Raw genomic sequence first — 144,179 nt, 5'->3', positions numbered from 1 at the left:
AGGAAACCCTATACCATTTCAGACAAATGGTTGTCCAGTCTCTTCTCAAAAACTTCCATTGTTGGAGCACTCACCGCTTCTGGAGGCAGGTTGTTCCCCTGGTTAATTGTTCTCAATGTCAGGAAATTTCTCCTTGGTTCTAGGTTGCTTCTCTCCTTGATCAGTTTCCACCTGTTGCTTTTTGTCCTGCCTTCAGGGGCTTTGGAGAATAGCTGGACTCCCTCTTCTTTGGAACACTACTGTGGTGTCACCTCCTAGTCCTTTTCTTCATTAATCTAGACATACCCAATTCCAGCAACCATTCTTTGTATGTTTTAGCCTCCAGTCCCCTGATCATCTTTGTTACTCTTCTCTGCACCCTTTCTAGAGTCTCAAAACCTTTTTAATATTGTGGTGATCAAAACTGGATGCAATATTCCAGGTGTGGCCTTACCAAGGCATTACAAAGTGATATTAACATGTCATTTGATCTTGATTCTATCCCTCTGTTAATGCAGCCTATGAATGAGTTGGCTTTTTTTTTTTGCAAGCCCACAATTCATATATGACCCATCTGAGCACTGAGAAATCGTATAGTTTCTTCTTACAGATCCACAAATATCTCTGCCCAAGCTGTAGATGTCTGAATCATATTCCAACCCAAATTACATGGTGTTGTTGAAGTGAGAAACAAGTTGCCCCCCTTCCCCCAAAGATCACAAGTGGTCTTAGGTTCCTTCAATATCTGGTAAGAATATCTCAGCTCTTTTATCTTTCAAGGTGGACCTCTGCTTTCTGCTGTAAAATTAAATCAATCCGAACGGTGGTGGGATTCATATACCTGGACAACCGGTTCTCTTATTGGATGCAGGCCTGGTCCTCCGAGGCCTAGAATGGACTTCTGGCAAACCGTTCTAGGCCTGGGAAGCCTCCTCCAGGCCTCCGAGACATAGAACGAACTTCTGGAAGTGGCACCCACCCACTTCCAGCAGGCCATTCTAGGACTGGAAGGCCTCCTCCAGGCCTCCAAGGCTTGGAACGAACTTCCGGAAGTGGCATCCACCCACTTCCAGCAGGCCATTCTAGGACTGGGAGGCCTCCTCCAGGCCTCCAAGGCTTAGAACAAATTTCCGGAAGTGGTATCCATGTACTTCCGGCAGGCTGTCCTAGGCTGGGAGGCCTCCTCCAGACCTCCGAGGCCTAGACTGGACTTCCGGAAGCACTGTGCATTAAGCTGGTTCTCAGAACTCAGCACAATTTAGCTACTGGTTCTGCCGAACCGGTGCAGACCAGCTGAATCCCACCACTGAACCTGAAGGATTTCAAGTCCTCTTCTGCTTGATAATCGTATTTTGATGCCGACATTCACGTGCATCTTCTCTATGCGGAGAGGGGATTAAGAAGCTAAATGAAAATTAATTTATAGCTGAGATGGAATCTTCAAAGTCAGTTCATCGGCTGTGTTTTAATGAACTTGGACTCTCCCACCTAGCCAGCGCTGATGAATGAGCACACAGCTATTTTTTTTTGTTTTAACTTCAGTGACTAAATCAGGCTTCATTGAAATGAATGAGGACAGGCTGCCCACTGTTGCTTAAGCTCCGATGATCCTCAAGGAAAAACAAAGGAATGCAATCAGAGCAAAGCTTCCAAACATGAGCAATGAAACTTGGCAGGGATAAAAAGCTGGAGCCCAAGGACAAATTTATGGCCTACAATAGTACATGAAAAAGCCACGTGAGATTGAATATACAAGGAAGCAGCGATTCACCACAAAACTGGAAAGAAAGTACGGGAAAAAGAAGATGCTGTCTACTAAATATTTCAAACCAATGGCTGTCCAATCTCTTCTTAAAAACGTCCAGTGTTGGAGATTCACTGCTTCTGGAGGCAAATTGCTCCACTGATTAATTGTTCTCACTGTCAGGAAGTTTCTCCTTAGTTCTAGGTTGCTTCTCTCCTTGATGAGTTTCCATCCATTGCTTCTTGTCCTGCCTTCAGGTGCCTTGGGGAATAGCTTGACTCCCTCTTCTTTGGGGCAGCCCCTGAGATACTGGAAGACTGCTATCCTGTCCTGCCTCATCCTTCTCTTCATTAAACTAGACATACCCAATTCCAGCAATGGTTCCTTATATGTTTTAGCCTCCAGTCCCCTGATCATCTTTGTTGCTCTTCTCTGGACTCTTTCTAGAATCTCAACATCTTTTTTACATTGTAGTGACCAAAACTGGATGCAGGATTCCAAGTGTGGCCTTACCAAGGCATTGTAAAGTGGTATCAACACTTTATAACAATATGATTGAAATGAATGTGAGCAGTTCCTACCATATAATTTAGTATAGGTTAGATTCAGAATAACAGCATTGGGATGGACCTTGGAGGTCTTCTAGTTTAACCTCCTGCTCAAGCAGGGGATCCTATGCCATCCCAGATAAAAGGCTGCCCAGTCTCTTCTTGAAAACTCCAGTGATGGAGCAAGCACAACTTCTGGAGATGAATCCTTCCATTGATTAATTGTTCTCATTGAGGGATAATTTCTCCTTAATTCTAGGATAGATCTCTCTTTGATAAGCTTCCATCTATTACTTCTTGATATGACGTGGGTCCTTTGGAAAGCAAAGTTAGTAGACAAACATCAGAATGTTGATGCTGGATTCTGATAGGTTTGGGTGACCTTGTAGTTTCGGACTGTAGTTATCGTAAATGTCTACCATCGCATATAGGACAGAGTTTCCTTTGATCAAAGAAGATTCCAAATTCACAAAGAACTTTAGCTTTACTTCTTCTGCTATCTGTACTTCAACCACTCTAGAACTTGGGAAAGAATCATCCTTGCCAGAGAAAAAGCAGAGTAACTGAAGAGAATATTTGATTTGCATAAGTGGATTTTCTGACTTCATACAAGAGAAACAGCGTTCCAATGTTTGAGGGGATTCCACAAAGAAGAGAGGACCAACCTATTCTCCTGAAGGCAGGAGAAGAACCAGTGGATAGAAATTAATCAAGGAGAGAACCAACCTAGAAATAAGAATTTTTTCTGATACTGGGAACCATTAACCAGTGGAACACCTTGCCTCCAGAAGCTGTGGGTGCTCCATCACTGGAAGTTTTTAAGAAGAGATTGGACAGCCATTTGTCTGAAATGGTGTAAGGTCTCCAGCCTGAGGAGAGAGTTGGACTAGAAGACCACCATGGTCCCTTCCAACGCTGTTATTCTGTTAATTCACAGGCTTGTTCTTCATTGACCTCTGGAAGAGTGAGAAGGCCATCTTTGTTCTCATCAGCTGGTCTGCAGTGAAGTATTTTTCTTCTTCTTGTGCCCTATCTGTTATCGGACATTGGCGATCATGTTGGCGATCCTGTTTTTATCAGCAGGCGCATGAAAAAGTGCTGCTGAGTTTTGTCCAAACCAGTCCCTTAGATTTTGAAGCCACAATGTTCTTCTTCTGCCTGGACCTCGTTTGCCTTCAATCTTTTCCTGGAGGATTAAATGGAGTATGCCATATTTTTCTGGTGTCGCCTCACATGTCCGAATATTCTATATTCGTTTTTTAATTGTTTTGATGATTTCCCTTGACTTTCCCAGGCGGCTTATCACCTCCTCATTTCTGATCTTGTCCACCCCGCTTCTACGTAACAGCCGCCTGTAAATCCACATTTCAAATGCTTCTAGTCTCTTCAGGTGGCCTTCAGTCAGAGACCAATTCTCTACTCCATGGAGCAGGATAGAAAAAAATATAGCATCTGACAAGCCTGATTTTCAGTCTTAGGCTTATGTCGTGACTGCAGAAGACCTGCAGAAGACTGCAGTGAAGTATGGATGAACCTAATTGTAGATCTCCTGTCAGAATGCCTGCTCTGATGGACACCTGTATGTTTGTTCATCTGGACATCTTCATAAAGTTTTATTAACTGCCCTCTTCAACACCAGTAAAACTGGAGCCCCTAAAGAAGGTTATAAAGAATAGAGTTTGGGGCTGATACTTCTCCAACCACTGTTGAAAGAATCTCAGCCATTGAGCCTAAATCCATAGCCCAATTTAAGAGGTTGTTATTAACCCAGCAGGCTCTCAACAACATGACATCAGGATATTGAGACTTTGATTAGACTATATAGATCTCACCGGGAGATATCTAAGCTACATTTTGATTGTGACTCCTTCTCTGTCGTTCCCTTGACGTGGTCCAACAGGAGGACTTTTCTGTTGAGGATAAAAATAGTTTCTTTTTTATTATTATTATTCTTTCTCCAATGCCTTCTCTCCAGAGTGAAATTAAGCATGCACTGGTGCAGCGTCTTTGCATGCTGAAGATTACATTGTTTACTTGTGCTCCAGGGGATTTCCGTTGCCTGACAGCACTTTACATGACAGGCAGTATATAAATATTTAAACCAAATAAATAAAATGGTCGAGATGATTAATTTACCATCAATTTTTTCCCTCTCTGCTGTTTTAGGGCATGTCTTTCTTTTCTTTTTCACATTGTCTGAACTGCTGAAACGTTTGAAGTATGTTTTGATTGGTAGTCCATTGTAGGGGGAAAAAACGGTTGCTTTCAACAAAATGTTAAGCCATGGCAAGAAACATCTAAAGCTGAAATGCATTGTGATGTTAAAGAGCAGAAGATGGTCCATCTTGGTCCCACTATCTTGGTCTTCAGATCCAGCTTAAGAAATATTGAAGTGGAGGATGGAAAGAAGAAAAATGTTTAACAGAATAATCGAGTTGGAAGGGATCCTGGATGTCAACGCTGCTAACATCGGATGTTTTGCATTGACAACAGGTGGAAATGTAGCCATCTTTTTCCCTTTTGCTTTTAGAGTTAGATGACGCTGGGAGGGGAGGATGTGTGAGAGAGTCTAGCTCAGTGGTTCTCAACCTTTTTAATGCCATGACCCCCACCGGTCGTAAGTCGAGGACTACCCAACCGGTCATAAGTCGAGGACTACCCAACCAGTCGTAAGTCGAGGACTACCCAACCGGTCGTAAGTCAAGGACTACCCAACCGGTCGTAAGTCGAGGACTTTCCCTGCCCGGGAGCGCTGCGCATGCGTGGTACCGCCCCCTGCTGGCAAGTGGCAGAGACGGCGCAGGCCAACCACCGGCTGGGCCACCAGCTGACCCAGCCCAAGGGAGATAAGGCACCCGCCGGGCCCCACGTGCACCAGCAACCCTCCCTGCGCCCGCCAGCCTCCCACCTCCCACCCCTGGCCCTCGTTTACTTACATTTTTAGTAGTTGCTTAGCAGGGAGGGGTGGAAACTTCTAGACAGCTCACCTTCGCTGCAGACAACTTGCAGCACCGTTTGCAGAATGGGACTTTTGGCGGGCTCAGCAGGGCAGAGACAGCCTGGACAATTCCTATTGGCTTTTGAAAGCCAATAGAATTAGACTCTATTCAATAGAGTCTATTCTATTGGCTTTCAAAAGCCAATAGAATAAAAGGGAGTAGCACAGCTAAGGAAAAGGGAAAAAAATGGCGGACTGCATCGTTTGGCAACCCCCGTGAAATGGTTGTTCGACCCCAAATGGGGTCACGACCCACAGGTTGAGAACCGCTGGTCTAACTAGACATAACAACACCAAACTTAGTGTGAGAATCAAGGTTATTGAGCCCAGAGCTGATAAAGATTTGGCGGGCTGGAGAGCTGGGGAGAAAGCCCACGCTTCAAGCTAATTGGGGAAATGTGATTTATGACTGTTAATTGGAGGAGGGAATTGTGCATTGATACCAGGTGCCCAGGGGAGGGGAATTCTGTTTTTGGCTTCGATTATGGAGTGTTGATATTATGCTACTCAAATAAAAGATTCTTTAAGGTAAACAATGCCTCGAAATTTTTTTGAAAAGTTTCATCTGTTGGAGCCATGACACTGGTCTTCTAGTCCAATCCACAACTCAAGCAGGAGACCCTCTACTATCTCAGACAAGTGGTTGTCCAGTCTTTTCTTAAAAACCTCCAGTGTTGGAGCACCCACAACTTCTGAAGGCGAGCCGTTCCACTGATTTATTTGTATGTGGTGGTGCAGTGGTTAGAAGGCAGTATTGCAGGCTAATTCTGCCCACAGCCATCAGTTCAATCCTGACTGACTTGAGGTTGACCCAACCTTCCATCCTTACAAGATTGGTAAAATCAGGAGTCAAAAATGCTGACTCTGTAAACCAGAGGTCCCCAGCCTTTTGGGCACCAGGGACCGGTTCCGTGGAGAGAGGTTTTTCCCTGGATTGGAGGGTGCGTGGTTTTGTGTGCTACTCGCTTTGCTTGTTTGTGCGGACCGGTTGCTGGCATGCTGTGGCCCGGTACTGGCCCATGGACCAGGGTTTGGGGACCCCTGCTGTAAACTTCTCAGAGAGTGTTGTAAATCATTATGAAGCATGTTGAAGGAAAAGTCTTCATCATGGTTCAGTCCAAGCCGGAAATAAACATGGCAACTGCTTTAGGAAGAAGGTTGCAGTTTATTGAAGAGGCAAGCCAGACAGTAAGATGGCTCTGGAAAAAGAGAATGAGCACATGTAGGGGGTGGGTTTTATACCCTCTGGAGCCTTTTGTTTGGAGTTGTTTCCTGTTCCTGTTTCAGGCTTTGTATTTCCTGTGTCATGTATTCTGACCTGAGTCTGGGTGTGCCTTTCTGGTATTCTGATGATGGTGAGTTAATCCTATTATGTCCCAAGGGTCATATCCTCCTTCCCTGGGGCTGGGGCTGATGACTCTTAGATTTTTGGTGTGTTGATTCTAGGGATCTTTCTTCCTAATCCCAGTTTCCTGACTCCAATCTTTCTGACAAGATTATTACATCTGCAATTCTGCAGACTTGGTTTCTGTTCAGGACAGAGAGACTTGGGGGCGGGGTTGGTTTCTGCTTTTAAAATCCTTTAGGGAAATATATTCTGCCTTTTAATATTTCCTTCTCTGGGGGGGGGGAGGGCTGACTTCCCACAAGTGGTGTATAGATCTAAGGCAGTGGTTCTCAACCTGTGGGTCGGGACCCCATTTGGGGTCGAACGACCATTTCACGGGGGTCGCCAAACAACGCAGTCCGCCATTTTTTCCCCCTTTCCTTAGCTATGCTACTCCCTTTTATTCTATTGGCTTTTGAAAGCCAATAGAATAGACTCACTTGAATACAGTCTAATTCTATTGGCTTTCAAAAGCCCATAAGAATTGTCCAGGCTGTCTCTGTCCTGCTGAGCCTGCCCAAAGTCCCAGTCTGCAAACGCTGCTGCACCAGTTGAGTAGTCCTTGACTTACGACCAGTTGAGTAGTCCTTGACTTATGACCGGTTGGGGGCCGCGGCATTAAAAAGGTTGAGAACCACTGATCTAAGGGCTAGTGCTATGTGAGAGTTACATCCTACCTTTCTTCCAGAGATTGAAGAAAATGTTCCCCTTTTTCCCAGCAAAAATCATAGGTTGGTCTTAGAGAGACTGACTGGTCCAAAGCTACCATGAGCAGAAGTAGAGTAGAAGTTGAGATTCCCTAATCCTAAGGAAACACCTCAACTATTTTGATACTCTGACCGACAAATGAGTAGCTGCTAGTTTTGGCTTTTATGAACAGAAAGCCAAGGCCCCCACAAATATGATGGTCTGCAGATTTTTGTTTAGAAAGTCAGTGTGGAATCTTCCTGCAGCTTCACTAGGTAGACCAGATCACAAGAAGACTACAGCTATGCTTTATTGAGATAAAGTATATGAGACTCTCCTTTTTCTCCTCCTTCTTCTCCGATCTTCTTACCCTCGCCTTCCTCCTCCTCCTCCTCTTCCTTTTCCTTCTCCTCCTCCTCCTCCCCTTCTGTTTCTGCTTCTGTTTCTGCTTCCCCTTTTCTTTTTCTGTCTCCTTGTTTTTGTCTTTCTTTCTTTCTCTCTTTCTTTTTCTTTCTCCTCTTTTTCTTTCTTCTCCTTTCTCCTTCTCCTTCTTTGTCTCTCCTTCTCTTTTTCCTCCCTGCAAGTCCCACTCTATTCTAGCACTGATGATGCTACCAAGTTGGGTCATGAAACATCTGCAACAACCAAACTGAGAGAGGACCAAGGACCCCCAAATTCTTCTCGTTCTCCTCCTCCTCCTCCTCCTCCTCCTCCTCCTCCTCCTCCTCCTCCTCCTCCTCCTCCTCCTCCTCCTCCTCCTCCTTCTCCTTCTCCTTCTTCTCCTCTTCTTTCTCCTCTTACTATTATTTTGATGAGAGCAATTGAAACTTACCAAAGTTCTGGGCTCCAAACTGAGAGAGGACCAAGGACCCCCCAATTCTTCTCTTTCTCCTCCTCCTCCTCTTCCTCCTTCTCCTTCTCCTTCTTCTCCTCCTCCTCTTCCTCTTCCTCTTCCTCCTCCTCCTCCTTCTCCTTCTCCTTCTCTTCCTCCTCCTCCTTCTTGTTTTCCTTTTCCTCCTCCTTCTCCTTCTTCTTCTTCTTTTCCTTCTCCTTCTCCTCTTCTCCTTCTCCTCCTACTCCTTTTCCTCTTCCTCTTCCTCTTCCTCTTCCTCTTCCTCTTCCTCTTCCTCTTCCTCCTCCTCCTCCTCCTTCTCCTCCTCCTCCTTCTCCTTCTCCTTCTCTTTCTCCTCTTACTATTATTTTGATGAGAGCAATTGAAACTTACCAAAGTTCTGGGCTCCCCTTTAATCTTATTCATTGTTTATTATTATTGCCTTTTCAATGCTAATGTGGACTGAAGGGTCTGGCATAGCATTATCTCCATGAGGTCCAAGGGGAAATATGCATTCTTCAATCTGATACCAGTGTGCAAGAACTTGGGGGAACAGAAGATTCAGTTATGCAGTACGCCTAATGTATGCGTGTTTTCATGATTTGTATTGATTCACTGACATGACAGATTGGTTATAAATTGGCAGATATATTGGCTTGTAAATGAGATAGATTGGGTTGCTGAACAGGGTTTAGTGGCAGTGTTGAGTGCGGGAAGGGGTTGGCATTGTGTTTGTGTATAGGAAAGCAAATTATTCAGGGTTTTTTTTGGGGGGGGGGAGGGGGCTTCCCATGCCTTCTCAGAGGGGTTAATCCTGTGCTCTGCATAGCCAAAGATGAACAAATGCAATTATTCTATTTTCGGTCTCCCCTATGAAAAAAAAGCACCGCATGTTCATAGAATTGAATTTTATTTTCCACAAATAATGCACGGCGCATTAAATAAACCCAGAAGCTGACGTCCATTTTAATCCCAGCCTTATTTGTCATGGAAGAAGAAATTTTTGAAAGGCAACGTGACAGGTGGAATAGCTGACCTAGAGAAAAAATTTTTTTTGTAAGTCGGAACAGGGGAGACGGCTTAGATGAAATATCAGCTGGAACCGTTGACGGATGACCAATTAAGATCTCCTGAAGTATGGAAATTTGCACCTCCCATCGGTGGACAGCCTATATGGAAATTCAGATGTAAACCTGCCTAGGACTGAAAGAAGGATCAGAGGCCATCTCAACACAAAATCCTAGGAACTCCATTTTGGGCAGAATGTATTGCAAATGGCGAGCCACTCGGCATTGCTTTGAGAAATGGGCAGCCATGCAAGTCAGAACAATCAATCAATATGGAAACCGACAGATTATATGAGGGCAAGCTGAAAGAAACCTACAATATGTTATAATACGTTATTATAATATAATACAGTGTTTCTCAAACTTGGCCACTAGAAGATATGAGCCGAGGTGGCGCAGCAGTTATAGAGTGCAGTACTGCAGGCCACTTGAGCTGACTGTGTTCAGCAGGTCAGCGGTTCAAATCTCACCGGCTCAAGGTTGACTCAGCCTTCCATCCTTCTGGGGTAGGTAAAATGAGGACCCAGATTGTTGGGGGCAATGTAAATATGTATATATATATATATATATATACATTGCTTACTGGTGTACACCGCTTAGAGAGTGCTTGCACTTAAAGCGGTATATAAGTCTCATAAATAAAATAAATAAATAAATATGTGGATTGGCAATTCCCAACATCTTCAAGTGGCCAACCTTGAGAAGCACTGATATAATATATTGTAAGAAATTTATAACGCCTTGGTAAGGCCCCACTTGGAATATTGCATCTAACTTTGAGTCCATGATATAAAAAAGATGTTGAGACTCTAAGAAAGAGTGCAGAGAAGAGCAACAAAGATGATCAGGGGACTGGAGGCTGAAACATATGAAGAACAGTTGCTGGAATTGGGTATGTCTAGTCTAATGAAGAGAAGGACGAGGGGGGACATGATAGCAGTGTTCCAGTATCTCAGGGGCTGCCCCAAAGAAGAGGGAGTCAAGCTATTTTCCAAGGCGCCTGAAGGCAGGACAAGAAGCAACGGATGGAAACTAATCAGGGAGAGCAGCAACCTGGAATTAAGGAGAAACTTCCTGACAGTGAGGACCATTAACAGCTTTGCCTTCATAAAGCGGTACTAACACTTCACGTGATTTTGATTCTAGGCCTCTCTACGCAACCAAGAATTGTGTTCGCTGTTTTGGCTGCTGTCGCACAACACTGGCTCGTGTTTAAGTGATCGTCCACGAGGACTCCAAGGTCCCTCTCACAGTTACTGTTTTTGAGCCTCATCTGTGCTCGTACCTTCGGTTTTCCCTGCCTAGGTGTCAAACTTGGCTTTTCTCTACATTCAATTTCATTCTGGAACCGAACCTGTGTAAATGATGCTCAGGTAGTTTTTTTTTTTTTAACCACAGCATGTTTATGATCCGTTTGGCCACCTTTTGGGCACCTCTGCTAATTGTGGCGGATCCATCTATGACCTTTTGTTAAGCAGCAAGCAATTTACAAGCAGAGGTGCTCCGAAAGGTTAAGACAACCGCCTTAATTAGCCTGCCCCATCCTATGACATGACAACCTCCCCCCCCCACTCCTCCCTCCTTCTGTGTTGCAGATTAGAAAACTGCACACTCCTGTGTTGGGAGGTAATTGACAATCCCTGTCAGCTTTCTATCATCTCTTAATAACAGTGTCAGAGTAAATACAACACATGAGATAATTGAATCAGCCCATAATGAAACTTGGGTAGGGCTCGCCAGCTAAAGATCCTGAGACAATTCCATCTATACGGGGAAGGTCTAATTATATCATAAAATATAATAATGGGGATATTATCCAGCTTTCTCCTGTTTAATTTGTTGTTTTTTTTCTCTCTCTCTCTCTTGAAAGTCTCTGCAGTGCTTACCCTCCTTGGGAGTGGTGGATAGACCGTGCAGTTCGTTTGTTATTTTTATCTCGGCTTTCTTGAGTTGTATTGTGAAAGAGAGGTGAAAATAGAACACTACCAATGATGGGGCAAAGCGGAAGGGTTGTCTGATTTGTCGTGTGTCACCAGAGAAAGGATCGTCTTGTCATCTTCTCCACAAACGTGGGGTACCCGCAGCCCAGAAAGGGGAGGGGGGGCAAGGGTTGTCACCCTGACACCATTGCACTGATAATAATAATAATAATAATAATAATAATAATAATAATAATAATAATAATAATAAAGTTGGGATCTTGGAGGTCTTCTAGTCCAACCCCATGCTCAGGCAGGAAACTCTATACCATTTCGAACAAATGGCTGTCCAATCTCTTCTTAAAAACTTACAGTGTTGGAGAAGGGAGGGAGGGAGGGAGGGAGGGAGGAAGGAAAGAAGGAAGGAAGGAAAGAAGGAAAGAAAAAAATACTCAGAAGGGACCTTGGAGGTCATCTAGTCCAACCCCCTGCTCAGGCAGGAAACCCTATACCAGTGTTTCTCAACCTTGACAATTTTAAGGCATGTGGACTTCAACTCCCAGAATTCCCACAGCCAGCAATGCTGGCTGTGGAATTCTGGGAGTTGAAGTCCACATGCCTTAAAATTGTCAAGGTTGAGAAACACTGCCCTATACCATTTCAGACAAATGGCTGTCCAAGCTCTTCTTAAAAACTACCAGTGTTGGAGCATTCACCGCTCCTGGAGGCAGGTTGTTCCACTGGTTAATTGTTCTCACTGTCAGGAAGTTTCTCCTAAGTTCTAGATTGCTTCTCTCTTTGGTTAGTTTCCATCCGTTGCTTCTTGTCCTGCCTTCAGGCACTTTGGAGAATAGCTTGACTCCCTCTTCTTTGTGGCAGTCCCTGAGATACTGGAACACTGCTATCATGTCCCCCCTCATCCTTCTCTTCGTTAAACCAGACATCCCCAATTCCAGCAGCCGTTCCTTATATGTTTTAGCCTCCAGTCCCCTAATCATCTTTGTTGCTCTTCTCTGCACTCTTTCTAGAGTCTCAGCATCTTTTTTACATCGGATGTACATTGTGTAGTTTACGCGATTTGTGCCATTTGCATGATGCCTCATTGCCGTGTTATATTGTATTTGTATATCAGTTTATATATACTTGTTATAGTACATTCGTATGTAAGCAGGGAGCCAATCCCCGCTCCCTCCTAAAACTGATGATGTTACCTAGTTGGGTAATGAAACGTCTGTCAGAAAAAACAAGCCACTCAGAGAGCAACCAGGACCCACAGTCCTCCTCCTCCTCCTCCTCCTCCTCCTCCCTGCAAAACCACTCCCATTTAGGACTGGTGATGTTACCTAGTTGGGTCATGAAATGTCTTCAAGAAAACCACCAAGCTCAGAAAGCAACAAGGACCCCACAGGTGGCCTCCTCCTCCTCCTCTTCCTCTCTGCAAGCCCCACTCCCTTCTAGCACTGATGATGTTACCTAGTTTGGGTCATGAAACATCTGCAAAGAAGCCACCAAGTTCAAGGAACACCAAGCACCCACAGTCCTTCTCCTCCACCACTCCTTCTCCTTCTTTCTTCTCCTCCTTCGGCTTCATCTCCTCTTTCTCCCTGCAAAACCACTCCCATCTAACACTGGTGATGTTACCTAGTTTGAATCATGCAACATCTGCAAGAAAACAACCGAGCTCAGAGAGCGTCAAGGACCCCACCGTTCAACCATGAGCTACCAATACTCCTTTATTTCTGCTCCTGTTAATGTGACCACAGATAACAACATTGCAACCTCTGATCAGCCTTTGTGAGATTAGTAGAAGTTCTCATTCCTTGGAGACTCCTCCAAGAGTAAGGACAACCTCCCTAGGAATAGAAGCCCTCTTCCATTTATTTGAACGTTCAAAATAAAAGCATGTTCCGGGCAAATAAATTTGCCACTTCACTATGCCTAGAGAGAAAGACCTAATTTCATAACCCCCCCAACTCTGGCAAACAAGAGGGGGGGGAAGGAGGGAGAGAAAGAGAGACAGAGACAGAGAGAGGGAGAGGGAGAGAGAGAAAGAAAGAGAAAGGGAGAGAGGGAGAGGGAGAGAGAGAGACAAAGAGAGGGAGGGAGAGAAGGGGAGAGGGAGACAGAGAGAGAGATGGAGATGGAGAGAAAGAGAGAGGGAGAGGGAGAAAGAAAAAGAGAGAGGGAGAGGGAGAAAAAGAGAGAGAGGGAGAGGAAAGAGAGAAAGAGAAAGGAAGAGAGGGAGAGAAAGAGAGGAAGAGAGGGAGAGAGAGAGAAAAAGAGAGAGGGAGGGAGAGAGAGGGGGAGAGGGAGACAGAGAGAAAGAGAGAGGGAGAGGGAGAAAAAGAGAGAGAGAGGGAGAGGAAAGAGAGAAAGAGAGAGAGAGAAGGAGAGAGAAAAAGAGAGAGAGAGAGAGGGAGAGAGAGAAAGAAAGAGAAAGGGAGAGAGGGAGAGGGAGAGAGAGAGACAAAGAGAGGGAGGGAGAGGGAGATAGAGAGAGAGAGAGAGAACGGAGATGGAGAGAAAGAGAGAGGGAGAAAGAAAAAGAGAGAGGGAGAGGGAGAAAAAGAGAGAGAGGGAGAGGAAAGAGAGAAAGAGAGAGGGAGAGAAAGGGAGAGAGGGAGAGAAAGAGAGAGAGATAAAGAGAGAGAGAGGGGGAGAGAGAGAAAAAAGAGAGGGGGAGAGAGAGAGAGGGAAAGGAAGGAGAGAGAGAGAGAGAGAAAAAAAACAACAACTCCACAACCCAACACCCAACCATTCACAATTCATTTAAAATACAACCTTCCCAACATCCCTTGACAAATTCCTGGGGTTTTTAAAAATTTGTTTCGCCAATTTGCTTGAAGGGTGGAGGGGTGGGGCTGTTTGGTGTCCTAGGGTCACTTCTGCAGTCTGACGTGCCAGTTAGCTTAATGAAAGCGGTATTTCACAAGGAGGGGGGGGAGGGGGACAAAAACAGCTCCCGTCAACTCAAGATCATCACTAGCAATTCCTAGCTAGAAGGAGATGCATCATCTGTTGAACATTTCGCATGCTTTCCCCAAAGAACTGGTGATGAGCCGCGTGTATTTGCGGCATTGCTGGATCTGGAAAGAGCAGAGCAATTCTCCTGAGAATTGTAATTAAAGAGGAAGAGCTGAAGATGGAACAAACCTGGACGGAGGCCATAAAACAGGTGATTCGCCCATCTCCGCCGAGCCCACATAAGCTCCATAAAGTGGTTTGCCAGCAGCTAGATCAACCCTCGGTTTGTTTATTCTGGCAAGGAGAAATAAGGTTTCTTAATTTGCCCGTGGGTTGTCTTGCAGGACAGGCTTAAATGCTGCATGTTGGTTTTGGCTGCCTAAATAATCCAGATTTTACACTCCCAGCTTATTTCGGTGTTCCAAGCTACAAAAAAATTACACAGCTCGCCACAACTCCTACTAAGTCATATCCCAGAGGCTTTCTATAAACAGTAGCTAAGAGTAGGTGACAAATTAAAGGCTTTGTTTCGCATAGACGAGTAAGCTCTGAAACCACCAGCTAATTCAACTGCCTGATGCGACAACAGAACATAGGATAGGCTTGGAAGGGACCCTGGAGATCTTCTAGTCCAACCCCCTTGCCCAAGCAGGAGTCTCTATACCCATTCTGGGCAAATGTCCAGTCTGTTCTTCAAAACCTCCAGTGATGGAGCAAACACAACTTCTGGAAGTAAGGCATTCCACTGACTAATTGTTCTCACCATCTTTTTCCTTACTTCTAGTTGGTTCTCTCTTCGATCAGTGTCCATCCATTGCTTCTTATCCAGACCTCAAGAGCTTTGGAGAACAGGTTGGCCCTCTCTTCTTTGTGGCAATCCTTTTGATATTGGAAGAGCCTAGAGCAGGGGTCTTCAAACTTGGCCCTTTGATGACTTGTGGACTTCAACTCCCAGAATTCCTCAGCCAGCCTCCATTTTGTTTGTTAGATTTAAGACAGGGGTCTTCAAACTTGGCCCTTTGATGATTTCTGGACTTCAACTCCCAGAATTCCTCAGCCAGCCTCCATTTTGTTTGTTAGATTTAAGACAGGGGTCTTCAAACTTGGCCCTTTGATGACTTGTGGACTTCAGCTCCCAGAATTTCTCAGCCAGCCTCCATTTTGTTTGTTAGATTTAAGACAGGGGTCTTCAAACGTGGCCCTTTTATGACTTGTGGACTTCAGCTCTCAGAATTCCTCAGCCAGCCTCCATTTTGTTTGTTAGATTTAAGATAGGGGTCTTCAAACTTGGCCCTTTGATGACTTGTGGACTTCAACTCCCAGAATTCCTCAGCCAGGCATACTGGCTGAGGAATTCTGGGAGTTGAAGTCCACAAGTCATCAAAGGGCCAGGTTTGAGGACCCCTGGACTAGAGACTCCATTATCACTATTTAAAGTTGGTGTTGCAAGTATGAACTTGTGGATCTTGCTCTAAAACTTCATTAAACTTCATTAAACGTTGAGGAACACTGCTCTAAAAAATTGACTGTTGAAGTGTTGATCTTATTTGCTTTGGTTGCTAAGGTTCTGCTGACTATCTTCCATGGATGGTTCCAATTTTCAAATGCTTGGGCATCTGGAGAATTCTGGGAATTGAAGTCCACACCGCTTAAAGAGGGCACCATTGAGAAACACTGCTCTAAAACATTGGCTATCGAAGCGTGGACCTTATTTACTTTGGTGGCTAAGCTTCTCCTGACTGTCTTCCATGGATGGTTCCTAAACAATTTTCAGATGCTTGGGCACCTGGAGAATTCTTGGAGTTGAAGTCCACAACTCCGGAGAGTGGCCTAATTGGGAAACACAACTTCAACTCCCACAAACTGACGCCCTGGATGGGATGACCTCCTCTTGAAAAATGCCACTTTACCGCTGGTGTTGATTAGGCGTACTAGAAATAGATAATTAGAAAGGAAATTAGCAAGTATGGAGAGAAGCAGCCTCTCTCAGATTCAATAGCTTCATCCCTAATCAAGTGTTTTCATATGCCGGGCTCTCATAAATCATTCTGAATTTCATTTCAACTAAAAAAAATAAAATAAAATATCCTGTTTGAAATTTTTATTCATTTAGGCAAGGAGAGAGAGAGAGAGAGAAAAAAAATCTGAGCGATTTGTTAGAGAGATGCGTTACCACCTGACAATGCTGTCTCTTCACATTGTTTCATGGAAGGTTTTAATTGCATCAATTTATTACCAACCTGCCCTGCAAGACGTAGAGTGGGACTCATCAGTGTGTGTCCTTTGCGTTCATCACAATAGGATGCCATGACTCTGTGTGTATTTTTTTTTAAAGAAAAAAGGGGGGGAGGCAGGGGAAAAATATGACACGAAGGACCCCCAAAGTGTACAGGAAAGTCCTTGATTTATGACCGTAATTGAGTTTGAAATTAGAGTCGTATGTTGTGGTGGTCACATCAAGTGGGTCTCCAGGTAACCATGCCTGATTTTATGACTTTTCCATAATGGTTGTTAAATGAACATTGTGTTTCATTAAGTAAACACCATGGTCATTAAACAGACCTGTTTTTCTTCAATGGATATTTTGTGGGGGCTCCAACACTGGAGATTTTAAAGAAGAGACTAGACAGCCATTTGTCAGAAATAGTACAGAGTCTCCTGCTTGAGCAGGGGGTTGGACTAGAAGACCTCCAAGGTTCCTTCTAGCTCTGCTGTTTCGTTATTCTGTTTTTGCATGAAACTGGAAATAAATGGCACCGACAACAAAACCCAGCAGAAATTGTGTTCAGGTGAACATGGGATGCTGCACATAGCTGTAATTTGTTGCCAGAACCAGACTATGATCATACCGTATGTGTGTGCGTGTGTGCATGTGTGTGTTTGCGTGGCCTTTGGAACTCTGGAACCAAGTTGTAAATAGCTCTGGGAAAACTACTGATTACTTAGCAACCATTGCTAAGCTGTGGGTTATTAAGCAAGGATCACTTATATACCAGGGGTCTTCAAACTTGGCCCTTTTATGACTTGTGGACGTCAACTCCCAGAATTCCTCAGTCGGCCATTTTGATGAAACTGCGGGCTTGGATCCAGACTGGGGTCTTCAAACTTGGCCCTTTTATGACGTGGATTTCAACTGCCAGAATTCCACAGCCAGGCACCCTGGCTTAGGAATTCTGGGAGTTGAAGTCCACAAGTGAGCTTGGCCCCATTTTTACGCTATATTTGTTAAGTGACTCACTGCAGTTGTTAAATTAATAACACCGTTGTTAAGTGGAACTGGATTCTTCCCCCTTGACCTTGCTTGTTGGAAGGTCACAAAAGGGGATCATGTGACCCCAGAACACTGCAACCGTCATAAACGTGAGTCAGTTGTCAAGCATCCGAATGTAAATCACGTGACAATGAAGATGCTGAAATGGTTGTAAGCGTGAAAAATGGTAGTAAGTCGCTTTTTTTCAGTGCCTTCATAACTTCACACAGCGTCACTAAACGAAGTGTTGTAAGTCAGGATTACCTGTACAGAGGAAAAGATGGGAATGTAGGGCAGACATTGACTCAGGCACCTCGGCGGTTGTGGGGGCACCTGAGAGTTGTCATCCAAGCATTGATTGCGGTTGTAAGTTGTGTGCTGGGGAAATGGGGACAATGGAAGAATCAGATATGAAATCAGGGAGAAATTGTGCGATATTCTTAACGGATGTGATCCGTTAAGGGAAAATTATTCTTCCAGGGGCTACAGACACCATTAATGGAGGTTAATGAGAGGTGTTTGGTCAAGTATGGGTGGATGTGACTATGAGCTTCACAAAGAAATTGCTAGTAATAGTCCTGCTGCCTTCAAGGCAGGAATTGCAGGAAAAATTGCAGGAGTCCTTTTCCACTCCTTTTATTTTGAGAGGTAGGACTGTGATCTTCCTGCTTGTCAGAGTGAAAGAACCACTTGAAGTTCCTATTAATTATGAACAAGATTTTCTGTGATCTTCTGCATAGTTAAGACTTGATACCAAGACATTATTTTTTTCCTCCTCCTCCTCCTCCTCCTCCTCCTCCTCCTCCTCTTCCTCCTCTCTTTTCTTCTTCTTCTTCTTCTTCTTCTTCTTCTTCTTCTTCTTCTTCTTCTTCTTCTTCTTCTTCTTCTTCTCCTCCTCCTCCTCCTCCTCCCTTTTCTTCTTCTTCTTCTTCTTCTTCTTCTTCTTCTTCTTCTTCTTCTTCTTCTTCTTCTTCTTCTTCTTCTTCTTCTTCTTCTTCTTCTTCTTCTTCTTCTTCTTCTTCTTCTTCTTCTTCTTCTTCTTCTTCTTCTTCTTCCTTCTTCTTCTTCTTCTTCTTCTTCCTTCTTCTTCTTCTTCTTCTTCTTCTTCTTCTTCTTCTTCTTCTTCTTCTTCTTCTTCTTCTTCTTCTTCTTCTTCTTCTTCTTCTTCTTCTTCTTCTTCTTCTTCTTCTTCTTCTTCTTCTTCTTCTTCTTCTTCTTCTTCTTCGTCTTCTTCTTCTTCTTCTTCTTCTTCTTCTTCTTCTTCTTCTTCTCTCCTCCTCCTCCTCCTCCTCCTCCTCCTCTCTTCTTCTTCTTCTTCTTCTTCTTCTTCTTCTTCTTCTTCTTCTTCTTCTTCTTCTTCTTCTTCTTCTTCTTCTTCTTCTCCTCCTCCTCCTCCTCCTCCTCCTCCTCCTCCTCCTTTTCATTATCCTTTTCCTCCTCCTCCTCTAGAGAAGAGCAACAAAGCTGATCAGGGGACTGGAGGCTAAAACATACAAGGAACGGTTGCTGGAATTGGGGACGTCTAGTTTAACGAAGAGAAGGATGAGGGGGGGACATGATAGCAGCCTTCCAATATCTCAGGGGCTGCCCTAAAGAAGAGGGAGTCAAGCTATTCTCCAAAGCACCCAAAGGCAGGACAAGAAGCAACGGGTGGAAACTAATCAAGGAGAGAAGCAACCTAGAACTAAGGAGAATCTTCCTGACAGTTAGAACAATTAACCAGTGGAACAACCTGCCTCCAGAAGTTGTGGGTGCTCCAACACTGGAAGTTTTTAAGAAGAGACTGGACAGCCATTTTCTGAAATGGTATAGGGTTTCCTGCCTGAGCAGGGGGTTGGGCTAAATGACCTCCAAGGTCCCTTCCAACTCTGTTACTGCTATTGTTGTTGTTGTTGTTAATAATAATAATAATAATAATAATGATAATATCATCCTCCTTCTCCTCTTTCCCATTCTCCTTCTTTTCTTGCTTCTTCTCCCTCTTCTCCTTCACCTCCTTCCTCCTCCTCCTCCTCTTCCTCTCCCATACATTTAAATATCTAGTTCCTTTTTTATTCAGGCCTCCCTCAGTATAGAATCCTTTATACATGTTTAGTGACAGGCATTTATTATACTACGATAAAGTTCTGAAAGTATCACAAGAATAAAATATAACCAGAAACATTTATAGAATCTAGGCTAAGAGCCAACCATTTCGGTCTTTGAAGCCATTAAATACGCTTTGTTTTATTGTTCATACTATAGAATTAGCGCCCTTCGTTCCCTCCTGTAATTACAGTGGGGATGAAAAAAAAAAGTGAAATGAACATACAAATGAAAATTATATTAACTTTGAGCATGCCTATGCACGGATCTCTTATTTAGGTCCTCACTTCCTAGAAATATAGGAGAACTAAGATAATTATGGAAACTTCGTGGGTGTCCAAAATGGTGCCAATTTCACCTACATAACAGAATAACAGATTTGGAAGGGACCTTGGAGGTCATCTAGTCCAGCCCCCTGCTCAGGCAGGAAACCCTATACCATTTCAGACAAATGGCTGTCCAGTCTCTTCTTAAAAATGTCCAGTGTTGGAGCATTCACCGCTTCTGGAGGCAAGGAGTTCCACTGCTTAATTGTTCTCACTGTCAGGAAGTTTCTCCTTAGTTCTAGGTTGCTTCTCTCCTTGATTAGTTTCTATGCATTGCTTCTTGTCCTGCCTTCAGGTCCTTTGGAGAATAGGTTGACTCCCTCTTCTTTGTGGCAGCCCCTGAGATATTGGAAGATGCTAGCATATCATCCCTAGTCCTTCTCTTTCTTAGACTAGACATAATTAACTCCTTCAATTGTTCATTGTATAGTTTAGCCTTCGGTCCCCTATTAACAGAATAAGGGAAATGACTTTGGTGGTCTTCTAGTCCAACCCTCTGCTTAAGCAGGAGACTATCCCATTTTGGACAAATGGCTGTTCAGTCTCTTCTTAAAAGCTTCCAGTGTTGGAGCATTCACAGCTTCTGGAGGCAGGTGGTTCCACTGGTTAATTGTTCTCACTGTCAGAAAGTTTCTCCTTAGTTCTAGGTTGCTTCTCTCCTTGGTTAGTTTCCATCCGTTGCTTCTTGTCTTTGCCTTCAGGCGCTTTGGAGAATAGCATGAAGCTTCAATCAATCTGTATAACAAAAATAACACGACGCTTCACTCAATACGTAGATTCTACATTATTATATTTATCTTAACACAGCTGCCTGCCTTTAATGTAGCTAAACCTTCTAGGTCTACAGTACTGACGCTTTTCATCCTTCCTCCTTTTTTCCCTTTTCAATTTCATAACGACAATTCTCCTATATTTCTTTCTTTTTTTGTTTTGTTGCCTTTTTCTCTGGAGACCATTCCCCCTCCTATACTGAGCCTCTTCCGTCCTCTATTTCTATGCAAATTTTTAATTTCACTAACCCTTTTTCCCTTTGTTCGTAGAAGCTAAACGGAAAGCATTTTGAGCGGTTTAATGTTTTGAGCCCTGGAAGCAGGCCTGAATGTGTTTATGTACCTCCCATTCCTTTTTTTAAAAATATTTTTTTATTTTTCCAAACTCTCCCCCATACATATACCGTGGTATTTATCAGATGTTAACATGCATTCTTTTTACATTCATATATAAGATACTTTTAATAAAATGAAATAAATACATACACATGACTTTTGGTGTTGTTCGCCCGTTTCCCCTTTCACTGTATCCACACTCCTTCTTCTCTACCTTCTTTCTCCCTTTCTTCTCTTCCCTACTTCCCTCTTCTTCCTCTCCTCTTCTCTTTCCTTCTTTCTCTTCTCCTCCAACCTTCCTACTTCCTTCTCCCCTCCTTTACTCTTTTCTCTCTCCTCTCTTTTCTTCCCTCTCATCCCTCTTCAGATACAATTCAGGGGTAATGTCCGAGCAACTCCTCTCTCCAAATTTCCCTATCTGTATTATATACAATAAGATTCGTTTTCTCTTACATTAATACTTCTATTTATCTAACCTTCTCGGTATATACTTCTATAAATATTTATACAACCTCCAGTTATTCAGTACTGTGTCTCCTGGGTCTCCCTCCTTATCTGCTCCATGTACGTCCCATTCCGATGAATAGATCATAAAAGTGGTTAAGCTGGATTGGATCATGAACCCCGCTTTGAAAAAGCAGATTCTCCTACACTTTGTCAATCCACATTTTCCGTTATTCTGGGTTTTTCTTTATTTTAATAGATGCAAAGTACAGATGTCCAGAAGGAACATAAAGGATGGGAAGATAGGGGTTAGGTGAGGTGGAATTCTATATGCTATATTTAAGGAGCTCTTTCTAATTAGAGATCACCACTGGAAGCTGGTTCAACTCTTAGGTTTAATTTACGTTTTCAAAACTCTTCCATCAGCACAATGGCCAAACTCATTACACATTCCTGGAAGACACAAAGAGCCCTCAGATTTACCTTGTTAGTCAAAGGGGTTGTCATGACTCCATGTCACCTCAGTCAATTATTGTCCGTGTCACCTGCTACAAAAGATAAGACAGCTGCAAACAAGAGAAAGCGGAAAGATGATTGTTCTCACCCCGCACCTTTCATGTTTAGAATCTGCCAAACACTAATTTAAAAAGGAGGGGAGGAAGGGAGGGAGGGAGAGGAAAAAATGGGAAAGAAAGAAGGAGGGAGGGTGAGGCAAAAGGTGAGAAGCAGAGAGGAGGGAGGAAGAAAGGGAGGAAGAGAGAAATATGAAAAAGAAGGAAGGAAGGGAGGGTGGAAGATGGGAAGGAACGAAGGAAGGAGGGTGAAGGAAAGATGAGAAGAGGGAGAAGGCGGGAGGGAAGAAAGGAAGGGAGGGAGGGTAGAAGATGGGAAGGGAGGGAGGAGAAGGGAAGGGAAAGATGGGAAGGAAAGAAGGAAGGAGGGCGAAGGAAAGATGAGAAGAGGAAGAAGGCAGGAGGGAAGAAAGGAAGGGAGGGAGAAATATGAGAAGGAAGAAAGGGGGAGGGAGGGGAAAGATGGGGAGTAAAGAAGGAGTGAGGGTGAGGGAAAAATGAAGCAGGGAGAAGGAGGGAGGGAAGGAAGGAAGGAAGGAAGAAAGGAAGGAAGGAAGGAAGGGGGAAAGATGAAAGACAGAGGGGCAAAGATTCACACTGCTGTATTCTGCTCCAAGTAAAGCTTTTGAGTAGTCATCAAGGGCAGCTCCGTGTAGAGGTTTTTGCAGTAGTCTATCTAGGATGAGACAAGAGTGTGCGAATCTGTCAGGAGAGCTGCCCAGTTCAGGAAGAAATGATAAAGCACTCTCTTTGATCAGTTTCCAACCATAGATTCTTGTCCTGCCCTCTGGTGCTTTTGGAGAATAGTTTGACCCCCTCCTCTTTGTGGCAACCCCTCAAATACTGGAACACTGCTATCATGTCTCCTCTATTTCTTCTTTTTTTTAGACTAGCCAAACCCAAGTCCTCAAGCCATTCCTCATATGTTTTAGCCTCCAGGCCTTGGATCATCTTAGCTGCTCTTCTCTGAATTTTTTCTCCCAAACTCTCAACGTCTTTTTTGTGATATGATGACCAAAATTGGCTGCAGTATTCCAGGTGTGGCCTCACTAGGATTTTATAAAGATATACTAATACCTCACATGATCTTGATTCTATGCCTCTGTTTATACAACCCAGGATTGTATTAGCTTTTTTGGCTGCTGCTGCACACGGCTGGCTCATAGTTCAAGGTCCCTCTCACAGTTACTCTTTTTAAGCCAGGTCTTGCCCACTTTGTACTTGTACCTTTGATTTTTCCTACCTAAATATAAAACTTGGCTTTTTTGACCCTTTGCATTGCTACTGAATGAGCACTATTTACTTTAACACACCCCGACACACACAAGGATGGATAGCAATGTTTGCATAGCTTAGGCCCTTAGATGGCACACAACGCCCGACTCTAGTTTCTAGGCCTTTATTTCATACCACAAACTCAACCATCTGCCATCTTTAACTGACCCCCAACTATTGTTCTCTAAGTGTCTCCTTGAGGCTGTTTTTTTTTTCTCACACCACACCACATGCTGAAAACTCACACGCTTCAGCTGCTGTTCATATCTCTCTATCTCCCCAAACCTGTTTTTCTCCACAAACATACACCCCACATTGGATGAGTAAAAATAAATCTTTCTAGAACAAAACTGTCCGTGAAATGCAGAGAATCTTAATCAATCAGAAAAGAGCTGGAAGGGACCTTGGAGGTCTTCTAGTCCAGCCCCCTGCTCAAGCAAGAGAACCTATGCCATTTGGGACAAGTCTCCTCTTAAAAACATCCAGTGATGGAGCACCCACAATTTATGGAGGCAACTTCTGTTTCACTGATTAATTGTCCTTACTGTCTGGAAGTTTCTCTTTAATTCCAGGTTGCTTCTCTCCTTGGTTATTTCCCATCCATTGTTTCTTGTCCTGCCCTGAGGTGCTTTGGAAAGATCTGATCAATAGATACATACTTCATTGAGATTTACATGAGACCGGCCTGTAATGCTTTGAAAACTCTGCAGCCACCAAATTTCAGCAGCAATAATTAAAGTGTAAAGTCTAAAGAAAAGAAGAAATAGGGGAGACATGATAGCTGTATTCCAGTATCTGAGGGGCTGCTACAAGGCAGAGGGGGGTTCACCAGAACACCAGAGAAAAGGATGAGAAACAATGGTTGCTGGCTGTGGAATTCTGGGAGTTAAAGTCCTCATGCCTTAAAATTGTCAAGTTTGGGAAACACTGATTTAAACAAATGGATGTAAATGAAGGACTGCCTGTATTCTGGTGTCCTTTGCTCCCATCTAAACATTCTCTTGGTACTATAAGTGTACCTAATACCTACAATATTAAAAGGTAAAGATTAAGATAACCTTTATTGTCATTTTTTTTACTGTAGGCACACTGGCACACATTAAAAATGAAATTCGGTTGCCTGCTCTGAAAAATACATAACACACACGTAAACATGCTATATGCCTACATATGTATATATCTACACCCTTACATATGGTAATTTTGAATATTGGAATCCCAGGTATGGACATTTAAAGTCAATCAGATAAAAATAAAGAGCTCTGGGATGTAAGGTAAAAGGCTTTTTTTTAATTAATTGCTGAGCTTTCGTTAACAACCTGTTAACCTCATCATGATGATGTTAACAGGTTGTTAACGAAAGCTCAGCAATTAATAAGAAAAGCCTTTTGCCTTACATCCCAGAGCTCTTCATCTTTATCTGATTGACTTTAAATAAATACATGTATATATATTGATCATTGTCCATCTTGAACACGTAGCGGAAAGAGGAAGCTTGACAGTTGACAAGGTTGATGCTCTATTGAACGAAACTGTGACTGAATCTGGATGTTCTGCTTTGGATACCATGGAGCCCCCTCGTCCCAGAAGGCAACAAGGAAAACAGGTTGTGAAGAGGTTGCGTAGCATCCCAAACAACCTTCTGGAGTCTGCTCAAGCAATGCATGTCTTGGATGGAAGGGAGGGAACTGGCAATAATCTTACTGTCCTCACCACTCTCTGTGCCACCTTCCTGTCTGAAGCAGGGATGTTTCCCAACCAGACAGTAATGCAATATGACAGGAGGCTCTTGATTGTCCCTCTGTAGAAAGTGTGCTTTTCTCATGTAACACAGAAAATGCAGGCACTGCTGTGTTGGCTTCACCAGTGTCTCACTACTGAGGAACCAAACCAGCTGACTCATTAGCTGCAGATCCAGATATTTGATGCGGCTAATCATCTCCACAAGTTTCCCTGTCCAGTTGTGTCCATCTCTAGGGCTCAGTCCTTCATGCAGCCCTCGGATCTTGAACCCTGGCTGTCAGCTTTTCAGTTGACAAACTCAATGTCTTTAACCACTGAGCAACTGTGCTGCCTCCTACAGTATTATGCAATGGCAATTTGAACTTTTTTTTTGCTGAAATGTAGAATAGAATAGAATAGAATAGAATAGAATAGAATAGAATAGAATAGAATACAGAACGGAACAGAAAATAGAATAGAATAGAATAGAATAGAATAGAATAGAATAGAATAGAATAGAATAGAATAGAATAGAATAGAATAGAATAGAATAGAATACAGAACGGAATAGAATAGAATAGAATAGAATAGAATAGAATAGAATAGAATAGAATACAGAACGGAACAGAAAATAGAATAGAATAGAATAGAATAGAATAGAATAGAATAGAATAGAATAGAATAGAATAGAATAGAATAGAATAGAATAGAATAGAATAGAGAACGGAACAGAAAATAGAATAGAATAGAATAGAATAGAATAGAATAGAACAGAGTAGAGTAGAGTAGAGTAGAGTAGAGTAGAGTAGAGTAGAGTAGAGTAGAGTAGAGTAGAGTAGAATAGAATAGAATAGAATAACAGAGTTATATGTTTTAGCCTCCAGTCCCCTAATCATCTTTGTTGCTCTTCTCTGTACTCTTTCTAACTACACATCTTATCTAATTAATAAAAAAGTTGGAAGGGACCTTGGAGGTCTTCTAGTCCAACCCCCTGATCAGGCAGGAAAGCCTATACAATTTCAGACAAATGATTGTCCAATTTCTTCTTAAAAACCTCCATTGTTGGAGCACCCACATCTTTTGAAGGCAAGTCATTAATTGTTCTAACTATCTGGAAATTTCTCCTTAGTTCTAGGTTGTTTCTCCCCCTGATTAGTTTCCATCCATTGCTGCTTCTCCTGCCTTCAGGTGCTTTGGAGAATAGCTTGATTCCCTCTTCTTTGTGGCAGCCCCTGAGATAGTGGAAGACTGCTATCACGTTACCCCTGGTCCTTCTGTTCATTAAACAAGACATACCCAATTCCAGCATAACCGTTCCATATGTGTTTTAGACTCCAGTTGCCTGATCATCTTTGTTTCTCTTCTCTGCACTCTTTCTAGGGTCTCAACATCTTTTTTTCGTTGTAGTGACCAAAATTGAATGCGGGATTCCAAGTCTGGCAGATGTAGATGAAGGAGTCCTTCTGTTGACCTGCTTCCCGTGGCAATAGAGTGGTACAATAGTCACGCTTCATGGTTAGTCCACCACCTCCCACTGCCCCACTGGGGATTCAACACTGAGACTAAATTCCTAGCAACTTGACTGGCAAGAGCTGCTGACCCTCCTCAACAAATAACCCAAATACAATGTAATTACGATCATTCGATAACCTGGTCTCCCCAGTTGTTTACCTTGGCCTACATTGTTGAGATGTATGAAGCTGAAATTGGAGGTGAAGCTTCTGTCAGAGGCTGCTAATGCTGTCAGAGATATCTATCCAGAGCAGTTTGCCTCTGGATTGTAAGGCTTAGGTAGTGGGATCACCAAGATGCGTGCTTAGTAGACTAATATAAGACTTCAATAGTTACTTTGCTTTGATAAAGCTCCAAACAAAACATTCCCTTGCAAGTCCTTTTTGAAGCAATGCGTTTCCCCTCTCTGGGAGGAGTGAAGCTTCAGAGATCCTTTCAGTTATTTCTTGTTGTCGGGTTGATGGAGGAAAAGGCTTGAGAGGACCTCTCTTCAGCAAGTGTTCTGGAAGAAGTTGACAAGAAGAGCCGAGGTGGCGCAGCAGTTAGAGTGCAGTACTGCAGGTCACTTTAGCTGACTGTGTTCAGCAGGTCAGCGGTTCAAATCTTACCGGCTCAAGGTTGACTCAGCCTTCCATCCTTCTGGGGTAGGTAAAATGAGGACCCAGATTGTTGGAGGCAATGTAAAAAATATATATCTATATACATTGCTTACTGGTGTACACCGCTTAGAGAGTGCTCGCACTTAAAGCGGTATATAAGTCTCATAAATAAATAAATAAATAAGATCCTTCTCATCCTTCTAGACCAGGCGTAGGCAACCTTGGCTCTTTTATGACTTGTGGACTTCAATACCCAGAATTCCTGAACCGGCCATGCTGACTCAGGAATTCTGGGAGTTGAAGTCCAGAAGTCATAAAAGGGCCAAGGTTGCCTACCCCTGGTCTAGACCTTTTGAAGGTGGTAGACAGTCTTCTGATGTCTATGGAGATCCTCAATCTTCCAGGTCATGGTTGTCCCAAAGGGGCTTTTCCAAAAGACAGGTGGACTTTCTCAGTTCCCCCCCCCCCTTGAAAATGTTTCACTTCTCATCCAAGAACTGAAGAAGAAGATCATGTGAAGTGTTAATACCACTTTACAAGGCCTTGGTAAGGCCACACTTGGAATACTGCATCCAGTTTTGGTCACCATGATGTAAAAAAGATATTGAGACTCTAGAAAGAGTACAGAGAAGAGCAACAAAGATGATTAGGGGACTGGAGGCTAAAACATATAAGGAACGGTTGCTGGAACTGGGTATGTCTAGTTTAGTGATGGCGAACCTTTTAGAGACCGAGTGCCCAAAAACTGGCCCCGTCCCCGCTCCACCCCTGTGCCCCACCCCCGCTCTGTCCCCCATCCCCTGCCCTGCCTGCTCACAGGACTACTCACCACCTCCAGCGCCCGCTGCAGATCACCCAGGCAGCCCAGCAGCACTATGGCGGCCACACTCTCTGCCCGCACCCTGCAGCATCAACTGCATGATGGGGCATGAGGGCAGAGTCTTGTCTACGCTGCCTGGCTGCGCTGCTCCATGTGGGCCACTCTTGGGGGTGAATCTCCTTCAGGGGGGCTGCTGGAGAGGAGGAGGTTGCGGGGGGAGGCAAGGCTGGGGCAATGGCACGTGTGCCCACAGATAGGGCTCCGAGTGCCGCCTCTGGCACCCATGCCATAGGTTCGCCACCACTGGTCTAGTTTAATGAAGAGAAGGACGAGGGGGGACAGGATAGCAGTCTTCCAATATTCTCCAAAGCGTTTGAAGGCAGGACAAGGAGCAACAGATGGAAACTAATCAAGGAGAGAAGCAATCTAGAACTAAGGAGAAACTTCCTGACAATCAGAACAATTAACCAGTGGAACCACCTGCCTCCAGAAGCAGTAAATGCTCCAACACTGGAAGTTTTTAAGAAGAGACTGGACAGCCATTTGTTCGAAATGGCGTAGGGTTTCCTGCCTGAGCAGGGGGTTGGACTAGATGACCTCCAAGGTCTCTTCCTTTTTCCTTCCTTCCTTCCTTCCTTCCTTCCTTCCTTCCTTCCTTCCTTCCTTCCTTCCTTCCTTCCCTTCTTCTTCTTCTTCTTCTTCTTCTTCTTCTTCTTCTTATTATTATTATTATTATTATTATTATTATTATTATTATTTAGAAAGAAGCTCAATAATGAGGTGGAGGTGATTTGTAGCTATTTAATTGTTATCTTCTAAAACGATCAAGAAATGTGCTCATTAAAGGTGGATAAAAGAGAACATTATTGGAAGAAGAGAAAAATGAAGGAAAGCTACCATGTGGAATATGGAACTATAGAAGCTAACTGCTGTCGATTATTTGTAAATACAAAGCCAGACAACACCCTAACAAATATTGATGGTGATATGTAATAAAAAAAAAACCAATAAAACACTTATTTATTTATTTATTTTAAAAAAGAAAGCTTCCAGGGATGTAACACCCACAACATCTGAAGGCAAATTGTTCCATTGGTTGCATCAAAGCTGTCTGGAGCCTCCTTTGGGTTTTTCATAGGAGCTTAGAGCTGGAATGGACCTTGGAAGTCTTCTAGTCCAAACAAGACAGGAGTAACTTATTTCATCTTGGAGAAATGGCTGAACAATCTTTTCTTAAACACGTCTGCTTTTCGTCATAAGCTTTGGCCCACTTCTTGTTTCTTCCCAACTGTGCATGATGGGATATGTAGTAAACTCTAGGCAACAGCAGATGACCTCTCTGGAGGATACATCAGATGGTCTTCTAGTTTAGGCTGTAGCACCGTAACGTGGAAATGAAACAAAAAAACCAAACAAAACACCCAATTTTCCAGCAAAAAAACCCAATAAATTACAGCCATGTGATTATGGGGCGGGTGGACAGCTATTACATCTTCGAATGCGGACTGCAAATAGCCCTAGGGAAGTCCATCGTAACTTGGAACAGTTGCTGACTGACCAGTTGCAAATCAAGGACTATCTGTTTTAAAAGGAGGCAAAATAAAATTTAAAAAAATGTTGAAAAAATGTTCCCAAACCTGTGTATAATTTGATAGCTCAGCCACAACTTTGCTGCAATCCCAGGTGCCCTTCCTTCCCTCCCACCTCCCTTCCTCCCTCCCTCCCTCCCTCCCTTCCTTCCTTCCTTCCTTCCTTCCTTCCTTCCTTCCTTCCTTTCTCCTTCCCTCCTTCCCTCCCTCCCTCCCTCCCTTCCTTCCTCCCTTTCCTTCCCTTTCCTTTCTCCTTTCCCTCCTTCCTTCTTTCCTTTCCCCCTTCCTTCCTTCCTTCCTCCCTTCCTTCCTTCTTTCCCTTCCTTTCCCCCTTCCTTCCTTCCTTCCTCCCTCCCTTCCTTCCCTGCTTCCTTCCTTTCTTCCTTCCTTCCTTTCTCCCTCCCTCCCTTTCCTTTCCTTTCCTTTCCCCTTTTCCTCCTTCCTTCTTTCCTTTCCCCCTTCCTTCCTTCCTTCCTCCCTCCGTCACGTCCTACGTTGCATGGCACTTAATTTCCCCATTCCTTCCATGACGTCCGTCCTTCCTCCTCCTTCCTTCCTCCTCAATCCCTTCCTCAATCATGCCTTCTTCACTTCCTTCCCCAGGCAGGCCTGACCTGTCCTTCATTCCTTACTTACTTCCTACCTCCCTTGCCTTCCCTGACTTCCGGTCTTCACGTCCTTTCCCCATTATCCTTTGCTCCGTATCTTCCTTACTTACTTCCTTCCTTACCCTTTCCTCCTTCTTCCCTCCTCTTCTTTCCTCCTTTCCCCTTCCTTCCTCCTTCCTCCTTCTTCCTCCCCTTTTCCTTCCTTCCCTTCTCACTCCTTACCTCCGTCTCTTTTCCCTTCATTCCCCTTCCTTCCTTCCTTCCTTCCTTCCTTCCTTCCTTCCTTCCTTCTTTCCCCTCCTTTCCCTCTTCCTTCCTTCCTTCCCTTCTCCCTCCCTCCCTTTCCTTTCCTTTTCCCTTTCCCTCCTTTCTTCTTTCCTTTCCCCCTTCCTTCCTCCTTCCCTCCCTCCCTTCCTTCCCTTCTCTCTCCCTCCCTTTCTTTTCTTTCCCCCTTTCCCTCCTTTTTTTTCCTTTCCTTTCTTCCTTCCTTCCTTCCTTCCTTCCCTTCTCCCTCCTTCCTTGTTTTCTTTCCTCTCCCCTTTCCCTCCTTCCTTCTTTCCTTTCCCCCTTCCTTCCTTCCTTCCTCCCTTCCTTCTTTCCTTTCACTTTTCCTTTTCTTTCCTTCCCTCTCTCCCTCCCTCTTACCTTTCCTTTCCTTTCCTTCCTGTTTCTGTCTCCGTCTCTCTTCCTGGCAGAAGTTTCATTACCCAACTAGGTTATATCATCAGTGATCTCCCTCCCTCCCTTCCTTCCTTCCTTCCTTCCTTCCTTCCTTCCTTCCTTCCTTCCTTCCTTCCTTCCTTCCTTCCTTCCTTCCTTTTCCTCCCTCCTTCTCTCCCTCCCTCCCTCCCTCCCTTTTTTTCTTTCCTTCTTGTCCTGAAAGAAATAGTCTTTAGTCCCTGACTGGCCAAGTGAAAAACCAAACATGCTTTATTATATGTTTTTCTTTTCTTGTCTTTTCTTTTTCTTTTTTTTTCATCAGCCCCAACTGAATTTCCACTGCGGCAGTTCTACGCTCTTGGGGAAATTACATCGGTCCCTTTCCACTGGGGTGAGCGCCACATCTGTAATTAGCAGCTGAAAATAATGACCATCTTGCCCAAGATAGGCAACCCTTTATAACAGGCCGGCGTTCGGCTTTCCCCTAGGTAGCATCATGCATAACCCCCCTTTGCGGGGAAAGGAACACCGAAGCCCCCGATTCACAGCGTGGCTTTTGATTTCCAGAAGCTCAGAGGGTTTTGCATAGCAAATGTGCAGGGGGCTGTGGTTGAATGGGGGCAGGGGAGATTGGAATGTTAACAAAACTTTAATTTTTAATTGGATGCAACCTCTGCCAATTCAATTTCCTTCGTTTGCTAGCTTTCTCGGTGCCTGAGTCCCTCTGCCAGATTATCTTATTCGAAGCCATACAAATGAATGAAAGGGAGGGTTGTGGAATCACCGGAGCTTCAGTTATTTGTTTGAAAAGTCAAGTGGATTGGGACACAGGAATACAATCAGCCACTTACCTACCACCACCAACCTACTTGTCCCAGCCAACTTAGAATAGAATAGAGCTGGAGGGGACCTTGGAGGTCTTCTAGTCCAGCCCCCTGCTCAAGCTGGAGAACACATACCATTTCAGATAGGTGGTTGTCCACTCTTTTCTTAAAAACCTCCAGTGAGGGAACACCCACAACTTCTGGTGGCAAGCTGTTCCACGGGTTAATTGTCCTCCCTGTTAGGACGTTTCTCCTTAGTTCCAGGTTGTTCTGTCTTTGATTACTTTCCATTGATTATATCTTGTCCTGCCCTATGGTGATTTGGAGAAGAGGTTGACCCCCTCTTCTTTGGGGCAGCCCCTGAGATACTGGAACACTGCTATCATGTCCCCCCTCGTCCTTCTCTTCATTAAACTAGACATACCCAATTCCAGCAACCGTTCCTTATGTATTTTAGCCTCCAGTCCCCTGATCCTCTTTGTTGTTCTTCTCTGCACTCTTTCCAGAGTCTCAACATCTTTTTTTTTGTGATGTGGTGACCAAAACTAGATGCGGTATTCCACGTGTAGCCTTATTAAGGCTTTATAAAGTGGTACTAATACTTCATGTGATTTTAATTCTATACTTCTGTTTATGCAACCAAGGATTGTATTAGCTTTTTTGGCAGCTGCAGCACACGGCTGGCTCATGGTCAAGGGATCGTCCACTAGGACTCCAAGGTCCCTCTCACAGTTGCTGTTTTTGAACCAGGTTTCCCCTAATCTGTACTTGTGCCCTTGGTTTTTCCTGCCTAAGTGTAAGACTTTGCTTTTCTCCACATTGAAACTCATTTTGCTGGACGGGGCCCATTGTTCAAGACCGTCAAGATTTTTTGGGATCCTGACCTTGTCTTCTAGGGTGTCAGCTATTAGTCCTAGACCCCAGGACCCCACAGAGAAATGTTAAATAGAGAAGAGAAGGACGAGGGGGGACATGATAGCAGTGTTCCAATATCTCAGGGGCTGCCCCAAAGAAGAGGGAGTCAAGCTATTCTCCAAGGTGCCTGAAGGCAGGACAAGAAGCAACGGATGGAAACTAATCAAGGAGAGAAGCAACCTGGAACTAAGGAGGAATTTCCTGACAGTTAGAACAATTAATCAGTGGGACAACCTGCCTCCAGAAGCAGTGAATGCTCCAACACTGGAAGTTTTTGAGAAGAGACTGGACAGCCATTGGTCCGAAATGGTATAGGGTTTCCTGCCTGAGCAGGGGGTTGGAGTAGATGACCTCCAAGGTCCCTTCCAACTTTACTATTATTATTATTAGGTAGTACTTACACTCATTTGTTTAGTGACTGTTTGAAGTTACAATGGCAATGAAAAAAGTGATTTACAACTGGCCCCCACTTGAGCAATGCAGCATTCCCATTGTCACACGATCACACACACAATCAGTGCTACTCACACTAGCCAATTTGAAGAGTGCATTACAGTGGAACCCTTTGATTGGTGTCTCCCAGGATGAAGATAATTGGAAAATAATTTTCTGATATTGGACCAGATTTTTGTTAATGCCATTGACCACCCACCTATGAGCACAGTTTCTGAGGAAGGAGGGAAGGAAGGAAGGAAGGGAAGGAAGGAAGGAAGGAGATTGGTGGATGAGTGGGTGGATGGATGGATAGAAAGAAAGGAGATAGGTGGAGGGAGGGAAGAAAGAGGAAGGAAGGAAGGAAGGAAGGAAGGAAGGAAGGAAGGAAGGAAGGAGGGAGGGAGGGAGGGAAGGAAGGAAGGAAGGAAGAAAGGAAGGAAGGAAGGAGATTGGTGGATGAGTGGGTGGATGGATAGATAGAAAGAAAGAAACAGGTGGAGGGAGAGAAGAAAGAGGAAGGAAGGAAGGAAGGAAGGAAGGAAGGAAGGAAGGAAGGAAGGAAGGAAGGAGATTGGTGGATGAGTGGGTGGATGGATGGATAGAAAGAAAGAAACAGGTGGAGGGAGGGAAGAAAGAGGAAGGAAGGAAGGAAGGAAGGAAGGAAGGAAGGAAGGAAGGGGGGAGGGAGGGAAGGAAGGAAGGAAGGAAGGAAGGAAGGAAGGAAGGAAGGAAGGAAGGAAGGAAGGAAGGAAGTAAGTAAGTTCTTGCAGAGGATTCTCAAAAGGACACCTCATCCCAGACTTATGATTTGGATGAAAATAGCCAGCTACACAACAAACTTTGGCTCCGTTCTAGTTTGGGAAATATTTGCATTAAGGAAGTAAAAGCTGAGGTTAAAAAATAAACAGGGCTTTTTTGTCTGTAGCCCAACCATCAAAAGCCATTATTGCTTGTAGTTGAAATAAAAGCTGACACTTCTCCCTGGGGCATATGATATTAAAAGAACAATTTTGCAATTACATTAGTTTAAAGTTTAAGCTGCCAGCAGCAGCTTACAAGCAAAAGGCAGCACGAGCCACAGGGATAGATGGGCTTGGAGAACGTGGGGGAGACCACACACACACACACACACACAAGCGTTTGCCTGTGCGGTACTTGCAGACTGCAGCCTATCTCACCTTGGAGGCATTGGGTGGATGGCAAGAGTAAAAAAAATGGAAGGATTACTCAAAGCATGTTGCATTTAGACTAGTAAATTATAATTCAAACATCATCATGATCCTGAATGAACTTTTACGGTTAAATATCTCAACCAATTGTTGAACAGATCAGACTTCTTTCTTTCTTTCTTTCTTTCTTTTTTTCTTTCTTCTTCCTTTCCTCCCTCCCTCCTCCTTCCTTCCTTCCTTCCTTCCTTCCTTTCTTCCTTCCTTCCCATACAAAGAATGGCCATGGGACTTGGGTCTGGCTAGTCTAAGGAGAAGAAGAAACAGGGGAGACATGATAGCAGGGTTCTAGTATCTGTGGGGCTGCCACAAGGCAGAGGGGGTCATGTTATTCTCCAAAGGACCAGAGGGAAGGATGAGAAACAATGGCTGGAAACTGATCAAAGAGAGAAGCAATCTGGAATTAAGGAGAAACTTCCTAACACTGGGAACAATTAACCAGTGGAATATCTTGCCTCCAGAAATCGTGGGCGCTCCATCGACTGGACATCCACCTGTCTGAGATGGTGTAAGTTCTCCTGATTTGAGCAGGAGGTTGGATTAGAAGACCTCCCAAGTCCCTTCCAGCTCTATTCTATTCTATTCTATTCTATTCTATTCTATTCTATTCTATTCTATTCTATTCTATTCTATTCTATTCATTATTCTATTCTATTCTGTTCTGTTCTGTTCTGTTCTGTTCTATTCTATTCTATTCTATTCTTACATTCCACTCCACTCCATATATTCTATTCTATTCTATTCTATTCTATTCTGTTCTGTTCTGTTCTGTTCTGTTCTGTTCTGTTCTATTCTATTCTATTCTTACATTCCACTCCACTCCATATATTCTATTCTATTCTATTCTATTCTATTCTATATTCCATTCCATTCCATTCCATTCCATTCCATTCTATTCTATTCTATTCTATTCTATTCTATTCTATTCTATATTCTATTCCATTCCCATTCCATTCCATTCCATTCCATTCCATTCCATTCTATTCTATTCTATTCTATTCTATTCTATTCTATTCTATATTCCATTCCATTCCATTCCATTCCATTCCATTCCATTCTATTCTATTCTATTCTATTCTATATTCCATTCCATTCCATTCCATTCTATTCTATTCTATTCTATTCTATTCTATTCTATTCTATTCTATTCTATTCTATTCTATTCTTACATTCCACTCCACTCCATCTATTCTATTCTATTCTATTCTATTCTATTCTATTCTATTCTATTCTATTCTATTCTATTCTATATTCTATTCCATTCCCATTCCATTCCATTCCATTCTATTCTATTCTATTCTATTCTATTCTATTCTATTCTATTATTCTTATCCACTCACTCCATCTATTTATTTATTCTATTCTATTCTATCTATTCTTATTTATTCTATTCTCTTTATTCTATATTCTATTCCATTCCCATTCCATTCCATTCCATTCCATTCCATTCATTCTATTCTATTCTATTCTATTCTATTCTATTCTATTCTATTCTATATTCCATTCCATTCCATTCCATTCCATTCCATTCCATTCTATTCTATTCTATTCTATTCTATATTCCATTCCATTCCATTCCATTCTATTCTATTCTATTCTATTCTATTCTATTCTATTCTATTCTATTCTATTCTATTCTATTCTTACATTCCACTCCACTCCATCTATTCTATTCTATTCTATTCTATTCTATTCTATTCTATTCTATTCTATTCTATTCTATTCTATTCTATTCTATTCTATTCTATTCCATTCCATTCCATTCCATTCTATTCTATTCTATTCTATTCTATTCTATTCTATTCTTACATTCCACTCCACCCCATATATTCTATTCTATTCTATTCTATTTTCTGTTCCATTCTGTATTCTATTCTATTCTATTCTATTCTATTCTATTCTATTCTTACATTCCACTCCACTCCATCTATTCTATTCTATTCTATTCTATTCTATTCTACCATATCCATTCAGAGAGAAGAGTTGTGACAAATTTGAACAAAGTTCTGGAATCAGGACTAGCTGCCTTCTCCATGTTTCCATTTATATTTGTGAATATCTGCTGTATCTTAAGACCAAGGATTTGTGTTTCCCAACATCCAATTTTAAAAGTAGTATAGCAATCTCTCTTGGACTCTCCAAATTTAGAGTCCTCTGTGAAGATTGACATCTAGAATGAATGGCTCAACTAGTGCTGTAGTAACAGTTAAATGGCCCATTACTACAACCTCTCTTGAAATCACTTGTTAAAAAGAGTCAGGAAGAAACATTTGTTGTGCCTCGAAATTAATGGGGCATCTTGCAACTAAGAGGCTCGGGACTGAACTTATAGTGACTAATGTGAGTTGGAAAGCAGGGAAGCCTGAAAGTTTTTATACCACTTTTTAGTTTTCTCCAAAGAACAGAGAAAAACAAATACCACCACAGTTGCTTGCAAATAAAAATAGCATTGTAAATACAAACAACGACATCTCTGCACAGGAGCAGGAATTAATCTAATCAATTATGGGAGACAAAGTTGGGAAAACAAGATATTTACTGCAAGGTTTGGAGCCCACCTTTATTTATAGAAATTGAATAAATAAATAAAATAACCACACTTTACAAGACTGTGTATGGCTCCCAATCTGTAAACCCTCACACAAACAGACACATACAGGCACATAAACATCAAGCATGCTCATATATGTGTGTACATTTTTCTATTCTGGGATATTTATTTCATTTATTTATTAAAAACTTTTGTATGGCCACCCAACTCACTCATGGTGACTCCAGGCAGTTTACAGAAATAAAACCTCAAAACAAAATCCAATACATTCCTAATCCTCAGGAACAACAATCAAATAAACCACTTGATGGGCTCCATCAACAGAATCACAGAATTTCAGGGCTGGGAGGGACCCTGAAGGCCATCTAGTCCAACCCCCTGCTCAAGGGAGACCTTATTTCATGCCGGACAAATGGTTGTCCAATCTTTTCTTGAAAGCCTCCAGTCATGGAGCATCCACAACTCCAGAAGACAGGCCGTTCCATCAACTAATTGTTCTCACTGTCTGGAAGTCTCTCCTTAGTTCTAGGCTAGATGTCCCTCTGAAGAGCCTCCATCCATTGCTTCTGGTCCTGCCCTCAGATGCTATGGAGAGTAAACCGAGCCCCCCCCCCATTCTTTGTGATAGCCCTTCAAGTATTGGAAGATGCTATCATGCCTCCCCTAAAACTTCTGTTCATTAGGCTAAACGTATCTAGCTCCTTTCACCATTAAGGCCGACACCAGCCAGAGCAGAGAACAACTCAAAGAAGTAGTGCAAGATCAGAAGACATGGAGAGACCTGGCCCATGGAATCACCAGTCGGACACGAATGAATGGATAACATCCTCCTCTTCCTCCCTCTTCAGTTGTCCTCCTCCCCTTGCTCCTTCTCCTCTTCCTTATCCTCCTCCTCTACCTCTTCCTCCTCCCTCTTTGTCCTCCTCTCCCTTCTCCTTCTCACCCTTCTCCTCCTCGCCCTCCTGCTCCTCCACCTCCCTCTTCCTCCTCCTCTTTCCTTCTCCTCCTCCTTTTTCTTCTCCTCTTCCTTCTCTTCTTCCTCCTGCCCCTCCTCCTCCTCCTCCACCTCCCTCTTCCTCCTCCTCTTTCCTTCTCATCTTCCTCGCCCTTCTCCTCCTCTTCCTTCTCCTCCTCCTCTACCTCCTCCCTCTTTGTCGTCCTCTTCCTCCTCCTTTCCTTGCCCTTCTCCTCTTCTTCCTTGTCCTCCTCCTCCTCCCTCTTCCTCCTCCTCCTGCCCCTCCTCCTCTTTTTCCTCCTCCCCCTCCCTTCTCCTCCTTCTCCTCCTCCTCCTCGCCCTCCTCCTCCTGCCCCTCCTCCTTCTCCTCCTCCCCCTCCCTTCTCCTCCTCCTCCTCCTCTACCTCCCTCTTCCTCCTCTTTCCTTCTCCTTCCTCCTCCTCCTCCTCCTCCTCCTCAAGTTCAAATAGCACCATGGATCCCACAGTCATTATTCCCCTACTACTACTACTATTACTCCTCCTCCTTGTCTTCCTCCTCCTCCTCCCCCCTCCTTCCTCCTCCTCCACCTTCCTCCTCTTCCTTTTCCTCCCTCTTCATCCTCCTCCTCTTCCTTCTCCTTCTCCTCCTCCTCTTCCTCCATCATCACATCATCATCAACATCATCATCCTCATGTTGTCCCCTTAGCTGGTCATCATATGGTTTGCCCAGTTTTTCCACCTATCAAGGTCATTTTCAGTTTTCTTTCTGCCTTCTTGACATTGCCTGCTTCATCCAACGTTGTATCCCCTGGAAATCTAGGAGCCTTTCCTTACAGCCAAAACCGTTCATGAAAATGTTGGGGTGCCCAGGACTGGATCTTGTCACACGCCATTCCATACAAATCTCCTAGTTTTATACAGCGCCATTGATGGAGTCTTCAAGTAGGACTTTTCAGATAGTAAAGTATCTACTTAACTGCCATTTTTAAAAAAAAAAAAAAAAATTACACATTAAACTAGCTTGGTAAGCGTGTGGCTGGTTGTGAAACGCTGTGCCACAATCAGGATTTGTTGCACGATCAACTTCAATAATCTACCAAGAGTGTTGCAAAAGAAAGTTTAGAAGTTTCCCGATCAAATCTGCGCTGACGTCTGGTAAACACCATTTTGTCTTCAAAGTACTTGCTGATGGATCTGTTTGTTATCTGCTCTGTTTTACATTTCTCCATAAGAATGTGTGGAAGGAAGGAAGGTGGTTTAAAATATGTCCTTGTTTTTCTCCTCCTGTCCTTCCTTTGTCAGTTTGTGTGAGGAGACAACGCCAGAAATTATAGCAGTTTGTGTGTATGTACAAGAAAAAGGTTTGGAGGAAGAGAGAGAAATTGGGAGAGAGAGATTGGGGAGAAATAGAGATAGATAGATAGATAGATAGATAGATAGATAGATAGATAGATAGATAGATGAGAGAGAGAGAGAGAGAGAGAGAGAGAGAGAGACAGAGACAGAGACAGAGACAGAGAAACAGACAGAGGGAGAGAGGAAGGGAGAGGGAGAGAGAGGGAGGGAGAGAGGGAGGGAGGGAGAGAGAGAGATTTTGGACTGAAAAAGCATAAAGAAAGGGGTAGAGAAGGGAAGGCAAGGGAAGGAGGGGAGAGGAGAGGAGAAGAGAGGAGAGGAGGGAAGGGGAGAAGAGAAGAAAAAGGGAGGAGAGGAAAAGGGAAGGAGGGAGGAGAGGAAGAGGAGGAGAGCAGAGAGGAGAAGAGAGGAGGAGAGGAGGGGAGGGAAGGGAAGGGAAGAGGAGAGGAGGGTAGGGGACGGGAGGAGAGGAGAGAAGAGAAGAGAAGAGAAGAGAAAGGGAGGGGAAGGAGAAGAGAGGAGAGGAGAGGAGAGGAGAAGAGGGGAGGGGAGGGGAGGAGAGGAGAGGAGAGAAGAGAAGAGAAGAGAAGAGAAGAGAAGAGAAGAGAAGAGAAGAGAAAAGAAGAGAAGAGAAGAGAAGAGAAGAGAAGAGATTCTTGCCCTCTCTATTAGAGAGCCTGCTTCTACTCTGAATATTAAATAGTTCATTGCTGGTTATACTCAGAGCCAAAATACTTTATATAGGGCTCCCTTATCTAGTTTGGCTCTTAATGCTGGCACCATCTCTTTTCAATGTACCCCTTGAATGGGGATGCCCCATGATGCTCCTAAAAGTCTCGGCAACATTGCCAATTTTCACTTGGGCATATGGGGGAAAATCAAGAAAGATCTGAGAAACAATTGAACGAGCTGTGTTTAATTTAGTTAATCTTAAAGTTCACTCTCCCTGGTTCCCACCTATTTGTAGGAGCCCAGTTAAAGGCAGTTGTTCTTCAAATCAGCTTATTTATTTATTTATTTATTTATTTATTTGCACTTACAAAAGACCATTTTATTTATGGATTTGTTTATCCGTGTATTCATTTATTTAGGCTGCTTACATAGCTGGTTAAAATCACTTAGCTGTCCTATAAGGCAAGTTCTTTGGGCACTTTGCAAAGCAAATAAAATATTAAAATACAATATAAAACAATTAAGCTGTGCAAACAAAAAGAAAATATAAGGACTTTTTTTTTTTAAAAAAAAACAACTTGTTTATTTAGCTATTATGGAAAAGACAATTCTTAAATGTGTGAACACAAGTCCCAGTTCTAAGATGTGAAATGCAAATTTTCCACATGTTCTCATTACACTTTTTAACAATGCACCAGCAAAGTTTCAAGGACTTGTTTTGTGCATTCTCAGATGGTCTGAGAATTATAAAAACTTGCAAAAAAGACCCAATTTGCATGCCAGCACAAGATTCTTCTGACAGGCGTAAGATATAGGAAGATCTGGACAAACTTGAACACTGGGCGCTATCTAACAAAATGAAATTCAGTGGTGAAAAAAATAAGGTTCTACATTTAGGCAAGAAAAACCAAATGTACAGATATAGTATAGGGGGTACCTTGCTCAATAGTAATAACTGTGAGAGGGACCTCGGAGTCCTAGTGGACAATCACTTAGATATGAGCCAACCGTGTGCTACAGCTGCCAAAAAAGCCAACACAGTGCTAGGCTGCATTAACAGAGGGATAGAATCAAGATCACGTGAAGTGTTAATACCACTTTACAAGGCCTTGGTAAGGCATTGGTCACCACGATGTAAAAAAGATGTTGAGATTCTAGAAAGAGTACAGTGAAGAGCAATAAAGATGATTAGGGGACTGGAGACTAAAACATATAAGGAATGGCTGCTGGAATTGGGTCTTTCTAGTTTAATGAAGAGAAGGACGAGGGGGGACAGGATAGCAGTGTTCCAATATCTCAGGGGCTGCCCCAAAGAAGAGGGAGTCAAGCTATTCTCCAAAGCCCCTGAAGGCAGGATAAGAAGCAACGGATGGAAACTCATCAAAGAGAGAAGCAACCTAGAACTAAGGAGAAACTTCCTGACAGTTAGAATAATTAACTGGTGGAACAATCTGCCTCCAGAAGCAGTATATGCTCCAACACCGGAAGTTTTTAAGAAGAGACTGTACAGCCATTTGTCTGAAATGGTATAGGATTTCCTGCCTGAGTAGGGGATTGGACTCAATGACCTCCAGGGTCCCTTTCAACTTTATTATTATTATTACATTTACCAGGAATGATGGCTGACTATAAGGAACCATAAAATACTCCCATTTTATGACCTTGTAATACCTTAATTTTGGTCTAGACACCTATGTGTAGTTCACAGCAGATATTTTTTTCTTTATACCCTAGGAGACAAACATCTGCCATTACCTAGGATTGAACGCTCAACTTTCTGAGTGGGAGGCGAGCATCTTCACCAGTAACCACCATGCGGCTCTGCCTATAAGGGGCCATAGAGGGAGGAAATTAAAAACAACAATTTTGTGACATGAGTAAACAAGAAGCAGAGCTTTCATCCTACCATCGTGTCCACCATCACTGACCTTTTTCAACTCATCTTCTGGTGGAAAGACGGTGGACAATAATAGATGCCATCCTACAACGAAAGGCATAAGAGAGCAAGAAAACGTGGAAGGGAGTGAAACAGAAATGGAAAGTCCTAGAATCTAGGACTTGAAAGGGACCTTGGAGGTCTTCTAGTCAACTGCTGCCCAGGGCAAAAATCTTTAGATCACCTTAGACAAATGGCTAACCTTTTCTTGAAAGTCTCCAATGAGGAAGGCCCCATAAGTCCAGGAAGGTAACAACTCTTACTATCAGGAGATTCTCCCTTCTTTTGACTATGGAGATTCTCAATCATCCAGGTCATGGATGCATTTCCAAAAGACAACGGGACTTTCTTAGTTTTTTTCCTTAAAACTGTTCCACTTCTCACCCAAGAAACGTCTTCAGCTTGAAATGCTAGCAAATGCCATCCTTCTTAGGACTGTTCTCCCAGTGAAGCAGGGAGAAGAACTAGGATCCCCAGGTGTGGTGAGAGGTCTGTGTCCTCTCCCTGTCTCACCACGCCCAGAAGACCATTTGGCAACCATTTGTCTGTAAGGGTATAGGGCAGGGGTAGGCAACCTTAGCTCTTTTATGACTCATGGACTTCAACTCCCAGAATTCCTGAGCCAGCATGGCTCAGCTTGGAAATCTTTCTCTTTCCCCTCAGCATGGCTGGCTCAGGAATTCTGGGAGTTGAAGTCCAAGAGTCATAAAAGAGCCAAGGTTGCCCAACCCTGGCCTAGGCCTAGGCCGCTTTATGACTCGTGGACTTCAACTCCCAGAATTCCTGAGCCAGCATGGCTCAGCTTGGAAACCTCTCCCTTTCCCCTCAGCACGGCTGGCTCAGGAATTCTGGGAGTTGAAGTCCACGAGTCATAAAAGAGCAAGGTTGCCTACCCCTGATCTAAGTCTGTCTGTCTGTCTGTCTGTCGTCTGTCTGCTGTCTGTCTATCTATCTATCTATCTATCTATCTATCTATCTATCTATCTATCTATCTATCATAACAGGGGTAGGCAAACTTGGCTCCTTATGACTCGTGGACTTCAACTCCCAGAATTCCTGAGCCAGCATGGGGGAAACTTTGGCCCCTTCATGACTCGTGGACTTCAAGTCCCAGAATTCCTGAGCCAGCATGGCTCAGCTTGGAAACCTCTCCCTTTCCCCTCAGCATGGCTGGCTCAGGAATTCTGGGAGTTGAAGTCCAAGAGTCATAAAAGAACCAAGGTTGCCTACCCCGGGTATAGGGTTTCCTGCCTGAGCAGGGGGTTGGACTAGATGACCTCCAAGGTCCTTTCCAACTTTGTTATTCTATTCTATTCCAATTGGTGATATTCTAAGCACACCAACCTTAAGATTTATTTGCTCCTATGACTGAGAAAGGGCTAGAAGATTTTAATCCATTTTGTTATCTGCCTAGCCGGTTCATCATTTTTGCTATCAATACAATCAGAAGAATTTTCTCAGAGAATAATTTTCCTGCCCCATCTAGGGTAAGACTTACTTTCTGGGTGCAAAATATTAATTTCTCTTTAAGTCATGTTCGGGAAGAATGGGAGATGGGGGGACAATCTGATTTATAGTGTCAGCACTTTTTAAAGTAGTGTCAGGTGCATTGTCTCCTCTTCTCTCTCACATACACACAGAGAGAGAGACATATGCGATGTTGTGAGTCACCACCGTTTAATCATGAAGGATTTTTACAATGAATACCAAACAGTCCCTTTTATTATTCATAGATAACATCCTTCCCAATAGGAAAGTACTTTGCAATGAATTATTGTGCTCCAAAACTTGGTTTCAGCTTAATCTCTCAGGGGCTGTTCCTTCTCTCTATATAATTTATTTTTAATACCACTAGGGCTGTTTGGGATTGATGAAATGCACATCCTTTCCTGATTGCACCCTCATGATGGGTGGAAAAAAATAATAATTTTGAGAACCAAGGCTATGAAAAGAAGGACCAGGAAATAGGTTTGGGTTTGAGTCTTCTTTACATTATGGAACAAAGAGAATGCATGGAGCTGTCTGTTCTTGAAGAGGCGGGCAAATAATAGAAATGCAAAGTTGGAAGGGGCCACAAGGAGAAAAAAATAATGTTACTAGTCCTTCTGGATAGATAGATAGATAGATAGATAGATAGATAGATAGATAGATAGATAGATAGATAGATAGATAGAGAAATAGAGATAGAGATAGAGATAGATAGATGGATGGATGGATGGATGGATGGATGGATGGATGGATGGATAGATAGATAGATAGATAGATAGATAGATAGATAGATAGATAGATAGATAGATAGATAGATAGATAGATAGATGATAGATAGAGAAATAGAGATAGAGATAGAGATAGATAGATGGGTGGATGGATGGATGGATGGATGGATGGATGGATGGATAGATAGATAGATAGATAGATAGATAGAGATAGAAGTATTAGATAGATAGATAGATAGATAGATAGATAGATAGATAGATGATAGATAGAGAAATAGAGATAGAGATAGAGATAGATAGATGGGTGGATGGATGGATAGATAGATAGATAGATAGAGATAGAAGTATTAGATAGATAGATAGATAGATAGATAGATAGATAGATAGATAGATAGACAGATAGATATAGAAAGATGTATAGATAGAGATAAAAATATAGATAGATAGATAGATAGATAGATAGATAGATAGATAGATAGATGATAGATAGAGAGATAGAGATAGAGATAGATGGATGGATGGATGGATGGATGGATAGATAGATAGATAGATAGATATAGAAAGATGTATAGTTAGATAGAGATAGAAATATAGATAGATAGATAGATAGAGATAGAAGTATTAGATAGATAGATAGAGATAGAAGTATTAGATAGATAGATATATATATAGATAGATAGATAGATAGATAGAGATAGAGAAAGAGATAGTATAAGATAGATAGAGAGAGAGATAGAGATAGATAGATAGATAGAGATAGAGATAGAAATATAAGATAGATAGATAGATAGATAGATAGATAGATAGATAGATAGATAGATAGATACAGAGCATGTTCCAGATTAGAAACCAGGAGATGGTGAATTCTAGTCATGCCTTAGGCGTGGAAGCTAACTCAGTGACTTTGGATCAGGGGTATCAAAGTGCCGGCCCGCTGGTCGGATGCGTCATGCCAAAACCATGCCCACCCCATTGCCAGCAATGGGAAAAAAAGTTGTGATACGTTGTGACACATCATGTGACATTGCAGGTTTGATACTCCTGTTTTGGATCAATTACCAGAAGATGGTTAGTTTGAGTCTAGTGTCTTCTCCCCTTACGGACTTTTTCCATAAAACAGAAAATAATGAACTTATAACCTATGGCTCTGATGATTGGATAGGATCGATGACAGAAGGAAGCGTGTCACAATGTAACTTTAGAGAAAGAGGTAAATGTACAATTGAACTTATAACTTATCGGGCGCAAAAGGCCAGGTCCACAAGTGGAAGTCCAGTTAAACTTATTTATTGTTAAACAGCCTATTCACAGGAATCTTCTCAACAAATAGTTACTACCTGCTAGGAATTAGAAAGCTCAATGGAATTCAAGGAGAGATTGGAGTTGGCCAACTTGTGGCTATGTAAGGATTCTAGGCTGATTCCTCTTTTAACTCTGCTCCCATGTGGTGCCACTCCCACATCACTATTGAACAGAAGATTTGGCAGCTGTGTCTTTTTCCTTTCTTTTCTAATTTTCTTGTATTTTTTTTTCTTTAGTTTTCCATTTCTTCCTTTTTCCCCCATTTTCCTTTGCATTAATTTTTACTCCTGTTTTTAAAACTTACAATGAAATTATATTTTAAAAACGGTCTCTTCTCTCATGTCAGACATATATATATAGAATAGAGCTGGAAGGGACCTTGGAGGTCTTCTAGTCCAGCCCCTCTTAAGCAGGAAAACTTACACCATCTCAGACAGGTGATTTTCTAGTCTCTTCTTAAAGATCTCCAGTGACAGGCCGCCCACGATATCTGGAGGCCAGCTGTTCCACTGGTTGATTGTCCTCACTGTCAAGAAGTTTCTCCTTAATTCCAGGTTGCTTCTCTCCTTGACCAGTTTCCAACCATTGTTTCTCGTCCTTCCCTCTTGTGCTCTGGTGAATAACTTGACCCCCTCTTCTTTGTGGCAGCCCCTCAGATACTGGAACACTGCTATCATGTCTCCCCTATTTCTTCTTTTTTTTAAGACTAGCCAAACCCAAGTCCTGCAGCCGTTCCTCATATGTTTTAGCCTCCAGGCCTTTGATCATCTTAGTTGCTCTTCTCTGAATTTTTTCTAAACTTTCAACATCTTTTTTGTGATATGGTGACCAAAATTGGCTGCAGTATTACAGGTGTGGTCTTACTAGAGTTTTGTAAAACGGTACTAGTACTTCACGTGATCTTGATTCTATGCCTTTGTTTATACAACCCAGGATTGTATGGCTTTTTTGTCTGCTGCTGCACATGGCTGGCTCATAGTCAAGTGATTGTCCACTAGGACTCCAAGGTCCCTCTCATAGTTACTGTTTTTGAGCCTAATCTGTATGTCAACGCTACAAATATTGTATATTCTTGCTTTTGACAATATGTAGAATTGTCTGGTAATTATGGGGTTAATGCAGAGCAGAAGGGGGGTTGGGAGTAAAGCCCGGGAAAGAAAGAGGAAGAAAACATTTGACCTTCACACTAATTGGATAATGTGAGATATGACGGCTAATTTAGGGAGGGAACATGCTGATAATTTAACTGCTCAGAGGAAGAGAACTTAGATCCTAGCATCCCTCCATTGTGCCTGTGCCGACATTTTGTAACAATAAAAGACTTTTAGGAAAATAAATGCCTGGAAGTTCTTTGGAATGTTTCATTAGCCGGAACCACAACACTGTACTTATATCTTTGATTTTTCCTGCCTAAGTGTGGGACTTTGCTTTTCTCCACGTTGAAACTCATTTTGTTGGACGGGGCCCATTGTTCAAGTTGGTCAAGATCTTTTTGGATCCTGAGCTTGTCTTTTGGGGTGTTGGTTACTCCTGCCAGCTTGGTGTCATCTTTCAAAGTCCTGATTGTTTCGCTAACCCCCAAACTGTGAGGGACATCCTGACCTAAACAATTACCCAGTTAATTCTTCCTTCCATGGCTTGTGATTTTCTTTTGCCTTGGTGTGTTTGGCATTGCGTGAACCACTGTTTCTCAACCTTGACCATTTTAAGGCATGTGGACTTCAACTCCCAGAATTCCATAGCCAGCCATGCTGGCTGTGGAATTCTGGGAGTTGAAGTCCACATGCCTTAAAATGGTCAAGGTTGAGAAACACTGGCCGTAAACCAAGGTTGCTGTGGTTTGTATACATATGGATGAGGATCTCTAGCCTTCCATTAGTCTCTGCATTTGAAAGAGCTTCCAGAAGCTGCAAAGGGAAAGGAAGAAGCTAATAATGTATATTTTAAAAAAGTCCCTGAACACCAGGAGGCCTTCTTAAGCTGCCCGAGAATTCAGTTACACCACGTACTATTAGCATGAGCCTCTGGGAATTGAGGTCAAAGCAAGGAGGCAGGTGTATTAATTGCCAAGGAAATCTTGCTATCTGCAGCTTGTCCCATAAATCCACCAGAGTCTAGAGATATTGACATTGCCATCAGGAAGTGAGAACCTGTGAAGATAAAATGCAAAAATACCGTATCTTGGCGACAAAATGCAGGAGGCTGTACTTTGCGGCGGCCAGCTGTGGCGAATGCAAAATGCGACGGAAGTTTTCAAAAATAATAATTGGATCGAGCACAGGAGTAGGCAAGGCCACAGATGATCATGGGGGAGGAGGAGGAGGAGGAGGAGGAGGAGGGGAGAAGGAGGAGGAGGAGGAGGAGGAGGAGGGGAAAGAAGAAGAGGAAGAGGAACAGGGGAGAGAGAGAAGGAAGAAGAAGAGGAGGAGGAGCGGGGAAGAAGAAGAGACAGAGGTGAAGGGGAGAAGGAGGATGGTAGAGGGAGAAATAAGAACAAGAAGGAAGAGAAAGAGGAGAGACGGAGAAGAGAAGGGGAGCAGAGGGGGAGAAGAAGAAGAAGAAGAAGAAGAAGAAGAAGAAGAAGAAGAAGAAGAAGAAGAAGAAGAAGAAGAAGAAGAAGAAGAAGAAGAAGAAGAAGGGAGAGAGAAAAGGAAGAGGAGAGAAAGAGAAGGGAAGGAGGAGGAGGAGAAAGGAGGAAAGGAGGAAGAGGAAGGGAAAGAAAGAAGGAAGAGGGGAGAAGAAGAAGAGGAGGGGAGGGGAGAAAAAGAGGAAGAAGGGAAAGAGAAAAGGAAGAGGGGGAAAGAGAAGGGGAGGGGGAGGAGGAGAAAGGAGGAAGAGAGGAAGAGGAAGGGAAAGAAAGAAGGAAGAGGAGAGAGGGAGAAAGAGAAGAGGAGGGGTGGGGTAAGAGGAGAAAGGAGAAAAAGAGGAAGAGGAAGGGAGAGAAAGAAGGAAGAGGGGAGAAGAAGAGGGAGGGAGAGGAGGGAAGGGGGGAAGGAGAAAGAAAAGGAAAAGGGAGAGGGGAGAGAGAGAGAAGGAGGAGGAGGAGGAGGAAGAGGCAGAGGAGCAGGGAAGAAGAAGCGATAGTGGAAGAAGAGGAGCGGGAAACATGGCTTTTTAAGAGCTCCTGGCATTGGCGTCATCTTCAGTTTGTCACTCTGCTCGGACCTTTCTCAGACCTCTAACAGGCAGATTTGCAAAGCAGTGGGTGTCTTTCAGAGGTTGAACAAATTGCCCAGGGGAAAGAATACATTCTAGGAGTCCTTAAGCACAAGCTGGACAGACATCAATTGATAAGGTGGCTGTTGAAATATGTTCCCGCATGAAGTGGCTTTAAATTATGTGTAGGCAGCCCGTCGGCTAAAGGCTGCATCGAGTCCCTGAGCAATTTTCTGCAGCTTGTTGATCTACCAAGGGGTGATTATCCACAGGAAGCCCACGGTGAGGTTTTTGGTCATTTTTGGACGGAAAACCAAATGAAATAGCAGCTTCGATTTGGAAGCCTCCAGGTGAGGTAGTGCCCACCCACGACCTCATCTTGATGTTGGAAGTTAAGCTGGGTAGATCTGGCTAAAGTTGAAGGAGCTGTTGCTTGATTAGATACTGAAGTCAACTCTTAGAGATCCTATGGATCTAATTTGGATATAATTTACTTGGACATCAGTAAGGCATTTGACAAAGTAGACCAGAACCTACTACTTGAAAAGATAGAAAAATGCAGGTTAGACAGCATCACCACCAGATGGATCCATAGCTGGCTGACTGGCCGTACTCAGCATGTGGTCCTCAATGTAACCGCATCTCCATGGAGGGAAATGTGTAGTGGGGTGCCCCAGGGCTCTGTTCTGGGCCCAGTGCTCTTCAACATCTTCATCAACGATTTGGACGAGGGGATAGATGGGGAACTCATCAAATTTGCAGACGACACCAAGCTGGCAGGAATAGCCAACACTCCAGAAGACAGGCTTAGGATACAGGAGGATCTGGACAGACTTGAACACTGGGCGCTATGTAACAAAATGAAATTCAGTGGTGAAAAAAGCAAGGTTCTAAATTTAGGCAAGAAAAACCAAATGTACAGGTATAGTATAGGGGGTACCTTGCTCAATAGTAGTAACTGTGAGAGGGACCTCAGTGTCCTAGTGGACAATGACTTAAATAGGAGCCCGCAGTGTGCTGCAGCTGCCCAAAAAGCCAAAACAGGCTGGGCTGCATTAACAGAGGGATAGAATCAAGATCACGTGAAGGGTTAATACCACTTTACAAGGCCTTGGTAAGGCCACACTTGGAATACTGCATCCAGTTTTGGTCACCACAATGTAAAAAAGAGGTTGAGACTCTGGAAAGAGTGCAGAGAAGAGCAACAAAGATGATTAGGAGACTGGAGGCTAAAGCATATAAGGAACGGTTGCTGGAATTGGATATGTCTAGTTTAATGAAGAGAAGGACGAGGGGGGATATGATAGCAGCGTTCCAGTATCTCAGGGGCTGCCCCAAAGAAGAGGGAGTCAAGCTATTCTCCAAAGCGCCTGAAGGCAGGACAAGAAGCAATAGATGAAAACCAATCAAGGAGAGAAGCAACCTAGAACTAAGGAGAAACTTCTTGACAGTTAGAACAATTAACCAGTGGAATAACTTGCCTCCAGAAGCAGTGAATGCTCCAACACTGGAAGTTTTTAAGAAGAGACTGTACAGCCATTTGTCCGAAATGGTATAGGGTTTCCTGCCTGAACGGGGGGTTGGACTAGATGACCTCCAAGGTCCCTTCCAACTTTATTATTATTATTATTATTATTATTATTATTACTACTACTACTACTACTACTACTACTACTACTACTACTACTACGACTAAGTTGTGGGCTGCTTATATTCAGGAGAACACAACAGAAGTTCTTGCTTAGGTTCCAGGCTAATTAATAGCTCTGAGATCTCTGAGTGGTCTCCTATCCAAGCTCTTACCTGGTCCAGCCTGACTAGCTTCTAATGCCAGGCTAGACCAACCAGGTCTACCACCTACTGAGGTTTACTCTGCTCTTCAGGCCATTTCAGCCCCCAAAATGCAGGGTACTAATTATTTTAGAACAGCTTTTCGTAAGCTGAATTATTTCTTCCTTGTAGGGAAAAGGGGAAGCAATGCAATTTGGTGAGGCTGAGCTGCACAACTTCATCCATTTTTTTTCCCTAAGATTAAAGTTGGTACCATGGAGGGAGGTTTAGTTGGGACTAGGGTTCAAATCAAGGGGGCCTCTACCTGCGGTATCGTTCCTGTTCTCTTGAAGCGGGCTCTACCTTTTTCCCCTGTTTTCAGTTTTTGTGCTGGCTTTTTCAGTTACTTTCATCTTTAATCAAAAGAGCACCAGCAGTTGCCAGACCTTTGTAACTAAGGAGTTTTGCTCTGAAAGCATCCTTGGTTGGGCTTTGATTTCAGAGGAGGAGAGATCACAGAATCGCTTGTACAGTTTCCAACACAAAGTCATTTTTTTTTCAGAGCTATGTTGAAACAAAACACCAGCTCGGGCTTTGTTTTTTTTTTATTTTTTTTTATCTCTTTTCAAAAAAAATTCAATTCACTTTTCAAAAAAAATTTTTTTTTTCTCAAAAATTATTTTTTATTATTATTTTTTTGTGTTTATTTTATTTTTTTTTTTTTTTTTATTTTTACTATGTGTTTGTGTTCTATTTTGTTTATTTTTTATTTTTTTTGTCTTTCCTTTCCTTATTTCGTTTTATGGCCCTTGATATGAGCTTTTGAAAAACGCCACGCTGTAAATTTGCTGAGGGAAAGTACATTTCGGGGAAGAGAGAGGCCTTTGGTCCTCAAAGGATTGCAGATTGATAATATGTAATTAATTTCCAATACACGACAGACTTCACCTTAGTTTCCACTGGGAAGTTATGAGCATCCTAGACCAGGGGTAGGCAACCTTGGCTCTTTGATGAATTGTGGACTTCAACTCCCAGAATTCCTGAGCCAGCCTGGCTCAGCTTGGAAACCTCTCCCTTTCCCCTCAGCATGGCTGGCTCAGGAATTCTGGGAGTTGAAGTCCACACATCATAAAAGAGCCAAGGTGGCCTACCCCTGTTCTAGTCCAACCCCCTACTCAAACAGGAGACCCTATACCAGGGGTAGTCAACCTTGGCTCTTTTATGACTCGTGGACTTCAACTCCCAGAATTCCTGAGCCAGCCATGCTGAGGGGAAAGGGAGAAGTTTCCAAGGTGTGCCATGCTGGCTGAGGAATTCTGGGAGTTGAAGTCCACGAGTCATGAAGGGGGCCATAGTTCCCCCATACTGGCTCAGGGATTCTGGGAATTGAAGTCCATGAGTCATAAAACAGCCAAGGTTACCTACCTCTGGCCTAGGCCCAAGCCAGTTTATGACTCGTGGACTTCAACTCCCATAATTCCTGAGCCAGCATGGTTCAGCTTGGAAACCTCCCCCTTTCCCCTCAGCATGGCTGGCTCAGGAATTCTGGGAGTTGAAGTCCACGAGTCATAAAAGGGCCAAGGTTGCCTACCCCTGGCCTAGACCAAGCTCAGTCCAAAAACGCTGGAGAATTCCTTGAAGCCTGCCACTCAGATAAACTGGCCATCAACAGGCACATAGAGATAAGCAATATAAACAACTTAACGTAGGTTAAAGACATAAACATAAAAACAGAAACAAAAGATAAACAAAATTGACCCTCCTCTTCTTTGGGGCAGCCCCTCAAATATCAGAACACTGCTATCATGTCACCCTAGTCCAGTGATTCTCAACCTTTTTAATGCCGCGACCTCCAACTGGTCGTAAGTTGAGGACTACTCAACCGGTCGTAAGTCGAGGACTACTCAACTGGTGCAGCACCATTTGCAGAATGGGACTTTTGGCGCGCTCAGCAGGGCAGAGACAGCCTGGACAATTCCTATTGGCTTTTGAAAGCCAATAGAATTAGACTCTATTCAAGAGAGTCTATTCTATTGGCTTTCAAAAGCCAATAGAATAAAAGGGAGTAGCACAGCTAAGGAAAAGGGGGAAAAAAATGGTGGACTGTATGGTTTGGCGACCCCCGTGAAATGGTCGTTCAACCCCAAATGGGGTCCCAACCCACAGGTTGAGAACCGCTGCACTAGTCCTTCTCTAGACTAGACATATCTAGACATATCTAGATCCTGCGACCGTTCTTCATATGTTTTAGCCTCCAGTCCAGGAAATATTCCTTAGTTCTATGTTGCTTCTCTTCTTGATTTCCATCCATTGCTTGTTGTCCTGCCTTTTGGTGCTTTGGGAATAAGCACTTAGGCCTAAAGTGGAGAAAAAGTAGAGAAAACAAACAATGAAATAAAAGGATAAGGTATACTAAGGGTTAAACCAAACTCAGAATCAAAATAGAGCTGGAAGAGACCTTGGAGGTCATCTAGTCCAACCCCCTGCTCAGGCAGGAAACCCTACACCATTTCAGACAAATGGCTGTCCAGTCTCTTCTTAAAAACTTCCAGTGTTGGAGCATTTACCGCTTCTGGAGGCAGGCTGTTCCACTGGTTAATTGTTCTCACTGTCAGGAAGTTTCTCCTTAATTCCAGGTTGCTTCTCTCCTTGATTAGTTTCCATCTGTTATTCCTTGTCCTGCTTTTGGTACTTTGGAAAATAATTTGAACCCCTCTGCCTTATGGCAGCCTCTCAAATACCGGAATACTGCTATCATGTCACCGCCCCAGTTCTTCTTTTCTCTAGATTGGCCAAACCCAAGTCCTGCAACCGTTTTTCATATGTTTTAGTCTCCAGGCCTTTAATCCTCTTAGTTGCTCGTTACACTGATGAATATTTTTAAAAAAAGACCTAGGTATGTTGTTTTTGTTTTACAAACAAAGAATAAGCATCTGTCTTCAAATTGTACTCAGGCTTAAAATGGCACTCCGATCTGTAAGCCAAGGATAAGATTTCACCTATGATCTGTAATTTGAAACAAGACATCCTGAGCTTCATCTTTCAGAACTGTCAATATTACTCACCTACTTTTTAAGAGGAAAAAAAAAATAACTGGCGGAGATGAGCACAACTCTATTGTGGGAACTCAATGTTCAGATCTGGAACTGCCAAAACGTGTGGGGGCAACTGTTCTAGGGCACTTTAATATCTGGAGTCATGTCAGCCTGATGTTTTTAATGCATCTCGAAAAACCACACAGTCTTCTGGCTTGCATTTTTATTCCTTTTGCAAAGCATTTCTTTTCCTTTAACAGAGTAACAGAATAACTGAATTGGAAGGGACCTTGGAGGTCATCTAGTCCAACCCTCTGCTCAGGCAGGAAACCCTATACCATGTCAGACAAATGGCGGTCCAGCCTCTTCTTAAAAACCTCCAGTGTTGGAGCATTCACAGCTTCTGGAGGCAGGTTGTTCCACTGGTTAATTGAAATTTCTCCTTAGTTCTAGGTTGCTTCTCTCCTTGATCAGTTTCCACTCCAATTGTTCTTTATAATCTTACCTCCTTCTCCTCCTCCTCCTCCTCCTCCTCCTCCTCCTCCTCCTCCTCCTCCTCCTCCTCCTCTTCTTCTTCTTCTTCTTCCTCCTCCTCCTCCTGCTTCTCCTCCTTTTTCTTCTTCATTTCCTCCTTCTCCTTCCCCCCCCTCCTCCTCCTCGTCCTCCTCCTTCCTCCTCCTCCTCCTTCTTCTTCTTTTTCTTTTTCTTTTTTCTCCTCCGTCCTCCTTCTCCCTCCTCCTCTCTTCTTCTTCTTCTTCCTCTTTTTCTTCTTCCTTCTTCTTTCTTCTTCTCCTTCTTCTCCTCCTCTCCTTCCTCCTTCCTTTCTTTTTCTTCTTCTCCTCCTCCTTCTTCTTCTTCTCCTCTTCTCCTTCTCCTTCTTTTTCTTTTTCTTCTTCTTCTTCTTCTTCTTCTTCTTCTTCTTCTTCTTCTTCTTCTTCTTCTTCTTCTTCTTCTTCTTCTTCTTCTTCTTCTTCTTATTTTTCTTTTTCTTCTTCTTCCTCTTCTTCTTCTTCTTCCCTTAAGGAATTGACTTGATAAGAAACTCAGCACGAGAAGTTTAACAGGGTCTCAGCTCGTTTTCTTCCAAATATTGCCATGCATAAACATTTCAACAGCTCCTCGGCTATGCATGAGTATGTCCTACAGAACAGAAGAATCAACATAATTTGATGCTAAATGGGCAACTTAACATGACACCAGAGGATTGCTAATGACTGCCTCACCATTTGTACGCCTCTGACTGATATTTTAAAACAGTTTTGTGCGGGGAAAGCTGTTTGATCCTGTGATGCTGAATTTCTCCTGTTAAAACTCACTTTCACAGGGCTCTCCAAACATGAGTCTCCGTTGACACGAAGAAAGAAAGATAATGTCTCTATGGGTCCAGCAGCCATTAAAAACTACCTTATGCAAAAATGTGTGAGACAAAGGCCTTGGAAAAACACTCAGGGAAATTAAATGTGTTTCCTGAAGAAGTGAGAGAAATTTATCTAGGTTGCTTTCCCGCTGCTATGTCTAATGTCTTTTTTTTTAATGGACATCATGTATTTTTTATTTCTTTGAACTTTATACTATCCCAAAGGTGCTCTGGACTCTTTATCATCTTTGTTGCTCCTTTCTCCTCTCTTCTTAGAGCCTCAGTATCTTTTTTTGTACCAAAGTAGTAAGCCAGTTTGGTCTAGCGGCTAAGGCACCAGGCTAGAAAGCAGAGGGCCGTGAGTTCAAGTCCTAACTTAGCCATGAAAACCAGCTGGGTGACTTTGGGCCAGTCACTCTGTCTCAGCCCAATCTATCTCACAGGGTTGTTGTTGTGGGGAAAATAGGAGAAGGAAGGAGGAAGGTAGGTTGGCTATGTTCACCACTTTGAGTTACTTGTAAGCAGTGTTGGGAATCAACCGGTTCTCTGTGTGGATGCAGGCCTAGGTGTTCAAGGCCTAGAACAGACTTCCGGAAGTGGTATCCATGCACTTCTGGAGGGCCATTCTTGGCCTGGGAGGCCTCCTCCAGGCCTCCCAGGCCTAGAATAGACTTCTGGAAGTGGCATCCATGCACTTCCAACAGGCTGTTCTAGGCATGGGAGGCCTTCTCCTGGCCTCCTAGGCCTAGAACGGATTTCTGTAAGTGCTGTGCATTCAGTGGGTTCTCCAAACTCAACAAAATTTAGCTGCCAGTTCTGCCGAACCAGTGTGAACCGACTGAATCCCACCAGTGCTTGTGTGTGTGTGAGAGAGAGAGAGGGAGAGGGAGGGAGGGAGGGAGAGAGGGAGAGGGAGAGAGAGAGAGAGAGATGGATGCACACAGACAGACAGACAAGAAAGGATGACCAGAACAGAACACAGTGTTCCGTGCATGACCTTAGTACCATAGTGGCCAAAATTGTGGAAACCTTTTGGGGAAAGTGTATTTTTGAGGTTTGATGGCTAATAACACCACTTTTTTGGGAGTAGTACCCTAAAATTATATATCAATGGAAAGATAATTTAATCAAGAATGTAATGCAACAAAGTTTGTTCAATTATCTATACTGTATCCTATGAAAAGTTATAGCCAAATAACCAGAAAAAGGAAGCACAACTTGCTTAGGTTGATCTCAGGTAGCTTTCCTTCGTCTGATTGTAGACAATCAGCATGAGAGTTTAGAGAGCCAATCGGGTGTCATCTTGGCTTAGCCATGAGCCAGTCAGATCACAGGAGGATCCAGTGATGATGTCATGGATTTAAGTGGACATTTGTCAGAGTGTCATGTGATCGCTATCAGGTTGGTTGGGTTTTTTGGTGTTCTTTCATTGAGTGAGCTTGTAAAACGTAATAAAATTAAAGCAATGGTGCAAAGAGTTGACTGGTCACCTAGAAAGCGATGTAAAATAGTATTATTAAGTGAACAAGGCTACAGTTATAAAGAAATTAGAAGAAAAAATGGGTGGAAACTTAACCAAAGGTAGCATTTCTACCGTACACTTTTCCCAAAAGGTTTCCACAATTTTGGCCACTACTGTAGTGTACTATAGATCCCTTCTCGTGATCTTGACGCTATCCCTCTTAATGCAGCCTAGGACTGCCTTGGCTTTTTGGCAGCTGCAGCACCCAGCTGGCTGATATTTAAGTGGTGGCCTATCAGGACACCTAGATACTTCTCAGAGGGAATCTTAAGCAGCTTACTTCAGCGAAAAGAGAAAATGCAAACCATCAGAGCAGCACTGAATAATAATAAAAAGGTGACATTTAAAGCAAGAACCGGTAGAAACAAGGGGAACAAGAGCCAAATCGTGACGAGATGTACCACATATGGATTTGGACAGGTAAAGAAGGAGAACGAAGGAGAATATTTGTAGGTTGAAATGAGGGGGTCCTTGGTGTTCTCCGAGCGTGTTTGTTTTCTTGCAGACGTTTCATGACCCTCACTAGGGAACATCACCGGTATAAAAAAGTAGATATTTATATAAAGGAGCAGCTTCATGGACTTGAGGAGGAAGTGAGTTCCGGAGTGATTCCGCCATCACAAAGTAGCCCCTCTCTTGAAACTCTGCAAGATGGTAGACTATGGTTCTCAGCACAACCAGGAGGACCTTCCTAGAAAGGTCTGGCTGTCTTAATGGCAAAGATTCATCGTGGGCCTTCCTTAAGAGCGATATTCCAGTATCTGAGGGGCTGCCACAAGGAAGAGGGGGCCAGGTTGTTCACCAGAGCACCAGAGGGAAGGACGAGAAACAATGGTTGGAAACTGATCAAGGAGAGAAGCAACCTGGAATTAAGGAGAAACTTCCTGACAGTGAGGACAATAGACCAGTGGAACAGCTGGCCTCCAAAAATCGTGGGCACTCCATCAGTGGAGGTTTTTAAGAAGAGACTGGACAGTCACCTGTCTGAAATGGTATAATTTCTCCTGCTTTAGCAGGGGCTGGACTAGAAGACCTCCAAGGCCCCTTCCAGTTCTATTCTATTCTATTCTATTCTATTCTATTCTATTCTATTCTATTCTATTCTATTCTATTCTATTCTATTCCAATATCTATTCTATTCTATTCTATTCTATTCTATTCTATTCTATTCTATTCTATTCCATTCCATTCTATTCCATTCCAATATCTATTCTATTCTATTCTATTCTATTCTATTCTATTCTATTCTATTCTATTCTATTCTATTCTATTCTATTCTATCTTCATTCCTCCATTCCATTCCATTCCATTCCATTCCATTCCATTCTCACCACAGCCCAATATTTGCAAAGGAAAAGGTTGGCATCACTGTGATTTTAATTCTACTCGAGTGCTAAATGTTTGTAAAGAAGTCTTCATGCATTTAAGGGGGTAATAGTATAGATTTTGGGAAAGGATGTGACAAACTGAAAATGATGATGATGAAGATGGTGGTGGTGGTGATGATGATGATGATGCTTCTTTAAGCTTTTCTATGCTCTGGCTGGTGTCAGCTTTGATGGTGTCCAGCCACCGAATTCTTTGGCGGCCTGGTTTCCTTTTACCACCAAATCTTCCCAACTTTCTCCAGTGAATTCCCCCACATGGCATGGCCAAAGTAAGTGAGACTCCATTTTAAACTGAAGAGATCCCTGAAGAAACAGTGGTGACATTAAGAGCAAAATCTGTGGCCAGTTGCAAAATCTCTCTGGAGGAAGGAGAAATGTCAAGATAGCCCAAACACACTCTGCACAGCTGCTTCCAATGCATAGATAATAGAACAGCATTTTTGTGATCTGTTTGTGAATTGAGCAGCTGGGAATTAAAATATTACCTCTACCCCAGTGGTGGGATTCAGCCAGTTCACACCAGTTCGGCAGAACCGGTAGCTAATTTTTTGTTGCCCAGGCCCAGAATGGACTTCCGGAAACAGCATCCACACAGAGAACCGGTTGTTCACATATCTGAATCCCACCACTGCTCTACCCTCACAATTTGCCTTTCAGGAATCAAAGTTGGTGATCCTTTTTTTTTTCCCTTGAACACTTAAGAATTGTTTCTTTAATTGTTTGAAAAAAAGTTGAAAATGATAATGAGACCAGGATACGTGATTCCATATCTTTACGTACTTTGAGACTTCATATTCTCTAAATTGATAGAATTAGATGACCATGACATAAAACAGAAGCTTCAAAAGCAGTCACCAAAATGGAAAATTCAACTGGAAAGAAAGATGAGTAAATTAAGAGGCGATATCAGCACTCTACTGTATAAAGAATATCAAGGAACCGAAATTGTAAAATAATAAGATCAAGGAAAGTTTATTGGAAAGATGTAATCTTGACATAAAATGATTAAAGAAATCTCAGAAGAATTAAAACAGCGAGTCATGGCTATTTCAAAGAAAATTGAACGATATGTAGATAGAATAAATTAACTTTAGCAAAATCAGCGTTTGAACAAACCAGCAATTTGTTTAATAATGCATTGGTTAGAAAGTTTGTAGTCAGATAGATGCTTGTCCTGATAAAAACAAAAAAATAAATAAATTTTGCAGTGCCATCTGGAAAATCCCAAAGAACTTAATAAAGATGCAAAATGGATAAGAGAAGCTTAGAAGAACATTAGCTCAATCAAAATGGATGGTTAGCTTTCATAACATCATGTGGGAAGAATCCAGAGAAATATTGTGGGGAATATTAAAAAGACAGAATATATTTCCCCAAAGGAATAATGGAGAAGATCTTTAGAAAAGGACAGAAACCAGCCCCAGCCCCTCTGCCCCAAGCAGAAGCCAGCTTTTAGAAATGCAAATTCAATAATCCTTTCAGAAAGGTTTGAGTCTTCCAACTAGAAACTGAAGAAATTAGGAAGACAAAGACACCTAAAATCTACATACCCCCACCCAAATTCTGACAGGAAACATAATAGGATTAATCCACCAATACCAAAAGGGCACACTCAGACTCAAGTCAAAGTACATGACACAGGAAATACAAAGCTTCAAACAGGAAGTACTCCAAACAAAAGTCAAGAAGGTATAAAAACCCACCACTCCCTGCTATATGTGGTCAGTTTTTCCCAGAACCATCTTTCTGTCTGGCTCTGCTCTTCAATCAACCACAACCTTCTTTCTAAAGCAGTCTCCATTTTGTTTATTCCCGGCTTGGTTTGGACCCTGATGAAGTTTTTTCTTTCAAGAATCAGAAACGATTAAGGAAATTATGATTAGATGTTGGGTCGATTGAATTATTAGATAGAGTTCTCCTCATCTGAAATATTTGTTTATATATATTATTTATTATTAAATGATGAGAAAGCTTGTAATTATTTGTAAACCCATTATGTAGGGGGAGGAGAATTTATCAGCTATTTTTTAAAAAATATTATTTCCAGCATCCAGTCAGAGTGGACTTTTTTGTATATTCAATGTTAGACTTTATTTGATGTCTGAGTTATTTTTTTTCCTCTTCTTTGTACACATTTTTTGTTGTTGTTACTGTTGGATGCATGTTTTTCTGTTTTCTCTATTTTGCATTTTATTCCTGTAGATAAAACCTAATAAATATACATTAAAAAATGATTAAGGAACAAACAAAGTTAAAAAATAGAATGAACCAGGAAAAAAATTAAGTACATGGAATTTGACTTAAACTTCTAATGATTCTTCACAAAATACCAACCATTCAACTTAAGGAAATATTACACATTGGGAAAACTGAAGTACAGAATACAAATATAAGAACATTTGGACTAATAAAGAGCAGAAACGAGGGTGCAATTGTAAGGAAGTGCAGACAATATCTGCCAACTGATATATTGGCAATTGTATTATCTTCAAGTTAGATATTCAAAACTCCTTTTTATCTGCCATTATCCTCCCCCACCCCCAAGCCGTTGTCATAATTCCTCCGCCTCAGTCCTTGGGGGTGGGGGAGGATAATGGCCCTGGGAGGGAGGGGGAGTGGGCGCAGGGACGGATTGACAGCCGCCCACCAAGTGCTTGCACACGCTCTAAAAGAGCACTTGAGGATCGTAAAACAACCAGTGGAGTCAAAGACAGTTTGCCTGATACGGAACAACTCTGTGCGATATGGATTAATACAATCAACGGGCTGATGACGCGCTCAAGGAGCCGGGCGCAGAGGCAGGAGGCTATATGAGCTGCCTTCCCAATCTCCTTCTATTCTAAGTCTGATGACGCCAGCAGTTTTTGGCCAGACGAAAGCTTAGTGACTCTTCTTAACCACAGGCTTGTTTATATTAAACAGGCTGGTTTATTATATCCTGGTGTTCGTTTTTTTCTTTTATTTGTTAGCATAATGCCCAGGATTCGCATTTTTAGTATTTTAAAAGATATATATATATATATATATATATATATATATATATATATATATATATATATATATATATATATATATATAATGCATTTGATTATCTTCTGCTTAACTGAGTACAGAACAATATAGAAATATTCAGCATTAGAGAGCATTAGTGCTGAAAAGAGTTCCAAGAAGTTTTCAAACCCATTTGCACTATTCAGTATCCCTGAGGACACAGATAAATTTCCAAGTGGCCGCAACAATTCTCAGAAAGAGGACTAATGGCCAGAGGACTACAAGGAATATAAATCTTTCATTGTATGCCATTCAGTCAGAACTAAAGAAGCTTCTTGAATGAGAAGCAAAATATCTTCAAGGAAAAACAAGAAAGCACCTTTGAGAATCTCATCTTGACTGTAGACGGAAAAGTCTTCATTGTGGTTCAGTCCAAGCTGGGAATAACTAACATGGTGACTGCTTTAGAAAGAAGGTTGCAGTTTATTGAAGAGGAGAGCCAGACAGAAAGATGGTTCTGGAAGAAAAAAGAGTGAACACATGTAGCAGAGAGAGGGTTTTATACCCTCTGGGGCTTTTGTTTGGAGTTGTTTCCTGTTCCTGTTTGAGGTTTTGTATTTTCTGTGTCATGTACTTTGACCTGAGTCTGAGTGTGCCCCTTTGGCATCTGTGGATTAATCCTATTATGTCCTGTCTTAGAGTTTGGGTGGGGTATGTAGATTTTAGGTGACTTTGTCTTCCTAAGCTTCTAGCTGGAGGTCTCCAACCTTCCTGAATGGATTATCACATCTGCATTTCTACAGAGATGGTTTCTGCTTGGGACTATTAAGAAAAACTGGGCATGCTTTTCTGCCTCTTAAAGATCCGCTGAGGAAATATAATATTCTATTCTTTTAATATTTCCTTCTCTTGGGGTGGGGGCTGACTTCCCACATGACTCAATCAGAAGGTTGGATGAGTCTATGAGTACCAATGAACAGCTGAATTGTCTGAGATCTTCAGCAAAACTCAGAAAGTTAGTTGCCCCAGATATTAATTAGAAGAAAGTACACCTTTTTTAAACATACTAATAAGTAAGTAAGTAATAAGTAATAATAGTAAAGTTGGAAGGGACCTTGGAGGTCATCTAGTCCAACCCCCTGCTCAGGCAGGAAACCCTACACCATTTCGGACAAATGGCTGTCCAGTCTCTTCTTAAAAACTTCCAGTGTTGGAGCATTTACTGCTTCTGGAGGCAGGTTGTTCCACTGATTAATTGTCCTCACTGTCAGGAAGTTTCTCCTTAGTTCTAGGTTGCTTCTCTCCTTGATTAGTTTCCACCCGTTGCTTCTTATCCTGCCTTCAGGTGCTTTGGAAAATAGCTTAATTCCCTCTTCTTTATGGCAGCCCCTGAGATATTGGAATACTGCTATAATGTCCCCCCTTGTCCTTCTCTTCGTTAAACTAGACATACCCAATTCTAGCAACCGTTCCTTATATGTTTTAGCCTCCAGTCCCCTAATCATCTTTGTTGCTCTTCTCTGTACTCTTTCTAGAGTCTCAACATCTTTTTTACATCGAATACATGCAGTATTCCAAGTGTGGCCTTACCAAGGCATTGTAGAGTGGCATTAATACTTCACGTGATCTTGATTCTGTCCCTCTGTTAATGCAGCCCAGCACTGTGTTGGCCTTTTTGGCAGCTGCAGCACACTGCTGGCTCATATTTAGGTGATTGTCTACTAGGACTCCTAGGTCCCTCTCACAGTTACTACATACTCTCCTTTTTTTTTTTTTAGCACTGATTTTGTGGAGAGAAAGGCTTTTTTCCACAACTCAATTTTTTTTCCACCTTGTCCCTTGAAATTGTCCACGAAGTTTCCCTCCTACTTATCCACTCTCTCTCCTCCATGACACAGTTGTGCCAAAGTCAGAATAAATAGGAGGACCACAGGATTATTTGCTTAACATTGAAAGACTTATGTGGTGCGTCACTTGTGAACACCCAAGAGGGTAAAACAGCTCCCTAATCACTCTCATTTGGACCAAGTAATGATTTTGATGTACAGTGGATTTCATTAATGAACTCTCAGGTTTTAATTAACTCCTCGCCTAATTCACCTGCCATCATGCATTAACACAGACGCCAACCTAAAGTGAATTTTTCTTTGATTTAAAAGTGATGCACAGATAGTTGCTCACTTTAAAAAGCAACCAACCAGACAGCCAAACCTGAGCTTTGGAGGGGAATCTCTTAAAACGAAAAGAGATATAAAGCATTTAGGATGTCGCTAGGATATTGTTGAACCCTGATGGCACAGTGGTTAGATGGCAGTATTTCAGGCTGACTCTGCCCACTGCCAGGAGTTCGATCCTGACCAGCTCAAGGTTGACTCAGCTTTCCATCTTTCTGAGGTCAGTAAAATAAAGACCCAGATTGTTGGCGGCAAGATGTTGATTCTGTTAATTGCTTAGAGAGGGCTGTAAAGCACTATAAAGTGGTATATAAGTCTTATTGCTATTGCACTACCCCATCTCTCTCTGTCTCTCTATCTCTGTCTCTCTCTCTCTCTATGTCTCTCTCTGTCTCTCTTCTCTCATCTATCTATCTATCTATCTATCTATCTATCTATCTATCTATCTATCTATCTATGTCATCTTCTATCTTCTATCTATCTATGTCATCATCTATCATTATCATCTATTTTCTATCATCTATCTATCTATCTAGTCATCATCTATCTTCTATCATCTATCTTATTTGTCATCATCTATCATTATCATTTATTTTCTATCATCTATATCTATCTATGTCATCATCTATCTTCTATCATCTATCTATCTATCTATCTATCTATCTATCTATCTATCTATGTCATCTTCTATCTCCTATCTTCTATCTATCTATCTATCTATCTATCTATCTATCTATCTATCTATCTATCTATCTATCTATGTCATCATCTATCATTATCATCTATTTCAGTGGTTCTCAACGTTTGTGTGACGGCGATCCCCGTCACACAAACTTGCTGCGCATGCGCAGCGCAGTGTGCATGCGCGGCACCGCCCCCTGAAGGGGAAAAATGGCGGATCGCCTTGTTTGGCGACCCCCGAGAAATGGTTGATCGACCCCAAATGGGGTTGCGACGCATAAGTTGAGAACCGCTGATCTATTTTCTATCATCTATCTAGCTAGCTAGCTATCTAGTCATCATCTATCTTCTATCATCTATCTATCTATCTGCCATCATCTATCATTATCATTTATTTTCTATCATCTATCTATCTATCTATCTATCTATCTATCTATCTATCTATCTATGTCATCATCTATCTTCTATCATCTATCTATCTATCTATCTATCTATCTATGTCATCATCTATCATTATCGTCTATTTTCTATCATCTATCTATCTATCTATGTCATCATCTATCATTATCGTCCATTTTCTATCATCTATCTATCTATCTATGTCATCATCTATCTTCTATCATCTATCTATCTATGTCATCATATATCATTATCATCTATTTTCTATCATCTATCTATCTATTTATCTATCTATCTATCTATCATCACCTATCCTATATCTGGTGGTGCAGTGATCAGAATGCAGTATTGCAGGCTGACTCTGCCCACAGCCTGGAGTTCGATCCTGACCGGCTCAAGGTTGACTCAGCCTTCCATCCTTCCGAGGTCGGTAGAAAGAGGACCCAGATTGTTGGGGACAAAGAGGCTGACTCTGTAAATTGCTTAGAGAGGGCTGTGAAGCACTATGAAGCGGCATATAAGTCTAAGTGCTATTGCTATTGTTACTTGTCTATTCTTTGGTTTATTAGATTTATATCCTGCCTCTATTGTGTATGATACAAAGTGTGGTGGAATCTGGATCTGAGTTGAAGAGTGAAAAGACTGGCTAACCTTGAATCACTGGTGGGGAAGAAGTGGCTGAGAAGAGACCCTATCTACAACTTTGCAGTGTTTATCTAGTACAGGGGTAGGCCACCTTGGCTCTTTTATAACTCGTGGACTTCAACTCCCAGAATTCCTGAGCCAGCCACGCTGAGGGGAAAGGGAGAAGTTTCCAAGCTGAGTCATGCTGGCTCAGGAATTCTGGGAGTTGAAGTCCATGAGTAATAAAAGAGCCAAGGTTGCCTACCCCTGCTCTAGTAGATATGTAATGAGTCTATGTTAGTCCAGCAAGATTCCTGTCTATAGGCAAGCAGTAATAAACACACCACTCTAATCAGTTCCTTGTACTGTTTCTGGTTCCCTACACCTGACATAAGATGACATACCCCATCCTCCGTACGGTTCCTTTCTCCACAACAACTATCTATATTACCATCGCCCAGAGAATTATTGGCTGTTCTCTCTCCTCTCCCCCCTGGACGAACTGTACAGTTCCTGTTGTCTTAAGAAAGTTCAAAATATCCTTAAAGACTCATCTCAACCTGGACATTCTTTTTTTTTTTTTGAACTATTAACATCTGGCAGACAGTTATTGTTGTTGTTAGTTGCGAAGTCGTGTCCAACCCATCGCGACCCTGTGGACAACGTTCCTCCAGGCCTTCCTGTCCTCTACCATCTTCTGGAGTCCATTGAAGCTCACACCTACTGCTTCCGCGACTCCATCCAGCCACCTCATTCTCTGTCATCCCCTTTTTTATTGCCCTCCATCTTTCCCAGCATCAGGCTCTTCTCCAGTGAGTCCTTCCTTCTCATTAGGTGGCCAGAGTACTTGAGTTTTAACTTCAGGATCTGGCCTTCTAAAGAGCAGTCGGGGTTGATCTCCTCCAGGACTGACCGGTTTGATCGCCTTGCAGTCCAGGGGATTCGCAGGAGTCTTCTCCAGCACCAGAGTTCAAAGGCCTCAATTCTTTGGCACTCAACCTTTCTTATGGTCCAACTTTCACAGCCATACATTGCAACTGGGAAAACCATGGCCTTGACTATATGCACTTTTGTTGGCAGGGTGACGTCTCTGCTTTTTAGTGTGCTGTCTAGATTTGCCAGACGGTACAGGATAATAAAAACAAAGGCAAATAGGCTGAAAAATAGTTGTTTTCTCAGAGCTGTAACCATATTAAATACCACTGTATAGGTCAATATTAAAGTGCAATATTGGGGGCAGCGCAATGGTGAAAATAGAACGTGAAGGATGTTTGTATATAATGTATGTTCTTCTTTGTGGCTTTTACTTATGTGTAGTGAATACTGTGGACAGCACTTAATTTTGTTGTGAGTTACACAATGACAATAAAGATATACTGTTCTATTCTGACTCTCTGCAGTGAGTTGAGCTGAGAGACTTCTATATAGAATGTAACAGATGGCAGCATAATAATTACATAAGACAAATGTTAGAACTGGCTCCACTGGCAGTTTAAAGAAATAAGATAGAATAACAGAGCTGGAAGGGACCTTGGAGGTCTTCTAGTCCAACCCCCACTCAAGAAGCCCTATACCATTTCAGACAAATGGTTCTCCAATCTCTTGTATATCTGTTATATAGAGCTGAGGGTCTCTGCAAACTGGAGAGATTAGAAGTATGTAGTGGCTACTTCCTCCCAAAGTTCTATTAATCATTAATATTTTTTTAACTTCTATCAAGGTGCCATAGCTTCATACAATGCAATAAAATAGTAAGTATGCGCACCACCTTGAGCTGTTGATAAAAATAATAAAAACATGATAAACAAACAAACAAATAAAAGAAGATGTAAAAAAAGAGGTTGAGACCCTAGAAAGAGTACAGAGAAGAGCAACAAAGATGATTAGGGGACTGGAGGCTAAAGCATATAAGGAACGGTTGCTGGAATTGGGAATGTCTAGTTCAATGAAGACAAGGATGAGGGGGGACATAATAGCAGTGTTTCAATATCTCAGGGGCTGCCCCAAAGAAGAGGGGGTCAAGCTATTCTCCAAAGTGCCTGAGGGCAGGGCAAGAAGCAATGGATAGAAACTAACCAAGGAGAGAAGCAACCTAGAACTAAGGAGAAACTTCCTGACAGTCAGAACAATTAACCAGTGGAACAAGCTGCCTCCAGAAGCGGTGAATGCTCCAACACTGGAAGTTTTTAAGAAGAGACTGGACAGCCATTTGTCCGAAATGGTATAGGGTTTCCTGCCTGAGCAGGGGGTTGGACTAGATGACCTCCAAGGTCCCTTCCAACATTATTATTATTATTATTATTATTATTATTATTATTATTATTATTATTATTATTATTATATAATAACAGAACCCTGCTGAACTTTGAAGAAGCATGATAGAAAGAGCATTCATGTTTCTGAACTTTAATCTTGAAGAAGAACTTGAGAATATTTATTTATTTATTATTTTTATAAACAACTCAATATGATGAACATACTTACTGCTTTCTCCTCCTCCTATTCCCCCCCAACAACAACCCTGTGAGGTCAGTTAGGTTGAGGAAGAGTGATTGGACCAAAGCCACTCAGCTGGCTTTCATGTCTAAGGTGGGACTAGAACTCACCATCTCCTATTGATTGTACAAAATCACCCAGCTGGCTTTTACGCCTAAGGCAGGAGTAGAACTTAATGGTTTATAGGTCACCACCTTAACCATTACAGAGCAGAGCCAAGAAAACAAATGAGTGGTCAGAATTCAACCCAGAGCTCTCTCTTAAGGCCTAATGACCAGGCTCAAACTATCATTCTTTGGACAATTTATAGCAGGGGTGTCAAACTGCTGACTTGCAGGCCGGATGCGTTACACCGAATCTGTGCCCACCTCATTGCCGGCAATGGGAAGAAAGTTGTGATACGTCACGACATGTCACGTGACGTTGCGAATTTGATACCCCTGATTTATGGGATAACCCAACTCTTTTGAGAAGCCTCTAATGCTGGGACAGAAAAGTGGTGGCAGAAAAGAGGGGAAGATGACCAACAGAGAGATAGATGGACTCAATTGCAGTGACAAAGGGTCTACCATTGGAAGACCTAAAGGTTGGGGGCAAATTGTCCAGAAAACAGAATAGAATAGAATGGAATAGAATAGAATGGAATGGAATGGAATGGAACAGAACGGAACGGAACGGAACGGAGCGGAGCAGAATAGAATAGAATAGAATAGAATAGAATAGAATAGAATAGAATAGAATAGAATAGAATAGAATAGAGCTGGAAGGGACCATGAAGGTCTTCTAGTCCAGCCCCCTGCTCGAGCAGGAGAACCCTATACCATTTCAGACAAATGGTAATTCACCTCCTAGTAGACACTAAGAGTTGCAACTGGTTGGATGACACATAATCCAACCAAATCAATCAGAACCTTTTACAGTTGCTTTCAAAATACATTGGAAGTTTTGTGCTAATAGAAACCACATGTTTTGTTGAAATCTTCTTTAAAGGAAACTGGGCAGTCCAGGTGATATTACTGTTAAATGAATGTTCTTTAAGGCAACATGGATGAGAGACCCAGGTTTTGGACTTTATCTCAGCTGCTAGCCGGATAAAGCCAATTGGAATGAAATTAGCGAAAGCCATTTGGGACAAAGGATTTTTTTCTTTTAAAAGAAAAAGAAAAACAAAAGAATAGAATCACAAGAGCATTTAATCACTGAGAAAAATGGAACAGGCTCAGCAGGAATGAACCTTCAAAGTTGCAACATAATGTTTTCAGGCTGTGAAAAGAATGAAAACTGATTTTTTTTCCCCTTTTGATCTAACTCTTTTACAATCACACTCCTTGGCTGGCTGATTTTGTCTCTCTACACACACACACAGAGAGAGAGAGGGGGGGGGGGAGGGAGGAAGGAAGGAAGAAAGATTAAATAAAAGAGAGAAGAAAAAAGGAAGGAAGGAAGGAAGGAAGGGAAAGAAAGAAAGAAAGAAAGAAAGAAAGAAAGAAAGGAGGGAGGGAGGGAGGGAGGGAGGGAGGAAGGAAGGAAGGAAGGAAGGAAGGAAGGAAGGAAGGAAGGAAGGAAGGAAGGAAGGAAGGAAAAAAATTCAGTTGATCTGCTTTTATGAAAACATTGAATATTGATGGATTATGTGCCATCAGGCAGGTACTGGCTCTTAATGATAGATGATAGATGGATTGATGGATCAATGGATGGAGCGGAAGGAAGGAGAGACAGACAGAGAGAGAGAGAGAGGAAGGAAGGAAGAAAGAAAGAGAGAGGGGGGAAGAAAGAGAAAGAAAGAAAAAGAAAGATGGAGAAAGAAAGAAAGAAAGAAAGAAAGAGGAAGGAAAGAAGGAAGGAAGGAAGGAAAGAAGGAAGGAAGGAAGGAAGGAAAGAAAGAAAGAAAACTGGATTGATCAGCTTTTATGAAAACATTGAATATTGATGGATTATGTGCCATCAGGCTGGTACTGACTCTTAATGATGGATTGATGGATCGATGGATGGAAAGAAGGAAGGAAGGAAGAAAGAGAGAGAGAGAGGAAGAAAGAGAAAGAGAAAGAAAGAGAAAGAAAGATGGAGAAAGAAAGAAAGAAAGAAAGAAAGAAAGAAAGAAAGAAAGAAAGAAAGAAAGAAAAAGAAAGAAAGAGGTAGGGAGGGAGGGAGGAAGGGAGGGAGGGAGGAGAAGAAAAGGAAGGGGAAAGAGAAGGGGAAAAAGAAAGGGAAGGAGGAGGAGGGGGCAAGGAGATGGAGAAAGTGAAGAAGGAGGTGGAGGAGTAGGAGGGAAGGAGAAGAAGAAAGAGGAAGGGGAGGAGGAGAACTACTCATCTAATGCAACGACTGGCAATTCTCCAAATATCATCCTGAGAAGTTTCCCCCCCCCCCCTTCTTTTTGAGTTTGCCATCAAGAAAGATAAAAACACTCTGCTGAGTGATTTCCAAGCACATCTGTACCCCGATTTTAACTCATATGGATGGATATTTTCCAGGCGCCTCAGTGAAAAAAGATATTTTGTTTATACTCAGGCACTTACCAAGATGAATAGTTCATAAACAATTGACGGTGCTTGATTGCTCTTCCAGTGTGATGTGGCATTTATTGGTCCATAAAGTCACGGATTTCTGCTAAGCTGAATTGATTGCCTGAATAGTCATTAATTATCGGAAAGCAAAAGGCTTCCTCGGAAAAGATTTACTGCTGGCTGCTTATCCCGAAACCTACTTTTTTTTTTTTTTTCAACATTTGGGAACTCTCTCCGATTCCTCTCTTTTCAACTCAGCCTGCTAAATTTCAAGGAGAAATGATTCACGCATTGTTAAGGCTACAGAAAGAAGCAGAAGAAAAGGAGGAATAATTTAAAATGGGATCTGTCATGTGCACTTTGATAAAGACATGGCCGCTCTTGAATACACGAACAATAATTCTTCTTCTTCTTCTTGTGCCCTATCCATTATCGGACATTGGCGATCCTGTTTTTATCAGCCGCCGCACGAAAAAAGTGCTGCTGACTTTTGTCCCAACCAGTCCCTTAGATTTTGAAGCCACAATGTTCTTCTTCTGCCTGGACCTCGTTTGCCTTCAATCTTTCCCTGGAGGATTAAATGGAGTAGGCCGCATTTTTCTGGGTTTTGCCTCACATGTCCGAAATATTCTAACTTTCATTTTTTAATTGTTTTGATGATTTCCCTTGGCTTTCCCAGGCGGCTGATCACCTCCTCATTTCTGATCTTTTCAGCCCAGCTTCTACGTAACAGCTGCGTGTAAATCCACATTTCAAATGCTTCTAGTCTCTTCAGGTGGCCTTCTGTCAGAGACCAACTCTCTATTCCATGGAGCAGGATAGAAAAAATATAGCATCTGACAAGCCTGATTTTCAGTCTTAGGCTTCTGTCGTGAATAATTCTTGGTGGAAGCCAAATTATTCTAGAAGAATTGACAGAGTCAGGGAAGAAACTAGAGTTAGGCGCTCCCAGTTCAGATTCATCCACATGGAGAGAAGTAAGCAGTGGGGTTCCAGAAGGCTTCGTCTTAGGCCCAGGACTCTTCAATATCTTCGTTAATGAGGGAATAGAAGGGGAACTCAACAAACTTGCAGATGACACCAAACTGGCAGAAGACAAACTCAGGATCCAAAAAGATCTTGACCAACTTGAACAATGGGCCCTATCCAACGAAATGAGTTTCAATCTGGAGAAAAGCAAAGTTTTACATTTAGGCAGGAAAAATCAAAAGTCTAAGTACAGATTAGGCTCAAAAAAGAGTAACTGTGAGAGGGACCTTGGAGTCCTAGTGGATGATCACTTGACCATGAGTCAGCCGTCTGCAGCAGCAGCCAAAAAAGCTAACACAATCCTGGGTTGTATAAACAGAGGCATAGAAACAAGATCACATGAAGTATTAGTACCGCTTTATAAAACCCTAGTGAGGCCACACCTGGAATACCGCAGCCAGTTTTGGTCACCTTATCACAAAAAAGATGTTGAGAATTTGGAAAAAAAATTCAGAGAAGAGGAAGTAAAATGATCAAAGGCCTGGAGACTAAAACGTATGAAGAACAGGCTGTGGGACTTGGGTTTGGCTAGTTTAAAGAAAAGAAGAAATAGGGGAGACATGATAGCAGTGTTCCAGTATTTGAGGGGCTGCCAGAAAGATGAGGGGATCATGTTATTCTCCAAAGAACCAGAGGGCAGGACGAGAAACAATGGTTGGAAGCTGATCAAAGAGAGAAGCAACCTGGAATTAAGGAGAAACTTCCTAACAGTGAGGACAATTAACCAGTGGAACAGCTGGCCTCCATTAATTGTGGGTGCTCCATCATTGGAGATTTTTAAGAAGAGACTAGACAGTCACTTGTCTGAGATGGTGTAGGTTCTCCTACCTGAGCAGGGGGCTGGACTAGAAGACCTCCAAGGTCCCTTCCAGCTCTATTCTATTCTAAATTCAGGAATAAAGATCTATCCAGATCTTCCTAAAGATAGGAAGTGTCTATAGACTACAATCTGAACATCTGAGCCGGTCTACATGCAAGATTACAAGTTCTCAACATGAAAATTGCAGCCACATTCTTGTAAGTCAATTGCCTTTTCTGCAATGTAGTGAGAAATAGTAAAGGGGAAAAATATGGGAGAGAATTGTCCTGCCTTATGTCTTGCCATTGGGGATGGGGCAGAGAAAGAGAGAAAGAGAGTAACAGAGTTGGAAGGGAATGTAGAGATCATTTAGTCCAACCCTCAGCTGAAGCAGGAGACAAAGATAGGGAGAGAAAGACAGAGATAGAGACACAGACGCAGACAGAGAGGCAAAATCAATGTTCAATGCAGCCCTTAATCAGAAAAAAGGGACAAAAGAAAAAATTAAGTTGGTATCGAAAATTATAACGTAAGAATGTCCCATGATAACTAAATGCTTTTTGGATTGTTTACTTTAGCTCTCTCTGGCTCTTTGCTCTAACCAGAATTATTTTTCCCAGCTAAATATAAATTCTACAAAAAGCATGAAGTTTGGGCTTTCCTCCATAGTTTTCACCTGCTTTTTCTTTTAATGGGAAGATGATAGCTTGACCTATAGATATCGGTTTAGGAATTTCTGGAAAGATATGTCAGTTTTATCTAGATTTTCTGCTCAATGTCGGAACTCAGTGAAGGAAGCTGATTTTCAAAAGGAAGGAAGGAAGGAAGGAAGGAAGGAAGGAAGGAAGGAAGGAAGGAAGGAAGGAAGGAAGGAGAAAGAGAGGAAGGGAAGAAAGAAAGATTAAAAGAAGAAAGAAAGAGGGCAAAAGGAAGGAAGGAAGGAAGGAAGGAAGGAAGGAAGGAAGGAAGGAAGGAAGGAAGGAAGGAAGGAAGGAAGGAAGGAAGGAAGGAAGGAAAATTGATCTGCTTTTATGAAAACATTGAATATTGATGGATTATGTGCCATCAGGCTGGTACTGACTCTTAATGATAGATGATAGATGGATCGATGGATCAATGGATGGAAAGAAGGAAGGAAGGAAAGAAGGAAAGAATGAAGAAAGGAAGGAAGGAAGGGAGAAATAGAGGGAGGGAAGAAAGATAGATTAAAAGAAAAAAGAAAGAGGGGAAAAGGTAGGAAGGAAGGAAGGAAGGAGGGAGGGAAGGAAGGAAGGAAGGAAGGAAAAATCTTGTAAAATCTTCTTTTGCTACTTAGCTTTTTCCTAAGTTTTCATTTCTCCCCATTGCCGTTAACATACACAATGAAGCCATGTACACTTGGATCACGTCCATGTAAAATATTTATCCAAGCAATGAATTATTTAATATTTTGAAAGAAAACTTTGGCCATTTTTATGCATGTGGCCAGCTGCGCCTGGGACTCATAAACAATTTTATGATCCAGAGCAGCTTAGTCTGCTGGCAAAAGGCAAGTTTTTTTTTGCTTTTGCTGGTGCAGGAACAAATTTTGTGTGTGTGTTTGTATGTGTGTGTCTGTTTATTATTACTATTTAAAACGAAAACAACAGAAGGGATGGCAATTGGCTGTGCTATGTTCCAGCAAGGCTGTGTGTCTCACCCAAATACTGTCTAGTCTGCATTCCAGAATCAAAGATATTCTGAGGATCATCTTCGTATATGCTGCAGAATATTTGATTAGAGCAGAGGTCACCAACTTTTCTTGCTTGGCGGACCGGAACAAAAGGGAAGGGAAAACACGTTACGCACGCGCACATGTGCATGGGACCGCAAGCGTGAGTGTGACGCAAACAGGGCGGGGCTAGCACTTGCCTGATACTCGCTAGCCCTGCCCTGTTCTTGTGCACAGCTCGTTTCTGTGCCCTGAGGCACAGCATCGGCCCTTTTTGTGCCCCGCAGCACGGCGGCATCCTGTTTTTGCACCCCAAGGCACGATGGCATCCCGTTTTTTCACCACATGGGGCGGCATCCTGTTTGCGCACCCCATGGCCGCAGTGCTAATGTGAGTGAGGGTTTGTGCACACACGTGTGCACATTAGCCAGCCTGTCCTGCCGCTCGCTGGCCAGCAGCCCACAGCCCACTACCGGGCTGCGGTCCACAAGATGGGGACTCCTGGATTAGAGGTTAAAATATTAAAGCCTTCTAGATTATGATATGGTGGAACATTCAAAAGGTTTTTAAAAGGAAGATTAAGTTTACTCCCCAGTTGTTTCTTTTGGGTATGTTGGTGGATTTTGATGCTAAAGAAACTATCCTAATGTTGAATTTAATAACAGCAGCAAGACTATTGGTGGGTCAATATTGGAAGAAGGATACTCTGCCTTCTTTAGAAGAATGGGTATTTAAGGTTTCTAACTTAGCAGAAATGGCTAAAATTTCTGCTTATTTAAAGGACCATTCACAAGAGAGATATTTTAATGTGTGGAGAAGATGGATAGAATATGTTCAGAAGAAGTATGGAACTACAAAGTTTCATTTATTTTATGAGTAATGAATTTGTTTATAAACTTATGATGTTAAAGTTTGAAGAGAGTTAAGGGTCAGTATGATTTTGCTTATTGTATAATTAGTAAACTTAAAGAGATTATGTTTAATATGTTTGTATAACCCTGTACTTTGCTCTGGGAAGTCGGGGGAGAGGGGGGGAGGGGGAGGGGGAAGGGGGTGGGGGGAGGATGGGTTCAAGTTTAAGTAGATAAGTAGAAATAGTTTTATTGTATATAATATTGATGTTTCAATTTGGAGGAGGAATTGCTCACGCATTTCCCCTGGACTGCATCCGGAGCGAGAAGATAGGAAGAAGGTGAGAATTAAGTAGGAGGTTGAGGAGAAGAAGGAGAGGGGGTGAGTGAGGAAGAGGAAGAAGAGGGAAAGAGGCAAGTTGGTTAGAGGGTGGATGTGGTCTGGGGGGAAATGGGTGAGCAATACCGAAAGTTCTGTGTATCAATTTGTTTCATTTTTTATCTGAAGTATTTTTAAGAATGTTATGTATTGTAAAATTGAAAATAAAAATTTTTTTAGGAAAAAAAAAAAAAAGAGGACAAGAACTGGCCTGATCATTCAGGCAAAGCAAACAAGAAAACACAAAAGCTAGTTTAAGTGACAGGTTGGGACAGGTGGTGAAACGGTGCTGAACTGCCCTTCTCTGCCCATTCCCACGTCCCAGCATTGTTGTGGCAATTCAAGCTATTCTCATTTCTACATTGTGATGGGAACCTAAAGGTGTTTTTTTTTTTCAGGAGGTAACTGGACTTTCTGGTTTTTCTTTGAAGACCTTTCGCTTCTCCTCCGAGACGCTCCTTCAGCTCTGACTTGTCTGAAATGGTTGAGCAGGGGGCTGGAGTAGAAGACCTCCAAGGTCCCTTCCAGATCTATTCTCTTCCATTCTGCTTTCTCTACAGGATGGAGCCTGACCTTAAGAAACCAATCTCAAAATCAGGGAGCTAACAAGACTGATTTAAACCTTGCTTGAGTGAGCAGATGATTATCACTCGTTGCTTTAACTGAAATATAAATTATACAATACGGCAGCTCAGCTACCAGTATGAATGACAAGGGCACAGTCTGATGTTGCTCACGACAATCTCTCTCTTCCTTATGGTGCTGCAAGCAGCCTCCAGACAGAAGGTGACCTTTCTGATGGAATCCCTGCATCCAGCAGAGAAAACTAAATCTCATCCCGATCATTCAGGTGCCTCCCCAAATTAATTCCAAGTCTTTCCCTTTCTTTCTTCCACTATTTTAATTCTCTTCTTCCCTTCCATGCACTGAGCACACACACAAAAAAAATCTATTAAGAGTTCAGCCTCCACATCGTCTTCATTTTAGAGTGGTCAACTGTGAAGAGTTTGATCTTCTGAGCCCAGATTTTAACATCCTGGTCACGTTCTGGATGAAAAGAAATGGAATTAGGTGGCAGTGTCTCACTAAGCTTATTATTGAGTCACAGTTGGACTCAATAATACGAGGTGTTAAAAGGTGGAGCTGTCCTATCTCAGAAATCTCAGTCAGGGGGAGAGAAGCGGTCACCTCCAAGTGTCCATCAACACATCACCCAAGCTATTTTCTGCAGCCAACTAAAAAGTCAGGAGGCCCACAATGGCTCTCTGACTCTCTCAACCTTTGATCACTCTACTTGAGTTGGTTGAGTGTGTAGGAACGAGCTGATGAGATCTTTGCTCTTAAAGAACTTCATGGACGTCTAGTACATTTGTAGTCCTAATTCAAAGTGTTGGCTTTGACTCTAAATCGCCAAGGGGAAGGCAGCTAGACTGTCAATCAGAAGAGAACTTGACCTTAGGTTTCTCCATCTGTGCTAGGAGAATTGTAATGAACTACACAGGGTATTGCTCGGAGATCTTCCTGTTACCTTCTCTCTTTTCTGTACAGCACCAGGTAATGTCTCCCAGGTGTCATGATTTTGATTCAGAGGACTACCAAGCCTATGACACACACCCAGTTTGTGTCAAGTATGAAACTTTGGCAGCTGTGTGCCTCTGCATTTCACCTCACCTTTAGATAAAGTGGAGGGAGGTGTTACATCCAATTGGGTAGATGGAGAAACCAAGCTTCTTCAATTCAGCTGCAGACTGTGGGAGCCTGAAGTCTCGTCAAGGACACCAGACCAGGTGTGGATTTGAAGCAGATGGTTCCCATAACAAAGTAGACGTTGATATGGATTACGTAAGACGTTGGGGATTTGGCCTGGAAAAGTATTATTTAAGTCTATGAACTGGTGTGGGAACCTCAGAGTTAGTTTTTGCTTCGGCATAACCATGCAGTGTATTCAATAAACTTTAAGATTTTCAGAAACAGAATTAATCTGGAGTTTTATTTGGATTCTTGAGCGGAGTGTTACAGTTTGGTGTCATGGTTCCAACAGATGAAACTCTTCAAAGAACTTTGAGGCATTGTTTACCTTAAAGAATCTTTATTTGAACAGCATAGCATCAGCACGCACATAAGAGAAGCCAAAATCTGGATTCCCCTCCCCTGAGCACACAGTGTCAAACACAATTCCCTCCTCTAATTAACTGTCATAAATCACATTCTCCAATTAGTTTGAAATGCAGGCTCTCCCTCCAGTTCTCCAACCCGCCATTTCTTATCATCTTTATTTCAAGCTCAGAATTCACACACGAGTTCAATATTGTTATGTCTAACTAACTCCAATCACATTCCTCCTCCTCCTCCCCGAGCAACATCTAATTCTAAGAGTAAAGCACAAGAAAGAAAAAGGCTGCATCTTCATATGTTGTCAAAGCAAGAACATCCGATGTTATCAGCATCGACATCTGGTTTCTTTCTGGGTTCAGCCTCCATAAAGTTTCAATAGGTAGACCTTTGCTTTGATCTTGTCAGGGTCACTGGGAGGTGAACTGCTGGTGAGAGGGGAGGGGCTTGTGTGGGATAGTTGAGGGTCAGTGCCATCTCTGGTTGGTTGTGTGGTGGATTTGGATTTTAAGGGCTTCGTAGGCTGCTTGTAGGTCAATGATATATGAACCCCTCAGAATCCAAATCAACAGCACAGCCAACTAGAGACAGCACCAACCTTTAACCATCCTGCACAAGCCCCCCCAACAGTTCACCTCCCAATAACCCTCACCTGATGTAACCTCCCCATCGCAACATAAGACTCACTGATGACTCACACCTGACCTACCACCAGACCTTCACTTGACACACCCTCACCTGAAGCCCTTATAAGCAGAAGGACACTGACCCCTAAACCAGGGGTAGGCAACCTTGGCTCTTTTATGACTGGTGGACTTCAACTCCCAGAATTCCTGAGCCAGCCATGCTGAGGGGAAAGGGAGAGGTTTCCAAGCTGAGCCATGCTGGCTCAGAATTCTGGGAGTTGAAGTCCACGAGTCATAAAAGAGCCAAGGTTGCCTACCCCTGGTCTCGGAGGCTCACTGCTTAGAACAGGAGGACTTAGGACAGGGATAGGCAACCTTGGCTCTTTTATGACTCGTGGACTTCAACTCCCAGAATTCCTGAGCAGGCCACACTGAGGGGAAAGGGAGAGGCATGTGGCTCAGGAATTCTGGGAGTTGAAGTCCACGAGTCATAAAAGAGCCAAGGTTGCCTACTCCTGTCCTAAACTCTGCTGAAGATGTTACCTAACTTGGTAACAAAATGTTCAGAAACTTACCCACAAGCTTTGGTGAACGAATCTCCACCCTCACAACGTTCTTTTCCTCTTTAGCCCCCTTTTGACAGACTATAGAACAAGAGAGTTGGAAGGGAACTTGGAGGTCTTCTAGTCCAACCCACTACTCCAGCACATCACCCTATACCATTCCAGACAAATTGTTGTCCAATCTCTTCTTAAAAACATCCAGTGATGGAGCAGTCACAACTTCTGGAGGCAAGTCATTCACTGGTTAATTGTTCTCACTGTCAGGAAGTTTCTCCTTAATTCCAGGTTGCTTCTCTCCTTGATTAGTTCAATCAATCAATCAATCAGAATAGAGAATTGAAGGGACCTTGGAGGTCTTCTAGTCCAACCCCTGCTCTAGCAGGAGACCTTGTACCAGTGGTGGTGAACCTATGGCACATGTGCCAGAAGCAGCACTCAGATCTCTTTCTATGGGCATGCACGCCGTCGCCTCCCCCCATGGCCCCCTCCTCTCCAGCAGCCCCCCCCCAAGGAGAGTCACCCCCAAGTGCGGGCCACGTGTCGCAGCACAGCCAAGGACATAGCAGCCGGGCAGCGGGGACAAGACTCCGCCCTCCCGCCCCATCGCATGCAGATGATGCTGCGGGGTGCAGGCAAAAGGCATGGCCGCCATGGCGCTACTGCGGCACCTGGGCGATCTGCGGCAGGCCATGGAGGTGGTGAGTGGCCCTGCAGGGGGTGCGGGGGCGGATTTTGGGCACTCGGTCTCTAAAACGTTCGCCATCATTGCCCTATACCGACTTCCCAGAGCCAAGTACAGGGTTATACAAACATATTAAACATAATCTACTTAAGTTTACTAATTATACAATAACCAAAATCATACTAACCCTTAACTCTCTTCAAACTTTAACATCCTAATTTTATAAACAAATCCATTACTCATAAAATAAAGGAAACTTTGTAGTTCCATATTTCTTCTGAACATATTCTATCCATCTTCTCTCTACAATAACATATCTCTCTTGTGAATGATCCTTTAAATAAGCAGAAATTTTAGCCATTTCTGCTAAATTAGAAACCTTAAATACCCATTCTTCTAAAGAAGGCAGAGATTCTTTCTTCCAATATTGACCCACCAATAATCTTGCTGCTGTTATTAAATTCTACATTAAAATAGTTTCTTTAGCATCAAAATCCACAAAAATACCCAAAAGAAATAATTGGGGAGTAAACTTAATCTTCCTTTTAAAAACCTTTTGAATGTTCCACCAAATCATAATCCAAAAGGCTTTAATATTTTTACAGGTCCACCAAACATAAAAATAAGTTGCATCAAGGCTACCACATCTCCAACATTTAGGTTGCAGGTTCAGGTACATACAAGACAACTTTTTATTTTATTGGATTCATGGGAGTTAATTTGGATTAGAAATGTTAAATTTATGCAGGCTCAAAATCTGAGGGAATTTTTTTATAAAATTTTAAAAGGAAGATAAAGTTCACCCCTCAATTATTCTTATTGGGTATCTGTGTGGATTTAAATGACAAAGAAACTACTTTAATGTTGAATTTATTAACTGCAGCAAGGTTATTAGTAGGCTCGTATTGGAAGAAGGACTCGTTGCCTACTTTAGAAGAATGGATATTTAAAGTTTCTAACTTTGCAGAAATGGCAAAAATTTCTGCTTATTTGAAGGATCATACACAAGAAAGATATATTATTGTATGGAGAAGATGGACAGATTATATTCAGAAAAAATATGGGACTATAAAGTTTCATTTATTTTATGAGTAAAATTTATAGTAAGTGTTGTAGAGATTTGTTTATATGACTTAATTTAAGGGGAGTTAAAGGTTAAGTATGATGTTTTTTCTTCTCTTTTTTTCTTTTTTTCCTTCTTCTTTTCTTTTTTTTATTATTGTTAACTTTCTTAATAATAACCTTGTATTCTGCTCTGGGAAGCGGGGGGGGGGAGGGTTGAGGGTGGGTGGGTGAGTGGGTGGGTGGGTAAGAATAATATAGACATGGTAAATACTTGGGCATTTCCCCTATGCTGCGTTCGTGTGTGTGAGAGGGATGAGAGAGGAGGAAGGTGCAGGGTGGAAGTAGGATGGTAAGAGGAGAAGGGGAGGGGAAGAGAGTAGGAGGGGAGGAGAGAAACAGGAGGGAAGTGGGGAAGGATTAGAGTGGGTGGACGCAGCCTGGGGGGAATGGGCAGGCGGTACCAATGGTTAGGAATTGAATTGTATTTTGTATGAATAAATGGAAAATAAAAACTTTTTAATAAAAAAAAATGTTTTATAGATGGCATCTGGATCCTAAAAAGCTGTCCAGTCTCTTCTTAAAAACCTCCAGTGATGGAGCACCGACAACTTCTGGAGGCAAGTCGTTCCACTGGTTTATTGTTTCCACTGTCAGGATTTTTTTTTTCTTTAATTCTTGGTTCTTAGTTCCTCCTTGAATCACATATCTATTGAGCCTACATGCCTTGCACATATAAAAAAAAGAGAGTTTCTTTCCGTTTCAAGGTTATTCCTCTAGAACCCGTTGGAGCCACTAGTCTGGTTTTCATGAGAACTTCAGCCTGTTTCCTCCTCCTTCCTACACAGACCCCCCCCCCGTTCAAATTCTTCTTGCTTTGCCCCCGAAACCAATCCATCATGCCTCCATCAAATTAGAAAAAAAACTCAACTCCATTAGAAATTAGAAATGCTTGATGAGGCTTCTGCTATTTGCTCAGTGGACCTATTCGGGTTGGAGTAAGTCCTCAGCTGGATGGTGAAATCCGTCCCTCGGCGGTCGTAAAAGCAGCCATTTGGCAAAAAAGGAAGATGTGCATCGTTTATAATGACTCCACTGGCAGTTGTTTCAGCAGGTCCTCTTAGTTTTGAGCAACCGGTTTAATTGTCATCCCCACCTAACAAAGATTTGTGTTATTAACTCTTTCGGAAATAGTGAGGAGTCATTTATCTATTTATTAAATTTATAGGCTGCCCACCATGCCTGGTAAGGCAACTCTTGGCATCTTACAGAGTGATATAATCAATCAATCAATCAATCAATCAATCAATCAAAATAGAGCTGGAAGGGACCTTGGAGGTCTTCTAGCTCACCCGCTGTTCAAGCAGGAGACCCTATAACATTTCAGACAAATGGCTGTCCAGTCTCTCCTTGACATCCTCCAGCGATGGGCTTAATAATAATAATAATAAAGTTGGAAGGGATCTTGGAGGTCATTTAGTCCAACCCCCTGCTCAGGCAGGAAACCCTATACCATTTCAGACAAATAGCTGTCAGTCTCTTCTTGAAAACTTCCAGTGTTGGAGCATTCACCGCTTCTGGAGGCAGGTTGTTCCACTGGTTAATTGTTCTCATTGTCAGGAAGTTTCTCCTTAGTTCTAGGTTGCTTCTCTCCTGGGTTAGTTTCCATCCATTGCTCACACACGTCATACAACCCGCCTTGCCTACCCTACAAGATTCCATCAAAAAAAGGAGCCGGAACTCTGTTCTGAGTGTTCCATGACAAAAGAAGCCCTGGTTAAAAGATAAAGATAAAGGTTTCCTCTGTCCAGTCATGTCTGACTCTAAGGAGTAGTGTCCATCTCTGTTTCTTAGCCGAGGGAGCCAGCAGTGTCCTATGACACTTCCATGGCCATGTGACCAATATGATGATACACCGAGGCACACAGAATGTTGTCAACTTCCCACCGCAGTGGTATCTATTTATCTACTCGCATTTGCATGCTTTTGAACTGCTAGTGTCAACGCTGCTAACATCGGATGTTCTTGCTTTGACAACAATATGCAGATGCCACCATTTTCCTTTACTTTATGTTTTACTCTTAAAGTTAGAATTAGATGATACTGGGGGGGGGAGGAGGAATGTGCATGGGAGATTAGTTAGACAAAACAATACTGTAGGAGGGTGAGAACCAAGGCTGTTTGTAATAAGAGATGATAAGACATGGCGGGATGAAGAACTGGTGGGAAAGCCAGCATTTCAAACTAATTGGAGAATGTGATTTGTGACTGTTAGTTAGAGGGGGGAATTGTGCTTTGATACTATGTGCTCAGGGGAGGGGAAGTCAGATTTTGGCTTTGACTATGTATGTGCCGATGCCATGCTACTCGAATAAAGATTCTTTAAGGTAAACAATGCCTCAAATTCTTTGAAGAGTTTCATCTGTCGGAACCATAACAGCTAGGTTGAACTGCTAGCCAAGGCAAGGAATGGGAGCTCACTCTGTCATGTGGTGCTCAGATCTCACACCTGGACTATCAGCTTTCCAGCTGACAAGGTGAGCATCCTTAACTGCTGAACCATCGTGCCTCCAACAAAAAGGATAAATATAAAAAATAATTCAAATTTTAAAAGCTACGTAAAAATTAGAATCAAGGAGATGGATGGTATAGGGATGAGGTCTTCTTACCCCATTAAACATCTCCAGGTCAATCAGCAGAAATAAGACCAGAAGACCAAAAGGATAGTGGGTTTAATGGAAAAATGACTTGGGGGAAAAATAGAACTTTGATGTTATAGATGTTGACAGCAGCAAGATTATTTTATGTACAAAAAAATAATAATAAAAAAATGAAAGGACGCTTTAATCCCCACAATGGATGAATGGGTTGCAAAAGCTGATGGAGTTAGCAAAGATGGCTAAATTGACTCCTTTGATAAAAAGAAAAAAAAAATTGGAAACCGCTTCTGGACTTTGTGCTTGAGGTGGGGAAAAAAATGAAACTTTGAATGTAAAAGCAAATAAGATATATATAAGCTAAAAATCTACTGATGAATGTAATAAACATGTTTTTACTTAGCTGATATAATGAGAACTGTACTAGCTTAAATATGAGATAGTAGACATTAAGAAAAAAAGAGAGGAAGTATTTGATGTTGAAACAAGAGAAATGTTGGTTACTAAATTTAAGACATTTGGAAATTAATAGAAAATAAGAATGTTACACTGTATTATTAATTAGATGATGTAAGATGGTGAGAAATAGAATATATTCAAATAGATAAGATGTGTATCCTGAATATTAGACTCTGTGGTGAATTGTGATAAAAGGAACTTTGGTCACTTAAAACTTGGAAATGATAAATATTCAATGTTACATTTAAATATTAACGGGAAACTAAAAATTGGGGAAAAAACTAATTAGGACATTGATTGTCTATAAAGACTGAATGTTAAAGTAACCCGGATATGTATAAGCTAAATAGCATTGATAAATGTAAGAATGTTATTTGTATTGAATTGATACAATAAGAATTGTATTAGTGTAAACACGAGACAGTAAATACAAAGGGAAAAAGAGAGGAGATATTTAATGTGTTTGGTTTGTTTGTATGTCATTGGATTTTGGATTAACTCAGCCGCCACGTTGCTTTTTAAATACTTAAATGTAAAATTAGAAAATCAATAAAACGTTTAAAAAGAAAAAAAGAAACTTTGATTTTAGGTCTTACTGATTAGATAGATCTGTTGTTATAGAAATGGCTAGTTTATACTATTATGGACAAGGAAAAAAGCTGAGATTTAATGTTATTCTTTTAGAGCAGGAGTGTCAAAGTCAATTTCATTGAGGGCCGCATCAGCATTGTGACTGCCCTCGGGGGGGTGTGGCCTACTGGGTGGGTGTGGATGGAGTGGGTGTGGCCTATTGGGTGGGCATGGCCAGCTCTACATCGTTTGCGCCAAAGGGGCCTGTGGGGGCCTGGGCAGGAGTGGGACAGATCTGAGGGTCTCTGGCGGAAGGGGGTGGGACCAGGGCAAGCGCCAAGGCATGGTCCCTTTCTTCATTCCTCACAAAGGGTGACACCTCCCCAGCATGCACCCAGGGGACGGGGCCGACACGGCAGGGGCTGGTTCCTCGCTGTTTCCAGACGGCCTTGTGGAGCTAAGACTTAATGTGTTTCAGCATAGATGGCCACCACAAAATTGTACATTGGCTCCTGGCTGGCCTGGGCCAGGGCCAAGGCAGAGGGGGCCGTTCCCTCACTGTTTCCAAGATGGTTTCACGGGCCACATGAAACCACTTCGTGGGCCACATCCGGTCCCCGGGCCTTGTGTTTGACATGTCTGTTTTAGAGAGTCGTTGGGGCCACCTGGAGGTTTATCTGTGTCCTCAGGGTCACCTGAGTGGTGTAAATGCGTATGGAGCCTTCTTGGCTGCAGGATGCAGCAATCTCCATACACCACCATTTCTTTCAGAGGCATCAGTTTCTTACGTCTGACTGAATTCTACCTACTACCTTTTTATTACCCGTAGCCAGTGGTGGGATTTAAATATGTGAACAACCGGTTCCCTGTGGTGGATGCCGCTTCTGGAAGTCCATTCTGGGCCTGGGCAACAAAAAATTAGCTACCGGTTCTGCCGAAGTGGTGTGAATTGGCTGAATCCCACCACAGGAAGGAAGGAAGGGAGGGAGGGAGGGAATGAGGGAGGGAGGGAGGGAGGGAGGGAGGGAGGGAGGGAGGAAGGAAGGAAGGAAGGAAGGAAGGAAGGAAGGAAGGAGGAAGGAAGGTGGAAGGAGTGGTGGAATTCAAATATGTGAACAACTGGCTCTCTGTGTGGATACTGCTTCTGGAAGTCTATTAGGCCTGGGCAACTGAATGTGGATACTGCTTCCAAGCCATTATGGGCCTGGGCAACCGAAGTGGTGCGAACAGCTGAATCCCACCACAGGAAGGGAGGGAGGGAGGGAGGGAGGGAGGGAGAGAGAAGGAAGGAAGGAAGGAAGGAAGGAAGAAGGAAGGAAGGAAGGAAGAAGGAAGGAAGAAAAGGAGGGAAGTGATGGGATTCAAATATGTCCAAAACGGTTCTCTGTATGGATGCCACTTCTGGAAGTCCATTCTGGGCCTGGGCAACAAAAATTAGCTACCGGTTCTGCCGAAGTGGTGTGAATCGGCTGAATCCCACCACAGGAAGGAAGGGAGGGAGGGAGGGAGGGAAATGAGGAGGGAGGGAGGGAGGGAGGGGAGGGAGGGAAGGAAGGAAGGAAGGAAGGAAGGAAGGAAGGAGGAAGGAAGGAAGAAGGAAGGAAGAAGGGAAGAGTGATGGGATTCAAATATGTCAACAACCGGTTCTCTGTATGGATGCCACTTCTGGAAGTCCATTCTGGGCCTGGGCAAAAAAATTAGCTACCGTTCTGCCGAAGTGGTGTGAATCGGCTGAATCCCACCACAGGAAGGGAGGAGGGAGGGAGGGACGGAGGGAGGGAGGGAGGGAGGAAGGAAATGGGAATGAGGAAGGAAGGAAGGAAGGAAGGAAGGAAGGAAGGAAGGAAGGAAGGAAGGAAGGAAGGAAGGAAGGAAGGAGTGGTGGGATTCAAATATGTCAACAACTGGTTCTCTGTGTGGATACTGCTTTCAGAAGTCCATTATGGGCCTGGGCAACCGAAGTGTGGATACTGCTTCCGGAAGTCCATTATGGGCCTGGGCAACCAAAGTGGTGTGAACCGGCTGAATCCCACCACAGGAAGGGAGGGAGGGAGGGAGGGAGGAAGGAAGGAAGGAAGGAAGGAAGGAAGGAAGGAAGGAAGGAAGGAAGGGAAGAAGGAAGGAAGGAAGGAAGGAAGGAAGGAAGGAAGGAAGGAAGGAAGGAAGGAAGGAAGGAAGGAAGGAAGGAAGGAAGGAAGGAAGGGAAGAGTGATGGGATTCAAATATGTCAACAACTGGTTCTCTGTGTGGATGCCAGTTCCGGAAGTCCGTTCTGGGCCTGGACAACAAAAAATTAGCTACCAGTTCTGTCAAAGTGGTGAGAACCAGCTGAATCCCACCACTTCCCATAGCAGATCTTAATGTACCTCCATCCATTCTCCCCAGCTTTACTAAACACTCTACTGCAGCACACAAATGCATTTATGTGCTGTTTTTTTTCCGCCCTTGCAATTTATGTATAACTTAAAATTGCTCAATCCATTTTTATGTTCCCGGTTAAATGCAACCACCTTGGTCGCATATATTTATTTTAAGGTCCTTTCGCCTCGTTGCATCATACATTCTATTTTGCCTTCCTTGCAAATTATTCTGTTTCTTAGCCGACCACATTGCGTCTTCGGCATACCAAATCACAAAAGCTTTTGCTTTCCAAACCAGCACATTTTTTAATGTCACCGTAAGCATTCCATATATATTTATCTATAAATACATTAAACAATCAAGAGATAACCACTCACCCTTTTTCTCTCTCTCTCCTTGGAGAAGGTCACACACCATTTTGCTAAGCATCCCATTTATTTCGTGGATGTTTCACTTTCACCGTATACCACTTTTATAATATTTGATAAGCCATCCCGAGCTGCGCATCCCTCTGCATTATTAATCTTCATCGTTCCTTTCTGCCTTGTACTTTTCTCTCTTTGCCACCAACTTTTCTCTCAGTATACAGAATACCTGTGCCTTGGACACCCCTGGAGAAGCTATTCCAGGAATTTCAGCTTTTCACAATAATAAGGAACTACAAGAGGTTTCGTGGATTGAATGGGTCAATTCTGATTTGAGAAAGTGGTCCAGAAGACTCTCATGATCAAGGCATACAGGACTTTATAGATTGAAAGTACTTTGGATCGCACCCAGAATAACAGACTTAGAAGGGGTCTTGGAGGGCTTCTAGTCTGACCCCCCCCCCGCTCAAGCAGGAAACCTTATACCATTTCAGACAAAGGATTGTCCAATTTTTTTTTTCTTAAAAACCTCAGTGATGGAGCACCCACAAGATCTGAAAGCAAGTCGTTCCACTGAACCATTGTTCCTACTGTCAGGAAATTTCTTCTTAGTTCTAAGTTGGTTCTCTTCTTGATCAGTTTCCACCCATCGCTTCTTGTCCTGCCTTCAGGTGCTTTGGAGAATAGCTTGACTCCCTCTTCTTTGGGGCAGCCCCTGAGACATTGGAACACTGCTAACATGTCAACCCTCGTCCTCTTCATTAAACTAGACATTCCCAGTTCCATCAAGAGTTCCTTATATGCTTTAGCCTCCAGTCCCCAGATCATCTTTGTTGCTCTTATCTGTACTCTTTCCAAAGCCTTGACATCTTTTTTTTATATTGCGGCAACCAAAACTGGATACAATATCCTAACTGTGGTCTTACCAAGGCATTATAAAATGATTTTAACACTTTAGATAGTCTTGATTCTTTCCTTCTGTGGATGCAGCCTAGCACTGTGTTGGCTTTTTTGGCAGCTGCAGCACACGGCTGGCGCCTATTTAAGTGATTGTCCACTAGGACTCCAAGATCACTCTCACAGTTGCTACTATTGAGCAAGGTACATCCAAATCTAGAAGCCAAAGGAAGTCAAGGCAAGATATGAACCATTGATATAATGTGCTCATGATGGTTCAAACCTACCAGTAGTTGGCTACTTCATATTCTATTCTATTCTATTCTATTCTATTCTATTCTATTCTATTCTATTCTATTCTATTCTATTCTATTCTATTCTATTCTATTCTATTCTTTTCTATTCTATTCCTTATTCCATTCCTTATTCTATTCTATTCTTATTAGTCTATGCCATTCTTATTATTCTATTCTATTCTATTCTATTCTATTCTATTCTATTCTATTCTATTCTATTCTATTCTATTCCATTCCTTATTCTATTCTATTCTTATTAGTCTATGCCATTCTTATTATTCTATTCTATTCTATTCTATTCTATTCTATTCTATTCTATTCTATTCTATTCCATTCCTTATTCTATTCTATTCTTATTAGTCTATGCCATTCTTATTATTCTATTCTATTCTATTCTTATTATTCTATTCTATTCTATTCTATTCCATTCCTTATTCTATTCCATTCTTATTAGTCTATTCTATTCTATTCTATTCTATTCTATTCTATTCTATTCTATTCTATTCTATTCTATTCCATTCCTTATTCTATTCTATTCTTATTAGTCTATGCCATTCTTATTATTCTATTCTATTCTATTCTATTCTATTCTATTCTATTCTATTCTATTCTATTCCATTCCATTCCTTATTCCATTCCTTATTCTATTCTATTCTTATTAGTCTATGCCATTCTTATTATTCTATTCTATTCTATTCCATTCTTATTATTCTATTCTATTCTATTCTATTCTATTCTATTCTATTCTATTCTATTCTATTCTATTCTATTCTATTCTATTCTATTCTATTCAAGTGACCTTGGACCAATCATTCTTTCCCAGCCCTTGGAAGAGGGTGCTGTCAAGCCATCTCTTAAGAATGTTGCCAAGACAATTACAGGACCTCGTTCCAATAATCACTAGGTGCCAGAATTCATTCCAAGGAGATAAAAACAAAGGAGAAGATTTTCTCAGCTCTGTTATTCTTTCAAAAAACAACAACACAAAAACAACCCTTTCACGCAGAAGAGAAAGCTGGACAAAAAATAAAGTTTCAAAAGACATTCAAATCACAAGGGGGGGGGGGAATGAGTTGCCTTATTTATTTATTTTTTAAAGTCAAGCCAACTGTTGTTGCTTTCGTTGTTCAATAATGACACAGTCCGTCACGAGAAACAGACACGGGAAGAAGGGTTGGAGAATTGATCTTTGTTTTTAGATGTTCGTCTCTCAGATATTTTTGGAAGCTCTTGATACGTGTGGATCAAAGCGAGCATGTCCAGACAGCACTTAATGGAGTCAGGGAAACCTTTTTTCTCCATTTCATAAAAAGACCGTTGAAGAAAAAAATAAAGTCAAGGAATAAAAACAACAAAGCTCAGCTTTTTGCTATTGGGAATGGCAAATGCTTGAGGGATGAGTGGATTTCCCCCCCCCCTTTGAAAATGTAAATACTCTTTTTATTCAGATTTAAATGTTTGCTGGAAGGTTGTAAATAAAATTGAAGGCTGGCGTGGCTAAGAATAATAGCTAAGACAGGGGTGTAGTTGCTAGTGGGGACAAAAGATGGATGAAAAAGGAAAAAAAAAAAGCAGACTCTCCATTGAAAATGCTGAGATCTACCCAGAAACCACTCTTCATAGTCTGCCCTCTATAAGTCTGTATAACCATCTACAGTAGTGGCCAAAATTGTGGAAACCTTTTGGGGAAAGTGTATTTTTTGAGGCTTGATGGCTAATAACACCACTTTTTTTTTTTTGGAGTAGTACCATAAAATTATATATCAATGGAAAGATAATTTAATCAAGAATGTAATGCAACAAAGTTTGTTCAATTATCTGTACTGTATTCTATGGAAAGATATAGCCAAATAACCAGAAAATGGAAGCACAACTTGCTCAGGTTGATCTCAGGTAGCTTTCCTTCATCTGATTGTAGCCAATGAGCGTGAGTGTTTAGAGAGCCAATCGGGTGTCATCTTGTTTTGGCAATGAGCCAATCAGATCACAGTAGGATTCAATTATTGATCTCACATATTGAAGCTGAGTGGAGAACATTTGTCAGTGTGTTGTGTGATCACTATCCAGTTGGTTGGGGTTTTTTGTGTTCTTTCATTGAGTAAGCTTCTAAAACGTCATAAAATTAAAGCAATGGTGCAAAGAGTTGACTGGTCGCCCAGAAAGCGATGTAAAATGGTATTTATTAAGTGAACAAGGCTACAGTTATAAAGAAATTAGAAGGAAAATGGGTGGAAACTTAACCAAAGATGGCATTTCTACTGTACCATTTTCCCAAAAGGTTTCCACAATTTTGGCCACTACTGTAGTGTACTATAGATCCCTTCTCATGATCTTGATGCTATCCCTCTTAATGCAGCCTAGGACTGCCTTGGCATTTTGGCAACTGCAGCACCCAGCTGGCTCTTATTTACGTGGTGAATTGTGAACCACAAAGACCACATCCAACAATACTGGTGGGGCAAGCTACTAGGTTATAAATTGAGAACAAATCCCACTTTCTTCCTGCACTGATGTTGCTACCTAGTTGGGTCATGAAACGTCTGCAAGAAAACAACCAAGCTCAGAGAGAATCAAGGACCCCACAGTCGTCCTCCTCCTCCTCCTCCTCTTCCTCCTCCTCCTCCTCCTCCTCCTCCTCAACCCCTTCTAGCACTGATGTTGTTACCTAGTTGGGTCCTGAAACGTCTGCAAGAAAACAACCACGCTCAGAGAGCGCCAGGGATCCTTCGTTTTAACCCCGAGCTATAAATATTCTTCTTTATTGTTTTCTTGCAGACATTTCATGACCCAACTCAGTAATATCATCAGTGCCAGTAGGGAGTGGGTTTTGGTTTCTGTTTATATACTGTGTTTCCCCGAAAATAGGAACCAATCAGAAAATAAGCCCTAGCATGATTTTTTTCAGGGTGCTCGTAATATAAGCCCCACCCCCAAAATAAGCCCCAATTAAGATCGTCAGCCAGACAGACCCATTTAGTACCGTATTTCCCTAATAATAAATAATAATAATAAACCCTAATGCCTCTTTTGGGACAAAAATTAATAAAAAAGCCAGTTTTTGGGAAAACATGTACTAGTAGCTTGCCCTGTCCTGTCTTTTTTTTTTTATCTTTGGCTTCCTTTTGCTATTGTCTCACAAAGAGTCACAATAATACAATGCCCGTTTTATGGCTTCATGATTTATCCTGCGTCCTGAGAGGATATTTTTTTTCTTTCTTTCTTGAGTGGCACTATAAAAAGGATGCAAACCAAGATTTCTGGAGCAGAGGGGAAAAAAATGTGATACACCCTTCAAAATTTGTGCCGGAAAACCTACGAATTGCTTTTGATTAAGGCGTCCCGCTTTATTGCAAATCCATCAAGAACTCAGAAAGGGCCTGGGTTAAAATGGAAAAAGGAAAAAAAGTACATATATACAGCACCTGACGGCATTTTGAATCATATTCCTCTCCGTTTTGTCACGCCTTGATCGTTAAACTATGATTTCTTTGGCCTCTTTGCACTTGTTTATTCTTCTGGCGCTATTTCCCTGTAATGGAAGCCGAGGTAATAAAGACTATTTGTGAAAGAGCTGAGCAGAATGATGTGGGGACCATTAAACATTTGGAGAACATGGGCTTCTGGTTTAATGGTTTCTAGTTTCTCTTGCGGGTCCCCACGGTTTTCCAGGATTAGCTGCAGCTGGTTTCCATTTTAATAAACTCATTTTCTGAATGTATTCCAACAACATTTTTGTGCCCTCAAATAGGCAGAACACCAGATCTTGTTTAATTTGTGTCCCGCCTTAATTATTTTTACAAATAACTCAAGGTGACAAGCATATGCAACACTAACTAACTTTCATGTCTATGGCGGGATCAGAACTCACCATCTCCTTGTGATTGGACCAGAGTCACCCAGCCGGCTTTCATGTCTAAGGTAGGACTACAACTCACAGTCTCCTGGCAATTGTCCCAAAGTCACCCAGCCAGCTTTCATGTCTAAGGCAAGACTAGAAATCACAGTCTCCTGGTGATTGGCCCAAAGTCACCCAACTGGCTTTCGTGCTTAAGGCGGGACTAGAATTCACAATCTCCTGGTGATTGGCCCAAAGTCACCCAACTGGCTTTCATGCTTAAGGCGGGACTAGAATTCACAATCTCCTGGTGATTGGCCCAAAGTCACCCCACTGGCTTTCATGGCTAAAGTGGGACTAGAACTCACAGTCTCCTGGTGATTGGCCCAAAGTCACCCAGCTGGCTTTCATGGCTAAAGTGGGACTAGAACTCACAGTCTCCTAGTGATTGGCCCAGAGTACCCCTGGTTGACTTTCATGTCTAAGACAGGACTAGAACTCACAGTCTCCTGGTGATTGGCCCAGAGTCACCCATCTGGCTTTCATGGTTAAGGTGGGACTAGAACTCACTGTTTCCTGACCTAAGGCAGTATTAGGTATTCACCATCTCTTGGTGATTGGTTCAAAGTCACCCAGCTGACTTTCAATGGTTAAGGTGGAACTAGAACTCACAGTCTCCCATTTTGTAGCCTGGTGCTTCACTATTAGACCAAATTGGTTCTTTAATGATGTGATTTGAAAAACAAATACTTAAAAGAGCAAATGTTATTATCTTTGGATGGACAAATGTTTATTTTTGGAAGGATGCATTTCATCAAAATATATAGACAATAATTACATGTGTCCTTCTTTAAAATGCCTTCATTCTTTTCTATGGTGATGTGTAGGTTTTGGGTGTGCCATTTATTTATTTTATTTATTTATTTATGAGACTTATATACCGCTTTAAGTGCAAGCACTCTCTAAGCGGTGTACACCAGTAAGCAATGTGTGTGTATATATATATATATATATGTTTTCTGAGGTTTTCGCGGGTGTTTGTATGTAGGTCTTTGGTTGTTCGGGTTTTCTCCCGCGTAAAATTGGAAGTGTCTTGGCGACGTTTCGACGAAGTCCCATTCGTCATCTTCAGGCTGGTGTTTTCAGCTTCGTGCTTTGAGCAGCAATGTGTGGTCTTAGCTGTTTCTTCCTTTTAACTGCCAGTGGGGGTATGAACTGATTGGGTGGGAGCTTGGCTGTGTTCTGATTGGGTGGAGGTGTGTTCTGAATGGTTAGGGGCTTGGCTGTGCTCTGATTGGCTGGGGGAGTGTTCTGTTTGGTTGTGCTCAGGTTAGTCTGAGTTGCAGAGGGGTTTAAGATTTTGGGCTGCCTTGCTATTTTCTGGCTTCGCGTTCGTGGTCGTGTCTCCTCTTCATGGAGGGTGTCAGTTTGCTTCATGTATGGATTGGAGGGGTTTAAAGTGGCTAATGATGCAGCTGTGGTCTGGCTTCTGGTTTGTGGTCGTGCCTCGTCATCGGTGTGGCTTTGGGTTTGTTTTTTGCGTGGATGTGTGGTGGTGACATCCTGTGTGGTTTTTGTGAGTGTGGGTCTGGTATCATTTTTTGTGTTAGGGAGTCGTTTGTCAATAAGGGCGGGTTTCCAAATGGCTGGTAGGCAGGAGGTCCCACCACATACATCGGACAAACCAACAGAAGAATAAGTGCACGCATTGAAGAACATAAGAACTCAGTCAAAAAAGAGGAACCAACTTCTTCCCTGGTCCAACACCTTAAAGCCACAGGACATGAAATTGACTTTAAAAATACCAGAACCATTGCCAAAAGTGAACATTTTAATAACAGAATAATCAGAGAAGCCATCGAGATAGAAAAACGCCCACACAGCATGAACAAGCAAGGTGATACCTCCCGCCTACCAGCCATTTGGAAACCCGCCCTTATTGACAAACGACTCCCTAACACAAAAAATGATACCAGACCCACACTCACAAAAACCACACAGGGTGTCACCACCACACATCCACGCAAAAAACAAACCCAAGTAGGGAACATCATCAGTACTAGAAGAGAGAGTGGTTTGTGAAAGGAGGAGGAGGAGGAGGAGGAGGAGGAGGAGGAGGAGGAGGAGGAGGAGGAGGAGGAGGAGGAGGAGGAGGAGAATGACTGTGAGGTCCTTAGTGCTCTCTGACCATGGTTGTTTTCTTGGAGACATCACATTACCCAACTAGGAAACTTACCAATACTGGTCAGCTAGTGTGTGTTTATAGCCCATCAAGTTGACAGCTAGCAAATGAGGACAAGTTCTAATCCAGCCTCATGACCAAGGCATAAATCTTCATATCATCCCAAAGTAAGAAGAGACTAGACAGTCACTTGTCTGAAATGATATAGATTCTCCGGCTTTATTTATTTTATTTATTTATTTATTTTATTTATGAGACTTATATACCGCTTTAAGTGCAAGCACTCTCTAAGCGGTGTACACCAGTAAGCAATGCATATATATATTTACATTGCCCCCAACAATCTGGGTCCTCATTTTACCTACCCCGGAAGGATGGAAGGCTGAGTCAACCTTGAGCCGGTGAGATTTGAACTGCTGACCTGCTGAACACAGTCAGCTAAAGTGGCCTGCAGTACTGCACCCTAACTGCTGCGCCACCTAGGCTCTTGTTAGAGATGATAAGACAACCATTTATTTATTAGGGACAGAATCAAGATCACATGAAGGGTTAATACCACTTTACAATGCCTTGGTAAGGCCACACCTGGAATACTGCATCCAGTTTTAGTCACTATGATGTAAAAAAGATGTTGAGACTCTAGAAAGAGTACAGAGAAAAGCAACAAAGATGCTAAAACATATAAAAAAAGGTTGCAGGAATTGGGTATGTCTAGTTTAATGAAGAGAAGGATGAGGGGTGACATGATAGCAGTCTTCCAGTATCTGGAAGTATGGATACCTCCTTTGAGCTTTGATGTTTGAAGAAGACAACTGTGAATATATTGGACATCCAAGAAAGCAAATCAAGAGATCCTTGAACAACTCAACACAGAGATCTCACTCAAAACACAAGTGACCAAGCTCAAATTATCCTATTTCAGATATGCTATGAAAAGACTTCACTCTTTGGAGACATTTGTGATGCTAGGAAAGGTAGAAGGAAAAAGAAGAAAGGAAAATTAAGGTGGATGGACCTCCTTGGATGGATGTAGGAAGAGGGTTGAGTAGAAGACCTTTGAGGTCCCTTCTAGCTCTATCATTCTATGTTCTGTGACTCAGTTACAGAAGTGATAGATGCATTCATGACATGAGAGCAGTCTTCCAGTATCTCAGGGGCTGCCCCAAAGAAGAGGGAGTCAAGCTATTCTCCAAAGCACCTGAAAGCAGGACAAGAAGCAATGGATGGAAACTAATCAAGGAGAGAAGCAACCTGGAATTAAGGAGAAACTTCCTGACAGTGAGAACAATTAACCAGTGTTCAAACCAGCCTTTGAATGCTCCAACACTGGATGTTTTTAAGAAGAGACTGGACAGCCATTGGTCTGAAATGGTTTAGAGTTTCCTGCCTGAGCAGGGGGTTGGACTAGATGACTTCCAAGGTCCCTTCCAACTTTATTATTATTATTATTTGTCCCAGATAGTATAAGGATTCTTGTCTTGGGCAGGAGATTGGACTAGAAGACGTCTAAGGTCCCTGCCAGCGCTATCATCCCACGGATTCTGAAAGTCTTTGGATGTTTTTTTCCAGTAATTGTTTATGTGGAAAATATATTCCAGAGGTTGAGCCCAAAGTTATCTCACCTTACCAAATGGCTGTCTAGAAACCTTTTAATTAAAAATAAAAGGAGAAGCATTGGTTTGAACTTCGTTTGTTCTTGACCAAATTAAAACTTTCAGAAACCAGGAGTGTAAGAAGCTTCTTTTACACCCAGTTAGACCATTGATTGGTATCACTTATTGGCAAAAGTTACACTTGGTTTAAGGTAAGAATTTTCCCAAATCTACTTAGCGAGGCCAGGGACACGTAATGAATACATTATACCAACAATGAGCTCTCTTAATCAACCGTGGTTAAACTTTTTCTATCTGTGGAATCTGTTACCTTTTTTAAAAAAAAAAAAATCCCCAAAGTCTTGATCAAGAGGCAAAACTAAGTGTTAGAAAATAGGCCACGTTTAAGTTATTTCTTCAATTTCTCATGGAACAGTTCCATAGCTCACGGTCTGAAATTCTAAAATCTCCTCTTGAATTTCTTCCAGCACAACTGATCTGCTTTTATGGAAGCATAGAATATTGATGGATTATGTGCCGTCGAGCTGGTACTGACTCTTAATGATAGATGATGGATGGAAGGGAAGGGAAGGGAAGGGAAGGAAGGGAAGGGAAGGGAAGGGAAGAGAAGGGAAGGGAAGGGAAGGGAAGGGAAGGGAAGGGAAGGGAAGGGAAAGGAAAGGGGAAAGGAAAGGAAAGGAAAGGAAAGGAAAGGAAAGGAAAGGAAAAAAGACAGAGAGAGAGAGAGAAAGAAAGAAAGAAAGAAAGAAAGAAAGAGAAAGAAAGAAAGAAAGAAAGAAAGAAAGAAAGAAAGAAAGAAAGAAAGAAAGAAAGAAAGAAAGAAAGAAAGAAAGAAAATTTATGCTGTTCCTAAGGTGATTCTGGGTGGGATAGAAAGATAGATAGATAGATAGATAGATAGATAGATAGATAGATAGATAGATAGATAGATAGATAGACAGACAGACAGACAGACACACAGACACACAGACAGACATGGAGAGAGAGAGAGAGAGAGAGATAAATATATGTAGATATCTAGATAGGTAGACAGACAGACAGACAGACAGCTCTTCTTCCAGAATGATATTTCTTCAATCAGATCCTTCAAGTTTTCCAGTAATGTACCCATCACCACTGTAACTGAGTCCATCCATATTGTCTCTTGTTGTCCTCTTCTTCTCTTTCATTCCACCTTCCCCAGGATTGGAGCCTTCTCCAGAAAGCTAGATCTTTGCTTGCTGGATCCGACACAGGTTAATTCTCCAAAAACACCGTTAGCATTCTTTGAAATATCAGGTAGTTAAAGAGACATTAAATGAGAACAGAACAGAACAGAATAGAATAATAATGGAATAGAATAGAATAGAATAGAATAGAATAGAATAGAATAGAATAGGAGCTGGAAGGGACCTTGGAGGTCTTCTAGTCCAGCCCCCTGGTCAAGCAGGATGTCCTATACCATCTCAGACAAGTGATTGTCCAGTCTCTTCTTTAAAACTTCCACTGATGGAGCACCCATGATTTCTGGTGGCAAGCTGTTCCACTGGTTAATTGTCCTCAGGAACTTTCTCCTTCATTCCAGGTTGCTTCTCTCTTTGATCAGCTTCCAACCATTGTTTCTCGTCCTTCCCTCTGGTGCTCTGGTGAACAACCTTGACCCCCTCTTCCTTCTGGCAGCCCCTCAAATACTGGAACACCGCTATCATGTCTCCCCTATTTCTTCTTTTCTTTAGACCAGCCAAACCCAAGTCCCGCAGCCGTTCTTCATACGTTTTGGTCTCCAGGCCTCTGATCATCAGAAGTTTTGGCCTCCAGAACTTTGACTCTATATAACCCTAGTCTCCCTAGCGTGTGACTGGACCCGAATCACACTTGTTTGAAAGAGCTCCTTGCCTGTGATGGCCTATATCTCTCTATATAAAAAAAATAGGATTGATTTCTTTGGATTCCATGTGGCTCTCTCAATTTTGCTTCAGAGCTGATGCTGAGATGCGGTTCATAACTCCGAGTGACAGCCGCGATATTGATAGCCACTGAAGCGCCTGGGGGGAAAAAAGGGGGGGGGGCAGGATGAGGGAGAGAAAATAAACACTTTATAAAAGTATGATTTAAGATTAATAGTTGTCTCGCAGAGATCCATGATAAAACATTGCATAAAGGGATTACTCGCCTCCAGGAGCAAAAGCCTTTTTTTGGTTTTTGCAGCCCTGGCTGAACAAAGCTGGATAGAGAAAATAAATTTTTATTTCAGCAAAGAGTTATCAGCCGGAGCGTTGGTGCTGCCCCAGAAAAACAGCAAAAGGGGGCGAATCACCACGAAGTAAAGACTGTGACCTAGAAATAGTTAAATCAAGAATGGAAGAGAATAGGGCTTTGTATTCAATCAATCGGAATAGAGCTGGAAGGGACCTTGGAGGTCATCTAGTCCAACCCCCTGCTAAAGCAGGAGACCTGCCTACACCATTTCAGACAAGTGCCTGTCCAGTCTCTCCTTAAAAACTTCCAGTGTTGGAGCATTCACCGCTTCTGGAGGCAGGCTGTTCCACTGGTTAATTGTTCTCACTATTAGGAAATTTTTCCTTAATTCCAGGTTACTTCTCTCCTTGATGAATTTCCATCCACTGTTTCATGGTCTTGCCTTCTGTTCTTGATACGTTTTAGCCTCCAGGCCCCTGATCATCTTTGTTGCTCTTCTCTGTACTCTTTCCAGAGTCTCAACATCTTTTTTTACATCGTGGTGACCAAAACTGGATGCAGGATTCCAAGTGTGGCCTTAGCAAGACATTGTAAAGTGGCATTATCACTTCCCGTGATCTTGATTCTATCCCTTTGTCGATTCAGCTTAGCACTGTGTTGGCTTTTTTGGCAACTGCAGCATATGGCTGGCTCATATTTGCTTCTCTCCTTGATCAGTTTCCATCTGTGGCTTCTTGTCTTGCCTTCAGGCTCTTTGGAGAATAGTTTGACCCCCTCCTCTCTGTGACAGCCCCTCAAATATTGGAAGACTGCTACCATGTCACCCCTAGTCCTTTTCTTCATTAAACTAGACATACCCCAATTCCTGCAGCCGTTCCTCATATGTTTTAGTCTCCAGGCCTTTGATCATCTTAGTTGCTCTTCTCTGCACTTTTTCTAAAGTCTCAACCTCTTGTTTGTAATGCAGTGACCAAAACTGGATGCAGTATTCCAGGTGTGACCTTACTAAGGCTTTATAAAGCGGTACTAATACTTTATGTCAGTGGTTCTCAACCTTTTTAATGCCGTGACCCACAACCGGTCATAAATCGAGGACTAAACCGGTCGTAAGTTGAGAACTAAACCGGTCATAAGTCGAGGACTACCCAACCGGTCGTAAGTCGAGGACTTCCCCTGCCCGGGAGCACCGCGCATGCATAGTGCCGCCCCCTGCGCCGGCCGAGGCAAGCGGCAGAGACGGAGCAGGCCGACCACCAGCTGGGCCACCAGCTGGCCCAGCCCAAGGGAGGTAAGGCACCCACCGGGCCCCACATGCGCCAGCAACCCTCCCTGCGCCAGCTGGCCTCCCACCTCCCACCCGGGGGAAAAATGGCAGACAGCCTTGCTTGGCGACCCCTGTGAAATGGTCGATTGACCCCAAATGGGGTCGCGACCCACAGGTTGAGAACCGCTGCTTTATGTGATTTTGATTCTATGTTTCTGTTTATACAACCAAGGGTTGCGTTAGCTTTTTTGGTTGCAGCCACACACGGCTGACTCATATTCATATATTGGAATAACTTTCAGGAGTCGCTGATTACATGCCATCAAGTTATTGTTGACTCTTAGGGACCACATAGATGGGCTTTATCCATGTCTCTGTCAATAACATGGTTCTGCACTCTTCAAGGAATTAACAGAATAACAGAGTTGGGTGGGACTTTGGAGGTCTTCTGGCCCAACCCCCTGCTGAAGCAGGAGACCCTATACCAGGGGTAGGCAACCTTGGCTCTTTTATGACTCGTGTACTTCAACTCCCAGAATTCCTGAGCCAGCCATGCTGAGGGGAAAGGGAGAGGTTTCCAAGTTGAGCCATGCTGGCTCAGGAATTCTGGGTGGTGAAGTCCACGAGTCATAAAAGAGCCAAGGTTGCCTACCCCTGCCCTATACCATGTCAGACAAATGATTTTCCAATCTTTTCTTCAGTAATGGAGCACCCACAATTTCTAGAGGCAGGTTGTTCCACTGGTTAATTGTTCTAACTGTCAGGAAGTTTCTCCTTAGTTCTAGATTGCTTCTCTCCTTGGTTAGTTTCCATCCGTTGCTTCTTGTCCTGCCTTGAGGTGCTTTGGAGAATAGCTTGACTCCCTATTCTTTGTGGTAGCTCCTTAGATACTGGAACACTGCTCTCATGTGATGAACGCATCCAACACTTCTGTAACTGAAGTCTTTTCATAGCATATCTGAAATAGGATAATTTGAACTTGGTCTCTTGTGTTTTGAGTGAGATCTCTGTGTTGAGTTGTTCAAGGATCCCTTGATTTGCTTTCTTGGATGTCCAATGTATTCACAGTTGTCTTCTTCAAACATCAAAGCTCAAAAGAGGCATCCATTCTTTTCCTAGCTTGCTTCTTCAAAGTCCACTAGAAACCATATCTTTCCTATTTCCTGGCTATATATCTGTCATCAACCTTCTCCATAAAACCTGTATGTTTGATGAGATAAACCAGATCTTCTTGATGTGTTTATAGTATCTGGTATAAATATCATAAGAGGTCTCCATTTCACAAAAGGGCATTTTTTTATATATATGTCTCTGGGCATATTTTTATGACCTTTTTACTCTATTCTCTTTTTGGTCCAACGTAATGGAGAGAGCTGTTTTTTCTCCCAAAGGTTTATAGGCGCATCATAAAAAGAGAAGTAAATAAAAGAACAGGATATGAATTGAGACGAGGGGAAAAGATCGAGAAAGATCTTTGTGCTGGATAAAGTGGATAAAACCCTGAAAAGCAAAAGAAAGAAAGAAAGAAAGAAAGAAAGAAAGAAAGAAAGAAAGAAAGAAAGAAAGAAAGAAGTTTAAAAGAATAAAAGGAAAAGAGAGAGTTGGTTGAAGGAAGTTGAGTTCACAAGGGTAGAAAATATGGGGTAATATCACACACAAGGTTGGTGCAAACCAGATTAAACATGCTTTCTTTTTTCGTGTTCTCAGTTCTCCAATTCCTTTTATCTTTATTACTTTCTCCTCTTTATTTTTCTGACCTTTGCTTAATTTTGCTTATCCTGGAAAGGGATGGCTTGATGGCAGTGTATTTATGACATGCTGGTTTAAAAGTCAGTGAAAGACTAGACCAGGGGTCTTCAAACTTGGCCCTTTTATGACTTGTGGACTTCAACTCCCAGAATTCCTCAGCCAGCCTCCATTTTGTTTGTTAGATTTAAGACAGGGGTCTTCAAACTTGGCCCTTTTATGACTTCTGGACTTCAACTCCCAGAATTCCTCAGCCAGCCTCCATTTTGTTTGTTAGATTTAAGACAGGGGTCTTCAAACTTGGCCCTTTTATGACTTGTGGACTTCAACTCCCAGAATTCCTCAGCCAGCCTCCATTTTGTTTGTTAGATTTAAGACGGGGGTCTTCAAACTGGGCCCTTTCATGACTTGGGGACTTCAACTCCCAGAATTGCATGCCTGGCTGAGGAATGCGTGCCTGGCTGAGGAATTCTGGGAGTTGAAGTCCACAAGTCATAAAAGGGCCAAGTTTGAAGAAACCTGGACTAGAATGAACAATGTCTATCAGTGTTTCTCAACCTCAGCAACTTTAAGATGTGTGGACTTCAACTCCCAAAATTCCCCAGCCAGCAATGTATATACATCATATACGTTGATGTGTATGATCAATGAAAATCCTGCACTTTGTTGTCACTCATGGGTGAGAGGTTGGACTAGATGGTCTACAACTTCCAACCTTGTTACTCTGACTTTGATTTGAGAGGATGGTGGGCAGAACCCAGGGAAGGGAAGGGAAGGGAAGGGAAGGGGCAGGACCCCCCTCCTCAATTTCTCCAAGCCCTGCCAGATTGAGAGGACCCCTTAGAGACCCTATATTTCTGCCTCCCTTGGAGAGCCCCTTCTGTGACTTTGAAACTGCTGGAGATGGACATTCTCCTGGGGCCAGCAAGGGCTTCTTTCTCCAGGATTTGACCCAGTTTGAGTCCTTCACAAGCCAGGGGAGACTTCTGCCCCATTTGCACCCAGTGCCTCCTTCCCTCTCTGGGGCCCAGATTCTCCCAGCTGCTCCCCTCCATTTGAGCTGCCTCCCCATTTATCTTCACCTCCCCCCTCCAAGGTGCCAGGGCTGGTGAGGGCAGAGAGCAGAGCAGCCTTCCTGGGGTTTGATGGGAGATTTCCCTCCTTGCAGCCGAGGATCGCCTTCGCTTTCTTCACATCCGGTTGGGAAATCTTCTCATGACAGGAAAGGTTGACTTAGGTTTGATCAATACTATCAAGATTGAATCACTAGAATGCCTGCTAGCTTCTATTGCTCATCAACTTGCTAAAGAAAAGGTAGAAAGCGAAGAGAGGAAATGGGTACCATGAACAGTAAGAGCCTGCAAGCCGCCAAGGTCCCTGCAGCAGGTGCTGGATAGAGAAATGGATTGTTCCCATAACAAAAAGAAGTCTTATTATTGAACAATGTGAACACCCAAGGGATGGGGGCAAGGGAATCTATTGTTTAACTAAGCAAACTTTCGAGTGGGAAAATCCAATGCTGGTTTTGCTTCTTCAGTTCTGAGGTGCTGTATCCAATAAAGTTCTACCTTTGGGGATTTAATCACCTAGAGCAGGGCTTTTCAACCTGTGGTACGCGTATCACCAGTGGTACTGTAGCACCTGGCAGGTGGTACGTGAACCCTAGCCAAGTGTAGCGGGGGATGGAATGAGCTAAAGAGGTGTCATACAGACTTGAAGGAGATCAGCTGGGCCCGCAGGGCTCAGCAGAAGCCCCAGGATCTGTGCGCATGGCTGCATGCTGATTGGGGCTTCCGGTGCACCTGGAAGAGAAAAAGGAGGAGTAAAGCAGAGAGATTCCTGGCAAATAGATGAGGAAGAAATGGAGGTAGTGACAGATTTTATCTTCCTGGGCTCCAAGATCATCACAGATGGGGACTGCAGCCAAGAAATTATAAGACGCTTGCTCCTGGGGAGAAAGGCTATGGCAAATCTAGACAGCATACTAAAAAGCAGAGACATCACCCTCCCAACAAAAGTGCGTATAGTTCAGGCCATGGTTTTCCCAGTTGCAATGTATGGCTGTGAAAGCTGGACCATAAGAAAGGCTGAGCACCAAAGAATGGAAGCCTTTGAACTCTGGTGCTGGAGAAGCCTCCTGCGAGTCCCTTGGACTGCAAGGCGATCCAACTGGTCGGTCTTAGAGGAGATCAACCCTGACTGCTCTTTAGAAGGCCAGATCCTGAAGTTGATACTCAAGTACTTTGGCCACCTAATGAGAAGGAAGGACTCACTGGAGAAGAGCCTAATGCTGGGAAGATTGAGGGCAATAGAAGAAGGGGACGACAGAGAATGAGGTGGCTGGATGGAGTCACTGAAGCAGGAGGCGTGAGCTTCAATGGACTCCAGCAGATGGTAGAGGACAGGAAGGCCTGGAGGAATGTTGTCCATGGGGTCGCGATGGGTCGGACATGGCTTCGTAATTAACAACAACAGCAACAAGGGCAGAGAGAGGAGACGTTTTTAATGGAGCAGGTTTTCAGGAAAGGGTGAGAAAAAAAACACCTGGAGAAAGAGAGAGAATAGAAGAGGCTTTTGTTAGCAAAATGGTGAGGAGAGAGCGAGCGAGCAGCCTTTGCATTGCAAATAGTGAGTGAAAGAGTGAGAGGCTTTTGCGAGCAAAGGGTGAGAGAAAAAGGGAAAAGTGAGGGGGAGAAAAGAAAAAGAAAAGGCATTAACTTCTGACTTCCTTGGTTCAATAGAAGGAAGCATTAACACTGAACGTCAGCTTTTTACTTTTCCACCATCTTATAAACTAGCCTTTTCTATAACAACAAAGGAATCTAACCAGTAAAGCCCCAAATCCCCCCATTTTTTTAATCATCAGGTTTTTGACACCTTGCTAAGCACTGGTGGTACTCAAAGATTGTGGTACAATTTGTGAAAAGGTTGAAAAGCCCTGGCCTAGAGGAATTCCCTTGTTGGGTTCGCTAATTGGACCGCTGACAAATATGTTTTTTACAGATCTTCCCTTTTTCAAGCTGCAGAAGGAATTTATATCCGACACTTAAGCTGCCATTCAACAACCAAGAACTCAACGAAGCAAGAAACACAACTGGGATCTTGCTTGACTTGCATTCTTCAAGTGCTTGTTCTGGCCCAAGTCACACGGACAAGGCAGAGGTTAAGTAGAGTCTGTTTATTGCTCACTTATCACAGTCTCCAAATGACTCACCAAAAGTGCTGGTGAAGCTCTGCTCTGGTCCTCAGTTTCCCCTCCATCTGAATTCCCCGGTTCTACAAACTAACTCCTAGCTGACCCATGAGGGAAGTAACAATAGCCCCAAGTCCAGACTTCCAACAACCAAAACATAGTCCAAGAGTCGGAGGTCCGACAGCCAAGTCCAAAATCCACAAGCAAAGTCCGAGATTCAGAGTCCAAAAACACAGTCCAAAGTTCAAGAAACAGGATCCAGGAAAGCCGTGCAGGTGCACCTCCAAGCAAACAGATGTTCCCGACAAACACACCTTCCTCCAATGTCTGGTTAAATATCCTTCCTCTGGTGTTCCTTGGGAGGAGAAGTGAGGCTGCTTCTATGCAGGCAGCCTCACCGACCTCTTCTGTGCCTCCCTCTGCTTGCCTTGCCTGCGGACAGAGGAGGTAGCTGTGCCTGTCATGTCCGGTGGCCCTCTGCAGCCATTCCTGCAGGCAGCTCTCCATCTGGTCAACCATCCCTCCCCCTGCCAGATTGCCCTGGACTGCCTGATCCTTGATCCCTGGACTCTCCACTCATTTGGAAAGGATCATATCCTTCCCGTCAGACAGTCCCGGTTCCAACTGTTCCTCCTTCTTCTTCCCAGCATTAGGCTCTTCTCCAGTGAGTCCTTCCTTCTCATTAGGTGGCCAAAGTACTTGAGTTTCAACTTCAGGATCTGGCCTTCTAAGGAGCAGTCAGGGTTGATCTCCTCTAGGACTGACTGGTTTGATCGCCTTGCAGTCCAGGGGACTCACAGGAGTCTTCTCCAGCACCAGAGTTCAAAGGCCTCAATTCTTTGGTGCTCAGCCTTTCTTTTGGTCCAACTTCCACAGCCATACATTGCAACTGGGAAAACCATGGCCCTGACTATATGCGCTTTTGTTGGCAGGGTGATGTCTCTGCTTTTTAGTATGCTGTCTAGATTTGCCATAGCTTTCCTCCCCAGGAGCAAGCGTCTTTTAATTTTTTGGCTGCAGTCCCCATCTGTGGTGGTCTTGGAGCCCAGGAAGATAAAATCTGTCACTACCTCCATTTCTTCTCCATCTATTTGCCAAGAATTGAGAGGGCCAAATGCCATGATCTTGCTTTTCTTAATGTTGAGACTGCATATACAAGACCAAATTTTGCAACAGTTTTGGAAAAAATATGTCACTTCTGGTTTTTTTCTTTGCAAAAGTGCACCATAGAAAACAATGGGTTGACTTAACCGTAGCATTTGCTTAAAAACCACTGTGCTCGCTTAACAACTGGCATAAAACTCATATAAACTTGTTTGGTCATGTGACTGATCCTTTTTACAACCATGACAGGCTCCATTATGATTGTAATTTGAGGATTACCTGCATCTTTTTTTAGGAATAATTCAAGTTGATCCAAGCTAACAATCCAAGTTTGATATTAAAGGATTCCAGGAAAATTGCAATTAAAGGGGGTTTTTTTCCCCTCACCCAACAGAAAGCAGCATTTTGTCTGCCTGCCTGGACTAAATTATCATATTAATTATTCAGATTACTTAATGCTGATCAGGTGGAATGATTTTTAACCACATGCAATCAAGAAGGAGAGACGAAAAGCAATGGGGTTCAAAGGTGAATGAATAATGAACTTCCAAGGTTTACGGAGTTAGTATGCAAGAGAATATAAAACTTATCCAAGACACTTAAAAGGCTAGAGAGTCATTGTGGGTCAAAATGGAGAAGCAAGTTATGCATTACAGCTAATCCCCAATTTATGATGTTAAATGAGCCCCAAATTTCTGTTGCTATGCAGATGTTAAGTGAATTTTGCCCCATTTTACGACAACAACAGCAACAACAACAACAACAACAATAATAATAAAGTTTGCAGGGTCAATAATAATAATAATAATAATAATAATAATAATAATAATAACAGCAACAGCAGCATCACCAACAATAATAATAATAATAATAATAATAATAATAATAATAATAATAATAATAATAATAATAATAATAACCCCCAGTGAGGCAATACCTTGACGTGGTTGTGGGGCTTGTGTACTCTGAGGAAGATGAGAGCTATGCCAGAGGTTCAACCATACTGGACAGGTCTCATCAGAAGAGTCAGACAAAGAGTGTCTCTCCCATAAAAAATATGGTGAGACGTAAATTGCAGAATGCCATACCAGCTCGGATGTCGCCCGGGTTAACAAGGGCCGCACTAGATATTGGAGTTCCTGGATATCTGGTGAAAAATGGGTTACAGGACTCAGGACTGTTGGCTGAGCAACCAGGGCCAGCAGCTGCAGAACTACTGGAAGAAAAGGTGTTTACCCGTCGCAGATACACAGTGATGGAAAACAACGAAATAATGATCTGTTACTACAGTCAAGTCCAACAAGACGAGGATATCTAAAACGAATGACGAATTCTGGAAAGAAACAACATCCAGAATCAGAAATACAGAACAGAGACTAGCAGACCAACGTCCGATTTATAACAGAAAAAGTATTTACAGAAACAGAATTGACGAAATGCAAAGGTTTACCCAGGGCAAAGAAATCAAAGCCTTAAACAGAGTAATTCAGAAAGTAAGGCAAACCAGGGAAGAGTTTGGCAGTGAAAGAATCCAGTAGAGATATACAACTGTTCTCATTTGGAAACCAGGCACCTCTTCCTCAGGAAGAACAAAACCCTCTAACTAAAGAAATAAAAGAATGGAAACAAAGAATAATTGAGCATCTAGAACAGCACAAAAACAACAGAATAAGGCTGCCTGCATTGAAGCTTGTTCCAAAGAAACAGCTAGCACAAGCATTAAAAGATGCAAATACTGCAATAGCAAGTATACGCACCAATTCACTGCAAGAAAAACAAACAAAAACTAATGTACAGCACAGCTGCAGTTATAACAGAATCACCTGGGATGCAAAATCAACAAAGAAGAAAAACAAACAACCAGTGCACCACAAAAATGGAAGGTTAGACTAGAAATAAGATCAGCAAGTTAAGATCACATGCAAGCAAGCTAGAACAGATGAAAGAAAAGAAGCTGAAGAACAAGAAGACCAAAGAATACCTAATCAAGAAATCCCACTTAGAAACAAGGAAGATCAAGGAAGCACTGGAAATAATAAAGCAACAAATAACAGCTATAGCCAGGAAAATCAGTAGATATGAAGCTCGAATTGCAAACTATAGGCAGAACCTCCAATTTCAATCAATCAGAAAAGGTGGCTAACAAATCCATCAATGGAGAAACTGCAAGGGAATCAGTCAGTACCTGACAAGGAAGAAACAGTGCAGTTCTGGAAGCAGATATGGGATAACCCAAAGAAATACAACAAGGATGCGGCTTGGTTAAGAGGTGGATGCAAATAAAACAGAAGTTGAAATGAAAGAACTAGTAATAACAACAAAAAGGTAGAAAAAAGAGCAAAGAAAATCAAAAATTGGTCAGCACCAGGTGAAGATGAACTGCATGGGTTTTGGTTGAAACATATAACTGTTATACACCCACTCATTGCCAAACAGTTCAACAATATACTACAAGGAGGAGAAATTGAAAAGTGGCTAACAACTGGGAAAACCTACCTAATAATGAAAAAATCCAGCAAAAGGGGCAACACCAGGCAACTACAGGCCAATTACCTGCTTACCAACAACTTTCAAATTACTAACTGGTGTGGTAGCTGATGCAGTACAACAGCATCTAGTTGAAAACAGTCTCTTTCCACCTGAGCAGAAAGGAAACCACCCCAATAGCAGAGGAACAAAAGATCAACTCCTAATAGACAAAATGATCTGGGAAATTGCAAAAAAAGGAAGACCAACCTGAATGTGGCATGGATTGATTACAAAAAGGCATTCGACTCTCTACCACATGATTGAGATAAAGTGTAGAAATAAAGGAGGTCAGTAGAAAACATCAGAAAATTTGTGCAAAGCATCGATGGCCAATGAAGATACAGTGGCAGTCAATGGTGAGAGGATGGGAGAGGTTAAATCAAGAGAGGAATATTTCAAGAGATTCATATCACATTACATTTGTTATTGCCACTGTTTCCTTGTCAACAATACTGAATAACTCAGACATGGCTATCAAACATCAAAAAACATCCTGCCAGACTTATCCCACCTCCTTTATAATGGATGATCTTAAAAGCTGTATTGAAAAACATCATCTGAAATAGAATCGCTGCTCAACACTGTCCGTATATATAGCCAAGATATTGTAATGGAGTTTGGCTTGGACAAATGTGCCACACTTACTATCAAACAAGGAAAAATAATGAAAACTGAAGGAAGCAAGATGCCCCACGAAAATAACATTAAGAGTCTGGTTGAGGAAGAGTACTACAAATACTTGCGTATCCTTCAAGCTGACAACATCAAGCACACTGAAGTCAAGAAAAAGATTAGAGGTGAATACATCAAGAGAGTGAATAAGATCTTAAAGTCCAAACTCAATGGAGGAAATACCATAAAGGCAATCAACACCTGGGCAATCCCAGTCATTAGGTACACAGCTGGAATAGTGGACTGGACTCAAGCAGAACTAAAAGCAATGGATAGGCAGACCAGAAAAATAAGGACAATGAATCATGCCCTTCATCCATGCAGTGACATTGATAGACTTTATCTACCAAGGCAAATAGGTGGGCGTGGAATGCTACAAGTACATCAGATGGTTGAAGAAGAAAAAATGGCTTTGGAAGAATATCTGAAGAACAATGATGAAGATGCACTGAAATTAGTATATCAGGAAGGCTTACTAACTACTGGAGAGACCAAACTGGCCTACAAGAAAGACCAAATGAAGAACAGAATAGAGGCATGGGAAGACAAAGCACTACATGGCCAATACATGAAAAAAATAGCTGGGAAAGCAGATAATAATAAAACCTGGCAATGGCTAAGAGCAGGAAAATTGAAGAAAGAGACCGAGGGACTAATTCTGGCTGCACAAGACCAAGCCTTAAGGACAAATGCATACAAAGTCAAAATTGAGAAGACAGCAACAGACAGTAAGTGCCGCCTATGCAAAGAAGCTGAAGAAACAGTGGACCACTTGTAAGCTGTTGCAAGAAGATTGCACAAACTGATTACAAGCAGCGGCATGACAAAGTAGCAACAATGGTGCATTGGAAGATCTGCAAAAAATATCATTTGCCTGTAAGCAAAAACTGGTGGGATCATAAACTAGAGAAAGTCATAGAAAATGATAAAATTAAACTGCTCTGGGACTTCAGAATTCAAACAGACAAGCACCTGCAACACAACACCCCAGACTTAACAATTGTCGATAAGAAAGACAAAAAAGTCTGGATAGTGAACGTGGCAGTGCCTGGAGATAGCAGAATAGAAGAGAAAGAACTGGAGAAGATAACAAAATACAAAGACCTACAAAAAGAAATAGAAAGACTGTGGCAAAAGCAAGCAAGGGTAGTACCAATAGTCATAGGCTCCTTGGGCGCAATCCCAAAACAACTGGAGCACCACTTGAACACCATTGGCATTGACAAATTTGCTATTAGTCAATTGCAAAAGGCGGCCTTATTAGGAACTGCTTCCATCCTGCGACGATACCTGTAATACCATCAAACATCCACATCTGCCTATCCAGGTCCTGGGTAAGGACTCGATAGGTAGACAAAATGCCAAATCCAGTCTGAACATCTGGCTGACTGTGCGATGATCAATAATAATAATAATAATAATAATAATGTTGGAAGGGACCTTGGAGGTCATCGAGTCCAACTCCCTGCTCAGGCAGGAAACCCTATACCATTTCAGACAAATGGCTGTCCAGTCTCTTCTTAAAAACTTCCAGTGTTGAAGCATTCACTGCTTCTGGAGGCAGGTTGTTCCATTGGTTAATTGTTCAAACTGTCAGGAAGTTTCTCCTTAGTTCTAAGTTGCTTCTCTCCTTGATCAATTTCCATGCATTGCTTCTTGTCTTGCACACATATTGAGTGGTTCTCTTTGCTTTGCCTGGCCCTCAGCATTATGGATCTGGCTGTAAAAAATTATGTCTTCCTCCTACTCCTTGTTGATCCTGGCATAATTCTGAACCCTTCCTTCTACCAGCTAATTCCCTTCTTCAGAAATAGTAATGGCACTTCTTTTCTTTATCGTTTTGACGCATAAGAGACTGCTTTAGGTTACTTTTGCCTCACTGAATCCCCAGCCTATTCTGTGTCTGACATACAGATTACCCTTCGACTTACGATCACAATTGAGCCCAAAATTTCTGTTGCTAAGTGAGACATTTATTAAGTGAATTTTGCCCCATCTTACAACCTTTCTTGCCATAGTTGTTAAGTGAATCACTGCAGTTGTTAATAACATGGTTGTTAAGTGAATCTGGCTTCCCTATTGACTTTGCTTGTCAGAAGGTTGCAAAGTGACCTTTTGTGACCCAGGGACAATGCAACAGTCATAAATACATGCCAGTTGCCAAGTGTCTGAATTTTGTTCAGGTAAGCATGGGAATGCTGCAATGATCAATAAGTGTGAAAAACAGTCATAAGTCACTTTTTTCAGTACCATTGTAACTTCAAATGATCACTAAATGAATCGTACGTTGAGGACTACCTGTATTCTGGTCCTTGAGTGTTTAATGAAGTTCCTGAGATACAGCATGTACATCCCTGTGGATAACATCTAGATATCTACTTCCAGGTTTCTCAGCAAAGGCCATGCCGGCTGAGGAATGTTACAGTTTAAGTGCACCTATATCAGGGGTGTCAAACTGCCGGCCCACAGACCGGTTTCATTATACCGGAGCTGCGCCCACCCCATTGCCAGCAACGGCGAAAAAGCTCCGATACGTTGCGTGACGTCACGTGATGTCGCAAGTTTGACATGTCTAACCTATATGGAGAATGTCAGAGTCAAGGAAGATGAATGCAAGTATATTTCTCTTGGTGATTAGTTATTTCAGTGGTGAAAGAACCTATGAAAGCAATCTTAACTAGTTTATTATTGATTACCGTACAGTTAAAGCTAGTTGGGTGACTTGGGTATCCAGTTACCCAAATAATGAATTTAGCCTCTATTTAGTCTTCCCTTCATTTCAGGCTGACTCTGTCCAGAAGATTATGAGGTCATAACAAACATAAGAGGCATTTGGTCTTGCATACGTTGGCTCTACTTTATAGATTGCAAAGTCTAGCCTATGTAGACAGAGATTTCAATTGTTTTCAAACTACACAATCTGGAACTGGCAATTCTGCTTAGCAGTTATTTTTCTTTTTCTTATTAATTTATACTCTGTATCTATCAACTTATTTTCTAAATGGTTTACATAGCCATCCTTTTTTTTTGTATTCTGTCCTCACTGTTTTTTTTCTCTCCACATTTTCTTTCCTTAAGTTAGAATAAGCATGCTAGTCCATATGTTAAGCATGTGTGCATTCTAGCTTCCAGCTGTCTTTGGTAAATGTGTATGACTGCTTCTCCTCCTGAAATGTATATGTAAAGGAAATTGCCAATTTTTTTTGAACTTCAACAACTATTTAATCTTCTACTTGAATACTGTGTAGATCTTGGTTGATCTAATTATCCTTGTTCTGAGATATATCACCTTAATTATAACTAATTTATCCTTTAATTAGCCCATCAGAAATAGCTATTCCCCAAATTTAAGAAAAATCAGCAATCAATAAGACATTGTTATGCATTTTAAACCTTGTCAAAATATCCTATAGATCAGATATTATTTACATGCCTGAAATTATGTGCATAGGTGGTGAATTTCTGACAACAGTACACAACTGTGCCTAAAACTCTATGGTCATTGTTTCCCAATGAATTTAGAAATGTAGAGGCATACTCTATGCAAAAGGATGAAGTTTTTTGAAGTTCTATTGATGTCATTTGGAATGTGAAATACACTATTTTAATTAATTTAATAAAAATTAAATAATTGGTTTTTTTCTTTTTTAAAAAATGCCTTATATTAAATGAATAAAACAGGATTTGAATTTCTGACAGCTCTGTCAAACTGTAAGATAACCACAAGCTAACAAGCACACCCACTAGATATATGATTGATATTGATAATCTTGTTCTATTCAGCGTAGTGTCATCACAGTTCAGTGAATATTCTAATTAACTTTGCAGAAAGCTGCTAAAATTGGTTCCAATTCCTTGCAAAATACGTATTGCAAAAATACAGTGGATAACAGGAGGAAGACAACATGATCTCTATGTATTGTCTCATACAGGTGAAAACAGTTGCACAGATTGTATTTGCATGCATCACTGGTTTTTTCTTAATCCTTAATTCTGTTGCCACACCTTTATTGCTCTTAAAACAGATTGAGTCAAGAGTAGTAATTAGCAAGAGCTTTATTATGTTCCCAGTTACATATATTGTTGTCACTACATTTCATTTGCTGAAAAATTAGGAAGTGATTATGTAGTGTTGTTTTGGAAAAACTAAGTTATATTAGCAATGCATAATTATTTAAACAGGGTAAAGAGAAATGTTATACAACACAAGGTTTATAACAAAGTATTGCTGTATATATTTCTATGAATTGCAAGTGGTTAATATTGGTAATAGTAAAGCCAAAGTGTTTGTTGTTACATACTTGGCTAGAATATAGTACCAAGTACTCAAAAGTAAAAGGTTGAGGCTATAATTTTATTACCTTTATTCTACTGTGCTGAAAATACTTAGATGTTAATGCATTCTCCCCTTTATCCAATAGTTCTCTCTTCCCCGTCTTTCCCTTCCCCATTTCCCTATAATCTTTTCTTTCAGTTATATTTTATCTTTTGATTTATACATTGAATATATAAATATATTGAATACATATTGAATGTTAGTAAAGTCTGTGTTGTTAATTACTGTAGAATTTTCAGCTCTGTTCTTCCATCAATTAAATGTAGTTGCAGTTGATAGCCTCCTGCCAGCACATGATCTGCTTCAGTTTGCTTGCCGACCAAATCGCTCTACAGAGGATGCTATTTCTTTTGTTCTCCATCTGAGCTTCGATTACTTAGAGGAAAGAAATACTCATGTTCTTATGTTGTTTGTCAACTTCAGTTCAGCATTTAACCCAGTCATTCCCCAGCATCTAGTAGACAAACTGGGCCCTTTAGGCTTAAACACTCCTTTGTGCAACTGGATTCTTGATTTTCTTACTAACAGGCCCCAGTATATGCGAGCCGGAACAAATATTTCTAACATCATTTTCTTGAGCACAGGTTCTCCTCAGGGCTGCATCCTAAATCTACTGTGTTCACCCTGTTGACCCATGACTGCTATGCTAGGTTTGCCACCAACCATACTGTGAAATTTGCAGATGATACAACAGTAGTGGGCCTTATTCAAGCTGACAATGAGGGTGCTTACTGCAAGGAGGTTAAGGGTTTGGTGAACTGGTGTAAGGAAAACAGCTTAGTTTTAAATATTGGAAAAAACAAAGAGATCATTGTTGATTTCGGTAAAGGCAGGCATAGCCACACTCCTCTGTGCATTAATGATTCACATGTGGAGATGGTTACCAGCATCAAATTCCTGGGTGTATGTGCAGTTAAGAGTAGGCTAGCTTGGTCGCTCAACAGCGAGACACTGGTGAAGTGGGCACAGTAGTGCCTGCATTTTCTGCGTCGCATGAGAAAAGCACATTTTCCTTCCCCTGTCCTGATCACTGCTTCAGACAGGAAGGCAGTGCAGAGAGTAGTGAGGATGGCTGAAAAGATCATTGGCAGTTCCCTCCCTTCCATCCAGGACATAGCATATAAGTGTTGCTTGAGCAGAGTCCACAAGATTGTCTGGGACACTACACATCCTCTTCACAGCCTGTTTTCTTTGTTACCTTCTGGGAGGAGGCTTCATGGTATCCGAAGCAGAACATCCAGATTCAAAGTTTTGTGCCATATGGTATTAACCTTGTGAACTCTAAAGCAGAGGTCCCCAACTTTTGGGGCACCAGGGACTGGTTCCGTGGAGAAAGGTTTTTCCATGGACTGGAGAGTGTATAGTTTCGTGTACTGTCTGCATCCCACGGATGGGGCTTTGCTTGTTTGTGCGGACCGGTTGCTGGTGTGCTGCATGGGGGGTTGGGGACCCCTGCTCCAAAGCTTCCTCCTTCCGTTATGTATTCAAGATGGACAGTGATTAATATTTATATGTTACTTATGTGTAAGGGTGTAGGTCTATACATACGTTGTATATAGTATGTTTAAACGTGTTTTATCTATATATACATTTTGAGAGCAAGCAACTAAATTTCATTTTTAATGTGTGCCATTGTGTCCACAGTAAAAAATGACAATAAAGGTTATCTGTCTGTCTGTCTGTCTGTCTGTCTATCTATCTATCTATCTATCTATCTATCTATCTATCTATCTATCTATCTATCTATCTATTTCACTTTAAAAATATGATTTTCAAGTGTGACAGGCAGAACAGATATCAACTGCAGTTGTATTACAGCTCTATACTGGCAATTTTGTCATGGTGGATTTATATTCGAATTGCGTTATTTAACATGAGACCAAGATCCCTTTCTTGACCAACTGATCAAGAATTACTTAGAGAGTTAAATACATTGTTTTGCTTTTATTGTTACATTAGATTTTTGTTCTTTCAGACAAAAAATCATAAATCAAGGAGACAATACTGTGGCTCCTGATTCCATTAAGCTTATATAGGTAATTGTTGACTTACGACCACAATTGAGCTCAAAATTTCTGTTCTTAAGACATTTGTTAAGTGAATTTTGCCCCTCTTTACAACCTTTCTTGCCAAAATTGATAAGTTAGTAACCCAGTTGTTAAGTGAACCTGGCTTCCCTATTGATTTTGCTTGTCAGAAGGTTGCAAAGGGTCATCACATGACCCCCGGGGACACTGCAGCCATCATAAATATGAACCAGTGGCCAAATGTCTGAATTTTGATCACATGATCATGAGGATGCTGCCAAGGTTGTAACTGAAAAATGGTCATAAGTCACATTTTTCAGTGCTGTTGTAGCTTTCAGTGGTCACTAAATGAACTGTTCTAAGTTGAGGATTATCTGTACTGCCTAAATTTGGCAGTTGATTAATATACTGTAGCTAAAATGTTATATTTCTGGTAGACAATTAAGACAAATAGGTTCATTAAAGTTACAAGTTTAATTGCACCCCAATATAAGAAAAACATTACTGTTTCTAAATTGATAGTAATGTTTCTGGTCCTGGGAAGGATATATTTCTGTAGTGATCATAATAATGTGGAGGTACAGGAGCTATTTGCTTAAAGATAAATAATTCATAGTGAATTACTTTGCCTGTCCATTGGAAACCGAACTTAACCCTAATTTAATTTTTTTTTTAATTGAGGATAGCCTTAGATAATCTCATTAGGGAGTCAAGTTCATGTTATTTAAAATGGCTGAGTAAATATCCAGTTCAAGTGATGCTTTCATTTGTTATCAACAGTTAAGAAGCTGTGAGAAATACATTCCCTATAATTTGCCCAGGGTGAAACCATTGGGGAAATAATTTCTGAATACAGATTTTCTGCTGTGAGAAGCCTGTATTTATATGTGAGGGCTTTCTTGTGCGCTGAATCATCACCTATTCACAAGTGTTGCCTGTATTGTTTGAGCAGAGTCAATACTGGAAAAAAAATACTATTTCTATTCAATTTCTAAACAGATCTTTTTACATATAAAAGTAAAGCTGAGAAATATGTTACGACAGCAGATCATATGTTTTATGGTTTGTTACTAAAATATGGGCAGTTCAAATTTTTATAACAAGGATGCCATACTTTGCATATGATTAATTGATGTACAGTTTAAAATATAGGTGTTTATATCTATCATTTTTCTTATATTACTGCCTGGAACTAAAAATAAGTAGGTGGATTAAGGATTTCAGAGTTAAGGAAACAACACAGAGGCCTCGACTTTTGACCACAACTGAGCCCATATTTTCCATTGCTAAGTCAGAGCGTTGTTAAATGAAAATTTGCCCCATTTTATGAGCTTGCTTGCCACAATTGTTAAGGGAATCACTGCAGTTGTTAAGTTAGACACATGGTCATTAAGTGAACCTGGCTTCCCCGTTGACTTTGCTTGTCAGAAGGTTGCAAAAAGGGATCACGTCATAAATAGGAGCCAGTTGCCAAGCATCTGAATTTTGATCACGTGACTGTAGGGATGCTGCAACAATGGTAAGTGTGAAAAATCCTCATAATCCCCTTTGTTCAGTTCTGTTGTAACTTTGAACAGTCACTAAATGAACTGTTGTAAGTTGAGGACTATCTATATATGTTCTATCTAAACTGTAGAGTTTTTCTTATCTGTGGTTTATTTTTCTTTGGGTAGATACAGAATCAGTTTACATCAGGGTTGTCAAACTCAATTTCATTGAGGGCCACATCTGCATTGCGGTTGCTCTCGGGGGGCCGGATGGGTGTGGCCAGGGTGGGTGCAGCCTGCTGGGTGGGTGTGGATGGAGTGGGTGTGGCCTATTCAGTGGGCATGGCCAGCTCTACATCGTTCGCACTGGATATGTGAAGTAGACGAGGGCCATTTGCTGGCCATTTCCAGATGATGGTACATTTCTTCATTCCTCACAAAGGGTGACACCTCCCAAGCATGCACCCAGGGGGCAGGGTTGACACAGCAAGGGCTGGTTCCTCACTGTTTCCAGACAGCCTTGTGGAGCTAAGACTGAATGTGTTTCAACGTAGATGGTCACCACAAAATTGTACATTGGCTCCCGGGTGGCCTGGACCAGGGCCAAGGCAGCAGAGGGCCGTTCCCTCACTGTTTCCAGGACGGCTTCGCGGGTCACATGAAACCACTTTGCGGGCCGCATCTGGCCGCCGGGCCTTGTGTTTGACATGTCTGGTTTACATTATCTGTTTTAGCTGTTAAAGCCAAATATGACCTTTCAGATACATTTGAATGACAACTCTGGGTTGCCTTCCACTGCTGGTAATTCAGCAATATTAGTTTCTCAGAAAAATAATTTTAAAGGCTCTGCTATTATGCTTTCTCTCCTATCTAGTGCTAGTTAGCTTTTTAAATGAGTTCTCAAATAACATCTGTTTTTTATTTAGAAATGCATACAGGGTTATGTTTTATGCAGAAAGGCTTGAGTTTCTAAAACATCTCTATGTGATGGATCAAAGATTTCACACCAATTTAATGCAATATACTTTAAACACTAGTGGATCTGTAGTGCTGAGATATTGAAAGGCTATATTAAAATTGCTACTTAGGTATGGATGATCTTGGGCAGGCAATTGTTTTTCATTGATAGATGAAATATTCTAAATTCTACTTACAGAAAAAATAAGACTACAGATAATATTTCAGGATAAAACTTATTTCAGTAATTCATAGCCAGTTGAATGAATGTTTGTAGAATAATTGTCTATATCATGCAAAGCCTGTTTCCCATCACCTCAAGTCAAATGGGAATTCACATATTGGCAGTGCTGATATTACAATAGCCTTTTCTGGCTTTCCAGTAACATAGTCAGCAAAATTCTTATTCTTATTATTCCAAGCTAGAATTTTGATTTTGTCTATCATACTAGGTTACTTCAATGCGAACTGTGGTCAATGAAGTAATGATGCTGAATTGGTAAAAAAAAAAAAAGGAAATATAAAGCAATGTGAAAGTGTTAAACATGCTATTGTGAGGACCAATTTGGATTTGTGAAAGGTTTAGCTTCAGGGCATCCTCTCTCAAATGGAGGCTAAATAAACTATTGAGGTTTGTAATTCTTGTTGCAGTTATGGGATATAAGCTTAGAGGAAGAGATGTGGAAAGAGCAGTGAACTTCTGTGAATAGATGTGGAAGTAATAATACAATCAGCTGCAAGGAATTCTGGTAACTGATGGAGACAGGACTGAAAGAGAAGTTTTTGGCTTTACAATGACATGCACAACTTGATCATGAAATGTGAAAAGCTAGAACTAAGGAATATTTTTAAAGCAAAAACTAAGTGTCTCAAACTGGATGTCTTAAGACTATGAATCAAGCTCATAGAAATGGCCACTTTAAACCGGTTACCATCTTACATGATCTACAATTCAGAACATGAGTCCATACAACGGAACAAGGAATAGAATATTGATGATCCTCAAAAAGCTGTGTGCTCAGCTAGAAATCAATGAACAATGGGATCGTGTTTATTAGATTTAATTCATGATATCCAGTGACATCAGTGTCATACAAATGCACAAGCCAACCACAGATGCTTTAGTGAAAGCAACTGAGAAATGTTATGACGAAATATAAGAAAAGCTAAATGCAGCATAAAGAAAGAAGTTGATGGGGATTTGGAATGCAGAAACTGGATAAACAGAGGAATCCTGAATTACTGGAAGATTTCAGTTATGTAAAATAATCATATTAAGTTTTGTAAACATATTTATTGCATCACTTGTTTGAAGCAGCATAAATGTATAGCACAGGACATAATCAAATGGGCAACATCAGAATAAAAAAAAATACATAATGAAAGATGGAGCACTGTAGTTCAGTTCAGGTTATTTTACATCCCAATACTGACTACAGAAACAATCATGAGTTATTGATAGCAAATTTAAATTAAAAAAAATAAAGATATTTGCAGCTAAAGCCTGAACTATGGCCTATATAAGATCTGAACCTTGGGTGGGCACATTTCCAAGAGAGGAACCCAGGTCTTGGTTATGAAGATGCCAGACTGACATCCTCATACATGGTAAGGTGGGGGCAGATTTACTGCAAACTGACTTGACATTCCAAAGCAATAACAGAAATAACAGGAAAATAATCATGAACTTTGACAAGAACTTTTAAAAAAAGGAAAATCCATCGAGAACAAAGATCAGAATAATTAAAGCAATGTTTTTTCCAGTAGTGATGTCTCACTGTGAAATTGAACAAGAACTTTTTTTTATTATGTGTTTGGAGTCAGTAAAAATATTATGAAATTCATGAAGAACCAGCCAGCTTTAACGAACAAAAACGTACTGGTCCCTTGAATAGATGGACGTGCGTACTTTGGACATACAATGTAAATGGTGAAGTAGAAACAAATGACTACACATGATATAGTAAGTTGGAAAAAGTAAAAGAATGCAAATGTAAAATTTAAGGCAAGTGGAAGGATGGGGCAAAAAAATTTCTGAAATTTTGAATTCTGAAAGCCTTTGAAGAGCTATGGGCTCTTTTTGTAACCTTTATTCCTGGAAAGTTGATGAGCATTTTTCCATACAATGACTCGAGAGCTGAACCTGACTTTTCAGGCAGTCCATAGATTTTAGTTGAAGTTAAAACAGATTTCCATTCTTATTCCCCCATTACCTTTCCTTCCCACACCACTTGCCAAATATGTTTGCTCTACTGACGATAAGGCATCAGAGATAGACAACAATGGGAAGTGTACTGTCTATCTATAATATATCCAGTGAGTTGCTGTGCAACTTGGTAATTCCAAGGACTGCTTGCAATGATTTCGTTTTCATGTCCTGCTCTTGAATGTTGTTGTGTGTTGTGTGGAGTATTAATTCTTTAAACATGTTTACTGTATAAATATGCTGCTTATTATTTAGTCCCTTGTTTTCATTAAACAGCAGGGCATAAAAGTTTCCAAAAATCTTTCTTTCTTTACAGAGCTTGTGTCATCTTGGGCGTGATATTTCTTCTGTCCTCTTTATGTATAGTGATCAAAGCCATCCATGACCTTGCAACTAAGTTGCTTCCAGAAGTGGTAAGATCTTTTTTTTTTTTTTAAACAAACCCTAAATTTCAGTGTTTCAGTAAGAAAGCTTGTTATGCAACTGCATGTACTCTTTTGTAGCTTTGCATAGTTCTGTGGAATTGTATACAAATTGCAAGGTTATGTTTTATAGTTTCACACAGCGTGATGTCAATTTTATTTTTATTATTTCCTTTTGTATTAATATGCCAAATCCATTCACTTCTAGAAATCAGAAATTCCAGAAAATGTGCTGTGGCCAACAGTTGGCCTAGGACAGTGGTTCTCAACCTTTCTAATGCCGCGATCCCATAATACAATTCCCCATGTTGTGGTGACCCCCAACCACTTATACATCACCGGGTGCCAGGGGCATGGCCAAAGAAAAGGGGGAAAAAATGGCAGACAGCCTTGTTTGGCGACCCCCGTGAAATGGTTGTTCGACCCCAAATGGGGTCCCGACCCATAGGTTGAGAACCACTGGCCTAGGAGTAGTTAGCACTGGGGAAATGTTAAGAAACTGGAATTTGCTCAGATTTCCTGAACTGTAATCTGTGCAGTATACGTTGAGGAAATTTTGTAACGGTACAGTATAAGGTTATTCAGAATTTTTGCAACAATAGGAAATAAGTGGTGCTCTTGTGCTTAAGATCCTAGAGTACTCTAGAAATTACTTATTATATTGTAGTTAAACAGTTACAAAAGTACTGTTCTTTTGAGGTTCTACAGGCTTAAAGCTGTTTAAAGTGAAATTTTATTCTCCAAAATCTTATTTTATGTAGAACCAAGTTTGTATTTATTATTATTGTTTGTTGCATATTAAGCCATATATTTAGGCTAGATTTGGCATTTTTGTCGATCTATTGACACCGTCCCAAGGACCTGAGTTAGGCAGATGTTGCTGTTCAATGGTATTAAAGATGATGTTGCAAATTGTAAACTATTCCAAGTAAAGCTGCCTTTTGCAATTGACTGGTTGTGATTTTATTCAATATTGTTATCAGATTTAGATTAGATATCCTGCATTTGTTATATGTAACCCATGATGACGAACATACCTAATACTCCTGTCTATTTTCTTCATAACAAGAACCCTATGAGGGAGGTTGAAATAAGAGAAAAGTGACCAGCCAAAGTCAACCAGCCAGCTTTTGTGCTTAAATGAGGCCTAAAATCTTCTGGTTTTACATATGGATTATTTATATAGTGTGGTCTAAGAATTATGTCTAGAAGAAAATCAACTAAATTCCGTGTACCATGTTTCACCTGAAACTAAGGCCTATCCCAAAAATAAGCCCTAGTTTGATTTTTTTTTGGGTGGGCCTAATATAAGCCCTATCCCAAAAATAACTCCTAATTTTGGGGCGAGGCACACACCTAAAAATCAAGCTGGGGTGGGTGTGTGGATCTGCCCCACGCGCCCCACACCTACTTACCTTGCAGCCAGGCCTCTCCTCACTGGCCCAGCTCTTCTGCAGCCAGACCTTCATTCTTCAGTCGCAGGCCTTTCCGGAAGGCCTGTCCGTAGCTTGGTTCTGCAAGACCTCTGCAGCCCAGGACCGAGCTATGAATTGAATCCGTAGTTCAGTACTCAGCTGCATAGGCTGTCAGGAAAGGCCTGATTGCCAAATGCAGGCTGAAATGCAGCTGCAGAATGAAGCTGCTCCTTCGGCTCCAGAAGAAGTGAACTTGCTGGATGGGACTGTAGATGTCGAAAGTGAATAAGACTCCCCCCAAAATAAGACCTGGTGCCTCTTTTGGAGGCAAAAAAAAAAAAAAAAATGAAATAAGACCCTGTCTTAGTTTTGGGAAAACACAGGTAATAATGACACAAGGGATTTTATCTTGATAGATTTCTTAACTATCTTTGTTAGAACTAGTTTATAAAGCTTGGTATGAAAATTTAATAGCACAACTTCCATTTTAAATCATGTGGTTTTGGCACAAACTTTCTAATACAAAATTTTCTCTTCATGTTCTGGTAAGAATACAACATTGATTTCATGGGGCAGAGCAAAGTAATAATGGAACTATGATTTAAGGATATTATGGTTTATTCAGTTTTAATGTATTTAATGTATTTATATTTTAATGTACTTAATGTATTTATAGTAATTCATATTTTTAAGGCCACACAATCCATAGTTAAGCAAATGTAGCAAATAGCATGTCTATCATAACGGTGTTTTGGCATTTGCCCTGCTTCATTAGACTTACCTCTTACAAGTAGTCCTTGACTTACAACCAATTATTTAGTGACCATTCAAAGTTACAATCGCACTGGAAAAAATGACTTATAACCTTTTTTTACATGATAGTTGCAGCATCCCCATGGTCACATGATCAAAATTCAGACGCTTGGCAACTGAATAACAGAGTTGGAAGGTATTCTAACTTGGATGTCTTCTAATCCAACCCCCTGCTCAGGCAGGAGACCCTATGCCATTTCAGATAAGTGGTTGTCCAATCCCTTTTTAAAAACTTCCAGTGTTGGAGCATTCACAACTTCTGGAGGCAGGTTGTTCCACTGATTAATTGTTCTGTCAGGAAATTTCTCCTTAGTTCTAAATTGCTCCTCTCCTTGATTAGTTTCCCTCCATTGCTTCTTGTCCTGCTTTGAAGAATAGCTTGACTCCCTCTTCTTTGTGACAACCCCTGAGTTATTGGAACACTGCTGTCATATTACCTCATGTCACTGACTTGTATTTATGATGGTTGCAGTCTCCCAGGGTTATGTGATCACTTTTTGTGACCCTCTGACAAGCAAAGGCAATGGGGAAGCCAGATTCACTTAACAACCATGATGCTAACTTAACAACTGTAGTGATTCACTTAACAACTGCAGCAAGAAAGTTGTAAAATGGGGTAAAACTCACTTAACAACTGTCTTGCTTAGTAATGGAAATTTTGGGCTCAGTTGTAATTGTAAGTCAAGGACTATCTGTAATAACAAATAAATAGATTGAGAAAGGAATGGGAGCGAACATTCCTAGTTCCTAGACTTTTCTTCTGGTGAAACGTCTCTGAAATTTCTTCAGCTACAGGAGTAGATTTGCTTTAATTGCCTTCACAAAAATCTCTTCTAACTGTAAGAGTATGAAAAAGAAGACTCTTTGAGATATATAGTAGATAATTCAAGTCATTTGTTTCAGAATGCATTTTGTCAGTTTCCAATTTTGAGTCATTCATTGTATGTCTAATGTACTCCAGTATTTTAAGAATATTGAATCACAGTTTGAAACCCTCCGATTAAAATGCTTGATTTGACATGATGACTTGCCTGTTTTCAAAGGTTCTAGGCAGTAGACCATATCTCTGCAATTAAAGCCCTTTAGAAGAGGTATGAAAAACAAACTTACTCTTCAAATTAGTTTTTTTTTTTAAGAGTTCATGTTTTCCTGTCACATGTATTCTACTTTCCTATGTAAAGCAAGCTTGATCAGATTTGACAAGGACACATGAAGAAGCTGTGATTTGATTCAAATTTGTGATCCAAAATTCAATAGCAAGCCAATTTGATTTGAACTATTTTGATATTTGAGATTCTATTAAAAAGAATTTGTCTGCGTAGGTTATAATGGGAAAACCACAAAATGCCTGAAGCTGTCTTCCTTTTGGGGCAAGTTTAGACAACTTTAAAATTTCAGTGGGATACTTTTAGGAGTTTTACCACAAAACATTCTTGAAGCTGTCCCTTTAGCAAGGATGATAAAAGGCTAACAAAACAGTCTCTAAATTGTCTGGGTAGCAGTTGTAAGATAGCAGAATAATATAACAATGCCATAGAAATAGGCAAGTCATACAGAAAGACTTGGGCAAGAAAATAACCTTGCCATCCCATATCTCCAAAAGCAGTAAAAATGTTGGGTGGTGCCTGTAAATGTTACCATAGCCTGGCAATGATTCACTTCAATTTTCCCCAGTTGTGCAGGATTAACAATTAGATTTGACTAAATCAGTAATTACAGTATCAGCATATTGCATGCAGTTTTAATATGCTTGGATCCTGCCTTCATTCCCGTAGGGAACAAAACAATCTATATATTTTATCTGCTGCTAAAACAAAGGAGAACACATCTATTCAGTAAAAGACATTTTTATATGCTTATTTATGCATGATGTTTATTTACTCATTTACTTACAGGATTTATTTGGCCACATGTCTGACATGATGACTCTAAGTAGCTCATAATAACCATAAAAATATAGCTAAAAAGAAAAGTACCCTCCACTTGAAGGCCTTCAAGAGGAGCCCTCTAACAAATGTCCCTCTAAGTCAGGGGTGTCAAACTGCCCACCCCATTGCCAGCAATGGGGAAAAAGTTCTGATACATTGTGTGACATCACGTGATGTTGCGAGTTTGACATGTCTGCTCTAAGTCAAGAGAGAAATTTACCAACTTGGTGGAGTGCTAAGAATACAAGAATGAAGATCAGTGGGCAGGAGTCTGTAGTTGTGACATTTTGTGCAAGTGGCATGCTTACCTGACTGTCTGAAATTCATATATTCATTATTATATGAATTGTCCTAAGATTTATAAATAAATAAAATAAGATTTTATTTGGGAATGAAATATGACTAAAATGATCCATCTTTTTTAAAAAATACAATTTTGATCCTTCTTTTTAGTGCCAAGTAAATAGTTCAGAAAGTCATCTAATGCAGAGGTCCCCAACTTTATGGGCACCAGGGACCGGTTCCGTGGAGAGAGGTTTTTCTGTGGACCGGAGGGGGCGTGGTTTTGTGTGCTGCCTGCATCCCACGGATGGGGCTTTGCTTGTTTGTGTGGACCGGTTGCTGGTGTGCCGTGGCCCAGTACTGGTCCACTGACTGGGGGTTGGAGACCCCTGATCTAATGAATATACTTGTTTATTTATGTTTCTGTGTCATTCCAATAAATCGGACTCTAAGAAGTATAAAATTTTTATATTTTATACTTGTTATAATAATTAATATTAAAATAATGTAAATACACCTCCCACAAAGATCCATAAAACAATTCAGTCTAAAGTCATATTCCCTCTTTTAACTAAATATACAAGTGTTATTTTCCTCGCTGAAGTGGCAGATTCCACCATCAGCAAGCAGTCTTTAAAAGATAACTCAAATCATAAGCCATACAGGACTTTAAAGATAACAATCAGCATCTTGATTGTCCCCTACAAGCCAACCAGCAGTCAATTTAGTTCCTATACTAGATATATCATGTAGGCAAATCTGGCTTGCTCATTTTGAACCAATTATAGCTTCTTAACGATCATTTAGGGCAATGTCAGGTAAAGTAAGTTGCAATAGTCCAAATGTGAAATGACAAGAGGATTCCAAATGTGAGGTGACCAGCCCCTATTCGAAGAATAGCTACAGCTGGTGTGCAAAATGGACTTGCACAAAGACCTCCCCCGGCCATGGCCTCTACTTAATTTTCCTGTGACTCCCAAGAGAATCCCAAAATATGACCAAACATTGATAATAGAGCACAGTCTTATCAAAAGCAAAAGATAGGCTGCCTCCATAACTAGTCATCTTCTAAACCTATGGCTACTGTAACTTGTTGGATTTAGTCAAGCAGAGATAATTGAAGAACTGATCTCAGTAATTTTTGAAAACTTCTGAGGGCTTGCATTAGTCCTTGAACCCTGGAGGAAGATGCTTCCTGGGAAGCTACTTGTGAGAGAGATCTGAGTGTCCTTGTCCACTTGAAGTGAAACTAACTCAGCAATGCTATGCAATTATTTTAAAAAAAATGCTATCTTGGAGTGCATTAACAAGAAGATACTGTAAGAGTCTAGATCATGGAGAGTAATTATTCAGCTCTGCTCAGATCAGACCGCTGTGTGTATACTGTGTCCACCTTAATTCCAAAAGGACAGTGACAAATTATTGTCGGTTCAGAGAAAAGTTAGCAAGATGGTGAAGTGCCTAGAAATCAAGCTTTACAAGGAATGTTTTAAGATTTTTGATATATTAAGCCTACAGTAGAGAAGATAATTATGGGGAGATGTTGAAAAGTTAAATATAAAAGAGGGAGTATTCAATATAATCCCAAACAGCAGGACCAGAACTAGAAGGTTAATGCTACAAAGGGCAGGGGGGCTCATGATAGGTATCAGGAAAAACTTACTATACTGTATGAGCTGTTAGCCAGTGGAACATGCGCCAGAAAGAGTGGTGAATTCTCCTTCATTAGAGATCTTCAAAGAAAGACAAGATGATTATGTGTTAGAAATATTCTATGATCTTGCACTGACCGGGGGACTGGACTAGATGACTTCTAAAATTTATGCTTTGATTCTATGATTTCAATCTCCCGTAATTATCTCTTTTGGTGTTCTGTCAACACCGTTTTGCAAGTCCATAGAACAGTTCACCTTTTGATTCTTTGCAATTTGCTTGGGGCACTTTTGTTTGTTTTGTGTCTTTAAGTCAATGTTGAATCCTGGCAATTGTCTGGACTAGTCCTTGATGTTTTCTTGGCAAGATTTTAGAAGTGGGTTTGCCATTGTCTCCTTCCTAGGACTGAAAGAGAGTGAACTGGCCCAAGTTGGTTTTGGCTGTAACGTGTGAATAGAATTCCTGGTCTCCTGGTTTCTAAGCTGATGCATTAACCACTACATCAAACTGGCTCTCAAATGGCATGGACTTGGATCATCACGATATTGGTAGACTTGCGTTGGATTTTCAATGTAGATCCCACTTGCAGAAGACTTTAAGGATTTTTGCAATTAAATTTTCAGCATTCCCCACTTTACAACATTTAAGTGTCTCAGTGCAAAGTCTGAGAATTAAACATTAAAGACTGAATGCAGACTGAAAGTTATATGTTTGAATATGACCAAATTGTGAAATAATGTGTCTTCTCCCTTCATGAAAACAGAAATTGCCTTTGTGCAAGAGCACTAGACAGTTTGGAACTAGTAGGTTCTCTGCCATTTAAATGTGATTTTATGATCCGCTGTTTATAAACCAGTTTTTCAAATGAAGCTGTAATACTTGATCTAGGTACAGTGGTGATTTATATGAAACAATTACTAGGATTTTTCTCATTCAGCAAAGGGTACCACAAGTGCTGCTCTTGTTTGATCTTCATTGTATAGTTTCCATGGCAACCGCCTGGCAAATACATCTCAGTACACCTAGGAGAGCATTGAGATATATTTACTAATAGGACACAATGAATGGTAAGATTAATCCATTTCATAATACATCTCCATGAGTGTGTAATGTAGAATAGAAATGATCTCCCTCTTCCAAATGTGCATGGAATTGAAGGTATTAAAAAAATCTTTTTGTCTTTTTGTCTGATCAGGAGATTGTTTGTCCTTACTTTTTTTGATAGATTATCACTGATTTCCCCTAAAATTTAAACCACTGTGGGAGAAAGCTTGGAATGATGATGAAGTAGCCAAAAACAGCATCATTGTCTATAAAAAGGAAATATCCGTAGGCTAAACACACAAACACAGAGAGTAACATAGAGGGCAGCTCCCTCCCTAGAGATATCCTTATGAGAATTAAGCATGGTTGCAAAATACTCTCTATTGGAAGAAAAGTAATTATTGATGTTAGTAAGACTTCCCTTCCTACTGATTCTTTCTAATCAAAAGAAGAGTTAATAACCTGCAAAACAGAATATTATTTTACACTATTGCCTTTGTTCCTGCAAGCAGGTCTTGCCTTTCTATTTCTCTCTATCTCTGTTTCAAGCCATCTACATATAAATATTCATATATTTTGTTTTACATTTTTCTCTATAGAGGGTATGTTTTAAGAATAATAATTTAGTAAAAAAATGTTTAAAATAGTTTTATTCTGCTTCTGTACCTAAAAAGCCGTAATTAGAAACAGAATATTTATTGTACAACAGATACATACATGAACATTGCTGTTATATAATTTAATTCTGGTATCAATTAAACCAACTTTAATTTTTGCCTTGACTCCACTTATATCTTTCTATTTCTCCCAGATGCATATTTAGCTGACTTGTGCTGAAAGCCAAAATTGTACATCCCTACCATATGGAGTCTTCCTTGCAACCAGCATCTGTGAGAGTTTAAGGAAAAAATAGAATGTAAAATCTGCTTATAAAACCAATTTTTTTCTTCTTTCCATTTTTGCTCCTTTTTGAATTACTTGGTTTAGCAAGTCTAGCAAACCATGAAATAGTCGTGAGAGTGCTGTCTAACCACTGTTAGAAACATATGCAGCTTTTCTTGAAGTTTACAATAAAAGAACATTTAATTAAATATAATAGAAATATTTACATGCAGCATTTGAAACAAAAAGAAATATTTCACTTAATTTAATACTTCTATCTGGTAGAAATCAACATGGAAGCCAACAGGAGACTGTGAGTTCCAGTCCCACTTAAGGCATGAAAGCCGGCTGGGTGATTTTGGGTTAATCATTCATTCTCAGCCCAACCCACCTCACAGGGTGATTGCTATGGGGAAAATAGGAGGAGGAAGGAGGAATAGGTGTATTTGTTGCCTTGAGTTATTTATAAAAATACAGGTAGTCCTTGACATGTGACTGTAATGGAGTCTGCTCATTAAATCACATTATGCAACAAATGTTTAACAGTTGTTAAATGAAGCAGCTCAGCTTATTGCCATCCCAGTAAGTGGCACATGGGGTACCTCAGGAGTAGGGGAAACCCTTGGAGGCCTAGTACTGGCCCAGGCCCACCTGCCCTGACCCTTCCAAGGTCTCCCCCATTCCTGAGATTGCCCCGTGCTCTATTTCCCAGACCTTTAGAGTCCTAATAGGCTTTTCCCCACTCCCAGTGAATCCTCCCAGGCCTCAGGTCTGATTCCCACCCCCACCTGGGCCAAACGCCCTCCTCCTCATTTACCTTTTGAAGAGCTCCAAGGCTTCCCGGAGGGAGGGCTGGAATGGATTGCTTCATCGGGTGGCTGCATGGCATCATTCTGGAAGCAGCCACCATGTTTCCAGCAGCTGAATTGCATTTTGGCATAGCCGCCACTTGCAGAATCGTGCCATGCAATTCCATTTTGCTGCTTTAACCTGATTTGCGCAGTTAATTTCTGCAGCATTCAGAAGCTTCTGCAGCTCTTTAAGGCAGCAAAATGAAGCAGTTTAGCAGCTGCCATTTTGTCCCTGTCCACATGGCCTGCCCTCCTTCCCCAATATGAGGTCCTGAGAGCTTCAAAAGGTAAGTGTAGAGGGTGTGTGGGTTCTGGAGGGGTGGGATGGGGGGAGAGAGGTGTGTGTGTGTGTGTGTGTGCTACAGCAACTCTGTGATCAGTCATAAAGGTGCTGCAGCCATCATAATTTTGAAACGGGGTCATATATAATTTTGGGTATCTATTGTAATGTTGAATGTTCGTTAAGTGATCTGTTGTATCTTAAGGACCAACTGTAATAAAGATAGGATATAAATAAATAAATCAGTCAATAAATATTAAGCTAAGCTAATTTCCAAGGCAAGCTTGGAAGCTTTAAATCTGAATCTTCAGGTGCTCCAGAAACTTTGTGTTTAGCCTAAAGCTTAGCATAGATCTTCCCTCCCTCGTGGTCATTAAATGGTTGTTAAAGCAAAACTGGCTTCCATATAATTGGCTTTGCTTGTGGAAAGCCAACTGGGAAGGTTGCAAATAGTGATCACATGACCACAAGGTGGTATGACGATTGCAACTTCACTTTTTCCAAGACCCTTGTATCTTCAAACTGTCACTAAACAAACAATCATAAGTAGAGGAGTACCTTTATATTGATTTGATGGTGTATGATATTCAAAGTAAATGCACTGCTGCAGATTAACAGTACGGTTAACAAAGGGATAGTTATGGGCGAACATTTAAAGTAATAAACTGCATAATGCACACATGCGCACATATAACATTTATATATTATAGAAATATAAAATTTTAATAAATTTACTTTAAATAAAAATGACTTTTCTTATTATGGTAGTGTTTCAATGTTAATCCTCTGGTTGTAATTCAGTACTGCTGTTCTAATTAAAATAGTCCAGTGAAGCAGTGAACAATATGAGTCGATGGATTTGTTGCCTTGTTTAATGATTTTCAGAAGCAATAGAAGAAGAAGAAGATGTGTGGCACCAGAGAGGAAAGGTCCTGGGGGATATGGCAGCAGATGGCTAGGCTTATTTTATTCATTTACCACTGTATTAAAATATGTCTCATCATTTTTGGAAGGTGAATTAATTTGGAATGGTAATAATTTTCTCCTGAGGCTCTTGTACTGTTTCCAGAGATTGTGGACAGATCATTTTTTATCCTGTTGTTGTTTTACCAGGTAGTCCTTGACTTACAACAGTTCATTTAGTGACCATTCAAAGTTTCAACGGAACTGAGAAAAGTGACTTAGGACTGTTTTTCACACTTGCAACCACTGCAGCATCCCCATGGCCACGTGATCAAAATTCAGTTGCTTGGCAGCTGATTCATATTTACGATCGTCGCAGTGTCATGGAATCCTGTGGTTCCCTTTTGCGACCTTATGACAAGCAAAGTCAATGGGGAAGCCAGATTCATTTAACAACTGCAGTGATTCACTTAACCATCGTGCCATGAAATGTCGTAAAATGGGGCAAAGATCACTTAACGAGCGTCTCGTTTAGCAACAGAAATTTTGGGCTCAGTTGTGGTCATAGGTTGCCTGTATTCTCATCTCTGGATTCGACCCTTTGGCTGTTATTAAATTTTTGCCTTTAAACTCCCTTCCTTGAACGTCATGAACTTACTCCTACTTAGTCACAGTCTGTTCATTTTCCAAAGTGGAACAGAAAGAGGACCGGTTTAATTTTGGTGTGTGTGAAATACCTGTGATATATTGGTTTGCAGAGAGAGTTAGGAAAAACAAGCAGGAGTTGCAGTCAGCCGCTCTAATGCAGAAGTGTTAATAATACCTGGCTGAGCACATTCTGGTTTGTTTGTTTGTTTGACAGCCTTTGTGCCTGAAACCTGAATTCTCTTTCTTTTTTTGTGTGTTCTTTTTTCTTCTTCTTCTTCTTCGTTCAATCCTTGGTTTGCACTTCACGAAGCTGCAAATTGATAATAATATTTTGATCGCCATATCGGAAGGGGTCAGGTGGCAGTGTTCTTAATGCAATTGACGGAAATATCAGAGTACCTTTTGCGTTAGACAGAATTAGTAGGAAAGCATAAATTTAGACAGCTGTTGGGCGTGTGAGACTTGGCACAAAATGCTTCTCTCTGCATTCTCCATAGCCTTCTGTTCCAAACTGGCTAAAGCCCTGACATCTTGTTGTCTGGTGGGCAGAAAGAAAGTGATAGGGAACCAATTGTTTCTTCCCATTTTTTTGAGGCTTGGATCTGCCGCTCTCTACAGCTTCCAAGACCTCAGATTTGTTTTGCTGTAGCTGCTGGCTCTGCATATGAATTATTTCTGTAGAGAGGGGGAGACAAAGATCAATTTTCTTGTTTCCTCCGGGGACACAGAGAGGTACTCTGTTGAAATATTCATCTGAAAGACCATCTCTTTCCTCCCCCCCCCTCCCATGCCTGAGGTCAAGTCTTTATCGAGCTAGCTTGGTTATGGGTGGCACCACCTAGAAAGGCAGTAAAAAAAATGGGGCCTCTTGCTTTCCAAGGAGATTAGGTGTTTCCCCCCAGAAAGCTGCTAAAAATTATAGCACTGTGCTACTTAATGCTAATTGCTTATCTTAAAAGTTACTTCTAATTATTAATCTTTATTCTTTTTAGAATTTTACCGAAAATAAGCAAAACACAAAGACAACCCACGGAAAAGAATCATAGAGTACTAAATAATCATGAATAAAGAATGCTAAAACTAAACAAGATTAAAAAGAAAAATGCCCATAAAGGCTGTAAGAAAATGTACTGCAATCCATTACAAAACTAATAATTTAAGATAGGTCTTAATGCTACTGTTTTACAGAAATTCTTATAATACTATATTATCATCAAAAACAAAAATTTAGAAAGAAGTCACCTAATAATACTTCTGAATCGTTGTAAAATATCATAAAGTCTATGCCGAAGAAGAAGATATTACTTCATAATTTGATTAATTGGAAATATTGCCTTTTTCAGAAGGATAAATTACCCATATTTTTTTTTTTTAAATCAGTGTTTGGAGTAACATATTTTTTCCAATTTCACATTGTAATTCTTTTTGCCACCTACTATGCCCACTACAATCTTTATCAATGCCTCTTTGGAGAGTACATAATTTTGACCCCAATGCTGGGCTGTTATTACTTTTAAAGCCCTGGGTGATACAATACCAGGATCCATTGAGCAATACCAGAATTGTTTATCTGGTTCAACTATCAAAGAGAAGGCCTCACTCTATGGAATAAGCAGCTTCTGGAGATACAGATTCATTCATTCAGTTTGTAAAGCTGCCTGTAAATGGGATTTTTCTGCTGGGATTTTGTGAAGAAGCCAAAACAGGTTTTTTCCTATACATTTGGGCTTTAGATTAGACAAGCTATTTTAAGGGTACCTAGGGCAGTTGCTGATAATTGTTTTTAATTGTTTTCCATTTTTGGTTTGTCTTGGTAGCCTACTATCCAGGTTTGTCATAATGTTATAAAATCAATCAGTTAACTTTGATTAGCGAACTTTGATTCAGAACTACTCCATCTTTTAAGTTTTATTATTTGAATTACAGTATGGCAAAATGGCCTAGAATGTTTTCCTTTTCTTTTTTTCAGGATGACTTTCTATACAGCGTTTCAATTTTAAGTGGAATCCTTTGCACTAGTTTAGCAGTGATCAAATTTATGTTGGGGAATGTGCTTACAAGCAGAGCATTGTTAACAGATGGTAAGTAGCAAACAGATATCTCTTTCTTGATATTACATCAAAGGCTAATGAAGTAAAGATAAGTGAAGGTTATGTGTGGTTGGATTATATTACAGGGAGGAGAGTTGGTTAATGTATGTATAACAGATTTGGTTAATTTTTTTGAGTTCACTGAGCCTTTTGTTCTCTGATCTGTTCCAAAAATTAATAAATTTAGAAGCAAACATCATGCACAGAAGTAGTCCAGGGATTACCTGGTTCCGTTGTTTGTTGCTCTGAAATTACGATCATGATTAAAGCCACTAAAGGTTTGTCTAAATCAGTGGTTCTCAACCTTTCTAATGCAGTGACCCCATAATACAGTTCCCCATGTTGTGGTGACCCCCAAGTGGGTGTGGCCACCAATAAGAGGGAGTAGGACAGCTAGGGAAAAGGGAAAAAAATGGTGGACAGCATGGTTTGGTGACCCCCGTGAAATGGTCGTTCGACCCCAAATGGGGTCCCGACCCACAGGTTGAGAACCACTGGTCTAAATAAATAAATACAGGGAAAAATAAACTTTGAAGCCAAATAGCTAGCTAAAATGTTTACAGTCAAATGAAAACAATGTATCAAAATTTACTGTAGGAATCTAAATTATTTTCACACTCAACATTTGGACAGAATGTAGACTTTTAAAAAAAATATCTAAGCATCCACATGTTATTAGATTCAATGATAATTCTCCACCTGCATTTTGTCTGGAATTGCTGTTTGTCTTTTGCTTGTTGTTGTTTTCCAGACTTCAGGAATACTGTAGATTGTATTGCTCTAAATCATTTTAATGTGTGCAATGATGGGATGTAAGAAATCTGTGTTTTACTATTTCAACTGATAGAACACACTTACACACACACACACATATATATCTTTAGCTAGTAGCTAAGTTAAGCTTCACTTTTAAAATTAAAATGCTTTTAAAACAGGACTTAAATGGAAAAGTCTTAGCACAAATTTTAAAACTGGGCTCTTTACTTTCAAATTATAACTATATTTATGGTTTAGAGCTGAATTAACTTTAGGTAAGATGGGTGGCCTATAAAATTTATAAACAAATGAATAAAATTAGTAACAGCAATACCAGAGCAATCCTTCAAAAATAATATTGCATCTATGATTTTATAAAGATCATGGAATTTTTTCCACATTGCCAACGTCATTTATGTGTTTCCCAGCAACAATGACTAATAGTTCTCACTGGGAATTTTAATTCTGTGACATTATTTTTTTGCTGTGCAAAATTTTGAAAGAAGCATCAACTGATTTGTTTGTTGTGAAAAATGAAAAGATGCATTTTCTCTGCATGACAGATTAAGGTAGAATCCTGTTACTAATCTGAGAGAAACAACCTTTGAACTCAGTAAAACTTATGTCTGAGGTTAACAGGGATAATTTCACTCTTGCAATAGCGGCAAATATCTGTAGCTCAGGTGTAGGATGAGGGTGAAGGTTTGTTCTCCGAGCTTGTGGGTTGGTTCCAAATGTTTCATTACCAGGCTAGGTAACATCTTCAGTGGCGTTTAGGGGATGTCAGTGTCAAGTGTTTTTCTATTTATAAGGGCTTCAGTTGTGTGTGTGTCGAGTGAAGGTCTTGTGATGGGTTAGGAGGTGTTCACTCTTACTTTACTGTTTTTTTTTTTTTACAGTGTATGATCCTTAACCAAATGCTAGCATAATTGAATGCGTAAAGAGAATCCCCCCAAAATATGGGTGAGAGTAATCATATTCATGAAAGGTCCAGTATATGTACTACGATGAATGAAATGAATGAATGAAAATGAAAAAAAAAAAATCCTTCAGGAGCCAAGGCATAGGAAAGTTAATCCTTGACCAACTCTATGCTCCTTATGCCTTTCATTATTTATTTAATCAATAAATTTACATGTTGCCCATCTCACTATCCAAAACCACTCCAGAGAGCTTCCTTTCCTTGAAGGAAATACTCTTGCAGCTCTAAATGACAATTGCCCAGGTGGACATTTTGGAGTATTTGTAACCCATCTCCTTCTCCATAACCTTTGATGACCTTATGTTGGGACACCTCAATGGGAACTTTCTTTATGTAAACTTGGAGCAATGTCTCCTATTTGCAAGTCCAGGCAAGAATGGCCAACAGTTCATAGACTTAAAAGGACAGAAAACAAGTCCCAGGAACCTGGTATTCTGCAGTAAATCTTGTCTAACCCTATCAAATCTATGAAGCTTCTGCTGCTAATGAATTTGGGGCAGGTTTCTGGAGACATGAATTCAAGTCTTTTCTGACACCTTTAGGGAAGTAAGATCTATTCAATTGATTTTTTCCCCCTATTATTCTGGCTCCCTGATGGCTTCTAGCATATTATACAAGAAGAGCATGTCTTCTTACTTAATTAAATGTATAAATCTTATCCCCGCTCTACCACTCACCCGGGGCAAAATATAATGAAATATAAATTAAGGCTGATCAGAAAACAAAATAACGGATGAGAATTAGCATGAGAATTTAGAGAGCAATGCCACATCATAAAATTAAAACTCCAACTGTGTAGAATAGTATTTATTGCATGTTAAAAGCTGACCAGTAAAGGAGCTAGTCCTACTTTGAGACTGTTCTAGAGTCATGGTATTGCTATTAAAAACGCCCTGTCTGAATATTTTCCAAACTGGACTTTCCATTTGATAGACAATGCCAGAGGCTCTGATGCTTTTAAATAAATTATGGACAGGTTGACTAGGGGGTCTTGGTTTTTCAAATATCTCCACCCCAAGCTATTTAGACTTATTATCAGCATTCTGATTTCATAAACAAAGGTTTCCCTGGGATAGTTTACAACAGAGTCCCTCTTTGAGGGACAGAGTGGTACACCAGGGCTCTTCAAACTTAGGCCTTCTGTGACTTGTGGACTTCAACTCCCAGAAGTCCTCAGCCAGCATGCCTGGGAGCTGAAGTCCACAAGTCATAGAAGGGCCAAGTTTGAAGAGTGGCACACAAATGTAAATAAATAAAAATCATCATAGACAGAAATAGAGAAGTAAATAGATTAAAAGAGTGATTAAGCCCATGAGGTTCTTGCAATAAATATGGATTTATTACTATTAACCCTGCTGGAGTTTTCAGCAGCATTTATTATCACTCAATTAACAAAACTTAGGAGTGGAAGGTGATGGTTAGAGACAGAGTTGAAATTTAGAGAATCTGTGGTAGATATGGCATGAAAAGCTTGTTTCTGAAATGGATGCCATTTGGACATGGGCAGCAGCAAACATTCATTTATCTGATTTAAACTGATTCTCCCAAGTGCTGTAGAGCCATAGACATTATTGCAAAATATATAATAGAAAATGCTTTTCTGATATGAATTTTTATTTAATTTAATTTGCCTATTGACAAAACCTACGGATCTGGTTAATAAGAGGTGCCTTATAACTTATAGAAGAATAGAAGTGGGACAGATATTTTATTGTTTTTAAGCACAGTTCTACATGAAATAATATAATTTAGTACACAGAAATAAACCCTTTTGACATGCATGTTAGACCCTTTACTAATATTGTAGCATCTCCCTATTTTCTTAGAGCAAACAGACTTGTGGTTTTTGAAAATAGCTGAGAATGTTCCTTTTCTTCCTTTAATTATATGCTTGCGATAATTGCACTGCTGCTATTTTTCCCATTAACAAAATTAAGGAGTGAACTGTGTAATTAGTCTGCTGTCTATGTGTTTAACCTATTTTAGTTAAATATAGCTAAACCCAGATTTCTCTAGTTTTGCATCATTAGATTGAGTAGAATAGAATCTCTGGAAAATGAAGATCTCACTCACAATCTATTAAAAATGGGATAATCTTTGCGTATAAAATTCTTAATTTAAATTTAATGTCTCCTTCAAATCAAGCTCAGTTCCTGGTGATTACACAGACATGTTGAAAAAATGGCTTTCAATTAACTGATTACTGTGATGTCCTCAAGTTTTGTGTTGTTTGTAAATAGATGGCATATGTATAAATTTGAGATGATGTTGGGGCGGTCTCAGAATGTAGCATATAAAGTCCCCATGTATACGCTCCCAGTCTATCCGGGAGATGCTGTTAGTTCCAGTAAGGTTTTAATTCTATCTTTATAGAACAGAATTGTCATTTTCAGTTGTTTCTGGAGAAATGCATTTAAAAGGTCCATGAGGTCTTCTAAGATTCCACCATGCTATTCAGTAAGCCTAATTAACAAATGGGGAATATTGATGAGATAAACAACCTATCTGGGCTTGTGCTGCAGAAGAGCATCTCTGAATATGGTAACACCGAAGCTGGGGCCAATAGAGGGGATGTTGTTGATTTTACAGGATTTTCATTGTAATCACTTGCCTTAAAATAATGGGTAAGAGGGAGGGCCAAAAGTTTGTGTGTGTGTGTGTGTGAGAGAGAGAGGGGGGGGGAAGGGGAGGGGAGAGGGGGAGGGGAGAGGAGAGAGGGGAGAGGAGGGGAGAGGAGAGAGAGAGGAGAGGGGAGGAGAGAGGGGAAGGGAGGAGGGGAGAAGAGAGATGGGAGGAGAGAGGAGAGAGAGAGGAGAGGGGAGGGGAGAGGAGAAGGGAGGAAAGAAAGAGAGGGGAGGGGAGAGGAGACGAGAGAAAGTGAGAACGTCATTGTGGGGAGAAACCTGGGAGTTTCAAATGAATAAACCATGCATATAACAGAGTCACTTAGGAAGTGAGATTGGGTGACGTTTAAATTTAATAAATATGTTAATAAACGTCAGATTGTGGCTAATCTGGGTTTATGGATGAGGGGAGAGATGTGATCAGGCTGACATCTTATGGCCAGAAGTTGAAGAACAGAGCTGAGATATGACCATTATTTTCCCTGGCAGTTTTATGTTTTGACAGTTGTTATTAGTTGCCGTCTAGCATTCACAGCTTCAGTGGGAGATTCAGTGGAATATGGAATTCCTTCTGAACTCTGATGGGGCTCTTGGGTGCAATGTCACCATTGGAGAATCTCTCTGGTGTCTCTTGAGAATCCAAAAGCACAAATTAAAACCTTCCCTCCTTCTGCTCCTTCTCTTTCTCGCTCTCTCCCCCATCCCTCCCTAAAAATCATGGTATATTCATGTCCATTTGCTCCCTTTTCGGCCATATAGGGCTCTCTGTCTTGCTGCTTAAGCCTTGTATGTGTTGTTTGAGGGTGAGTTGCTGTGAGTGAGAAATGACTAATTTAACAGTTGATTGTGGGATGTAAGTGATATTGGGAGCATCTTATAAAAATAGGATGGAGATTTATTGAAAGATGGGAGAACGATAATTGATAAAAAAAAAATCACAAAAGAGCAACCTTTGGCTTGTCAGTAGCCTTCCTGTCAATAAGGGGGCCAAGCAATTATTTAATAAAGACTGATGAAATATCCAGCCCTTCTAGCCTTTCCTTCTTGCCACACCTAAGTTTTCTGCTGTTGGGGCTGTGTGTTTTCTAACCCCCATCTAGAGCCAGCATGAATGTGCTTATTCGTTTCTTTTACAAAACTGAATAGACTTTCCTTGGCAGTCAGCTTCATTTTCCTCCTCTGCCATATTTGCATAGCTGTCATGTCGTCCCTGCAGGATGGGATCTACTGCAGAGTTAGTGAAGTTATGTCTCCAGCTTCTAGAAAGCAGATGGTCGCTGTTCGTTTAAATGCAGTCCACAGAATTTGACACTGCCCTGCCTTAAAGGCCCAGAACACACCTCTAGTGCAGGGGCGCTTGATGGAATAAATGGTTTTGTCTTACTTTGGGGTGCAACTGGTAAAATATAGCTGGCTATTTAAAAACAGGTTTTCCCAATTCCATAGCCTTGTATGGGTGACCATATTAAGGCAGCATTTGCAAGGGGTGAGGGCAATTAAAGGGTTAATAGGAATCTCAGTGCATGAATTGGGACAACAAAGATTTATGGTATGGTGGATTAGATTTCTGAGCTGTAAAGAGCACTCACTGAAGTGGGCTTTGATTGTAGGTATATTTTAAAGCTTTGGGGAGTTGTAATTCCACTAGCAGGCACCGGGGTCCTGATCTCAGGCATAACAAGGTGCAAATCTTGACATTGGCTATTTCTTGAATTCCCTGATCTTGCTAGGAGGGCCTAATCTTAATTTATTTCATTGCAGGTTTCAACTCTCTGGTAGGAGGAATTATGGGCTTTTCCATCCTTCTGAGTGCAGAAGTTTTTAAGCACAATGCTTCTGTCTGGTACCTGGATGGAAGTATAGGGGTTCTGATTGGACTTACAATATTTGCCTATGGTGCCAAGTAAGTGAAACCTTTTTTAAAAAAGAAATTATTTTACATTTGCATTTGAATGTTGCTCCATGATTGTGGCAAGAAGGAGTCTGTCCCATGTACTATTTATTCAATGTTGTATGTATGTATGTATGTATGTATATGTGTATATGTATGTGTGTATATTTAATTACAGTGACTTTACTATCTTCTTATTAAAAAGCTGTATTGATTGAAATGTCCTGTTACCAATAGAAAAGAATATTTGTAGTTCAGGGTCAAACTGTGGGATCCTCTGAGCTGGCTGGTTTTCTTGCAGACGTTTCATTACCCAACAAGGTAACATCATAGATGATGTTGCAAGTTGGATAATGGGTAATGACACTAATGTAACATCACTGATGATGTTACCTAGCTGGGTAATGAAATGTCTGCATGAAAAAAAAACCAAGCTCAGAGAGCACCAAAGACCTCTTATTAATTTTCTGTTTTGGGGATAGACAAGTACCGATTAGGAAAAATGCTTTAAAACATGCAGAAATTTATGGCTGGATCTTTGCAGTGTATAACTGTTGCACTCAATTTGGGTTTGTTTTCCTTTTCAGGCTCCTTATGGATATGGTTCCCCGTGTACGGCAAACACGTCATTATGAAATGTTTGAATGAAGGCAACTCAGCTATTGGACTAAACGCATTTTGCAGGATTTGAAAACAGCCTACATCCTGACAAGTGGGGCCGATCCTACTTGCAAGATTGAATTTTGTTGTTTTTCATGTTATTTTTGCATCATCATTCAAGGGGAAATCAATCTGTACAAATAGGGGAATTCATGCACTGCTTAGATCTCTGCAATCGCATTTGGCATACGTTCCCCAAATCCAGCAAGCTGCAATAGAAATGAGTAAGACTTCTAATCCTTTTTGCTACATGTTTAAGTGATCAGCCCGCTCAAGTCACTTAACAGCTGCCCATTTAAAGGCGCCAAATTAAGAAGAGTCCCCAGTCTGACTGTGGCTGTTTAGAGACAAATAGAGCTTGAGTTTTCCCAGGAAAAGAGACTAATCTGTCAAAGAGCTTTTAGTTCTGTTACTCCTAAAATTCACAGTGGATGAAGGACAGCACCTCATTAATGTGTCTTGTCAAGTCAAGGGTGTTTTACACATGATTACCAACAGATCAGACGTGCTATTTTTATTGATTCAGTATTAAAAATATGAAATATTTTCTTCCTGCGAGATGCCAGTTTCAATAAAAGATGCAATCCACCCCCTCATCTGCTCAAACTCCCAAATTTTAGGTCATGGTTTAATTTATAGTTTTATTAAAGTATTTAAAATATGTCTGTCTCCCTCTCCCCACCTTCTCTCTCTCTCTCTTTCTCTCTCTCTCTCTCTCTCTCTCTCTCTCTCTCTCTCTCTCTCTCTTTATATATATAATCAAGCAACACATATTAAGCTACACAGTCAAAATAAGCACAAAGTATTCATGTACAGTTAAAAGCCAAAAAAGGATTGAGGTTTAATGTGTTGATTTATATTATGCACTTATATAGCAGTATGTCTGTCTCAATGGGTGTCCTGTTGACTAATAAAAGTGGAAATAATGGTTCCATTCTGACAGCAATTAGACTCTAATCATGAAGAGTTAGGCTTTTCTGTAGATATTCCCGTGCTCGCTCATTTTATGTTATTTAACATCTGGATTACAGAATGCATTTTCCATCTTGTATAATAGACAAAATGTTTCTTGTTTTATAAAGGATCTATAACTAACCTTTAAAAAAGCAGTGTATATAGTACATTAAATTGAAAGTCTTCCTGTACAGAAGCACCTCTCATAGACAGGTTACTTCTGTCGTTTTTTCATAGGTGGAATGTTTTAGCACAAATTTAACATATGGTTAAGTAAATTAGGTTTTGAAGTTTACTGCTTAATCCACATCTGTTCATGGCTCCACTATTTTGAAAATGGTGCATTTATAAAGAGGTCAAAGTAATTTTATATCTGCCAAAAAGTGTAAAGTTTATTGGAAGTATGTATATTGGTGTGGAATAATGATTTGCAGAGGGGCATAAAACATGCAGTTGACATCTTTAATAACACCCCTTAGTGTCATTTACTGGTTTCTTGCTTCTATATGCTATGTTTTTGTGGATGTATTTTTGTGGAAATGCAAATAGAAGATTGATAGAAGGGATATTTATTTCATTTCATTTCAAAGAATTGGATGCAATGCAATCTCCTTAATTACTTGCTTGAAGGTGTTTCCATAGGAATACTAATCTCTTCAGTACACTTCATCACTTCAGACAAAAAATGTCCAGCCTTGTGGTAATGTTTTTTATTCCATGCAGTCTTCTGAAATAAATGCATTGAACATGATCCAAAACCAGTATGTATCTTGGTGTGGTCATAGAAATAACTTTCTGCAGAGGGGCAGTTAAACTAGTAGCTCATTAATCTACCAAGTTTTCCAGAGGGATTGATTGCTGAGTTAAATCCTCTGGCAACTTAAAAGCTAACAAATGTATTATTACATGAAATGTGTTTTTGTGTATTTTGATGAAGCAAGTCATTATCCACCAAAAGCTTATGGAGTAGCAGGCTATATATAGTATAGATTATAGCATCACTAGTCCTTTTACTTAGTATGGATGACTACATGGCCATTTAAAACAAATCATCATTAACTGAGATTCAGTGACATTGTTCACAGATGAAAGGGACAAAAAGATAAAGGATTCCCCTGTCAAGGCATGTCCAACTCTAGAAGGCGGTGCTCATCTCAGTCTTTTAGCCAAGGGGAGCCACCATTGTCCAAAGACATTTCCGTGATCATGTAGCCATATATTCTGAGGCACGTGGAACACTCACCTGTTACCTTCCAAAGTGATACCTATTTATCTGCTCACATGTGCATGCTTTCAAACTGCTAAGTTGTCAGGAGCTAGGGCAAAAACGGGAGCTCACCCCATCACACAGCAGCATTCGGGTCACTCGCCTCAGTTTCTGTCCATCTAAGAGTTTGAAAGCATGTTCTATGCAAGTAGATAGGTAGGTACCACTTTGGTGAGGAGACAGGCTGGTCTGTGTGCAGACAGTCAGATTCCTGACGGCTCTGAACCTTCCCTCTTCCGAGGCAGCTCTGGAAAGGGAGGGTGATACTGCAGGAAGAGCCGCTGGTCTTTCTCTATGGTGCAAAGCCAGCTTGCCCTCCTGTGGGGCACCTTGGGATACACACAAGTGTGTCTTATTTCAGGGCTGGTACCTTGGCAAGCCATACTACTATGCAAAAGCATTAGGGCAGTGGTGGCAAACCTATGGCACACGTGCCAGAGGTGGCACTCAGAGCTCTCTCTGTGGGCACACGTGCCGTTGCCCCAGCAGAGTTCGCCAGAATAGCGAGCACATAGCCTTTGGAAGCGACAGGGCAGGAAGTGAGCGAACAAGTGGCGTTGGCTCCCTGGGGATGCCCCGGAGATGACGAGGGACTGGCCCCAGCCACGCTCACTCAGTCTTCCGTGACCACTGCAACCACGCCCACCCAGTGGGCCACGTCCCATGCCCCCCTGAGGGTACCACAATGCTGATGCAACCCTGGCACTTTGCGACAAATAAGTGGGTTTTGGGTTGCAGTTTGGGCACTTGGTCTCTAAAAAGTTCTCCATCACTGCATTAGGGTCTCCTGGCTACTGTAACAACATCATATGCTAATAATAATTCAGATCTCAAACCAGAATCGGACTTTCCAGCTGATAAGCTCAACATCTTTAACAGCTGAGCCATTGCACCCCTGTAGGGACAACAGGTGTCCAAATTTCAATATTATAAGAGTCATAAAATTTCAAACATTTACTTTAAAACAGCTTTGACATCCCAAATTGTAGTATCCATATGGATACGTTGGAAACAATTGGACTGTATAGGCAAGCGGCATATAATTCTATTTGCATATAAATACAAAAATGTATCATCTCGGTCTTTTCAAGTGTGCCGTAAGCTTTCATCAACTATCACAGAGAGCAAGCAAAGGTGAATCACAATAGAATTAGGTCTATTACAATTGATACACTCCCATGATGCCATTTGGAAAAAATCAAGGAAAGATACTCAAGTGTATTGTTAAATTTAAATATAGACTTAAATGATAATATTAGCATCATGGGGGTCCCAGTGGTATTGTTTAACGTAAATAACTTTTCTTGCAACTTTTGAACGGTGAAGAAAACACTTGGACAAAGAAAGTTAATTACACAATTTGTTTGAAAAATAAGATGCCTTCCTAGTGATAATGAAAGCCGATAATGTTCACTTTTAAAATTTTGTTGTGATCATATCTGTATATTTGCCAGGCAACAATTTTCTGGAACAAAATTGAGTAGGACACAATTTACCAATAAATCCAAGCACTTTTTTTTTAAGTGCTTTTGGAGTGGCTTCATTTGAACTTAAAATACATACTAAAAATTTACCCCGTTCTTACTTAGCTGAACAGAATGGTGAAAGTAAGTATCTAGTAGCCTACCTACATTATTTCCATCACAGGCTTCACAATGAGGGGCATCTATTGTAATTTGTGCTTGCAGAGATGAGTGTTTTTGGATGGTTTCTCCCACTGCAATTAGATTTATTGAGGTGTTTATGTAGACAAGCAACTAACAAAAATAAGCAGATGTAGGAATTTGTACCTGCTTAAGTTAAACATGAGAAAAACCCAGGAATATATATTTTGAAAATGGAGTTCTTGAATTCACATGAAGAGCTTTACCTTCACTAGTTTCTTTTTTTAAGAATATTTTCAGTTGTGCAAAATATTATTAGAACATTCAATTTTAATTAAGTTTGGGAAAGTGTAAATAATATTGGATAGATGGTACTAGCAACTCATGCAATCTAGTCAAGTACATGACATATAATTCCCAAATCATTGTTTCCATTCAAACCAGGCCACCCTTTATACACTAAGTCCTTGGATGTAATTGTGTTTTCACAATTTTAGTAACCTCATTTATATAATATCCAAATTACGTGTTTTATAACATAAAATACTAGGTTATATATTAGCCATTATTCAATATTCTGGGTGACTAAAAGTTAGTTTTTAAACAGAAATGACCATTGTGAAATTAGTCATTTTATGACATGAGGGCATTCAGTAAAATGATAGCTTTTGATCAAATTTCAATTGTTTGGACAAAAAATGGCCTTAAATGGACTTTCCTAAAGTTAATTTCTTTAGGAAAGAAGTTTAAAATAATAATAATAATTGCAGGAAACATATGCTTCATTTGTCTCATTTTATGGAATGGCCTATTGGTTAGTGAATAAAAGAAGACATGCTATTTATATCATTTATATCATTAAATAGCAGTTTGAGGTTTGATTTTTCTTTTTTATGTTCAATGGGCATTTCCATTTCAAAGCAATGTCACAATTGTCTCTACACAGGCACACACCAACATTTGTGAATTGACAGATATGGCTAATTATTTTGAGGCCAGCACATAAAATTGCATTTAGCCTAACCTTCTGTTGATAGTTGTTACACGGTGCATTTATTACCTTTAAAGCCTAGGTGAATTCTAGGTGAACAAGAATGTGATGCAGTGAGAATAGAATTAAAATTAAAGTCAATTACAGTTAATAAGATGAAGTTTTCAACATCTGGCACAAACTCCCTAATGTAACGGTAGGAACATCCAGCTATTGTAGCTTTGGAAAAAAAAAAAGGGATTCATGATCTGAATTAGATAAAACTCCAGTGAATAGATATTAGAAGCAGAATGTCAATGTTACTTGAAATTAATGAACAAAGCAATTTTTACTGTCAGAAACATGTGTGCCTCAGCCAGTTATATTTTATACAGTGATCCATATTTTAATTGCTTTGCCTATCTTAATTCTCCCCTAAATGTATAGACAAAAGCCCAATTAAAAATACATTAACTACAGTTTTAATATCTGCTTAAGCCTTACTATTAAAAATAAACTCTTCAAGCATTTCTAAATGATAATTGGGTCTTCTATGAGCTTCAAGAACTATTATCTTGGTAATATTAACTATTACTTTGAAGATAGTAAAAGGTAGTCTGATGGTGTGCCTCAAATTATTCACAGGTGGTAGAAATGCATAATTTTTCCACCCAAAGTTGCTGTGATGGATGCTAATTCTAGAATTCTGAGAATTTCTTATGATTCCTTATTTAAACATATTTACATGGAAGAACCAAGCAGAAATAGAAACTGGATCTGCCTCTTCAGTTTATACAGATTTACTGATTCACAATGCTTGGTTCTTCCAAAATGCTTCACCCAGTTCTCACTTCATTGCACTTGTCATTTTTTATAGTTCTCCTTTATTGATTTTGTAATTTCTTTGATGTAGTCACCCAGAGTCGTTGAATAATTTAGTAAATTATTACCTGAAAAGGGATAAAGCCATTTTAAAGCAAGATGTGTGTTCCTCTTGTCACTGTCATTGTAGACTTTGCAAAGCAGAACTCACGTCCAAATATCATATGAACAATTATGAGACTTTTCTTGTGCAGGAGGCTGGGAATTGAATTTTAACAGAGTAACGGAGCTCAGGCACACACAGGATGGAATGAATGAACTCTTCTATAGTGTCATCCATGAACAAATTTCTGAAATGAAAAGACATTATCCCTTCCCCTGTAGTCTATGACCTCGTTCTCCAGATGAGTGGGAACCTTAACAGATTTTTAAACAGAATGGGCCGTTTGGGAAACAAGCTGTAGAAAAACATTTTGTAGCACGTGGTTTTATATTATATTATGAATTAGAAGTGTTTTACATTTAAGAGTTGAACCAACCGTAAAAAC

At 41.2% G+C, this 144,179-nt stretch overlaps 1 protein-coding gene across 1 annotated transcript; it reads left to right on the top strand.

The window, feature by feature from the left end:
- The first annotated feature begins 75,624 nt into the window (after positions 1-75,624).
- LOC120318770 (transmembrane protein 163-like) lies at positions 75,625-139,719 on the top strand. The gene is made up of 5 exons (XM_039366824.1): positions 75,625-75,782; positions 118,207-118,303; positions 130,981-131,092; positions 137,225-137,366; positions 137,942-139,719. The coding sequence occupies exons 1-5, from the start codon at positions 75,625-75,627 to the stop codon at positions 138,000-138,002; spliced, it is 570 nt and encodes a 189-aa protein (XP_039222758.1). The 3' UTR covers positions 138,003-139,719.
- Positions 139,720-144,179: the final 4,460 nt, after the last annotated feature.

Source organism: Crotalus tigris, unplaced genomic scaffold (assembly GCF_016545835.1).
Source record: "Crotalus tigris isolate CLP2741 ecotype Arizona unplaced genomic scaffold, ASM1654583v1 scf7180000020405.187410, whole genome shotgun sequence".
Taxonomy (NCBI): Eukaryota; Metazoa; Chordata; class Lepidosauria; order Squamata; family Viperidae; genus Crotalus; species Crotalus tigris.
This window is presented reverse-complemented; position numbering and strand designations above follow the sequence as displayed.

Bases quoted from the DNA above. Each gene is read 5' to 3' on its own strand.
- LOC120318770 (XM_039366824.1), top strand. From the start codon at position 75,625: ATGGAGAAACCAAGCTTCTTCAATTCAGCTGCAGACTGTGGGAGCCTG. The intron at 75,783-118,206 runs GTATTATTTAAG...CTTTCTTTACAG, and splicing joins TGGGGATTTGGCCTGGAAAA to AGCTTGTGTCATCTTGGGCG. The intron at 118,304-130,980 runs GTAAGATCTTTT...TCTTTTTTTCAG, and splicing joins CTAAGTTGCTTCCAGAAGTG to GATGACTTTCTATACAGCGT.